Source organism: Trachypithecus francoisi, unplaced genomic scaffold (genome assembly GCF_009764315.1).
Source record: "Trachypithecus francoisi isolate TF-2019V2 unplaced genomic scaffold, Tfra_2.0 Contig01474, whole genome shotgun sequence".
Lineage (NCBI taxonomy): Eukaryota > Metazoa > Chordata > Mammalia > Primates > Cercopithecidae > Trachypithecus > Trachypithecus francoisi.
The window spans coordinates 19,760,763-19,904,941 of record NW_022681435.1 but is presented as its reverse complement, the minus strand read 5'-3'; positions in this window follow the sequence as shown (position 1 = coordinate 19,904,941).

Here is a 144,179-nt window from a genome sequence, read left to right as displayed (position 1 = left end):
ACTGAAGAAACTTTCTCAAAGGAATAAAAACGTTTTTATTGCAAAATAAAAAAAATCAAATCAGTGTTTCCTTAGAAGAGTATATATTACAACAATTGCCTTATATTTATATTTCTTACAAATTGAAAACTTAATTTTCAATTTTTACAAATCTCCCTTGAAAACTTGATAAATGCAACTTTTTTCCCCTAGTAAATTCTACCAAACCTTTAAGGAATAAATATTTCCTATATTATTTAAATTACTCTAAAACACATTGTCTTAGTTCACTAGGGCTATCATCGTAAAATACTGTAGACTGTGAGTTATACAATGGAAATTTACTTCTTAGTTTTATAAGCTGGGAAGTCTGAGATCAAAGTACTAGCTGATGTGGTATCTGGTGAGAGCTGTCTTTCTGGCTTGTAGATGGCTATCTATTTGTCCTCACGTGACCTTTTCTCAATGGTCAACTGCAGAGAGAGACAGAGAGAATGCTGTCTGGTCTCTCCTCTTTTAATACCGCCAATCTGCTTGGATCACAGCCTCACCCTTATGACCTGATTAAACCTAATTACTTCCAAATACAGGCATACTAGGGATTATGGCTTCAACAGGTAAATGTGTGGAGCAGGGTGACAGGACAAATACTCAGGTCATGCATACTTAAAAAGAAGAGCAAATTTTTTCAACTCATTCTATAAAAAAATCTAACTTAGAAACATACATGCAAAAATTATTCAATTAAATATTAGCAAACTAACTCCTGTATTACAATAAATGATTAATGCAAGTAGGATTTATCTCAGGAATAAAAGAATTGTTCAATATTAAGAAATGTGCAACTATAGACTGTGATAAACTGATGCTTTATATTTCCCCAAAATAGAAGCTTCTTAATCCTTATACAGTAACAGATATGTGTTTGTAGATAAATGAGAGAAATAAAGGCTTTTCTTGACTGCTGAAGACCACATGCCTTTGAGTCTGCACAGTTGTTTAAGATGTCTTCGGTACTTGCTTTACTGTAAGGTTTTTGTGCCTTCAGTAGAGACCTTTCATTTCTGCTGACATTATTTGTGGGTAAATGCTTTCATCTGTTATCAGCACTTGGCGGCTACTGTTCCTCTTAAATGCTTAAATTGCGCTTATTATGTATAGGTGATGAATTTAGTAGCTTGGCATATTAGCTTTAAGCAAGAAGCTGTAATTTCTAATAAAAGAAGTCAAAGGCCAAGTAATTGCAGAATAAATAACCTAGCAACAACTCAATTTATATGGAATTTAATTGAGATTTCAGAATTAAAATGGAAGTAATATTACATAGAAAGCGTCACTTTCAAGGTGATTGGAATTTTCTCTATAAACAAAATATATTTTTCTATTAAAGATCAAGAATATTTATTTATTCTTTATCTCTGCAGGTGAGTCCTCAATCCAGGCATTAGCCAGCTTCAGCCTGGATTACCTCAGGATCCTCCGTACTACAAACCCACCAGTCACTCATGCTTTGTATCAATGCTAAATGCTGCCTGCTTATTTTTTCTTTTGAGTATGTCATTCATTTTAAACCAATACACTTTTCCATGGCAAATCTTATCTAAATCTACTTAGCACTTTTTCTTCACACAAACATTATTTTTCCAAAAATTGAATAATAACTTTAGTCTACAAAAAAACTTTAGTTTTTCTTCATTTTTCTCCTTTCCATGCAAAATAAAACGATTTTGGAAAACTAGAGATATCAAATGGAGAAACAATGTGTCAGTTATTTGTGTAAGTCACAAAAGAATTGTGTATTTTGTTTAAAAAAACTCAAAAGAAAATCAACTTAAAGTTAAGCTGACCTGTGAACCAATGACGGAAAGAGGCTTGGCAAAATTATTATCTCAATCATAGTGTACAATGAGGCAGGAGCCATTTAGAAACCTCATGTTAGAGGAATCTATTAAATATAAATGGGATTCAACAGATTCATCCACCCAACAGATCCTTATTAAGAGCTATGTTTTTGACACAGTGTTCTAGGAACATCAGGCAGAACACTGAACAGGACAGATATAAATTTTGTTCTTGTGAAGAGGACAGTATACTAGGGAAGAACAACATTTCACAAATTATTACAGGTAAATGGAGTATTTAAATAAAATTGTCGTTGTTGGTATGGGCAGCATATTATAGACAGACCTAATATCGTTGAAGAGTTCAAAGCATCTCAGCTTTGCAACCTAGCCTGTAGGATTTGGGGTGAATCATTTATATTTTCTGATGTTTATTTCCTTATCTATAGTTGAGATGAATATCTTACAGTGTTCTGATGACATTTAAATGACATTACAGTGTCAAATCACCTAACAGTACCTGATAGATGGTAATATGAATAGCTAAAATTTGCTCAGCACTCTATCCCTAGCAAAATTTATGTATCCAATATCCAGTTCTCAAAACAACCTGTGAGTTTAGGTTATGCTATTCTTTTGTCCCTCCCTCACAATTTATGAAGCAGTAAACTGAGACAGAGAGAGGTACGTGGTTTTCCCAAATTCTCAGATTTAGTAGGTGGAAGGTCAAGGGTAGGCAGTCTGATCCCGAATCTAAGTTCAGAATCCTCATCTGTGTTGCAATAGCCCCAACTTTACCCAGGGAGCAGGAGAAGCTCCGCCCCACTCAAGGTCAACATGAAGTCCTCAGCAGGAACCCAGGTGTCTGGTATCAGAACAGCACAATGATTTCGTTGCTTGTCCTACAAAGATGCTGATACTGTATTGAACTTTAGGGTCTCTGATCCCTTAATGACTGTAAGTTGAGACAATCAGTTTATGAGTTTATCTGTCTTTTTTTTTTTTTGGAGGTGACTACTTCCTTGTTGATTGTTGTTATTGTAGTTCTAACTGTGAAAACAAGCATCTGTTTATGTTGTTGACATCTTTTAGTTCTGGGAGTGACGCTGGAGACATTGTTGAAATAACACAAAGGTAAATATTTCAGACCGAGGTGTTGTTTGTACCATCTGGAGAGAGTTATCCCCGCCAGTCCTTCACTTGTGAACGAGGGAAGAAAACCTGCTCACCTCCCTGCTTAGTAACATATGTTTCGGCCAGAGGATGTGAAAAGTTTAATGAGCAGAGAGAGAGCTTCTATGTGGGCATCCTCTTACGGCGGAAGTGTTTGGACCCACAGAATTTGGACCAGGTTCTGAACACAGAGCAAAGGAACCAGGGGCCCTCGCTGCAGTGACGGAAAGGGTCTCTCTCTGTGCTGTCGAATACTGCAGCCACTCATGAGATGTGGCTGTTGCGCACCTGAAATATGGCCATAGTGATTAAGGAACTAATGTTTACAATTTTATTTAGTTATATTACTTTAAATAGAACATGTGGCAAATGCTATCATACTAGACAGCACAGGTGTAGACAGCAGTTTCCATAATTTCAAACTTTTACGTGCTGGGGGATAAGAAAAAGGGACTGGGGTAAGACTCCCTAGCCCTGAGGACTGGCCCGGTATCTGGCTTGTTGGGTGATAGCAAGGCCAGAAGTTCTTAAGCGTGCTCAGTTCATCACTTCCTTCCTGTTTGAGTTTTTTGTTTGTTTGTTTGTTTATTTTTGGTTTTTGTTTGTTTGTTTTTCATAGTGCTCCAAAAGCTGAAAGAAGCACGTAACCACTCCATGTGCTAAGTAGTTAGGTCCAAAAAATGTGATGGTTTTAACGGAATTCTCAGCAGACATTGCTGATCTTCCCCCCAAAATTTAAATTATGCCAAGGTGCTCTTGTGAAAGTACTTTGGAGTCCAGAGATGCCTCTACACACTGTTTCAGAACCATGAAGCCAGGCCATGGGTTTTCCTACTGAACACGAGCAATTCCCCAGAATGTCAGCCTCAGACAGGTCACTCCATGACGGTTGGAACAAAAATAAAACATGGATACCAAGCTCCCACTAAGTGACCAAACATTTCTCCTTCCTGACCAATGTGAGCACCACCATTGATGATACCTCAAGACCCACTTCAGTGCTCCTTCCTCCTAAGCAAAAAGTGTTTAGAAAATTGTCATCAGCCGTGCTTTCTGGCAGCATCCAATTCCAAATTAAACCTCGTTTCCTTAGAGTCTCTATTCCTTAATGTCTTATTTTCCCCCCAAATCAGAAGCCCAAACTGTATACAAGCCCACGCTAACACTCCCTTATTGAGACATCCCACGATTGCCTATGGCATGCAAGTTAACACACCTACGTTTGCTTGACTACAGGTAAAACAATGTTGTGTTTCTGATGGTTTGTGGACACTGGGATTTATCGGGATGGACTCTAAAACCTCACATAGAATGACAGTTTACGCAAGAATCATGTTGTATTTTATCCAAGGGATGATGTTTCCCTTTGTAACTTCACTTTTAGAGAGCTCTGTCTGTCCCTGTGTAAACCAAGAACCGTTGCTTCAGTCTTTTGCAATAGTCTAGTATAACAGCAGATTGAAAAAAAAAGTTCACGTCTTTTACGTTTTCTGAAATAACAAATACTTTCTTTAATAAAATCATTGTTCAATTACCTCCTCCAGTCAATTATTCCAAAGGTCTGTACATACAAACAGATAATGGCCAGACCACATACAAAAACGGAATCTAACCCACAACCCGCAGCAACTGTACTAGGAAAACTACTCATTTCCTAGAGTAACCAACCCAGGAAGCCAGCCTATCCCCTATCAGTCGGGCCACACTAGCAACTTAGGCAGGAAGCCAAATAAGACCCGCTGTAGCAACTGGCCCCAAATGGCCGTGACTTGATTAATAACTGACAGGTTTCCTAATTTTTAACTCTATTTTTAATGTAGGACCCGCCAGGAAAAGTCAGATGTGTACCTTTAACCAATCACATAGGATTCCCTCTAGTCAGCCCACCAACAGCTTCCGCAGACCAACAGCCTCCAATCATGGCAAACACCCTCCAATCACAACACACCTGAAGCCTTCCCTGTTTCCTGCTATAAAACTTTCCACTCTTCTGCCTGCCTTTGAGTCTCTGCCAAAGCATAAATGATGGTGCTGACTCCCTTGCTATAGCAAACTCTGAATAAATAGCCTTTGTCCATGCTCGTTTGGTTGTTCTTGGTTTATTTCCACAACTATATTTAAAATCCTACTGCATATTTCTAAACTACCCTCAAGGAAGTTTGTACCAATTTATGTACCCATTAACGTGCTTGAGATTTCTGTTTCCTCAAAGCCTCACTAAATCTTAGGATATATCAACCTTTTTAATCTGGCTGATCTGTTAATAGGCAATGGCTCATGCTTTTAGGTACATTTATTTGATTGCACAGATGTAAATCATCTATTCTTGTATTTGGCCTATTTTATGGGAAGACAAGAATGTTCAGTCCACCTTCTAACCCTATAATTACTATCTATAATTTCTACTGAATTCTTACCTATAATTTTCTACTGTATGTCCCAGAAGAAATTCTGCTGAGAGTTTCACTTCTTAAGAGTTATACCTAGAGCAGGAAATTCCCATCTAGAAAATGTGTAACGCTAGACCTAGGAAGTGAAAACCATGTCCATAAAACAGATCTGAATTGCAATCCTATGGAGCGCGTGAATGCCAAATCTGGATAGATCCAATGAACATCTTGGAATTGTAAGCAATGAAACAGGAATTCAGAGAAAGGAGACAGGATGGAACAAATGCAAGAAGGAATTAATCAAGAGTAATAGGATTGGCTGGGCGTGGCAGATTGTTAAGCAGTGCTTTGAATGATGTCTACGTTTTGCTTCTCATCTTTATGGGCTGCAGGACATCACTGCATGGTAAGGTGGGCGATTCTGAATTCCAGTAACTTAAGTCTAATGCACATATGAGCTCCAACATGCGCAGGTATCTATGTAGAATCAGGTGCTAAGAGTGCTTCTACACAGGACATGATGGAGAGTACAAAGAGGTTTCACTTCAAATCACTCACTAGAGGACGAGATATATTTTGGTGGTTTCTAAAACTATGACATTTTGAAGTTGGTTCTGATTTCACGTTATGGTTTCAACTGATCAAAGGAAATTATCTTCTTGCAGACTCTGCTTATCTTTTGTGATCTGCATTCTAACCTGCATTCTCTTCACTGGAATCGTCTGCTCAGTGTGTTTTGGAACCCTGTTTTGCACAGCTTCAGCTTGCTTACTTGCTTTGCATTCACTCTTTTTGAAGTGACCACAAAGTCCCGCATCAAGGGTCTCTGCCAAGATCAACATTTTCTCTTCTCTGCTCTATAGTGATGATGGACACTTCGCATGCTGGGGCTGAAGGAGGGACTGACTCCCTTCTGCAAGCCTGCTATGTCCTCTTCTCATTCCCCTTTCATTCTGCCACTCTTCCGGTAGCAGTGCTCTTTATCCTTTAAGATTCAGTGGAGCTGGTCATTCCAGGACATAGTCCTAAATGTAAGGTGTCCTGGATGGGACTCTTTTCCAAAGGCACAGATGTCAGAGAATTGTAGCTTTCTTTCTTTCTTTCTTTCTTTTTTTTTTTGAGATGGAGATTCACTCTTGTTGCCCAGGCTGGAGTGCAACAGCATGATCTCGGCTCACCACAACCTCCTCCTCCCAAGTTCAAGAAATTCTCCTGCCTCAGCCTCCCAAGTAGCTGAGATTACAGGCATGTGTCACCACGCTCAGCTAATTTTGTATTTTTCGTAGAGACGGGGTTTCCCCATGTTGGTCAGGCTGGTCTCGAACTCCTGATCTCAGGTGATCTGCCCACTTCAGCCTCCCAAAGTGCTGGGATTACAGGTGTGAACCACCGCACCTGGCCGAATTACAGCTTTTAATCTTATGGATTTCCCCCCAGTTTTTATCATGAGAGTATTTTGAATCAGTATATATTTGTGTATCTGTATTTACATTTGTGTACCTTCCCACACTGTTAGAATAATTCACTGATCAAAGTGTTTTGGTGCCTGTATTAGCTCTGGCACCTTCGAGGGTGGATGTCCCTGAAGCACTGCAAGAGTCATTGTACATAAAAATCAGATGAGTCTTACCCTTGAAACTGTGAGTGTGACATTCGCACCACAATCATCCCCTCCTCAAAAATTTAAAGGGCAGTGGATGCTTTTGACAAGCCAGATTTTTAGTTTTTGAACTTCGGAGACTTCCAGCAAACGTCTCTAAGAAACAAAGGGGGAATAAACTCAAACCTTTCTTCCCAGGGGGATTCTACGCCCAGTTGTTGATGTTATTGCTAACTTGTTAACAGATGGAAGCAAGCTCTCCTTAGGGGCTCTGGGTTTGAACGCTTGCCGATCCAAAGCTTGGACCAGCTTTTGGCACCTACCACATTGGCCTGGGGTTATACAGCTCGTGAAAGTTTAAACCACAAACACACAATGCCAAATCTTGCAACTCTGAGCTTGTTTGAAGGAATAATCCCCCTTTTCTTGGATTTTCCTCCCCTTCTCCTCTTGGAGAATACCCCCGGGCTCTTTTAATGCCATATTTTTATATAAGTTATGAGTATGTTCACGGTCTTCTTTCTATAGGGCCAGACCCTTTTTCACAAGTAGAAAGTTAGAGTGAAACTGTTGCCTAAAGGAAGCAAACACAGCAGTAAATCTTAGACGCGTGAAATCCCAACAATGTGAAGCCGAGAAAAGAATAGATGCTGTATGTGCAGGTAACCCATCAAAAGGAAAAAAGGGGCCGGGTGCGGTGGCTCACGCCTGTAATCCCAGCACTTTGGGAGGCCAAGGCGGGCGGATCACGAGGTCAGGAGATTGAGACCACCTTGGCTAACACGGTGAAACCCCGTCTCTACTAAAAAATAATAATAATAATAATAATACAAAAAATTAACCGGGCGTGGTGGCAGGTGCCTGTGGTCCCAGCTACTCGGGAGGCTGAGGCAGGAGAATGGCGGGAACCCGGGAGGCGGAGCTTGCAGTGAGCCGAGATCGCACCACTGCACTCCAGCCTGGGTGACAGAGCCAGATTCCTTCTCAAAAAGAAAGAAAGAAAGAAAGAAAAGCAAAAAGGAAGGTTTTTGTGTGTGTATGCATTTGTGTACCATAGATTCAAATTGATTAGTTAATACCCTGTCAAGAAAGTGAATTTAACAAATCAATACATTATGAGTAGAATTAATTAAACTGGCATCATAATTAAGGCACAATATGTTACAGAGGCTTATGAATGCTTGAGTTTCACAGCAGACCTGTCAGTGGGATCCCGAATCATTTAGTTGCTTCTCGTTCTTTCTGGACACAGGAGTCTTTTGCTTTACCATATCTAAAAGGTAGATAAATCAGTTAAGGCTGATGAGACATTAACTGTCATTCTCATTAAGACATAACGAAATTTGGCTAATAAATCACTTTCAATATTATAATTTAAACAATGAAAACAAAAACCAATATATGCTTATTAAGAAATATATATATACACATATATAATTCATTTGGTGATTTATGACTGAGATCCTTAGAGATGTTTACAAATTCATCCACTGTCCTTGAATCACAGAATTTGCATTTGGCTCTCTCATTTAGCTGAAAGGGGCTGAAAAGTTCAACTGGCACTTAAGGGCCTAGATAGTCACATTTTTCAACAGATTTGTGGGAGAGTAAGTTATTGTACTTAAGGTCAATAGGAATTTATGCTCAGCTAGAGAACTGTGAAACTGGAGATTTCAAGTCACTCTGTACAGAAAAGAAGCAGCTTTGTTTGGGCAGGGATCACAAGCTGGTTTCCTATGGAGATGGAGCATTTAGCTGGTTTTCCTTGGATCAGAGCTGCATTTGATGCAGCTGCAATGAAGAATACATGACATCTCATTTAAAGTGATTGCATATGCATACTCTGATATATATATGTGTGTGTGTATGTGTATATATATGGATATATATGTGTGTGTGTGTGTATATATATACACACACTGACAAACCTCGATGTGTAATGTTCCCCACCCTGTGTCTAAGGATTATCGTTGTTCAACTCCCACTTATGAGTGAGAACATGCCGTGTTTGGTTTTCTGTCCTTGTGATAGTTGGCTTAGAATGATGGTTTCCAGCTTCATCCATGTCCCTGCAAAGGACATGAACTCATCCTTTTTTCTGGCTGCATAGTATTCCATGGTGTATATGTGCCACATTTTCTTAATCCAGTTCATCACTGATGGACATTTGGGTTGGTTCCAAGTCTTTGCTATTGTGATTAGTGCCACAATAAACATACATGTGCATGTGTCTTTATAGTAGCATGATTTATAATCCTTTGGGTATATACCCAGTCATGGAACGCTGGGCCAAATGGTATTTCTAGTTCTAGATCCTTGAGGAATCACCACACTGTCTTCCACAATGGTTGAACATAATTGACACTCCTACCAACAGTGTAAAAGTGTTCCTATTTCTCTACATCCTCCCCAACATCTGTTGTTTCCTGACTTTTTAATGATTGCCATTCTAACTGGCATGAGATACCATCTCACTGTGGTTTTGATTTGCTATTCTCTGTTGACCAGTGATGATGAGCATTTTTCATATGTTTGTTGGCTGCCTAAATGTCTTCTTTTGAGAAGTGTCTTCATATCCTTTGCCCACTTTTTGATGTTTTTTTTTTTTTTCTTGTAAATTTGTTTAAGTTCTTTGTGGATTCTGGATATTAGTCCTTTGTCAGATGGGTAGATTGCAAAGATTTTCTCCCATTCTGTAGGTTGCCTATTCACTCTGATGGTAGTTTCTTTTGCTGTGCAGAAGCTCTTTAGTTTAATTAGATCCTATTTGTCTATTTTGGCTTTTGTTGCCATTGCTTTTGGTGTTTTAATCATGAAGTCTTTGCCCATGCCTATGTCCTGAATGGTACTGCCTAGGTTTTCTTCTAGGGTTTTTATGGTGTTAGGTCTTACATTTTGCATGCCCTAGACATGCTGAATCTATTTAATTTTTACAATTGCAATAACCATTCTTTCTATTTGCAATTTACTTTGTACAAGTAAAGGTTCCCTGAATTTGGGAAATTTAACTTTGTTAAACTGTTCTGATGAGTTCTTAAGGAATCATATAACTATTTTTGGAAATTAATTCAAAGAACATAGTGAATAATTAAGAATGTGGTTCAGGCCAGATGTGTGGCTCACATCTGTAATCCCAATGCTTTGGGAGGCCAAGGAAGGAGGATCATTTGAGGCCATGAGTTCAAGACCAAACTGGGGAAATAGCAAGACTCTCTCTCTACAAGAAAACCAACAGTAAATGTTAGTCTCAGCTACTCAGAGGGCTGAGGAAGAAGGATTGCTTGAGCCCAGTGGTTTCAGGTTGCAGTGAGCTGTGATCGGGCCACTGCACTCCAACCTGGGCAACAGAGTTAGATCTTGTCTCAAAATAAAGAAAGAAATAAATAATGAATTTCTCAACATTCTAGAAATATCTCATAGATTTAAGCAGAAAAATAGACTACCTCTGATATCAGAGATAAAAATGATCAAAACAAATGCATTTATACGTAAGTTATTTGTGAGGAGGGACCTTCTATAATTTATTAAGAAAATAAATTACCTGAAAGAACTCCCTCAACAATGTTACTAAGACAGGCTGGTTAAAGAAAAACCTCACACACTGCCCAAAATAAGCCAAAAAATTATTCAGCAAGTTTAATGCCAAGACTATAAATGACTTAACACAATTTAATGAAATTTAAATACAGTGAAAGGGTAAAGCTTTGTTACACAAATACCTATTTCAACATTGGAAGCTATTGAGTGAGGAAAAAAATGCAATGAACTTACTTAGGCATTTATCTTCATAAGCTTTTTCTGCTCATTTAATGGATGATTATTATGTATGCATACTGTTAAGACAAATTCAACTTAGGAAAGTATTTGGTATTTTAGCATTTCCCTCAGTGCATATAAAGAAAAACCTTAGATATTGGACAAATCTCTGATTTTCCCTGTTTTGAATATTATACATGGTCCACTCTCATCTCTTCCTTTTTCTTTCTCCATTTCTGCATACATTAAGAAAATGAGGTAATCAATGAATGTATTCCTATACAATAATGATAGTATTAGCTAAATTGCAAGGACATGAACTTCTGCCACTAGCCAGTTCTGCCACTGAACTGCCATTTGAAAAAAAATGAGGAAGAGAGAGAGATGGATGAGTTTTTCCATTATGGATCATAGAAAAATGTTATTTCAGTGTAGTAAGACATTTATTTTACTAACAATTAACTACAAAACAATCATGTTTTTATTGTTTAAAAACATTTTATTTACAGGTATGTAAATAAAAACAAGGTAAGAAAAAAGTCATCCATCATCCACCCTCCCAGAGAAATCCACTTCTGTATATAAAAATACAAAAATGCTGCCTGTGCTGTTTTATGTCTTATCTTTGTATTTAACAGTGTATTGTGATATCCTGCCAAGTCAGAAAATGTATTTCTATCCCCACATTTTCATGAGCATATTGTACAACTGTGCCATGATTCTTTAACCAGTCATCTGTTTGATCATTTTCATTTTTGCCTATCATAACAAGACTGCAGTGCTCTCCTTATAGCTGTTTTGTTGTATAAACGTCTTCAATTATTTCCTTGAGATAGCTTCCTAAAAGCAGAATTGCTGAGTCAAGGGGTATAGGGGTTTGATAAATATTGACAAATTGCTTTCACAAAGTTTGTGCAAACTTAGAAGCCTACTAGCGGCAAAAAACATTTCCATTTCCCCACATCCTTCTTGACATTATTATTAGTATTCTTATTAATCTGCACCATTTTGTGGACAAAATGTATCTCTTACATTTAATTCTTATTTCTTAAAAGTAAGTTTGAACAACTGTATATATGTATTAGGCATTTGTGCTTAAAAGAATCATGTAGCATGTATTTGAATGACTAGATCATACAGCATATATTTGGATGGTTGTTTTTTAATTATGTAGCATATATTTGAAATGTCTGTAGAACACTAAAGATCTATAATAAGGTAATAAACAAGCTATAATTTTATTCGGTGACCAAATAATGCTAAAATATAAATATTTAATTTCAGCAACAAAAACACAGACACAAACTACTCATGTTTAGCAGCTTAAAGTATCTGTTTATAAAGCAGAAGAATGTATGTGCAGGTAAGCAAAATCCAATTATTCTTCTTATTAAATGGGTTTACAAATTGATTGATGAAGATAGATCCACCAAAGAGAACTGCTGAAAGCTTGGACTGTTCTGGTCTTATAATATTTCTGTCTATCTTCCAGGGACGTTTCATATTCTAGCAACCCTTTTTCAGGATTCTTCACCAACTGAAAACTGCCACATACAAAAAGTGGCAGATTGAGATAAGGCAACTCAAGGCAGCACCTGGAGAAGAGAGGCTGCTGAGGAAGGCCTCACACCATCAGCTACCAGAGCCTCCAGGACAGCCCGGCCCTTCTCACTAGAGAGGGGATGGCAGGGCCTGCCTGGACCACCTCCTCCTTAGGGGAGGAGAATAGGAGGGGATGGAAAAAGGGAAAGGTTGAGGAATTGTGACAAAAAGAGTAGAACCAATAACATGAAACTGTCTCAATGAAACATAAAGACGGGCTAAAGCCCCATTGTTATGTCTTTAAAGTTTATTTAATTAATACGAATTTTGTACTGTATAATTTTTATAGAAAATATTCAACAAGGAAAAAATAGACACCTTTTTTCCAAGCATATCACATAGCAGATCTTTGTATTAAGTGAAACTATAGGAACAAAAATGTGAAGGTAGAATGCCAAAGGAAAATAAGTGGATGGCTTGGAAGAAAATCCCGTTACATAATCCCACAAGGCAATTACAGAAGGCCCAGGCTGGCTTTGCACATTTGTTTGCTTGCCTTGGCTAACACTGCCAGTATACTAGGAATTCAGGGTGGGGGTTGATCACTCTGTGGATTCCCCCAGGGTACCCGGAGAGAGGACTTCTCATATCTAGAAGTTTTAAAAACAAAAGCTGGAGAAAAGCTCAGTCTGATTATTCAATGGCTTGGAAATTTGTGGACCTTTATAAAGAACACGAGCTTGCAAGTTTATGACACGTACAGAATCCTTTCACATACGTGAATTGTCAGTGAGGCATTTGATCATCACTTTACAGTTGGAGAAGCTGAGCCACAGCATTGCCAGGTGATTTAGCAGAGCTGTGGTTTTAATGACAGAGCTGGGACTCAAATTCAGATATGATGATGCCCCCAGTGCAGTTTTATTTTCATTACAACTTAATCCACATTCAATTAGAAATAGTGTGTGGTGAATTTCAATTTTTATTTCTTACTGTCTTTTCTTCCATCTTCAAACACTTTGGAAGTCTATCAGTATGCACGTTTGTTGAACATCTTGATTTTCTGACTGGTTAACAGGCAGGAGTTTGCTTTTATCTACCCTCAATTATTTGGAGGCAAAGAAATGGATTTTGACCTTCAGGAATTTTCTAAGATGCCAGGTACAAAAGCCCCAGGCTGGCATTTTTTTTCTTTTTTGTCATTCTCCTCAGAGGTAGAGGTGAAATTAATGTAGCTCTTGGCTATATTAGGTGACTAATGGAAGAAATCAATTCAGAAAATAAGATGTGTCTTATTTGTGAATGCCAAAGATAAGAACAGAGTCCTTTATGATTTATATTACGTGGGTGCAATGCATCATTTCCTGAATGACATAAATCACATTTGATTGAAATAAAATGGAATCTCTATCATCCCAGTAAAGCATGAAGATATCAATATGTTCCTGTTTTAACAGAAAAAAAATCAATTTTCACTTGTATAGATATTTCCCACTCATAGTAATAATTACTATATATGAATGAATCTGGGCAGACTCTTTTTAACTAATTAAGACAATGCAATGAGGTGATGAAGAAAGGAAGCTAGTGAGGTATGTGGGGAGATCTCTGGAGGGCCTTCCCTGTGTTAGGGTTCAGTCGTCACATGCTGAGAGGGAGATGCTTCTAATGGAGTCATTAGACATGCATTGGAAATACAGATGCAGAGCTCAGAATAACAATCTCAGCAGGAGACACAAAGTAGCAATACTCTGGGTATTAGTCATTGCGGTTACAGGTGTGCATGAGTTTGCTTAGAAAAAGAGTCACATAAGAAAAGGTGGCTTGGAACTGAAACTGGAACAACATCAATGTTCAAAGAACCAACTGAGAAAGACATTCTACTATAAGACACATGCACATATATGCTTCTTACAGCACTATTTACAATAGCAAAGACTTGGAACCAACCCAAATGCCAATCAATGATAGAATGAATAAAGAAAATGTGGCACATATGCACCATGGAATACTGTGCAGCCATAAGAAAGAAGGAATTCATGTCCTTTGCAAAGGACATGGATGAAGCTGGAACCCATCATTCTCAGCAAACTAACATAGGAACAGAAAACCAAACACTGCATGTTCTCACTCATAAGTGGGAGTTGAACAACAAGAACACATGGACACAGCGAGGGAAAAAGTCACACACCAGGGCCTGTTGGGGGATGAAAGACAAAGGGAGGAAGAGCATTAGGACAAATACCTAATGCATGCTTAAAAGAGAGGTGGGGGAGAAGGGGAGGGAGAGGAAATACAGTGTCAAAAGGAGGAGAGTGTTCAACTGTGCTGAAGATGATGGAAAAGCCAAGTCAGAAAGTCACCCACTGACTTTGTGGAACTGGGTGTTATTTGGGCCCATGGAAGCAGCAGATTCAGTTGAGTAAAGGCACAGAACCAGAGGAGATGGAAGTGAAGACCATGAACTATTACATAAGAATATTTCTTTAAAAAGGTTGGACTCTGATTAAATTGAACTAGATACTGTGATCCTTATAATGTCCTGAGAGAATCATTCTTGTCCCATTTCATTTTTAAAATAGGAGAAACTAAACCACATTTCTATAGGGATGAGAAGACTAAGTAGGGAGAGAAAAGCTGAAAATACAAAGTAAAATTAATCAGTAGAGTAACTTTATTAAGAAAGCACGAATAGAGTTATTCCTAGAGGAGGCATTGGTTTCCATTGTTTACCAATAGAAGCAGTGCAATAGACGGGGAGAAGATGGGCGCCAAATATTTAGATGTATTTATAGATGCAGGAAATTTGATGGGATTTCGGTCTAATAAGTTCTTTTTTCATGGTTAAGTAACAAGAGCAGTGATCTCCTGAGATTCAAGTTGGAGGAGGGAAGAGTAGAGGTTAGAAAGTTTGTAACAGTTGAAATAACTATTTCAGAGAGAAAGCAAACCAACCAGAGAAAACTGGACAAGCCAGGCAGTTTTGAGGGAGTCCGTCCTTTTTAGTGCCTATGAATTACAGAGGTGTCATTTTGCCAGGTAGTGTAAATATATACCCAATGTTCCCTATGAGAGAAATTTTGATTACTAAGGGAAGCAGAAGTTAGCAAAAGTTCATGACCTAGGGCCCAAGAAGGAATATTGGAATTTGATAAAGTTGGCTAAAAGAAAAAAAAAAAATCTGATAAATTGAAATAGGTTCAAAGTTAAATCATTTCTGTGTTACTGACAATGCAACATGAATGAAAATAAAGGCCAGTTCTCAAGTTGCAAGAAAATCCAGAAACAAAGGGAAATAGCAGTTCCTAACACCACTTGGGTGTTGGGGACCAAAATCCAATTTACCGCATGGTGGAAGAGCTTGTGTTTAATAGATGGAAAGGGACATTTATATAGCCAAATGAAAGCATAAGCACCGTCCTCCTCCACTTGACATTAACCTGGACTCTTCCAAACACTTGCTTTCTCTACCCATGCCCTTTAAGATCTCTGGCTGGGCAGGAACGGGAGGCTTTATGTAGAATTCTGCCACCTAACAAATTATACCCCCATCTACTCTGCCCTTTCCTCGGATACTTTGAACTCAATTTCAAACATCATATCATTTTGTCCTTGAATATTACTGTTGTATCTTTAAAAAATAAGGACTCAAATAAACAAGCAAAATAGTATTATCCTTCCAAAATTAATATTAACTCACACCATAATACTGCTAAATATCCAGGCAGTGTATACATTTTCCCAAGTGGAAAAATTAATTTTATATTGTTTGCTTGGGTCAACATCCAAATAAAGATAATTATCTGATGTCTTTTTTCAAACCATAGTAACCCCTCTTTTTTTCTGCTTTACTTTGTTTTGTTTTGCGATTGCTCACAATTTATATGTTGAAGAAACCAGATTGTTCTGTAGAATTTCCATCAGCCTGGACTCTGCTCATTGCATCACTGTGGTGTTACCTAAAACATTTCCCTTCTTCCTGTATTTCCAGTAAATTGGTAGATTGGAACAAACACTCGTTCCAGGTTTGATTGTTTGGCAATGATACTTCAGAGATAGAATAGTGTACATCCACTGGGTACACAAAATGTTTTTCTTTCCATGAAGTTAGCTGATATTGACAATCTTTGTGTGGATTTATGAATTTCATAAGTGAACTGCAAATAAGTGATATTCCAAGTTCTTCTTCATTTTTATGTAGAATAATCCCATACAGAGAAATCCCTGCTCATGAGCCATTTAATTGCACTGTTACAATTTACATTTTAAAAAGTCATGTGCTTTAATCAACTACAATCACAATCCTTACTGATGGTCCATTGACATGACCTTGGTAGTCCTGACCCTGAGAGCCATTGCTAGCTCTGATTCCTGGAACAACAACCTGTTCCAGGCTCATTCTGTATATTTTCTCCTAAGACCTGGAATTTATATTTTTTAAAAGAACTCCTGGCCCCTTTATGTGGGAAATATTTAAAGACTACAGTCTAGGCACTGGGAGCTCATAAATTTTTGACCAATGTGCCTGTTTAATGGATGTTTTTTCTGAAGATTTTACCCACCTTTGATTTTTTTCCTTCTTTTTGCCCTTCATTGTGACAGTATGACAGGTCTTCCAAAAGTGCACAGATATTTTCCTTCACTCGGGAACCAGTGATGCAGTCAGTCTGACCCACCGAGAAGGTTCAAGGAAGCTGTCGCATGGCACCAAAGCACTATTGCAACTTTTGGAATAAAATTCCCCAGCTGTGTCTCTGAAGTAACGATGTCCTCTTCAGTCATCCTGTGCCTGTTGGGTGAGGGTTAGGAGGAATAATCGGCAGTGACTGCTGCTCTGCTCATGCCCTTGGTCCCCTCTTCGTACAACTGTAGGCTACTCTAAACCGCCAGGAGGTGCCGGGTGGGTGGGAGGCTGACAAGCCCTCCCTGGGACTGCAACTCCCCCTGCAGCCCCGCGTCTGGTTGGCAGGGAGCTAGCCAGGCATCATCACATCAGCCCAATCAACAGTTTTAAACATACTTAAAAGGGTTTGACTGGCAGATGCTTGGGCAAGATTTCACCAGTAGTAACAGAGCCATTCTGGCTTGAGTGAAACTCTAGCCCTGTCGCAATTAACCTTTATGGTTCAGAGGACAAGAAACCTTGTACTCTCCTGAAGGTTTGCAGTAGAAAGACAATGTATGGGTTCGAGATATTAATAATCCTTTAAAAGTAGCAACAATGAATACATCGCCCCCATTATCCCTCCCAGAAATAAACATCTGAAATAAAATGACTGAAATTTGTTTATTTAAAAAGAAAACTCCCTCATTTCAGTCATTTATTTCTGGGAGTTTCTCTCATGCTTCTTTTGATAAATAATTAGGTATATTTCTCAACAGTAGATGAATATAAAGTTGGTTTGAGAGACATTTGTATAAAAGAGTGATTGAGTCATAATGATCATTTAATTATTTTAATATAAAGTTAAAAGTTTAAAATTGGAAGACATACCACATTTATCTGCCCTCGCCGAGAGCTTATTTCTCAGCCGTGAGAACCCGTATCTCAAGTGAAACTGTTTCTTGTTACCTCTGGCAGATGAATGCCCATTCCATTGGATACTCCTTGGTTCTTATTCTCCTCACCTGTCTGTGACTGATGACACTTAACCCTTCATCCTTTCTTGCGCCTTTTTTAGAATTAGCAATACCACAGCTTTCTGAGTCTTTCTACGCCATCCACATAATAATCTTCTTCCTTGCATATGTATCCCATTTCCACCCCTCAAGTCTCAGTGCTCAACCATGTCTTCATCTTTGGCCTTTCTTTTCTTCTGTATCTCAAAGATAATGAGTCACCTTTGACTCTACAGGCCTGCCTTCTCTGTTCCCTGTAGCACTAAATGACTGGGCGCCGTACCTGGCTGTTCACCCAGAAAGTGGCAGTCTCCTGGTTTTCCTCCTCTTTCTGAAATTCCTTTGAACTTATCTTTTTATATTTATCCCCACTGCCACTGGGAAAAATCATATTTTTCCCACCGTGTCTGGCTTTACACGACAGCTTCCTTACGAGTTCCTCAGCCTCTCACCGTGCCAACCTCCAAATCAAGGCCATCCAGTACATAGCCACTATCATGCCTGGCTCTTTAAGTTTTTATTAAGTGAAATTAAAATTTCAGCTCCTAAGCCACATGAGCCACCCTTCAAGTGCCCAGTAGCCGCCCGTGGTAAATGGCTACTGCATTGGACACTACACATTTATGACATTTTCATCATCACAGAACTTTCTATTAGGGACCACTGTTTCCGTTACTTATAAAATTTTAATTTATGCTTCACAGCTAACTAAACAAAACTTCCTCCCTCATTATCTAACACCTAGAGCTCTCTCGAAGCCATTTCAGCCTGCAGAAAGCCTTCCCTGCCCCGGGAGGGCACACGTGGGCTTCTCTTTACCATGGGCCTAATTAAAAGTGCAACAAACATTTATCTATGTCTTCCACAAGGGCATAACCTTGAGGATAAGAATTAAGTTGGTATCTCCAGGTGGTGGTACATGCATCTACTCTTCCATTCATGAATTCCACACACATTTATTGAGCATTACTAAGTACCATACAGCACTAAGTATACAATAATTTAAAACTCTCAAGTGTTTACATGCTACTATATGTCCCATAAGTGTTTGTTGACTCCATAAGTAAACCTTGACTATGATTCTAGAGGGTCAGCATCATGTACATCAACTGATATATTTGCTGAAGTAATATGTTTGGCAGTCCTGTCATAAACAGACTGTTAAGATTCTATGAACCATAAGTTTACCAGATAGAGATTTCTTTGCTTTCATTTTCTGAAAGAGCAGATTTTGAGGGGAATGTTGATTCAGTTGACTACAATCTTCAGGAAAGTAAAGTCTCTCTTTCTTTTGCCCAAAATTGTATCCCACACCTAGCAAAGTACCAAGATAACAGGTCTTCAATAAACCAAGCTGAGTAAACGTGAAATGTACGCAGTTATCCGGTCTGTTTCCTGAGTTCTTTAACCATAAATCAAAAATACTCCTGAAAAGTTTTTCTCCTGATGCAAGCCAGATATCCTAAAAGTTTTGTTTTTGAAATTAAAAGCATTTATGTGATATTTGAAAAAGACAGAACTTTTGGGAAATTTTGAAAGAAAAATTGTATGTACACGAAATAAAAATAAAATGCACTTTTGTTAAATTTGTTAGAATCCCTACATGGGAAAAAATGCCGATTACATTATCTATTTTATTAAAATTGGATCATTTACACCATAATATTCTTCTTTTGTTATGTATCCTTGGAGAAAAGAACAAACTATAATAGTATCAATAGTTGAATAGTGATAAGGAAGAGACATAAAGCAGGCAGAATTGCATGATGCCTCCCTGTAGACTCGTTTGAGGGACATACAGAGAGTGGTACCATCAATTTAAAAGATTTCAAGGGATGAAAATTTGATAGAAGATTATTGAACAAGTGTCCCATATCATTGCCTTAAGTATTAATTCTCATAAAAGAATTGAAAGCATGTGCTTTAAACTGAAAAGCTTCACTGGTCATAACTGACAACATAAAACTGAATACATTGTTTAAATGAGAAATCCAGTCCCCTGAGACATCCAAAACTCAGTTTTTCCAGTGGAACTTACAAACTTCAAATGATTTTTTTTTACTTAATTTAAAATAATCTAAAAATAAATTTGTCTTCCATTTGATTGAAATAGCAAATCATTAAATTTTATATCATAGTGTTATATCTCATTAATCATAAACAAAGATTTACGACATTATCAATAAGTCATCAATATGACAATTTCTAAATGTTACTGGAAAACAATAGACTCTTAAGTTATTTAAGCGTCTTTATGTTGCCTATAGAATCTCAACTTTTCTTTGTATTTTTCTATGCTTTGTTGGTTTCAAATGATTCCACCCTTATTTACTGTCTACCATTTATTCAATATTTAGACCAAACACTATTTCTCTGGCAAACTTTCACAATGTTTTGAAATTTATAAACTAGGGGAGTCAACAAGAATGTGAGAAATTTATTGTTACCTGTCCTGTGTCCAAACCTCTTTACTACCGCATTCTGTTCAAGTATGGCAGACTATGTCAGCAAATAATGAATTCAGAAAAAAACTGCATGGACCATATAGCTTCAATTGATTTAGCTCCAATATAATGCCTTAAAATTGTTATTAAAATCAAAAGTATATCACAGAATATAAGCAAATTAATTTTTTCTTTTTTAGTTAAATAAAAGGAAAACAATCTGTTAAAATATTCAGTTTTACATATGGTTGCTAAAATCTATGCTCAAGTTGCTTTTTGTCAAATATACACACAGATACAGATATAGGTACAGGTAAATGCACACACACACACGCAATATTAGGAACATCAAAATATATCTGTCACTGCTTCCCAAACTAGGCTTCCCATAATCTTGGGATCTGCAATGCTGCATCATTCCATGTTATATAAATTAGTGTATTATTTATGTCAGTGCAAATATACCATGGAGTAGAATGTAATATTTTCCCATACTCCCTTGCACTTAGCAATTACCTGACAAATATTCAAGAGTTATCAATTAGTCGAATAATTCAATTTAACATAAAATATTTGGAGCTGGCTACAAGCCAGGTTACAGCTTAGATATGAAAGCACTAAGTCACATTTGCCTTTAAAAATATTTTAAGAGCGTTTAAGAGACATCATGGTGTTTGGCTCATTCTATGTGACTATTTCACCTTTATTTACTGAGAAACATTTTCCCAAAAAACAATTCTCTCCAAATTACGTATACCAGTCTCACTTTCAAAGGTTTACACTATGAAACAATACAGTACAAATCTAGAATCACAATAAAGAGCTCACATATACCATAAAAATTACAACTGGAAATACTGGTATAGCAAAGGAACATAAACGCCTCCATTTTATCAACTGAACTGTTCTCAAAATGGCAAAAGCAAGTGACTAGAAGTATAACTCCAACTCGGCAAATTTATTAGGTAAAATAAAATGATAATGCAAAGTAAAATGAAGACTCATTGTTTGGTAGAATTGAACGAGTTGCTAGAGAGAATTCAAGATAGGGCAATTGCTACTAAAATGTTAACCAGCATTTAACAATAACAAACTTGCATGTAGTAATTAACATGTGTCAGCCTTCTTTTAATTACATACATTACATCATTTCATATTTATAGTAATTATCTCAGTGAATACCATTACCATCCCATTTTACAGATGAGGAAAATTAGGTAGAAAAATGCAAGGTAAATTTTGTAAAGCTGAGCTAGAATTTATATGCAGTAGCTGTGGGTGCAGAATCTGAGGGCCTAATCTGTATGCTATTCATCCTCTTTATCAGCAAGAAACATCTATAAATATAAGAAAAGATATTGCCCACCCACATTTATATCACACACATTTGCTCAAATTATTTTACAACTTGCTTTCAAATTCTTTAAAAATGTGTAAGTTGTGTGATGTACATTTGTGTGGAAACTCTAGTAAAGAGAGTGTCACACAATTTAATAGGTCAACGTTGGTTTGGGATTCAACTTCCATATGAGGGAACAAAGACAAACAGTTCTGTGGTTTCACTGAAGTCATTAAGAAATAGCATTAGAAATAGGACTTAAATCCCCTGGTAGCCAATTCACAGTCTCATATTATTTTTCCATATGAGTAGTTAACAAAGAAGCCCTCAAATTTCCTTATGCTATTCCACTGGTTGACTTAGGACTGCCTTATTTACCTCAGAAGGCTTAGCACACATAAACTGAGGAAATATATAAGTATAAACTTGCAATGCAGTTGTGAAGTAGTATTGTTATTCTCATTATTGTTGTTATAAAAGAACCCCAGACAACACACAAAAAGGAAGAGTGTCTCTCTCTTATCTAGATGAACTGAAAAGACACTGCACTGCAAAGAACAAGATATTTTTCTGAACATTTAAAACTAAGTGCATTAAATATTAGAAAATAGGGCCATTGTAAACCTGTACAAATATATTGGCTAGGTGCCTGAGACAAGCCCTCTTTCTAGCACAGCAGTGTTTAATGAACATAGCATCAGTACCTTCTGCCGTATTTTTCTCACTATACTTCATTCTTTTTAAAATACTTGCTTTGTATCTTTGTGAATATCCTTTATTAATTCTACCTGTCTGATTTATGGTAAAACTTGGTGAAATATCCAATATGTCAGTTTTTCTTGATGTGAGTAATCATGCTGGCTCAGAGACAACCACAAAACCACATGTGATAAGAGGCCTCTCTTTACACAGCAGCATCTCCTTGTAAAATGGAAAAAGACACACGAATATTTCACCCATCACTAGGCACTTCTACCGAGAGCTCATCTATCACCTCTTAGCAGCCACGTTTAATCATTCGTGACTTTTGGGATCACTGCTGACTAATTTTTGAGTAATTCTACATCTGGCCTCAATGAGGCATTTACTAGGAAATACATTCAATAAGATGACATACATAGTTGCTGAAATCTTGCACCATTAATTGAAATGCAAAGTGAAAAAATACAACTAAAACTGTGTATTTTCATTAGATAATGATCCCCCATTTGTAACAGCCTTGTTCATTTTTCTTGTGACTTATTTTCCTGTTTTTCTCTCCCGTGGGCCAGATGTCAACATGCTGCTGTCTCAAATGACTCAGCTATCCTTTGCTGATTTGTGCTTGACTGGGTTTTTCTTTGCTTACGCCATGCTCATTTTACAGATGAAAAGAAGGGAATGTGATACCTGTGAGCACAAAGTGACCCTAACGCAGGGAATTTGTTGCTGCAAATGAACCTTCATAAATCTGATACAGTAATGGGGTGACACTTGCTTCAGATACCAAAACCTAAAGAAAACAAATTATCTCAAGGTAAGATAGAAAGCAACACAGCTTTAAATTATTCATCTTAAATAGCTAATTGTCAATACAATTTGATGTTCAATTGTGATAAAAATTACAAATAGCATTCACATCTTAGTTCATTTTACCTCTCACAACCCCAAAGCCTCTACAAAGTAACTGACTTTAATCAAGACAGTGATTGTAACCAATTCTAATGCTAAGACTCCACATTTAATTCTACAAGTTGATTAGTGTGATCAATGCAACTGTCTCTTTTGTAAGATGATTCTTGTCTTACTTGAGGATCCTATCTGATTGTGGGGTGAAGAATGGATTAAAAAATGTTAAGGTTCAAATTTTAGTGTCTTTCATATGAATATACTCATTTTTTTCTTTTTCTTTTTTATTTTATTTTATTTTTCTTTTTGAGACAGTCTCGCTCTATCTCCCAGGTTGGAGTACAGTGGCACAATCTCAGCTCACTGCAACCTCCACCTCCCGGGTTCAAGAGATTCTCCAGCCTCAGCCTCTCAAGTAGCTGGGATTAGAGGTGCACACACCACACCTAGCCAATTTTTGTATTTTTAGTAGAGATGGGGTTTCACCATGTTGACCAGGCTGGTCTCGAACTCCTGACATCAAGTGATCCTCCCGCCTCGACCTCGCAAAGTACTGGGATTACAGGCGTGAACCACTACACCCAGCAGATTATAGTCATTTCTGAAATAATAGCCAAATTCAGTGTTCAAAGTTTATTACCAAGGTGCTTTCCCTCTCCAAATATTTGCCCTTCCCTCTCTGCCCACCCCACCCCAATGAGACCAAACATTCTGGGCCTCAGACATAGCCACTCCCTAGCACCTGGCACAGGTGGTACACCTATAGTGTCTCCTGTGGGATCAGCTCAACCCCACAACCACAGAACCTCCATAAAGTGACAAGTTTACACACTCGCAGGGAGACGGTGCATGGTGCTTCGTCTGCTGTGACTCGCATCCTGTCCTGGGTCTTTCCGGTTATATAGCTCTATGTAATAAACCACCCTAAACTTAGTGTGGTGAGATGACAACTATTGTATTATGCTCATGGATTCTGCGGGCCAGAAATTTGGAGAGTTTTGTTCCAACTCACGATGCCTAAGGCTTCATGAGGCTCATGATTTTGGGATCACTCCGGGAGCATCAAACAACCGCTGACTGTTCTCAGCTGGAAGCATTTTTGCTCACATCTGGTTCCTGAGCTGGACGGGGTATAGTAAAGCCTGGGCATGCCCAGGACTCTTGACCATGGGGCCTGGGGGTGTCTGCAGAGTCAAGTGCTCCAAAAAAACCAGGGGGAAGCTGCAGAGCCTTTTATGACCTGGCCAGAAAAACCACAGTACCCTGTCCATGACATTTTATTGGTTCCAAGTGAGTCACTTAAGCCAGTCAAGGTTCAGAGGAGAGGAATTAGACTCTATCTGTCTCTGTGGAGCAAACAAGGTCACCTTGCACTTAGAACACGTGGGAGGGAAGGTACTGGTGTTTGGAAAAACACAACCTCGTGTGTCCCTCGTGGCCATGTCACCTATCCCTAAAGTTCATGGCTGGTGATGGTCTGGGTCAATCAAAGGCAGAGTCTGCCCTATTGCGGCCACTTAACCCTTATATGATTCCGATGTGTTGGATAGGACACTGTAAAGTCAGCATTTATGTTTTAATGTTGATTTCAGATATGTAACTGTCAGATTTCCACTGTCACATTGAGTATAGATTCAATTCATTATTCTTTCCTTTTTGTGCTATGCCTGCTTCTACCTAAAACCATTTTGTTCTGGAAGACACACATAGAGAATATTTACAATGAGAAAACAAGACAATATCACAGAACTTTTAAGGAGAGTAACTTACAACAATTGCATGAGACTAAACATTCAGAGCCTCAGGCACAGCCACTGTCTGGCACCTGGGAAAATGATATACCTGTAGTTCCTCCCACGGCATCAGCTCACCCCCACCACCCACCCACAAAACTAACCCCATTGTGGGTCTACAGCCTCAGTCCAGATGACTTTGTCATTCACTCTAGGATATATGGAAAATTAAGCATTGCTTTCTGCCACTGATAGCTACAGGACTTTCCATAAGTGTTGGAGGTTTTCACCCTCTTTTCCTTATCACTTTTCTCAAACATTTCTAAATGACTGCTTAAAAGTTTAATATTATCAAGTACATTTTGCTACTATGTAGTTTTGTGGGGTGTTTGTTTGTTTGAGATGGAATCTCAGTCTGTGGCCCAGGCTGGAGTGCAGTGGTGTGATCTCGGCTCACTGCAACCTCCGCCTCCTGGGTTCAAGCGATTCTCCTGCCACAGCCTCCTGAGTAGCTAGGATTACAGGTGTGCACCACCACACCCAGCTAATTTTTGTATTTTAAGTAGAGACGGGGTTTCACCATGTCAGTCAGGCTGGTCTTGAACTCCTGACCCCATGATCTGCCCTCCTCGGCCTCCCAAAGTGCTGGGATTACAGGTGTGAGCCACCGTGCCTGGCCATAATTTTGTTTTATTAGGCGTGACATATATATATGGAATATAAATCATTTGTTAGTTATCCATTCCATTCTTTTGATATTTGTGGTTTTCTGATATTTCCTTTCACCCAATAACAGGAGATCCACCAGAAAGTAGAGATTGTTACACTCTATCCCTTTCTTCTCTGGATCAGGGGTCAACTATAATATCAAAAATAGATACAGACATGTAATTTTATATGGATATGGATGTATAGATGTTTCTCAATAATAAGCCATCTATAATGAATTAATTGCAAAAATGGCCCTGAATTTTCACCTTTTTCTGTATTTATTCCATGTGCAAAGTTATATTTTAGCTCCTCCCGTCAAGTAGAGGGTGTTGCCCAGCTCTTGTGTCTGGGCTGAGCTGTGGCTTGCTGTAACCAATAGAATGCAGCAGAGGTGACTTGGCTTATTCTCTGAGTAGGCCTCCCAGGCCTCAAGTGTTTCCACTTCCTCCCGCAGACCCCTGCCTCCACTGTAGGAAAAGCTGAGACTAGCCTATCACAAGATGAAAGATCAGAGAGCAGAGACAATCATGCAAACCAAAGCTACCCTAGGCCAGCCTGCCCCAGGCCAACCCGCCAGCTGATGCAAGAGCTAGCCCAGCTGCAATCAGTTAGGCATGGCCCAGGCCAGCAGAAGGGCTCAGTCATCCCTTAGTGCATGAGCAAAATTAATGCTTATGGTTGTCAGCCACTGAAATGTGTGCTCAGTTGTCTTATAGTGTTTTTGTGGCTATAAATAACTGATACATTATCAGAAAACTCTCCATGGAAATATGCACCAGAAGCTTCACGTTGCTCCTGTTCAGGTGCCCAGCAGCCAAAATGTCTTAGTAGGTGCGTCTCTGACTCTACTCCATTGTTCCCCAAACACATTACTGTTTCCAGATGCAGCCACAATCTTTTCAGGACAGGTCACACATTGACTTCACTTTTGCCAATCAGTTATCAATCTTCATATCTCCTGATTGAGTCCATGAGACAAGAAGGCACTTGTATCTGCTGAGGGAATTCAAAATCTATCATGAATATGCAGTAACATCTGGAAAAAGGAATGTTTCCCTCCACATCCTAATGGTTTGTCACTGCACAGAAGCACAGTGCCTTCTGAAAGATTCAACATCATGCCTATGTTAAAGAGTGATAATACACAGGCCAGAAAAGTCAAGAACAAGTTCTTTTCCCTTCTTGTAACTAGAAGACTGATGTAGACAAAGAGGATGAGTTTTGTAGTATTTAATTAGGATTCACAATAATTGCTTAAGTTGAGCCCTTTGAACATGGGGAATTAAGATTGCAGAATACTTTTTAAAAATCTCTCTTTTCATATCTGTGATAATATGAAGTTTCTTAAGGGTATTCATTTAACAATAACAAATGCATATAGGTAAAAATGAGGTTGCAGGTAAATTTATGGTATCAATGTCATGGAGAAATTAATAGGATTTACTACACAACAGGATTTCTTATAGAGCTGTTCTGAATATATTAACAATGCATATGTAGTAGGATTGATTTTTAGCTCTTGGCTTTCAAAATCTTTACCATGAAAGAACATGCAGCAGTGGCACTGATTCCTTCATGAGATAAATATAGCAGGTGATTGAGTCCATGACTCACCCTGGAGGCACTGTAGAGGAAGACTTTCTTTTTCCTTATTTTAAATATCTTAGTTGACTTGCAGTTCATTTTCACAAAGCAAGTTAAGCAAAAAAAAAAAAAAACAACTTCTGATTAGGTATTCGTATTAAGTACCATTTTAAACGGCGGATCCACTAACAGCAAGCTTCTATTGCAACTTGATATCAAGACACTAAGGGGGAAAGGAAGGTTACAGACAGAGTCTTTGGATTTAGGATACTTTACAAAAAATGTTATCTCCTTTTCCCTAAGAGAAGGGCATTACTTTTTGTAACTAGTTGTTAGATTGTATTGTCCTGAAGAGTTAGCACCCATATAAGAATATAAGAGAGGTAAAAAGCTGGTGAGTAGCTAAAATCCACTAACTCTATTTCAAGAGGCTTATAAGTTTTTCCCAAGCATTTTGCAACCAGTGGTGCTATGAGTACTATTGTTGTTAGTGGTACTGCTATTAATGTTACCATCATTACTTCCTTTGATTAGATAGAAAATCTATGTTATGACACAGAATTCAAAACCCTAAAACCGTGAAAATGTACTTATTCTCGTTGTATTGAATTTATTCCCTGAAGGAGATACAATGTGTTCTTAAAACAGCAATTGAAAGCAGTAAACAAAATAAACATAAAAAACAGTAAGAGAAAAAGTGTTTGATAACAATGCGCATTCATAGTCTTGTTTACACTCTGGATGGGTATAAGATGAGATTTGCATATTGTGTTTATTAACCTTGAGGTACCTGGAACAGGGCAGCAACATCCGGAAAGTGTGCAAAAGAGTCTCTGCTGTGGCTGGAGCGGAATCCCGTGGAGGGAAGAAGCCTTCAGGCCATCGTTAGTCGTGAAATTTGCTGTTGTGAGAAGGAGAAATTACCAAGGCTTGTGATGACAAAAGTGAAGACTGATGCAAGGGAATCCAGACAGCCACTGAATCCTAAAATTAAGTCTGGAAGAGCTTCATTAGTTCTTCATAAGATGTGACGGGACTGAACATTATCCATCTACATTAATGAAGTAAAGTTTGAGAGTTGAATAAAGGTGATGGGATGTGCTGGAAACAACTGGAAATGTTTACGCTTAGAGACCCCGAGGCAAAGCGTCCTCAAGAAAGAGGCTGAAATATTTGGAGTAATGTAAGTCAAGGTTGATACACGTGTGAAGAGGTTCAGAGGATAACTTTACTACGAGGTTGCTGAACAGTTTAAAAATAGTTTGAAATCCTCTTTAATAGAGTGTGTGATGATATGAAAATTTTCTGCCCTATAACATATAGAGTATGAAACTTGCTAAAATCAAATATTTACATTTAAATTGAGCAAATTTATATATACTCCAATTTATCAAATAGGAGACATGAGTGACAGATTCCATTTTTACACAGCCCATCCGCCCTTTGGTTTTATATTCCGTATGTCTTCATATCGCATTTTGTTCTTCAGTATATTTCCAGAAAGAAACATTGTTTCTGAGGCTCCGAAGTAGACCCGCTTTATTGCTCGTGCCTCCCCATTCTCCAGCAGGGCCTGTCTCCAACCTCAGAGAACAAAGATGGCGGCGGGCACTGTCCCTTCCAGCCCTTCTCCAGCAAGGCACACTGTGTGGCCCACTCCTGCCAGAAAGGTTTTAAGGTGGATATAGGAGAATTTTTTCCTTATTCATAGAAAGTATCAAAGGATAAAAATGCCCGTCTTCATGAGATGCTGGGCTATCTCCATGTGGCACCTGGAACACTGCATCCCTCTTGTAACCACAGCAGAGGTGAACATGTTGATGCTGCAGAGAGGGAAGGAAAATACAACTCCCAAGTGCTAAACAACATTGTTGAACTCCTGCCCTGAGTCTGAAACCACCCTGGCTCCAGACTGTTGATAATGTGAGATGACAACATCAGTCCTGGAGAAGCTGCTTATTCATGGTGCATTCTGTTTCTGGCAGTAGAAGCCCCTAACTGTCCCATCCCACTGCCCTTTCAGAATTACCAAAGAATCCAAATCACATCTGGATGTAACCCCAGGAGCTGTGAAAATCCAGAGCCAATGGTGGTTACACCCTGCTCATAATGGGTTGAATCGCATCTGCCCTGACTCTGACATGGTGCATAATCCATCCACTTTGCAAGCCTTCATTAGACCTGCCCTGCAGCCTCAGCACCTGCCAAGCACCAGCTTCCTCAAACCCTGGGGAGCCCCATGGACTTCCTACATTCAGGATGTGGTGGCTGTAATGAGCTTAGATGAGTCCCTGGCCTAAGACAAAGATGTGTGGACAAAACTCAGAAAATGTATCACTTGATGTTTATGCGGTGGCTTTGCTTCTCAAATCCCACAGTATAAGCTACAGAAATGGACTTTTTTTTTTTTGCTTTGAGTTTGATGTTAATTTGCCAAATCCTATGGGAATACAAAAGAGGCATCTAGTAAAAAATAAGAGGTAACCTTTACTTCTGTGTGTAGGCAATATTCTATTTTGTTTATTAATGCCTCCAATGTCTATACTGTTGTTGTTATCCATTTTTAAGTTTGTAAGTGAGAAAACTGAGTTATAGAGAGGTGAAGTAACTTGACCAAGGTCAGGCAGCTAGGACAGTGTCATGTGACCGCACAAATCCAGGTCACCTGGACCTCAAGTGCGTGTGATATGCTGCTGTGCCATCTCCCCACAGAGACGTAACAAGAGTGGCATGTGAGTGAGCAGCAAAAGGAGTATTTCAGAAAAATGAATGACACAAACCCTCTATTTCTGGACATGTTCATGCAGAGACAAGAAAACCCAGCTGACAGGTTTATGGCAGAGACGTCTTCTACCTCGTAAGAAAAGTTAACTGAAATGTTCTCAAATACCATTCAAAATCAAGTTCTTCAGGGCTGTGAAAAACCTAGACAAGGCTGGCATTGCAGGATGGAACATTGTAGAAGGGCTTCATGGAGCAGCAGAACTTTGCGTACACGGGACAGAGCGTGAGGATGTGTGAGGAAGATGATGGGAGTGGAGCAGGAGGGGGCTTCCATCAGCTGTGTTCGAAGATGTCCATGTGTTCCGGTTTACATGCCTATCATTCCATGCACCCCACGTGGATTCAACTGATTTACCCACATAGGCAGGCATCCCCTTTTCCCTGCTAGTCCATGTGTTTTCCTCCTCTGGAGAAATATTTAGTAACAGGAGACAACCTTTGTGGGCAAAGTCAATTTCTTATCAAGGGTCAAAGGTTTTAAAATAGAATCCGAAGGTACATAAAAGTGTTCTTACTCTTTATCCATCATAATTATGTACTAGAAGCTCTGATGGAGGGAAGATAAATATGGGAAGAACCAATCCATGATAAACAACAGAATTTGGGGCAAGTAGAGCAGGATCCGGAGGCACTGGGTTTGTGATAAGTGGAACCGTGCAACAGTTTCTGGAAGCACACTGAGATGGTTTCTGCTGATGAGGGATTCCATCCATTGGTCATGTGACGCATGGAACAAAACGCTCACTAGTCACTAGTCTGAGCACCCAAACACATTGTAAACCAAAAAGTGTCTGAGACAGGTCTCAATCAATTCACAAGTTTATTTTTCCAAGGTTAAGGACGTGCATGGAAGAGACAAAAAAAAAAAAAAAAAAAAAAAAAACATGGAAAAACCCATGGAATCACAGAAACAGTCTGGTCTGGAATCACAGAAACAGCAGTCTGGTCTGTGCCTTTCTCCAAAGATGAGTTTGAGGGCTTCATTATCCAAAGGGGAAAAGTGGGCTAGAGGCGAAGATGGGAGGGCATGGTGGTCCACGTGTGGCAAGAGAAAAGAAGCAGGTAGGGAACTGGTCAATTACAACTCCTCTTGTACTCCGTAAAATTGACACTTTACATGAGATAAAATGAACGTTGAATAGATACTTAACCTGTTGTCTGCTTGGGAACAAAGGAAAAAGCAGTTTCTTGCATGACTTAGCTTTCAGCTTAATTTTTTCCTTTTGGCATAGTGAGTTGAGGTCCTGAGTTTTTATTTTCCTTTCACAAAGCTAAGTCATTTTGGTTCTGCTGAGAGTGTGGTATAACCTGACACCTTTAGCTAGCAGTCCCATCATAGACTTGACCCCACTGTTTTAGAGAAGTCTTGAAAAGTTCACAGTGCCTGCCAGGCAGTATATTTTGAATAAATGAATAGCTGTTTGGCTATGAATGCACAATGTAATAAGCACTCTATAACCAGACAACCATGTCAAGCATGTCTCCACAGGGAGACAATATACTGGAGACTTCTTTAAATGGTCAAGTGCGCCATGGTTATTTGGTAATAGTACAGTGCTTATTACATGAGTGAGGAACGTGCCTTAGTACAATTATGGCAAGAAATGCAAAGAACTATGCTAAATGGAGTTTGTAACACTCATGAAAAGTGCTATCGAATTTTAATGTGTGATCAAAGCATCTACTGTTGACATTATTCCACAAAGAAGAGCTTTACCTCTGATAACACATTCCTTGGTTGTCTGTCACTGGGTCTCTGTGCTTGACAGAGTTGAAATTTTGCCTGTGTGCTGTCACACAGACATTGTCTCGGTATCCCTTCCTAAAATGCACATTTGAATTTAGGATTCCAGCAAACCCGGAAGGCACTGGTGGTTAAATTGCTTCTATTTAGAAAATATGCTAAAAACAGCAGCTGGAAGTGCTCATCTGTCCATGCTGAGGGCCGGCTTTCAAGATGTGCTTTCAAGCAGTGCCACGAGGAGCAGACTGGGCTGTCGCTGGCGTTGCTGTCGGCACTGTGCCTTGGTGTTGCAGGGTCTCTGCCCCATGGAGCATCAAACCTTGGATCTGAATGACGATACAACCTGACTTTTCTGACAATCTCAGGCTATGTAAAAAACAGACTATAAAACATGTAGTCAAAATGCCATGTGTTTGAACAACACGTTACAGTTTTCAGTATGCATTCATAGTCAAACAGCTATTCATTTATTCAAAACGCAGCAACTAATGCCTGGCAGGTGCTGTGAGCTGTTCGGTGCTCCACAGGGGAAGCCAGAGCCTCGCCCTCAGGTGCTTACACTCTAGCAGGGCTCGGTCAGAAAGTGACCCTGTGAGGAGCTCTTTGGACCATGCAGCCACAGCCTCGGAGGCTCGAATCGATTCTAATATCTACATATAGATAATTTCTCTTAAAAAATAGCAACACTGTGTAGTCGATGTACCTGACAGAGATAACTCAAGAAATTAGGGTTGCCACGTGGAGGTTGCTGAGGGGAGGGTGCCACGTGAGGGTGCTATATAAACTGCATGCTTTTTATAAGCATTCATCATTCTTCTCTCCAGCTTGCTGTCCCTGGGCCATCACTGTATGTAAGTTTCCCCAAATAAACCCCATGTTTTATTCAAAATAATAATAATAAAGGCTAGAATCAACACCTTGGGGCACCGGGTGGGGGCGCTCCATCAGACAGGGCGAGCAAAGACTCTCTCATGGGCAGTGTCTGAGCTGGGACCTCAGAGACAGGAAGACAAGGAGAAAAGCATCCCGGCAGAAGGAAAAATAGGAGTTAAGATGACACGGGCAGGAGCCCATTGTCTGGAGTCCCAGAGGAGGTCAGTGTGGCAGGAGCCTTGCTGAGCAGCTGGAGGGGGCAGTGAGGAGAGTCAAGAAATAAAGGGGCTGGAAAGGAACCAGGTTATGTATGCAGCTAATAAGGGTGTTAAATTTTATTGCATATAAAACGGCAAGAGGTTGAAAGATTTTAAACAGGAGAGTGAAATGAACAGATTTGAAATGTAAAAGCGTCGTTTTAGCATCACATTCTGATAATATTTATTCTAATCAAAACTGTGGGAGGAAATGTATTGTTGACTCTACTCAGTACACGAGGAAACTGAGGATAGCGTCTTTCCCCAGGAACTTCAGTGAGTGAGAGCATCAAACCCCAGGTCTCCCCATGCAGAGCTTCCTGCTCATTTCTTTCCACCACAGTTGCCTCCTTTATATCTGCCTGTAACCAAGTTATGTGGAACAAAATCAAATGTCAAATAGGAACATTTTCTTTAAATGTCTACATACCTAAAATTATTTCGGATTATACTTGTGGTATTAGGTTGAGCTGATGAGAAATGACAGTGTGGCTGAAAATGCATTTAGAGATTTACTCTAGAATAGGAATAATGAAAATGTTTGAAATAAAGATTTAATCTGATTGACAGAAATAAGTTACATGTGAGCAGGCTAATAGGCTATATTTAAACATTCCCCTTTAAGACATTTTTAAAATTCTTTTCTGTAGCTATGAAGTCATCTGCCTGGAGACTTCGCCACTACAGCCCAGGCCATCCCTCCTTAGAAGCTCACTCCACATTTTATGACACTTACCCTTCATATCATCTGCGAGCATCTGTCAGAGGCGTCTGAACCAAGGGCGTCTCCATCTTGAATAGGGGCTTGGTCAGATGAGCCTGGGAGCTGCTGTGCTGCATTGCCAGGAAATTAGGCATTCTTAGTCACAGGATAATTGCAGTCACCGGAACAAGTTAGTATGTTTACAGAACCGACCCGGTGTTACAGTGGGTAGCTAGTCAGACATGAGCAGGGCACGAGAGCTTCCCCCTCCCCACACCAGGAATATCAGGCAACCATCTGGTGACGGTCAGGCAGTTGTTAAACTTTCTCGCTAAAGTAATAATTGGTCAGAGCCGGTGCCAGAGAAAGCCCATCTCTCAATAGATAAAAACACCTGAAACTACTGATCGGCCTCCCAATAACATCCCAGGAGTTGGGCGAGTGGGCTTACGCATGTGCACTGAGGCAAAATGGTGGAGTTTAACTGGTGTATGACCTTCTAGGAACACTTAACCTGTAGGGGAAGAACGCCTCAAATGAGTATGCGTACAACTTCAGTAAACACACTGCCCATGCTGTCCCTCCCAGCTGCTGGCAGGCCCAGGCGCATGCAGACAGCCCACGCCGAGGGAAGACTAAGGGGTGAAGGGACTCAGAACCCCTCCCAGGTGCTGGCAGGCCCACGCGCATGCAGACAGCCCATCCCGAGGGACGACTAAGGGAAGAAGGGAGGCAACACCCTGGAAGCATGCCAACATATAAACCCCAAGTTCCAACAGTGCACTTGTTCTCCCAAGTCGCCCACTCAGCCCTCTTCCAAGTGCACTTTACTTCGTTTCATTCCTGCTCTAGTGCTTTTCAATAAACATTTACTCCTTCTCTAAAACTTGCCTCTCACTCTGCCTTATGCCCCTCAGCTGAATTCTTTCTTCTGAGAAGGCAAGAATTGAGGTTGCTGCAGACCCATATGGATTTGCTGCCGCCAACACCAGGATTAACAGACCCAGGAGATAACAGACCCAGAAAATGTCCTGATGTCCCAATATCTTAAGAACAAGAACATTCTTAGTTTAAGTTTTGCCTTAAAGATAATAATATAGATTCTTGTGGAAGAGAGTAGTTATGCAAGGATTAACAGTCCTTCATCACAAGCCCTTGTAGCAGAGCACATCTCGCCCATGATTTTTTTGCTTTGATATCTTGTGTATAAATGAGCATTGTACCCAAGGTGGATATGTTCCTTCTTTTGCTTCTGGGAACACCATGCTCTGTCTATGGAGTAGGCTTTCTTTTATTCCTTTACTTTCTTAATAAACTTGCTTTCACTTTACTCGGTAGATTTGTCCTGAATTCTTTCTTGTGCAAGATCCAAGAACCCTCCCTTAGGGTCTAGATTGGGACCCCTTTCTGGTAACACATCTGCCATGAAGAAAAATCTCAATATTTTTATAATTAATGTCATTGCTCTACATGTATCGAAAACACAACGAAATAAGAGTTGCTGGCATATTAGGATAGTGTTAGAAATGGCTAAGTTATTGTCCAGAAAAAAGGAATAATTGAAGAAATAAAAATTAGAAAAGTAGGTCCTGAAGCACATTAAGAATTTAACAAATCATATAATTGAGAATGAAAATGAGCCGTCATCTCTGGAGTTATGAATGTCTAGATACCTTGACTATCCCATGGCTAAAAACAACTAAAAATGTTGGATAAAATGAAAAATGTATGTAAATGCTTTTCACCTCTTATCAACAAAATTAAAGAATATGTATCAGAAGGCCAAAACAAAATGAAAGTATGACTTCATAGAAAAAAGCACAGCAAGGAAACTAATTTTTCCCTTGAAAATATTTACGGACTGGGACACATTGAAACTTTGGTTTGGCAGCCTGTAGGCTTGGAAAGTCAGGAGACAAGCCCAGGCTTGCTCAGTGTTGGGGGTAAAATAGAAGACCTCTCTGCAAACAAACCTAAGCTCACAAAGGGGTAGTCTTGACTGTGAAGAGAATGTTAGAGCAATGGTCTGCCTTGAACCAGGGCACAGAGTAGAGAGTTGAAAAATAAAGACTCTTCAGTCTTATCAGGAATGCTGGAAAAAAAAAAAAAAAAGAAGAAGAAGGAGGAGGAAGAGGGAAGAAAGAAGAAAGAAGGAAGGAAGAAGGAAGAAGAAGAAAAATAAAGACTCAAGAAGAATTAGAACAGCTGTATATTTCCATAATCACATTTGAAATTTTATCAATAGGTCAAGTCTTTCTCCAAAGAAACCACCAGGCCCAGATTACAGAAAGTTCCATCAAAGAACTCAATGCATCTTCCATAAAGGATTTTAAGGTGTAGAAAGAGAATGTGTTCAGTGTAAGTTTATCATACTGACACTGACAAGCTCAGTACAGTACAACCTCCATTGTGATCATAGATACAAAACCAGAAACAAAGTTACAAAGCAAGTCCAGCAATGACCAAGAGGATAATACAGTAGGAGATGTTTATTTATTTATTTTTATTTATTATTATTATTATTTTGAGATGGAGTCTCACTCTGTTGCCCAGGCTGGAGTGCCATGGCACAATCTCAGCTCACTGCAACCTCCACCTCCTGGGTTCAAGTGATTCTCCTGCCTCAGCCTGCTGAGTAGTTGAGATTATAGGTGCATGCCACCACATCCAGTTAATTTTTGTATTTTTAGTAGACTATTTTTGTATTTTGTATTTTAGTAGAGTAGAGTTTCACCATGTTGGCCAGGTTAGTCTCAAACACCCGATCTCAGGTGATCTGCCCACCTCAGCTTCCCAAAGTGCTGGGATTACAGGCATGAGCCACCACGCCCAGTCTCAGTAGGAGATGTTTAATAGAAGAATTAATAGAAAATCAATTAGTGAATTCTACTACATGAATATATAAAAGGAGTTAAATTCTATGATCATCTCATTAGATACAGAAAAATTATTGAGACAATTCAATGTCCATCCATGATAAAAATGTACAGAAAACTGGGGAAAATTGACTTTCTGAAGGTGATTATACAGCAATTATCAAGCTCAGTGATTAAATAATTACAGTCAGGAACAAGTCACGAATTGCTTTAATAGCAGTTCTAGTCACAAGGTGCTTGCCAGTGCATTGAGGCAAGAAAAAAAAGTATAAATATTTGACAAACAAAATTAAAATCATTGTTATTTACATATAATGGATATTGAAAGCAATGAGTGAAGCTATAAATTGGAATCAAAATCAGTATGTAAAACCTACACATAAGTAATAAGAAAATGTAATTTAAAAGATACCAATTACAGTCAATATCAGTTATTAATTTCCTAAAAATCAATCTTAAAATATACAAAAATTTTATGAGGAAAATGTTGAAATTTTAATAAAATGCAGTCATGCACCACATAACTACATTTTAGTCGATGATGGACCTCATATTACAATGGTAGTCCCATAAGATTATAATGGAGCTGAAGAATTGCTATGGCCTAGTGATTTGTGTTCCAGTTGCCTACAGTACTCAGTAACATGCTGCGCAGGTTTACAGCCTGGGAGCCATAGCCTATACCATACAGCCTAGGTGTGTAGGAGGCTATACCACCTAGGCTTGTGTAAGTAAGCACTCTCTTTGATATTCACACAATGATGAAATTGCCTAACAATACATTTCTCAGCATCTATTCCTGTCATGAAATGATGCATGACTGTATATTAAAGAACAAAAAATGAAAAGGAGAATTATATCCAACTAACATATTTTAACACTCAACATCACAAAGATACCAATTTTGTACACATTTATATACTTACACATCGCAAAAGGAAAGCCTTTGTCTCTCTTTTCCCTATCTCTGTAGACACAGGGCTATAGAGAAAAGTCTAAACAAGTAGGCCTTGCTAAGATCCCCCCAGCTTATTACCGTTAGACCATACCTCTGCTCTAATCATACTTTTTCACAGTTATCCACTTCTTCATCACACTTGGTAGAAAAATACACAGTCTTCTCTGTTTCTTTGGGTCTTCATTTCCTTGGGAAGTCTCTCATTTCACATAAAAATTTTATGACATAAGAATCTGTCTGCTTTTTTTGTTATTAATCTCTCAATTGTTGTAGGTGTTTTCACCATGAACCTCATGATGGAACGAGGAAAGAAATCGTTTCTCCCCTACACACTCAATAAGAGACTGAGGCACACCTCAAGAAACGAAAGGACAAAGTGCATACTTCACCTTATATTTAAAACACGGTGATGAAAACACACTAGTGTTGTGCTTCTTCAGACTCCAGGTTCTTTTCACTGAAGCCTGTTCTATCCAGGATACCGGCAATTGGGGATAGGCAGAAAGAAACATTCAGCACCCTGGTTCTTACAAACATGCGTATATGGCTGATTTAGTTCATCCACAAAGAAGAATGCAATTGACCCTCTTTCTCCAGAAAGACATTATCAGCACATGCAGTCAAGTGCCTGAGTAAGAAAACACATGTAACTGCAACAAAGGTGTAAACTGTTAAAAGATTAAACAGATGAAGAAAATCCACATTGTCAAACACACAGTATTCAAAGCAGTTAGCGTAATTTTTCTCGATCTTACCTTTAAATAAGTTTGCTTTAAAATTACTTAATGTGGCATTCTCCATCACACAATTACAGTCTTCATAGGCTCATTCATTTGTTCATCTATTCTACAAGCAGGCATTCAGGCAGGGTTCTATTAAGTTTGGACATTCTTGTCTCACCTTGAGTAAGCAGTTTTAGAACTAATTATCCTATTTGTTAATAGCTCAGGAAGTATAATCTTAAAATACTGCTTTTAGGAAATGTTTTCCAAGATCCATATGCCAGTAACGAAATAAAGCTTGAGAAAACTTTGTGCTCTTCACTGAAGTCTTTTAGCCATCCTGGACTGTTGTATGTGTAACGAAGAGCTTGAATGGGCATAGAGGCCGTGGGAGGAGGCCCTAAGCACTGGCTTCCACCTATGCACTAGGGCAGTTTGCATTTCACTCAGGCAACCCTGATTGTCATAGGGAGGACTTTCCACTTAGAACCAGAACGCCTGGAATTCAAGTCATGCTTCCTTACTTACTAGCTTAGGGAATTATTCAGAATTTCTACTTCCGTACCTAGAAATAAGGGGTAAAAACATCTACCTGACAAGGTTTACTAAGAATTAAGTGACACATTTTACCTAAGAGCCCTCTGAAATGAAAAAGATGTGTAACAAGCTTAAGTTACTACCAGGGCAAGGTAGTAAGTAAGTAGCCAAGGGGGGATAGAAATATTTTGAAAGCCATTCCCCTTGACTTATAGGATGGTCAAGAAACTAAATGTAATGAAAACAAAAATTGAAGTTTAAAATGTGGGCACATGAAGAACTTTTAGCTGTGGTCCATTGTAGACATGCAGGATTTGTAAGAGCATTACAAAGGGTTAAGAAAATCTGAGTACCCATGGCCAGATTAGTGAAGAGAGATATCGTAGGCGTACTCAGCATTATCCTGAGAAAAATAATGCAGTGGAAACCCTGATTTCAAGCCAAAGTCAGCTGTTTTGTAGAAGCTGCAGTAGTGATTTTGGCTAGAGACTGTTTCAAATACAATCTCCGGAGAGAATAGTGATATTATTCTGGTTTAGATCCAAATACCAAAAAAAAAAAAAAAAAAGCACCCTTGAAAATATTACAAACAATTTGAAATCTCCAGGTTTCACAGCAGCAGCAGAATGGGCCCTATGCAGTAGCTATTTGTAAGTGGCAAAGCCCTTTTTCTGTATTTTGAGGGCTCAGAACATAGGTAATAGTCCCCATCGTGATGTTGTGGGCACGAAATGCCTAGACTTTGATGGAAAATGCAAACAAGACAGCTTTTCTATGTGTTCAAAGATTAGAAGGAATTCAACATTTTTAATTAAAAATTTTGTGGAGGTAATTATAGATTTATGTGCAGTTTTAAGAAATCATGCAAAAGAGATCCTATGTGCATTTTACCTAATTTGCCCTGTATTAACATTTTGTAAAAACTATAGTATCACAACTAAGATATTGAGATGGATACAATTCACCAATCTTATTCAGATTTCTCCAGTTTTACTTGTACTCATGCTGTGTGTGAGTGTGTGTGTGTTTGTTTAGTTTCATTTGATCTTATCACGTGTATATGTTTATGTATCCACCTCCACAATCTGAATTAAACATTCTGTCACCATGAATATCCCTTATGTTGCCCTTGTATAAGCACACCCACCTCTCCACATCCAGTCCCAAACCCCTAGCAACCACTATTTTACCACCATTTCTAAAATTTTGTCAAAAATGTCATATTAATGAAATCATACAGAATGCAACCTTTTGGGATTGGATTGTTTTACTCAGCATGATTACCTAGAGATGCATCTAAATTGTTTTAAGCATCTATAATTTATTTCTTTTTATTGCTCAATAATATTCCATGACATGTATGTAACACAAACTGTTTAACCATTCATCTGATGAAGGACATCTGGGCTGATTCCAGTTTGGAGTTATTATAAATAAAGCTGCTATTAACATTTTTGTAGGGGTAGTTGTGTAAATATACATTTTAATTTATAGGGTAAATGCCTATGAGTGTAATTGCGCTGGATGGTGTGGTCATTATGTGTTTAGATTTTTAAGAAACTGTCAAATTATTTTCCCAAGTGGCCAAACCATTTTACATTCTCACCAGTAATGTATGAGAGATCCAGTTTCTTCTTCTTACCAGCATTTGGTGTTGCTACAATTGTTTTCTTAATTTAGCCATTCTGATAAGTGTTCAATAATATTTCACTGTGGTATTAATTTGCATTTCCCTGATAGCTAAGAATGTTTAACATCTTTTCATATGTTTATTTGTCATGTGTAGATTCTCTTTAGTAAAACGTCTGTTCATGGCTCTTGCCCATTTTATAATTGAATTAATTGATTTTTGCTTTTGAGTTTTGAGAGTTATTTATATTCTTCAGATACTAGTTCTCTATATGATGCATAATTAATTTGAAATAATAATTACAAGTCATTTTTCCTTATTTATAGCTTCTCCTTCCACTCTATTCACATGAACTTTCACAAACAGACAAATCCAGTTTGTCAAAGTGTGAAGAACAATTTGTTAATTATTCCTTTTATGGCTCTTGCTTTTCGTGTCAAGCGTGTGAACTCTTTATCTTGCCCTATATCTCAAAAATGTTCCATGTCTTTTCCCCAAAAGCTTTATAGTTTTATGTTTTATATTTACTTTGATTGTCCAATTTGAATTCTTTTTTGTATAATGTGAATTTTTTATTGAGGTTCTTTTGTTTTGTTTTGTTTTTTGTTTTTAGCCTTTGAATTTCCAATTGCTGCAGCACACTTTGCCGAAAAACTCTCCTTCCTCCAGGGAATTGCATTTGCACCTTTGTCAAAAATCAGCTGAGCCTATGTTTTTCAGTCTATTTCTGGGTTCTTCTCTCCATTCTGTTGATCTATAGGTGTGCCCCTCATCCAGTGACATACTTCATGCCACACTGTCTTGATTACTGTAGCTTTAGTAGTTCTTGAGATAGTGGAGAATGGTTTTTGTTACTTTATTCTTCTTTTCCAAGATCATTTTAGCTTTTCTGTGGTATAAGTTTATCTATATTCACACAATACCTTACTGGAATTTTTGACAGGAATTTTATTAATACTATAGATCCTTTTGGGGAAAAATTAACATCTTTACCGTGTTGATCACTTTAGAAAAAATGAACAACCTTGCCATGGGGAGTCATCTAATCCAGGAACACAGTGTGTCTTTCCATTTATGTGTTACTTAATCTCTTTCGTCAACTTATAATTTTCATCATACAGATTCTGCATATGTATTAGTGTGTACTTAGGTAGCACAGAAAGTGTGCATTTTTGGGGGGTGGTTGCAAGTGGTGTCTCTTTAATTTTTATTTTCACATGTTTATGGTGAGTATATAAAAATGTGATTGATTTTTGTTTCTTGTCTTGTATCTGCAACCTTGTTGAACTCCCTTAGTTCTAGGATTTTATTTTGTATAGATATCTTGGAATTTTTGACATAGATAATCACGTCCTATGTGCATAGAGATTTCTTTCTTTCTACTCAATCTCCATGTCCTTAATTCTTAGTCTTTCTTAAGTATGTATAATTTTAGCTGTAGGATTTTGTAGACATTCTTTATCAAGTTGGGGTAATTCCCCTCCATTCCTACCCGGCTTAGAGGTTTCATCAAGAATAAGTATTAGATTATATAGAATCCCATTAATTAACTTTTCTGCACAACTTGTATGATCAATTTTTTTTCTTTTCTTATTTTTATTTTGTTGATGTGCATTTTCATTACATTTTGAGTGGTATAGATGGTCACCATAAATTATCATATTATTGTTCATCTGTATCACCAGTCAGAGATAGTTTTGTCTCCACTGTGAAGCTATTTGTTGTTTTCCTCCTTTCTGTTCTGTGCTTTTTGAAAGAAAGTTCCCATGTGGAGCCCTCACTTAGGGAATGGTGAGTTATTTTCCACCTCCTTGAGGGCAGAGTTTTTACATAAATTATTTAGAATTCTGCCTAAGATATTTGTCTGTTTTCCTCATTTATCCATTTATTCTATCATTTATTTCCGTATGGCCCTATGGATATTTATTTTATATTTTGGGTTATAATTCAATATAATTCAGTGCTTTAGTATGTTGCCAAATTCAACTTTGGCCACTGGAAGCTCTTGCAGCTAACCCCTCCATTCCTTTGACATGCCCACATCACTTTTTTCATCACTTCCTTATTTTCTAGCACTACAAGATGCTCCAAGTTCATTATATTTGTGTGTTTTCATGTTGCTAATAAAGACATACCTGAGACTGGGTGATTTATAAGTAAAAAGAGGTTTAACAGACTCAGTTGCACATGGTGGGGGAGGCCTCACAATCATGGCAGAAGATGAAGGAACAGCAAAGGCACATCTTACATGGTGATGGGCAAGAGAGCTTGTGCAGGGGAACTCCCATCTGTAAAACCATGAGATCTCATGAGACTTATTCACTATCACGAGAACAGTACAGGAAAGAACCGCCCCCATGATTCAATTACCTCCCACCAGGTTCCTCTACTGACACCAGGGAATTATGGGAGCTACAATTCAAGATGACATTTGAGCCAAACCATATCACTCATCTTGTATACCCCTTGCCCAGTTCTTGAATTAGCCATTTCTCCAAAGAGCCCTGTTTTCACTTATTGAAGAACAGTATTAGAAGCCCAAATCTGGGAATTCAGTGTGCTGATTGCTACTGGCTGTCATTGCTTCCAGGTCTTCTCAACGGACAGAGCAAGGAGACAGGTGTGTTTATACTAACTGGTATATGCACACGCAAGTAGAAACACATGTCCATATGTAATCATCTTCATCTATATCAAGTTACATATGAGTTCATACTAATATCTCCAACTCTAATCCACTGCCACATGGACCATTGTAACCTGCTCCCCTTGCTTATCCACTTCAATAGTGAGAAACCTGGCTCCCACCACGGTATTAGAAATGTTAATCCACACCCTTTTCAGAGGCAGCACTATGAAATCAACTCGATTGCTTGCCTGCAGTCTCTATTTCCTTGAGTGTTACATATCCACTTATTTACAAAGTTAGTTAGGTCAGCATCTTTCTTCGTCCTCTTCAGTGAGGTTGTTTCATATATTTGTAATACAGTTAGATTATTTTGCTGTAGTCTACATTCCATCCTGGGATTCCCCTAAACTCCTAAACAATAATTTTTTTGTTTGTAGATTAATACTGGCGCTTTGTGCTATAAAATTCTGTGAGTTTTGATAAATGCATAGTGTCATTTATCCACCATTATAGTATCATACAGAGTAGTTTCACCCCATAAACATCTTCTCTGATTTACCTATTCAACTCCCTCCAGTATTCCCAAAGTAATGGCATCTATGTTTTTACCATTTATCATATATGACATTTTGCATTTTCAAAAATGTAATATAATTGCAATCATAATGTATTTAGCTTTCCCAGACTGGCTTCTTTCACTCAACAATACATATTTGAGATTCATTTATGTCTGCTGTGACTTGGCAGCTCATTTCTTTTTGTCATTGAATCGTATTTCATTGCATGATGTACCACAGATGGTTTATCCTTTTACCTATTGATGAACATCTTTTTTCTTCAAGTTGTTGGTGATTATAGATAAGTTGTTATAAACATTTTTGTGTGGACATAGTTTACAAATCAATAAATATCTAGGAGCACAATTGCTAAATCTTATGGTAAGACTGTATTTTTCTTGAAATGAAACTCTCAAATTGTCTTCCAAAGTGGCTGTACCATTTTGCATTCCCCTAGCAATGAATGAGAGTTTCTGTTGTTGTATGTCCTCTCCAACAATTGCTATTTTCAGTGTATTAGATTATAGCCATGGAAGTTGGTATAAAGAGATTTTTCATTGTTGTTTTATCAATTTTCTAATTATAGATGATGCATCTTTCATCTTCTTTGGTGATATGTCAGTTTATATCTTTAACCATTTTTAGAACTTAGTTTTGTTTGCTTGTTGTTGAGTTTTAAGAGATCTTTATTCACTTGGGATCCAACTCCTTTACCACATGTAAGTTTTGTAAATATGTTCTCCCATCTGCAACTTGTCTTTTTATTCTTTTAACAGAATCTTTCACAGAGCAGATTCTTAAAATTTTAATAAAGCCCAGCTTATTTTTCTTTCAAGGTTCATACTTTTCTCACTGTATCTAAAACCTATTACCAAATCCAGGGTCACCTAGATTTTTTTCTTTTTCTTATTCTAGAAAAAATGAAAGACTATTTCCTCCACATTTATTCTTTGCCGGATGCCCTTCCTTTCCTTATGTAGATCTGAGTTTCTGACTTGTATTACTCTCCTTTTCCCTGAAGAATATTTAAGATTTTCCGCAGGGCAAGTCTGTAAACAAATTCTTTCACTTCCTCTGTGAGAACGTGTTTATTTCAGTTTCACTTTTTGAAAATAATTTACACTGGAAATAGAATTGTAGTTGTTTGTATATTTTTCAACATTGTTATTACTGTCCACCCTGCCTGCTTGCATGGTTTCTGGGGAGAAGTCTGCTGTACTTCTTACACTTGTTCTTTCTGTAACTGGAGGGGCCAGAGTCTTCAGATTCCTCTGGGGTCCTTGTTTCTGTATCCCCTGTTGACTTATCTTGCCTAATTATTTATGCTTGAAGTCTTGCGAGTCTTTGAGCTGTCAGCCCTATGATGACCCTGAGCCCTGTGAGTGTGGTGGTAAGGAGTGGGGTAGGGAAGATGTTCTATAATCTTCCAATTTAGTCGTTAGTGGGCCAGTGTCTCTGGGCTGTTACCGCCCCACGTGTTTCTTCTTGTATGGCCACTTCCTGCTTCGTTGAGCCAGGAAGGCTAGAGAGGCTGGAGTGGGATAAATGCCCTTCTCCCAAGTGGGACAATACTCTGGTCAAGACTTCACTTGGAGGGCAGGCCTCTGCTCTGAAGGATGCTCCGGGTGCAGTTCACAGTGATTGTTCTTCCTCTCCCTTACCAGTGCCATAAAGGACCCTCTCTCAGCTCTTTACTGTCACAGTCTCAAGGGGTTTCTGGAGGCAAATAAAACCCACTAAAGTGTGGGGTTCTCCCAAGACTTCAATCCCTAGGAGTTTCTCACTCTCATGCTCATTCACACTCCACTTTTAGCAGTTCATCAGAATGACCACATCAGTGTTCTGGCCAGTTAATAGCTCCAGCAGCTTCTGCTCCAGGTAAGCAGATCTCCTTTGTGCTCCCTCAATGCACCTGTCTCTCCAGACTTTGAGGTAGTAGTTTGCCCTGTGACCTCAATTCTATTGGGTTCCAAGAAAAGTAATTGTTTTTCAGTTTGTTCAGCTTTATCGTGGAGTAAAGACCTCAAAGTTTGCAGCTGCCTAAGAAGACAATAACTTATTCAAGTTTTAGGCTGGGTGAGTATTATTTATAGTTTTACAATAAATTCCATGGGGACAGAGTTCACCTATGTTTTGTTCATCGTCTTGTAAGTAGTAGCTACCACAGTGCCCTCAGATGGACTAAACCATAGACAAGCTTGTTCCTGACTTTAAGCCCTGACCTTTCTTTTCTTGGAGCATTTACTTTTAGAAAATTTGTAAACCCTCTGCACCTTTGAGATATAAATTTTTGTAAAATCTGCTTGCCAGGTTTATGACCCAGAACTGTCTCTCTCAAGGACTTGGAAACCATCCCTTTCAAATGTAATCATCATGGATAATAGAGCCACTATCTCCCAGTCTGTGTGGGAATGTGGGAGCCTAACTTTGGAGGGTGCTACTTAGCAAGCACAGCTACCCTATTCACCAGAGAAAAACATTTGCAAACTCAGGATAACTCAACATTCTGAACACATACTATGTTTAACCTTCCTTAGTATCCTCCATCACTTTTTCAGTAGTTTTCCCAACACTTAAAAACTCTTTCTGCCTTTTGTTTCAATGGGGTTAACTTCAGACTGCATTCTAGTTTCTCTCCTCTATTGCAAGAGCACTGAACAAAGTTTTCCTTACTCATTTAACTTTGTCCAGTGCAATTTTGCTTTGACATAGGTCTAAAATCGTCCCACCACACTATGTTTTCCTGGTTACTAGAATAAATTATTACTTTGACTACATTACTTACATAAAAGAAATTTGGGGAATTAGTCACCTCCAACTTAATTAATTTAGATCAATGATTAAATCTCTACATATGACAAAATACTATATATTTGAATTTATTTTTAAGTAAAGTTTATATCTGTTTATTAATTGAGGTGGAGTATCATATATTATTAACTGAAATTACATTTTCCTGTTTATACAATATGGTAGTATCAGCTTTTTAGTTTAAGGAGCCTTTAAAAATCACCTTTCCATAGAAATATTTTTATATTTCCAAAATTTTAACTGCCATACTAATGTGGAAACATGAAAAATTGATATGTAAAATAATCAAAACACTTAAGTTACTATAAGGAAAGAGTAAATTGGTTTGAGATTATATTCATGGATTGTAAACGTACCTCTCAGTTATGATTTTTTAAAATAAATGCAGCTAATTTATAAAACTGGAACACTTTTTTGGGGGGAATGAGAAGAGAAAAATATGGAGTGAAAGCATTGTAAAGACAGAAATCACAGTGAAAAAGAAAATAGGACAGAATAAAACAGAAACGAAATAAATGAGCTTGACCGTAAGAGATCAACGAAGCAATATGGAAAAAATGAAAATACGAATAGGATCGTGTCTATGGAAGTCATACAAAACATAGACAGAAAATCAGTCTTTTCCCGGGAATTATTTTCTTCACTTTGTTAACTCTACAGAAAATGAAATTCGGTTGTTTAACAAATTATTCCTTGTTTTTACAGCTCTAGGCATAAAGGGCTCTAGTAATGCTATACATCTTTGAAAAACATTTAGATTCTAAAGTACTTCCACATAAACTGTCTCATTTAATATCATAATAAAGGTATAAATTAAGTATCCTTAATCTTACTCCCATCTGACAGGTAGAAACCAATGTTCAGAGGAGTGTTCCTATCCTCAAATTGTCAAACATAGTTGTTAGAAGGACATTTTTGTGTACAAGAAAGGTCTTCTGACATTAAACTCATACCTATTTCCTTCTATCAGGGTCTTTCAAATCTGTTTATGCATCAAAATATCGTATGATACTTTAAAAGATAAGTATCCAGGACCCACTTTGGCACCTACATTGTGAAAGTTATTCTGGCAATTCTGATGTACAGTCAAATTTAAGAAACACTGTGTACGTACCACTCTGTAATGGTAAAACCTGATTGTACATGCCTACAAGACGTTTAAAATTAATTAAACATAAAATTGGGAATTGATAATTTCTGTTATATGTTAGTGTAATTTTTATAAAGAGAATACATCGGGGCTTTTCATGTATTAAGTTTCCAGTTAACAAAACATCATAAATTAGCTTTTGGTCTATACTACCCCTAAACATTTGAAAGCTGAGGTGTCAAAACTCTTCAGCCCTCTGTTACACATCAGTGGTATTTTGTGTACCATCTATAGGGGACCATTTTTTCAAAATTATAAGTAAACATATGCTTAGTTACAGTAATTACACTTCGATGTATAGCTGAACCTGTAGAAATATCATATGTGCAAGGTGTCTTTAGTTAGGGTAAAACCAAAGCAGCCATAAAGAGAGACTCAAAAACACCATGGCTTAAAAAAATAGAAATGTAGATCAATCTCTCTCTCCCCCCCCTTTCTCTCTCCAGTTTTTCCTTTCTTTCCCTCTTTCTCCTTCTCTCTCTCATGGAGTACTCTAGAGGTCAAAGGATCAGTGCAGACCAAGGAAATTCATCATCCTCCACATGGGTTTTCCATCTCTGGGTCTAAGTGAGACCACGCATACCGATTTGGTCCTATGGCAAGCGTACACAGCAAACACTGGCTAAGCCTTTGTGATTTGGAAATATCCACCCATTTATCCACTGGTAGAAAGCAAAGGCATCTAGTCATCTTTGCCTCCCAAATGAAGTTCAGGAAACCAATAAGGACATGCTGAAATGATTGGCCCCAGATGACACTCTTCCTCCCAGGGTGTGGGGTCAGAATCTAGATGGTGGCCCTGTCTGGAAGGTGCTTAATACTTCATGAGAAGACCAAGGTGGAGATCTTGCCTGTCTCACCTGTGTTTCTAGAATCCTCATTCCACCAAACGTGTGTGTGTGTGTGTATGTGTTAACCTCCAGTCTTGCATTTTCGCCAGCTATCATGTGTCTAAGTGTTTAAAGAGGAGCTGGAAGGAGTTAAAAAGTGAATCATATCCATGAATTCATTAAAAAGAAAGTGTGTGTGTATGTGTGTGCGTGTGCATGAGAGATACGGACTGGGGGAAATATTGGACCATTAGTTTTATGAAGCTCAAGCACTAGAAGTAAAGTGAATATGGTTTCAGGAAGATTTGCCTCAATTCTGGAGAAAGATGATCACTTTTATATAAAATCGTTTTTAACTAAAGAGATTGCTTCTATAGAAGAAATTCTGGATTTGCTGAAAACAGTCTGCATATGTATAATAGGGTATAAAGTTTTGTTGTGAGGAGTTTTAGATACCGCAGCAAATAAATGATCTATGAAAGAGATAATTAATGACTGGACTTACTTAAAATTAAAAATATCCACCCTGGTAGAGATACTGTCAAGAGAATGAAAAGACAACATACAGACTGGGAGAAAATATTTACAAAAAATTGTGTTAGGTTGTTGTAAAAGTAATTTCAGTTTTTGCCATTACTTTCAATGTGTACTATTTGATCATGGAGTAGTATCCAAAAATTACAAAAAACTCTTAAACCCAACAACAAGAAAACAAAAGCCCAGTTAAAAACTGTGCCAATTACCTGAACAGACATCTCACTCAATAAGACACATAAATGGCAAAGAAACAAGTGAGAAGAGGCCTTAATTTGCATTTCCTCATGTGTCATCAAGGAAATGCAAATTGAGGTGACAATGAAACACCATAACACACCCATTAAAATGGCCAAAGTCCAGAACACTGAATGCTGGTGAGGATGTGGAGCAACAGAAACTCCCTTTCATTGTTGGAGAGAATGCAAAATGGCACCACCAATTTGAAAGACAGTTCAACCATTTCTCATGAAACTAAACATAGGCTTATCACAAGATCCAGTAATCACAGTTCTTGTTATTTACCCAAAGGAGGTTAAAACTATGTCTATACAAAAGCCTGCACATGGATGTTTACAGAAACCTGATTCATAATTCTCAAACTTGTAAACAACAAGAATGTCCTTTAGTAGGCAAGGGGATAAAGTGTGGTATATTCAGCCAATAGAATATTATTCAGTACTAAAACAAAATGATCTATCAAGACATGAAGAATCACAGAGGAAGCTTAAATTTGTATTACTAAATGAAAGAAGTCAATCTGAAAATGCTACGTACTGTGTGGTTTCAACTATACGGCATGTAGGAAAAGTCAAAACTATGGAGACAGTAAAAAGACCAGTGGTTCACAGGGGTTTGAGGGAAGGAAGAGATGAACAGGTGGAAAACAGGGGACTTTTAGTAGTTTTTAGTGAAACTTACTCTGTATGATACTATTATAGAGAATACATGTCATTACATATATGTTCAAACCCATAGAATGTATAACACCCAGAGTGAACCAAAATGTAAACTGTGGGCTTTGGGTATTAGTGATGTGTATTAGTCTTTTCTCACATTGCTATAAAGAAATACTTGATACTGAGTAATTTATAAAGGAAAGAGGCTTCATTGACTCACAATTCAACAGGCTATACAGGAAGCATGATGCTGGCATTCCGCTTGGCTTCTGAGGAGGCCTCAGGAAACTTCCAATCATGGCAGAAGGCAAAGTGGGAATAGTCATCTTACATGGCCGGAGCAGGAAGAGGGAGAGAGGGAGGAGGTAGGTGACACACTTTTAAACAACCAGATCTTTTGAGAAGGAAATCACTGTCATGAGGACAGTACCAAGGGGGAGGGGGGTGCTAAACCATTCAGGAGAAACCGCCCCCATGATCGAATCACCTGCACCAGACCCCACCTCCAAAATGGAGAATTATAATTTGACATTAGATTTGGGTGTGGACGCAAATCCAAACCATATGATTCTGTGTCAATGCAGGTTCATTAGTGTTGACGGTCATACTCTCTGGGGGAAGACGTTGCTCATGGGGGAGGCTGTCTGTATGTGGAGACGTTAGGTACATGGTAACTCTCTGTACTTATTGCTGAATTTTGTTCTAAACCTAAAAGTGCTCTAAACAAATAAAATCTATTATAGACAGGAATTGTGGGTAAATAGGGATTGTGAGGGAAGGTAGATATAGTTTGGTGGGGTATGAAAATGCTTGTGGGAATTGTTAAATTAAGTAGCTGGCAAAGAGGGATGAGAATGGAGAGGACAGCCATGTGTACTGGGGGACTGCAGTGTGTGGTAGTGGTAGGCTGGTTAGTCTGTATTCCACAAGGTGCAAGTCCTGGTTTGCAATATGGCCAGTTTCCAAGGTGTAAACATTACCACTATGGCTGATTTTGAGTTACCAATGTTGCCATTACTGAACATAGAACAGGGAATGGATGTGCGCAACTGGCTCTTGCAAACCAGGATGAGTTGACTCCAGCACACTGCAGTGTGGGATGCAAAACTGCTCCTTAAATCTGCATCTCAATTTTCATTGCTCATTCAGGTTTTGGAATGGGATTCCTTGGAAGGCATAGGAGGGAGAGCAGAGTTAACATGAAGTTGACAGGGAGCCAGTGCAGTCTACCCAAGTGGGCCAGTCACACGGCAGTCACAGTAGAGGAGGACTTAGTGTTAAAGCACTTGCATCTTGAGTTATGATTGCTTCAAAAAATAAAAATCTAGCATTGTCAAAACACTTTACTTTCATCACCCACAAAAAATGTTTCTTGTTAGAAGAAAATTAGATGTACTGTTTTTATAGTAGGCTGTTTTATGATGCCAAAAATAATAAACCACATATAAAAAAAAAACCAAAACGAAATTCTACCCTTTAGTTTTAACTTGCAAATTCCTTTCTTTGTCACAAACTTTCCTACTTTTCAGTCAGTTAACAAGTTTGAAAAATAATATAATTAAAAATTAGAATGAAACTTAAGTCTGTTAAAAATGACAATTATACACTGTAAGAATGCATAATTTACATTTTGAAAGCTATTGATTAGATTCATCAAATAACAATTTTATCTTTATCATTTATAGATATTTAATACTTATTTTGGAGTCATTTATATACTGATGTCCACTCTAAGATACAGTATTCAAATTGTTTTGTAAATAGAAGTTATTTAATTGGTTACATGGATGTAGACTGAAGCTTAAAAGTAGAAAACTTTTATATAGTTGAGTAAATCCTGATGACATAACAGAGGAAGAAAAGATCAACAGCTTGTAAGTAAAGCTATTTTATTAAATTCCAGAATCTTCACATGCCTGAAATTAACCTCAGAGAAAGAGACATGGAGTCCAGATATTTTCCTTTTTGTTTTTTTCTTTTTCTTAAACTTGGTGGCAAGAGCAGATTTTTAAAATTATTCTTCAGATCATAGTGTGCCTCTAAGTGACATAAAAGAAAATCCAGAGTAAGACATCTAATTCCAGCTGTACCTAGAACCACATGCTACTGACAATAAGAAGTCTAATAATTTCCACTTCTGTACTACCTGCTCCATGCCAATAAATGCAATTCAATTCTCATGAAAGATTAGACTTTATCCTTGCTGTCTCCATCCCTGTGTTGACTTCACTGTGATGGTCCAGCTTTATCACATTATCACACCACTGTGATAACTCTGATAAGAGTTAGCACTGATATCTTTTATGCAATTCAATGCACGTTTCTACTTTTCAATGGCCCTTTCCTTCATTTGATAGCGATATTTGTCTGCAATGTTTTTTCTTGGTTTCTGGTCTCCTCCTACCCAGCATCTGCTTCTTTGGTCTCTTTTGCAGGTTACATAAAAGTTCTTATTCCTTTGCCAGGGGTGCTTCCAAGTGTTCCGCCATTGATCTACCTCCCCTCTCTGTACACCGGCACTGCATGGACATTCTAACTTTATTTTCTAATGAAAATGAGTTGTTGAGAATCAGAAATACCTTGAATAGAAAATTGCTTTGTTTTCCAATGAGGAAAAAATAAGCTTAATGGTCTCTGAAAACAAGAAATAAAGAGAGAAATAATTGCTTCATCTTGTTGAGGGTAGTCATCTCTGAAATTGGATAAAATAAAACAAAGAATCATCTGGTCCTTACCATTATTATCATGTTGAAAATTAACAAAAGAATACTAACAAAGAAGTGGAATATGCAGAGCATATGAAAGCCAATCTCTTTATTTCAGACATAAATATTCTCTATAAATTCATTGATTAACATTAATGCCAATATTATTACTTTTAATATTGAAATTAATATGTCTGTGAACTACCCAACATTCACGTTGAACTATTAATTAATTATAGCATGACTAGGAACACCTAGGGATTTATTACCATAGAAAAAAATTAAAATGATGAAAAGTAATTCTTTGGTAAATATTGCTTTAATAACTGCAATTATATCCAACTACAATGAAGAGAATTAATTATAGTGAACTTGAGATACACAAATTATTTTCAGTATTGAAGTTCATTTGTGGATCTGCTTGAAGGTAAATCAACTACTGCTGTCACTGATATGAAAAAATGCTTTATAGTACTTGAGAGAATATATTTGAAAATTTTAATATTAATGGTTGATATATTTAGCAAATATTGAAAATTAAAACTGGAAGAAATTTCAGTTTTTTAGAAAGCAAAATATCTTCCATATTTCTATAGGATATTCACAAGAAAACCTGTTCAACTCATCACACAGGCTTAATATTTCTTTAACAAAACACAATGTTCTTTTACTAAGTGGTAGAAGCTCAGATTGCATTGTGTTCATTTGTTTTATACCAAAATCTTCCAAACAAGTTTAAAAGCACTATCTGAAAAAGAAGTACGTCTTCTCTTTATTTTTATAGCCCACCATATTCAGTACAATAATATCTAGTACAATGTTTCAGGCATCGAATAGTTTACTAACAAAAAAAAGTAAATCAGACTTTTGCTTTGTATTTTGTGAATTTTATACCCAGAAAGGCCTCCTGAGTTTAACTCGAATAAACCCTTAAAAATTTTAATGAGAACAAATTAGTTTTACAAATGCACATACGGATTGAACATAAAATCAACTGTCTTTGGGGACATCAGTTCCACAGACACATAATTAATTATAGCCATGAAATACAATATAAATAATGCACATTCACATTTTTCACATTTTGAAATGAAAGTGCAGACATATTTAATTCATTTTACCTGACAACCCAGAACCGTCCAAATCAAATATAGGCCTTGTTATTACAGAGCAATCAAGTCTCTAATTAGGGCTGGCATTTCACCCATATCTTCCTGTCATTGACATGGCAGCTTGTGCTTTTGACAGCCTCAAAAAAAGCTGGGTGGGAAAAAAAAAACAGGGATGAAAATGCCTATTTTTATAAAAGGAAGAACTTCTGCAGTAGAAGTGTAATTAAACTAAAAAGTTCTTAAAATTATGCAAATTTCAAAAGACAAACTTATATGGATAACCACAAACAATTAAAAAGATGTTAAAGGGGAATTGTGCACTTTCCTTTAATCAAAGCACAAGGGTCAGAGCCAGTAAATCTTTTAAAATTATTATTGATTTATGTATGTATGTATGTATGTATGTGTGTATTTATTTATTTATTGAGATGGAGTCTCACTCTGTTGCCCATGCTGGAGTGTAATGGTGGGAATCTTGGCTCACTGCAGCCTCCGCCTCCCGTGTTCAAGCAATTCTCCTGCCTCAGCCTCCTGAGTAGCTGGGATTACAGGCACACACCACCACACCCAGCTAATTTTTGTATTTTTAGTAGAGATGGGGTTTCACCAAGTTGGCCAGGCAGGTCTCCAACTCCTGACTTCAGGTGCTCCACCCCTCTTGGCCCCCCAAAGTGCTGGGATTACAGGTATGAGCCACTGTGCCTGGCTTTAATTATTATTTTTATGAACTTCTAACCCTGTTTTCCCAAATTAGAGGTCTCTTCTAAACTCTGCCCTGTATTTCCAATTTCCCCCTAAATATCTTAATTTATGTATTTCTTTGACTCCTAAAATTCAGCATGCCAAAACTGGTATTACTATGGCTACTCCTAAGTCAACCTCTCGTGTTCTCTTGTTCAAGAAATGGCACCCAACTTCCTCCCACACAACTACTCTTGAACCTTTAAACTCAATTAGATTGATCCACTCAGTCATCAATCCAACGATATCCCAGCTCTCCAGTATTACACTCTACTTGTTCCCTATATCTCGTCTGCTGGCAAGGTTCTATCACATATTCTTGTTAGCTCTTCTCTGGATGATGCAAGGGCCTTTTAAATACCCAAACTAAAGCTGAAGTTCCATCCAGCCCACCCTGCAGTCACCTCACTGAAAACACAATCTGTCTCCCACAAACTGTTGATTCTTCTTGTGCCCTAAAGAAAAAAGAAAGGAAACCCAAAACTTTCCTGGATATAGAAAACCAAGTTAAGTTCTATTTAATGAAAAGAAAAAGGGAGGAGGGTTCCAAGCCCGGAGGAAAAATAATAAAGTTCAATGCAATGTTTCCAAAACTCAATGGACCATACAATATTTTTTTTCCAAGTAGACATACCAGTATTTAGAGCAAGACGGTTTGGGATAGGATGGTGTATATATTTACTCTGAGATTCATAATTTGAGAAGCTTCTCTTGAGTCATGTATCAGTAGAATTTTGAATATGTCTAGAAGAAAGAAAGGGGAGGATTTCAACAGACAAATTAGGGGAGAAGGGAGTTCTAGAGAAAAAAAGTAAGACATAGAGAAGTATGCATGTTTTAAGGAAGTAGTATTTGCCAACAAGGATATTCATTACTTTTGTGACTGATTCTGTATATTGTAGATTCTTTTCTAATTGCAGATAATAGGAATAGTACTTTGGAGGAAAATAAGGATGTGGACCAAATCTTTCCTGCTGAATGCATATCTGCCCCTTTGGGTAGTTCACCACCACCAGTGCAACTAGGAGCTGAAATAACTCAAGCCAATATAAGATATTTCCCTCTGGTATGACTTGGAAACTTATTTCATGACATGAAATAAGAACACCTTGACATTGCCATGGTGATGCAGCTGTTAAGAAAAGATCATATCAAAATATAAAATCATTTTTCAAATACCAAACAACATGCACAGCTGTCATTTCTCACCCTCCCTCTCTAATCCTAACTAACCCTAAGGTGATCTAGACCCAGGGGAATCGGAAACAGAAATCAGGTGTGGTGGAATGTGTTTCTCACAGTGCTTGGTACTTCCTGAAAGCTGAAATTATTTTTGTATTAAGTCAAACTCAAAATGGCTCCACATCCAATGATACAGCCATTCACATTAAATTAACTGTCTCAAAGTAGAGGTTTCCCAATGTATTACTTCATTCTCATGTTGCTAATAAAAACATGCCCAAGACTGGGTAATTTATAAAGAAAAGAGGTTTGATTGACTCAGCTCAGCATGGCTGAGGAGGCCTCAGGAAACTTACAATCATGGCAGAAGGGGAAGCAAGCGTTTCCTTCTTCACATAGCGATGGTGGTAGCAAGAAGTGCCAAGCAAAGGGTAGTGGGGGAGGCTGTTATGAAACCATCAGATATCATGAGAACTTACTATCACGAGAACAGCATGGAAGTAACCACACCCACGATTCAATTACCTCCCACTGGGTCACATGACACATTGGGATTATGGGAACTACAGTTCACTATGAGATTTGGGTGGGGACACAGCCTAACCATATCATCAAATGTTAATTATTCTTAGTTCTTAAAATCTCCCATTTTATCTTGTGAGTGATCATGATATTAGTTACAACCAACCAAAAGACTGCCGAGTCTTTTGCTCAAATCCGAGGCACTGTGCTCAAATCTGTGTATATAGTACCTTATTGAATCTACTCAATGACTTTTATTTGACAAATGAGGACTGAAGCACAGAATGTTGCACAATTTTCCCACGGTCTTGTATATAGAAAATCATGGGGTTAAGACAGAACCTGACTCCAGAGCTCCTACCCTTAACCACATAGAGATAATATTCTCTATCTCTGTCCTGTGAACACTTGACTAAATTCTTCCAAACTTCTGAGCCCAAACTTTCAATAATAAAACAAGGCTTATTTTGCCTGCACAAGACATCACATATAATATGCCCTCAGTACAATAAATGTGAGGCCTAGTAATAACGAAAAATTTAAGCAGATATAGTAAGGAATTGTCAGCCTTGGTAACACAATTTTATCTCATGCTTAGCCCCACTGATGCTGGGTTTTCACATGTGGGAAGCTGAGGACGATGTCTGTGCAAAATGGCTGCACAGTAATACTGTTTATTAATTCCTCTGCAATATCCTAATATGTAGAACTGTCAAACTTGATTTTCATAGCGCCTGATCCATTCTACTTCTGGTAAAACAGAAATATAGTCCATATTTTTTCTCTAACTTTGAGATTCATTTAATATAACCGTTCTGCCTGCCTTTTATGTTTCTTTGTGTTTCTGGCTGAACAGCTGCTGTACATCATGGCCTCAAACTTGTTAGCTTCAATTTAATTACAGCAGGAGGAACACTTGAAGCAAAGAGGAATCAGCTAGGACAGCAGGGAGAAATTTCCTACAGCGTAAGACACAAAAATTCTAAGAAATTCTTAAGGTCAAGTATCGCCTTCAGAGTGACAGAAGATCTCTAATTTCTATGACTGAGTCTGCAACTGTTTGACTTTGTAGGGGGCAAGGAACCTGGGGTCATCTCTTGCCTGACTGTCCAGCTCTGTATCATGGTCCAGGGAACCACTTTGAATTTGAAGAGAACATTCCTCACCAAAGTCCTTATCAGTTTTTATTTATTCACTTGGTTTTTTTTTTTTTTCTTGTCTGTCTGTCTGCTTGTTTTACTTTCCTCCACAACCAGAAAATTTAACCTAAAACTCTAAGATTGGTAAAGAATGTATTGATAAACAGCAGATAAATATGTGCATGCTTAGAATGCTCTCCATAGACTTAAATATTTGAAAAATTAAAGAAGAGCAAACATGCAGGAAAATTCAATAGTTTGAAATTAGACAAACATTTCAGTAAGGTCAACATGTTAGTTAGTGTCTGTCTAACACCGTTTGTTTAATGGACGAGAGCTTGAGGGAGCCTTGTGGCGTGCTGGAGCCTCACTTGACTTCGTCTTTCTCATCTGCCGGCGGAGACACGCCTGTTTCAGAACATCGCTGCTATTTCAAAAGAATCAGCAGCAGGACACGCCGCTTGTCCAGATGCCTGGTGGTGTTTGTTTGTCCGTCAAGAGCCATTTGTGAAGAAACGCTGCAATGCTAAGGACGAGGATGTGAGTACAGCTAGCCGCACCCCAAAGCGTGATCCAGCCGCTCCCTCCCACAGGAACGTCCGGAATCAAACACGGAGGCGCTGCCATTGGTGACTGTTGGATACAATTCCTGATATTTTAACCTTGCTTATCCAAATGCCCACATTTCCGCTGGATGAAGTGGTATGGGAGTATCCTTAACTGCATTTTGCCATAATTAAGGCCTCTGGCAAATCGCTAGACATTAGCACACGGAGCACCAGTGAGGAGGATGGAGCTGCATCATTTCCTCATAGCTGGCTGGAGTTTCAAATTTCCTTATTGTGTCTATTATTCTCCATAAGCTTGTATAAGCTTCATTACTTTAGACCCTTTTAATATTGCCTGTAATACAAGGTTAAATATAGTTTTTCAGGCCACATTAAATCTTGTTTTAAACACCCTGTTGTTAGAAGTCATGGATCACCATTATACTAGACCATTCACACCATTATAGTTAAGGTTTGAGCTGCAGCTTCTGTCGGGAGAAAAAAAAAAAAAAAGCTCTATTAATTAAGGACTTGTAAACGAGTTACAGAAAATTCCTTCAAACTAAACATTGGTATAAAAGTTCTCTCTGAAAACTAGGGAAGATTTGGAAATTAAAATATTGTAAGGGGACTATCACTGTGTTAGTCTGCTCAGGCTGCCATAACAAAATACCACAGACAGGACGGCTTAAACAGCAGCAATTTCCTTCTCACAATTCTGGAGTCCAGGAAGTCCAAGACCAGGGTGCCAGGAAGCTAGTTTCATCCTGAGACCTCTTTTCTTGGCTCAAAGGAGGCTGCCTTTTCACTGTGTGCTCTCTAGACCGCTTGTTCTTGCACACATGAAGAGGGAGAGAGAGACAGAAAGCTCACTCCTCTCCCTGCCCATCACACCCTCATGACGTCATCTGGCTCTAGTCACTTCCCAAAGATTCCATCTCCAAATACCATGACATTTTGGAATAAGGGATTTTGGAACATGTGAATATTAAGGAGCATATAGACGTTCAGTCTACAACAATTGTATAATAGTTCTCTACTACAAATTCCTTCATATAGATTTTTTTTAAATCTTGGACTTCTGGATGTAATTGCAGCAGATGTTAAGGTACCTGATAGACCTATTTCATTATCGGTTGCACTCCAATGGTGGGGTGGCGGTCAAGATCTTATCCAAGTGCAGGCATTGGAGGGGAGAAGGAGGAAGATTCACTGATTGTAGAGAATTTAAAGCCAACAATTAGCAGACTGCCTGCTTTTTATTAACATCATGAAATGGCAATTCTAAATAAGGTCAGTGATAAGTTATATCTCCCTTAGGAGAAAAAAAATGGTCTAAGGTTTAAATGTGATTACTACTGAATTTTAAAAACTCATGTATAAGCTACAAATTAACATATTTTTATTATTCTTCTTTAGTAAACATCATGGTCTACCTGGAAGTTAAATTTAGGGACTTTCCAGTTAAATGATCATTTTCTGACACTGGAGGAATGAGAGTAAGTTCTTATTTATTTATTTATTAATATTATTATTAATTTTTTTTTGAGACAGTCTCATTCTGTCACCCAGGCTGGAATGCAGTGGTGTGATCTTGATTCCCTGCACCCCCCACCTCCCAGGCTCAACTGATTCTCATGCCTCAGCCTCCCAAGTAGCTGGGATTACAGGCACATACCACCACACCTGGCTAATTTTTGTTTTTATTAGAGACGGTGTTTTGCCATGTTGGCCAAGCTGGTCTCAAACTCCTGATGTCAAGAGATCCACCTGCCTCGGCCTCCCAAAGGAGAGTAAGTCTTAGTAGCTCAGAATGGTACGAATTTCCTGTGGATGCACTTTATGGGCTCTCTGCTGCCTCACCAGCTAGTGCTGCATTTAAACAGTGTATTTAAGAATATAGCGTAGTGATGGGAAAGACTAAGAAACTGAATTTGCGTTGCTTCATTTTGTCATTCTGTATGACCACTTGAAAATTTTTATTTGTGTTTAAATTTTAATACAGTGAAATAGAGTACTAGTTGTGAGATGTGATATTTTTGTTTGATAAGTACAAATTCTGGTACAACATAAAACATGCAGACAACATGTGACTGGATTTGAATATTAACTTTAAAATTGAAAGTGAATGTTGTTTTGTAATTCTTCTTTTTTTTCATCTTAAGAAAGAAAAGAATGAAGAAAGAAAACAAAATCTTTCATCAACAGCATGATTTAGTGGCCTAAATTGCCATATGGAGGAAGTATCAGGAAATGATTCACTCTGGGTGTCTAAGGCACTAGGAAAGTCACTGTTGTCAGTGTTTTTCAAATTATTGACTGTGACAAGGTGAATCTCTTTCACTAAAGGAAAAAAGACACAGGCTTCAGGCTAGCTTGATTCTCATCGCAATGAACTGACCTAAAGACCTGAGAGTCTCCCTGCTAATACAGTCATCACTGAATTTCCAAACAGATTTCTGTTAATATGACATTTCTCCATAGCAGGAAAACCTACCTTGTAGCAATTTAGCCCTTTGTGTGACCTGGATGTGGATATCTTAATATCTTCTCCTTTCTGCCTAAAACACTCTCAGAATCCAACTCATGCAAGAATCAATCCAACACCTGAGGACTGAGGAGCTCAATCACGGGGTCTGGCAAGTCACTGAACATCCCAGGCAACATGTAGACGGTTCAGTGTCCCCGGGCGTCCAGATCACCTTCTCCATAATGAGGACAGTGACCGTTGTCATGACCAGGGTTACGACGGCAGGAAAGCTTAGCGAAGATGTCTCTACACTGACACTGAGTCCTTAAAACTAAGCACATGTTTGCATAAGTATCAAACTACACATTTGATGAAAAATTGTTTCTTCAAAAGGTGAAATGAAATATGAAAGAAATATGAGCCCTCACTCCTTTGTCTGGTTATTCAAACGATTGGGGTAATTCACATTTAGCATAGTAAGATTTTATTCCCGGAGAGAGCAAGAGTTAAAAACAAAATGGCGCTCCTGTAAAGATTAAAGCTGATGAAAAGGTGTGAGACAGATACAAATCCCTTCAACTTTCAAAACCCTGAATGTTAAGCACTACGACACAACCGTAACTTGGAAAATGTGAAGGTAAGAATGAAGATCGTAAACAGGCCTTTTTATACACAAACATTTATACATAGCATCATTCATATAAATACCCATATCTTACGACATGTTTATGCATGTGCATGAATACTCAGGAATACAGAAAAACTGATATATGGACACTATGATTTCTTTATTAGACTGTCTACAAAATGCTTCCTCACAAGCTTGTGAAAAGATCAGGGGTTTTTTTGTTTGTTTGTTTAAGACAGGGTCTCACTCTGCTACCTAGGCTGGAGTGCAGTGGCGCGATCATAGCTCACAGCAGCCTCGAACTCCCCACGCTCAAACAGTCTTCCCACCTCAGCCTCTAAAGTAGCTGAGACTGCAAGTGTGTACCTCCACACCTGGCTAGTTTTCATATGTTTTGTAAAAGTGGGGTTTTGCCATTTTGCCCAGGCTGGTCTCAAACTGCAGGACTCAAGGGATCCTCCTGCCTCGTCTTCCCAAACTGCTGGGTGGCATGAGCCTCTGCATCCGCTCGATCAGTTGTATTTAAAGCATACTTTGTTTGTAAAGCTGCCCCTAACTCCCATGTGGGAAGGGTGGGTATGAATTGTTGTGTGTTATGGTAGTATACACATACTAAGCTTCCTTCTACATTCGAGACTATTGATTGTGTCTCCCTTCTCCCTCCATGAACCCGTATTCCTTTTTTTTTTTTTTTTGAGACGGAGTCTCACTCTGTCGCCCAGGCTGGAGTGCAGTGGCCAGATCTCAGCTCACTGCAAGCTCTGCCTCCTGGGTTTACGCCATACTCCTGCCTCAGCCTCCAGGTAGCTGGGACTATAGGCGCCCGCCACCTCGCCTGGCTAGTTTTTTGTATTTTTTTTAGTAGAGACGGGGTTTCACCGTGTTAGCCAGGATGGTCTCGATCTCCTGACCTCGTGATCCGCCATCTCGGCCTCCCAAAGTGCTGGGATTACAGGCTTGAGCCACCGCGCCCGGCCCTTCCTTTGTTAATTCTTCTCTTCTTCTTTGTTCTTTATTGTGGGCTCCTCCTGCTTTTCCTTCTCCTTAAGCACTTTTTCCTCAAAGTTTCACACTCTTGCTTTTCTTCTCATCTAGTGTTGCACACTCTTTTCTGGAAATACTTTCATAGTTTTAGCTATCAACTCTATGCTAGCTAAACCTTTCTCTCCAACCTTGATCTTTCCACTAAATTTTAGACATATATACACATACATATGTAATATACACATGCATATATAATATACACATATATATGTACACATGTATTATATGTATGTAATATATACATGCATATACATACACATATAATACATATGTGTTCATATGTGTACGTATGTAACGTATAATACATATATAACATAAACATGTATATACATACACATGTAAATATAGACACTTATGGGCACCTGCTCTAGAAGTCAGTCGAAACCAGACTCATCATCTTTCCTCTGTATTTAGTCTTCCAGTGTTTTGTTTCTGTTTCCTGCACCAGGGGCCCATCCACCTCCTAGGGCTGAAATCTGGGACTCATGCCAAAGAACTCTCCTTCTTCCCCCTGCACAAACTCACTACTTCAGTACCTTAATACTTCAGCTCACCAACAGTCTCCAATGCCTTTCACTTCATTAAAGGAATGAATTGTAGCACTTCCGGCTACAACTGTCCTCATTCCATCTTTGCATATCTCATGGATGATTGCAGTAGCCCAATAACAGATCTTCTTTCCTCCCATCTAGTGCTCCTCAAACTCAAGTCACAAACACTCTGGAAGTATCTGACTACATGCAAAGTGCTCATGGTAGTCTCTTGACTAACACTTAACTCTCATTGTCCAAAAGCAACATTTCTTACAGAGGCAGTACCTGCATGTGTGGAAATGGATGTGTGGGTCTGGGACTGTCACAGTGATGGGCAGAAGGCTATGGCCATGAGCAGTGAGGCCAAGGATGCGGATGTTCTGGGATGTGTGGGACGGCCCCACGCTCTTTGCCCATTGACCCGAAGCACTCATACAGTTTTAATGTACACTGATTTTTCCAGGAATGCATCTACCTTGCATTGTGCTTTATTCTATTGATCATTTTAGAAAATTGCATCACTGTGATATTCTCATGCATCCAAGTCATCAACATGGCACGCCTATGTCAGTCTGCATGTGAAGCTGTCACACTTATTGTTCTGTGTTTAATTTAAACGTCTTATCATTTTATCATATTCCTTAATGAGGTTATATTCAAACACTTACATCCTTAAATAGACATCATTTTATTATAAATTAATTTGTCTTTTATATTTCTTCATATTACAGTAAAAAGATTATATAAATGTTTAAATTTAAGTTACAGGTAGATAAGTTATATGATCTACAGATTTCAAGTCAGTAAAAAGAGAATTATTAAACATTTAAGTAGAAGGAAATGTCTAGTAGGGATGAGAATCTCTGTCTTGCAGGATAAAGTCCCAGCCAGTTAGAGTAGATCTGACCCTGAATGAACTGCCACCTACCTATCTGTCCAGACTCACCTCCTGCCAATAGCCAGCCAATCTCCTTTGATTCATAATTAGACTGCAGTAATACTGACTGCTAACAATTCTCCAATACACGATGTATCTTTTATTACATGCCTTCACTGAATGCTTTTAATGTTCTCTGGAAGACGTTTTCTGCACTCTTTCCCTTGGCCAGCTTCCACACCATCAGTCAGAGTCACCTCAGCAGAATGTCCAGGAGTTCTTCACATACAACCTTCTCATACCTGGTCCTCCAAGCTACAGTCTAGATCCCTGATGGAAATCCAGAAAATAGCTGTAGATTCCTATGCTTAAGCATAAACAACACCACGAAAATACTCTATTTAAAATGTCACCTTTCTCCTTAGATTGTAAATGTGTCTAGGGCGAAGCCTGCCTCAGTCTGTGCTGTACGTCAAACTTAACTTAGTAGTAAGGCATCAGTGCATGATAAACTGATCATTCATTCATCAGATATATCAGAGTGCATGTGCTTATCTTTGCAATGTATGGTGAGCCCTTAGGGAGTGGAGCCTGTGTTATGGATCTTGTGATCACTGGTGCCTGGTGCGGGGCCTCACAGGGGGCAGATACGCACGTGCTGAACACAGGCAGGGATGTGTATATGAATGAGTAAATAAGTGAGCAAATATGAACTGTCATTAGGAAAAACATAATGACAATGAAGAATCTCTCATGTGATAAGGTGAGAGTCGTGGCAATCTCCTCAGCAGCGTTCTGATTGGCAAAACCCATCTTACAAGACCCAGCCGTGGCCCTGCGGAAGCTTGGAAGAAAGATGCAACACGACACAAGCTGAAGATACATGCAGAGACCCTCACTTCAGCTCTCTATGAATACAAGCAGCGTGAGCCTACTCAAAGAGAAACATTCATATTTGCAGACAGTTCCATCGGCACTGTCTAGGCTATGCTTCACATTAACTGTCAAGACAAATGTAACCATAAAATGCATGAACTGTTTTCGCATGGAAGGTGACCCTCTCAAGGCCTGGAAGGTTGATCTCTTTCAAGTATGTGGCACCATGACTCCAAGAAAGTCCTGCGTGTGAAACAAAGAGTCAGTGAAGTGGGAGTCAGAAGAAAGATATTGCAAGTGAGGAGATGTACAAGTGAATATGATGCGCCCAAATGAAAGTTGTATAAACAGCCACCCAGTGAACGACCACATAGAATGAGGACCACTCACTTACACAAGACCATGTACGTGGGAGACAACAACTGTGCACACGTAACACTTGACATCATCAGTTCAAATAATTAGCAACAACAACAAAAATCTGTATACCTTGTTGCCACTTGACTATTAGTTAGTGTATTTAGAGCAGCATCTCTGTGAGGCCAAAATTAAACTTTGATATGGCCAAAAACTCATCCACAAACAAACAAACAAAAAACAATCTTTGACTCAAAGGAGCCATGTATAAATCTGAGTATTGATTAGAAAAAATAAAAAGTGCCACCGTAAGGAAAACATCTAAGAATAGTTTTTCCCCCAGTTGTGGATGAGTAATACTGGCTTTATAATGAGAACGTCTAATTGAGTGTTTTATCTGAGTATCATGCTGGTCAGACCATACCACTGATAGGTGAAATGTTCTCATTTCAATCTGGCATTTTATTTTTAGGAATTATGTAAATATAGACTAAAGTGCAAGAACCACTTATAATAACTTCTAATTATATAGTACTCCTGAGATTAGCACATGTTATGTGCCTTGTATTAGATCATTTTCATGCTGCTAATAAAGACACACTGGAGACTGGGTAATTTATAAAGGGAAGAGGTTTAATGGACTCATAGTTCCACAAGGCTGGGAGGCCTCACAATCATGGTGGAAGGCAAATGAGGAGCAAAGTCACATCTTACATGGCGGCAGGCAAGAGAGCATGTGTAGGGGAACTCCCCTTTATAAAATCATCAGCTCTCATGAGACTTATTCACTATCATGAGAACAGCTTGGGAAAGACCCATCCCCGTTATTCAATTATCTCTCACCAGGTCCTTCCCATGACATGCAGGAATTATGAAAGCTACAATTCAAGATGAGATGTGGGAATTTCAAAACCTACAATTCAAGGACACAGCCAAACCATATCATGCATCATGCACTGAAATTCCATTCACATAGTATAATACACACATAGCCAGAGAAATATTTATTATTAGGGCAATTTTTGGTAAAGTTAACAACACTGACATTAATTTGTTTTTTTTTTTTTTGAGATGGAGTCTGGCTCTGTCACCAGGCTGGAGTGCAGTGGTGCAATCTCAGCTCACTGCAACCTCTGCCTCCAGGGTTCAAGTGATTCCCCTGCCTCAGTCTCCTAAGTAGCTGGGACTACAGACACATGCCACTACACTTGGCTAATTTTTTTTTTTTTGTATTTTTAGTAGAGACGGGGTTTCACCATGTTGGCCAGGATGGTCTCGATCTCCTGACCTCGTGATCTGCCTGCCTCGGCCTTCCAAAGTCCTTAATTAAAAAAAAAAAAAATGCAAGAATAAATCCAAGGACAAGAGATCAAGATACAAAGAAGACTGACAGCTCCAAGGAAGTGAGGTCAAACGAGAAGCATTTAGGAGTGTTATTTGAATAGAAGTCATTTTGCTTGAAATTAATTTGAAGATATGGTACAAAAAAATCTAATGCGAAGAAACTGGAGAAATAAAATCAAACAGTCTAAAAAGTTTCTGAAGTGTCATCTTAAAGTCAACACACACACAAAAAAATCAAACAAAAACCAAATTGTCTTTTCATTCTTTTGAAATTGCATATAGAAACAGTGTCATTTTGCACTGTTAGAATGTTTAGAACATTCTAAATAAGAAAGAACAATTTTTTAGCAATTTTTCTACTGAACTATAGTCTGATTGATGTGGATAATTTGTTTCCAAGGTAGACATTAATCAGAAAAGGTAAGAGAATGGGAAAAGAGCCATGAAATAGTCCTTAAAATTCTCAAACGGATCCATAGAATATGATAGGTTACTTGGGTCAAAGGTATCAAAGCCATAGCTGGCTAATGAAAGGAGATGGATAAGGACAGTTGGATATCTTCTCTGGGGTTACCTAGTGTTATGAGATTATTGTGTCCTGCTGCCAAAATTATATGGTGAAGCTCTCACTCACAGCACCTCAGAATGTGACTGACTGTATTTGGAGATAAAGCCTTCAAAGAGGTCATTAAGGTAAGCTTGAATCAAATAGATGGGCCCTAGCCCAGTGTCGGTATGAGAATAGGAGATTGGAACGCACACATGCTTGTGCACAGAGGAAAGACCACGGCAAGGTGGTCCTCAGAGCAACGTGAAGACACAGCAAGAAGGCATCCACCTGTGGCCCAAGGAGAGAGGCCTCAGAAGAAACCATCCCTGCCCACACTCGGATCTCAGACTTCTGGCTGCCAAAACCGTAAGAAAATACGTTTCTTTTGTTTCAGCCACACCATCTGTGATCTTCGTTATTGTAACCTCATTATACTAATACACCCAGTTTGACAAATTTGGGCAGATCAGAAGTTCATTAAACTTATGAAACAATGTTAAGCATAAATTTGGCATAAAATGCAATATATTAGCCTGGCCCAAAATATTAATAGAATGCCCTCATTTAAAAATTCCTAGAACTACCGAAGACTCAAAAAGCAGGGATGTTTTACACATACTTTTTTTGTATTCATACATACATATCCATTCCCAGATTCTATGCTGTCTAAAATCCACACTGTCATGGCAAAATTCTGACAGATCCCCGCCTACCCCAGGGATAAATGTCTGAATATCTGGGAGAGGCCTGGAGCCTAGCCCAGAGGAAATAAAAACAATAGCTATCACCGTGTGACAGGTCATAAAAGGCACTTAACATATGTTCTCTCACGTAATACTTTTCTACCAACCCAAAATAAGAAAATATAAACCTCATCAGAACTAAAGCCAAGCAATTCTTCAAAAGATGTTATTCTGCATATATTGGGTTAAATAAAATGTATTACTAAAATTCATTTCACTTGTTTCTTTTTCAGTTCTTTAACGTGTCCACTGGGATATTTAAAATTACCCATATGTGGCTTGCATTGTATTTCTATTGGGTAGTGCTGATCTAGAGAATTGGGCTTCAGGTGCAGGTTGAAGGAATAAGAGATCTGACGGGAAGTGAAAAGGAGACATTGCTGGAAGAAAGAAGATTCTCCTTGAGTCTAAACAAGAAGCAGGAGCATGAAAGGAAAAGAAGGAGGGAGTTAATTATGGACTATGGACATTTATTCTGGGAAAGTTGCCCATGAATGGAGAGGACCAGCTGTCCTGAAATGAAGAGTGAGTGGATCTGGCAAAGCTCATTGTTTGTGCACCCATGGACTGTGTAGGGGCCCACAGATCACCCAGCATTCACTTGATCAAAGACTTTCCTTAGCCGCCCCCAGACACCATACCAACCATATTTCCCATTGGCATCTAGTGGTCACTTTATTGCCAACTTCAAACATATCAACCATTTATGGCCCAGCAAAAGGAATACGTACTTGTATTGCAAAACTTGGCTCAGTCTTCTCGCCACCAGGACACACATAATCTTATGAAAAGGGTGATAAAGTCCTAGAAGACTATTTAGTTGGTGATAAATAAGTTATTCACACACCTACCAATAGAAGATGAGAACTAAGCCACCCCTAATTGGTGAGTCCCAGCTTTACAGTCTTCAAGAACTACAACTCATTTATACCACAAGTATGTTGATGTAATTTTCAGCTTACCAAACATATGAAAATTTCTCTCCAATAAATAACCTCCAAAGCCCAGAAATTTGGCTTTGCTACTGACACTCCTTTGTTAAACCACTACTGAAAGGTAAAAGGGTATAACCTCACAAAGCTGCGATTATTTGGAATTTGAATATGTTTCTCCCCTTCTACACATATTCCTTTCTCGTCTAAGGCCGTCCATGCCTTTCGTGAGGATGAGGACCACAATTAGTGTTGACTTTGCTCTATAAGTTCTCAGACTCTACTTCAACAAATAATGCCAACATATTTTCCAAATAGTTTTATTGAGGTAGAACTGATAGACAGATATACAAAGAACTGCCCATACTTAATGTGTACAATTTGATGAAATTTGTAGATCTCATGTTGAGTGATCTTACCACAAAGACAAAAAACAAACAGATACAAAAAAGCCTTGGAAGGTGTGAAAAAGGCCAGCTTATTAACACAGACTAGGAATCCCCTGTCTCTTTTCCTGGCAGAAAAGTATTTTAGCTCCAAAATACTCTTTATCTTTTACAGGAAACACTGTTTGCTCTTTCCCTAAAATACAAGATAAAATACCTGTCAATCTAGCTGACATTTGCTTTGACAGCACTTAAGTAGCTGAGCCACCTGCCAGCATTCTCACTTTCACCTTATTCAGGACAGCAAAAGGTTAATTCTGCATCTGATTCTAAACTGCAGAGCAGGATCCCTCAACCTTGCTGTTGTTACTTTAGGGCCAGATAATTCTGTTAGGGAAGCTTCTTAGTGCATTCTAGGGTGCTGAACAGCCTCTATCCACTGGGTTTTGGTAGAGTCTCCTGACATGAACAATTAAAAACACCTCCAAACATTGCCCAAGTCCCCTAAGTAACGAAATTGCCACCCAGTTGAAAATTATTGCCATAAATGAACAGAAAAGTACTGTGACATGAAATAGGTGAAATGCAAGGGATCACTAAGTGGCAAAGCAATGGTATATTATCATGTAGATATTCCACTTTGTATCACAACTCTATCAAGGAAAATTGTAAGATTGGAAAAACTGATAACCTCATATTGTCAGATCAGGTGACTTTGACCCCATTGGAGCTAAATAAAGAATGAAATAAGATATATCATTGCCCTCACGAAGTCCATGTGTTTCAAGAAATAAAGAACTAAAACACACACTCTCAATCCATAATCCAATTGGATCAGCACTGTTTATATATTCATGCCCATGCCTTATAATTTCAATGCACTCAAAGTTTCAAAGACTTAAATGTACAGCCATTTATTTATAGTACTTTATTTATAGTATGGACATAAAAAAGCATTGCAATCACTGCTTCTAGTTCATAATTTTAAATGGATTCCAAAGTTTTAAAATCTGGGCAAAAGTCTCAGATTACTAGTGCCAGGGTGCAGAAAACCTTTGTGTTCTCTGCGGGCTACTTTGTATAGAGCACATTGTCTCCTTCCTCTCTAAAGAACATGGAAGAATACGTTCTCCTAGCTCTTGCAAGTCCCCTGCACCACTGCCTGCTGGGCTTGCCTTGCCTGTAGGAAAATCTTTCATCATTTTTCTCCATTGTACTAGGTTCTTCTTACCAACATTTAGTCGAAAGGCATAATTTACAGTTTCACAATATGAGACGCAAATGATGTGTCTAAAGTACTGGAAGCTTATGATCAGGACAAGCTACATAATTTTTGTGGCCCGGTGCAAAATGAAATATACGGCCCCTTGTTCAAAAATTATTAAAAATTTCAAGAGTCCCAGCAGAGCATTAAATCAAGCATGAGACCGTCTCTAGAGCAGGAGAGCTCCAGGTTGCACAGGTCTCAGGCACTGCTTATGACACTGGATTGGCTCTGCCATCAATTTGCGGTGTAGCCTTGGGGAGGTCCCCGAAGCTCTGCCCATTTCCCCTAACCAAAACAAACACAGAAAATTGTGCCTTCTTAACCCAAGAATGAAGGGTGTCAAGGAAATCACTGACTTTAATCCTCTCATTTTTGGAAAGCTCTATCCCAGGCTAATCTAGGATATTTATGGGCATATATTCAAATCATTATTATTTCTGCCCTCGGACACATCTACCTGGCTTATATTAACTTGCTTCCTGAATAAAGGAAGAATTAAGTAGGATGTCTCTACACTATAGATATATTACACCCATGAAGTAATAAGAGCGATTTTCATAGGTCACAGAGGAAAATCCAGTCTCATTATTGTGCAGTGGCGCGTGGACAGATATCAGTAGTTTCTGTAGTCAAGGATTTCTTTGCCTGTGAGAGTTTTTATCACAGAGAAAAATATGATTGAGGGTTGAGAGGGCACCCTGTCATGTCATGTGGCTCTGTTGTAGCTGCTTTTAAAATGTGTAGTTGCAGCCATTGGCCAAAACCAGAGTGCTGTATCAGCCTGTGGAGTGGATGTGGACAGTATTAGAATTTAGAAAGCATCTTTCCGTAAAGGACAGAAGGAACCATAAGCACCTGAAGTCTCTCTTTGCTGTTTGGCATATAATCCTTAAAGAGGACTTCAGAACTAGAATTTGGAACTGCTGCAAAGTCTCTCGGGACCCTACATTTGGATACGGTCTGTCAGTTTGGGCTGCCATAATGAAAAACCGTAGACTGGGTGGCTTAAATACCAGACAGTTGCTTCCCACAGGTCTGGAGGCTGGAAGTCTGAAATCAGGGTGCCAATGTGTTTGGGTCCTGGTGTGGGCTCCCTTTCTGCTTGCTCTGTCTTCACAGGCTGGAAAGAACATGTTCTGGTGTCTCTTCTTATAAGAACACTAATCCATGATGAAGCCAGGCCTTAATGACCTCATCTAAACCTGACCACCTCCCAAAGGCTCCACCTCTTTTTTTTTTTTTTTTTTTTGAGACGGAGTTTCGCTCTGCCGCCCAGGCTGGAGTGCAGTGGCCGGATCTCAGCTCACTGCAAGCTCCGCCTCCCGGGTTTACGCCATTCTCCTGCCTCAGCCTCCCGAGTAGCTGGGACTACAGGCGCCCGCCATCTCGCCCAGCTAGTTTTTTGTATTTTTTAGAAGAGACGGGGTTTCACCATGTTAGCCAGGATGGTCTCGATCTCCTGACCTCGTGATCCGCCCGTCTCGGCCTCCCAAAGTGGCTCCACCTCTTAATATCATCCCATTGGGGTTAGGACTTCAGTGTATGAATCTGGTGGAGTGCGGAAAACAAGCATTCACTCCATAACAGACATGATGCCTGTAACACTTTGGGAGGAGTCGTACAGGACAGTGGCATGAGCAACAGGCATGGGCACACTATTAAACGCATACTGTCCCTTGTAAATGGAATTCTAAGCAAGCAAACACAGTATAGCCAAGGGAAGAGGCAGGGGCATGTGCTGAACTTCATCAGGAAGGATGGCAGGAGGCTGCTAAGATTGCAGCAGCCAATGTGCTACCTAAGCCAACCCAGACAGTTTGAAAACCTTCCTTCATGAGCCAGCTTTGGCAGAGGGGAGAGGGAACTGAGCCACTGACTTTAGCTGTCCCCTTCCTGTGGTTCTGAAAAGTAATGTGGAGCTAGCTGTCTTCCTAGAGACCTAGTCACTGCTCAAAGTGGAACATCTCAGGCAGAGTCTCCAGCAGCCACATATGGGAGGCTAAACCTTAGCTGTGGGTCAATTGGTCATCAAAAGCCACTCTTGAGAGAAGAGATTCAGGTCTTCTATCCACTCAATGTATCTGAGAGTCAATATTATTGGTCTTTTGTTATATCTCCATTTCCCCCAAGGAAACTGGTGGAGGTGCAGACCTGGTGATTCCTGAGGGGGAAATTGGATGCCTGAGGCCAGCTAGAATTTCAGTAAGAGGAAAAGTTGGTATACTTGCATTTATTGTTCCATCTTCTGTATGTTCTTTTTTTTTTCTAGTACTGTTTAGGCTAGGAAGAAATTGTTTCCATTTACTGTCAGTTGATAAAGGAGAATCATGATATAAAAAGCATGCTTTGACCAGACACGTGTCACAGTAACGGGTCTGAACGAGAACTGCTGCATCTCAAAGCTTTAATCCTCTCTCTATAGAGGGCAATGCACACAAACTCATCCTCAACTTTTGTGAAGGTTGCAGATGACTGGAGATACTGCTGCTTTATGGCAGTGTTCCAGCTTTTACTGTGCTATGAAACACACCTCTCTAGAATTCAAATCTCTTAGAAAATTGTAAATTTGCCCCTTATTCTGTGAATAAGTACATGTGAAGTTATAAAAGAACCACAACATCACAAAATATTGAAACTGAAAAGAGACTCAAAATTCTGCTTCTTTTAATATACTGTATCTCTTTATTTTATGGAAAGGAAAAAAGCCCCCAAAAGGCCAGTGGGTTTTGTAGGATCTCACAAACATTAAATGTCAGAGCAGGTGATCAAAACCCATATATCCCTCCAGTCCAATAAATTTTCCAAATCTGAAAAGCCAAGTCCCTAAATACTGTAGGTAATTTTAATGCAGAAATATTGACTTTCATGTTTCCAAACTAGTGCTTTCCTGAATCTCTTTATTTCAATACATAAAATCAATTTTAAAAACTGATTTTGACACAATTTTAGTCTTACTTTTTTCATGTGGAAATATGAAATCTTGAAAGAGAAATTGAATTCTCCTCTCCAAGCCTTCACCTTGCATTCATACCTCAACACACTGCAATGCGATTCCACCTCCACCCCTCCACTGAAGTTGTTCTAGCTAAGCTCATCAGGAAGGGCCCCTCTAATTGCTCAATTTAGTACACATATCTTTCTTTCTGAAACTCCCTACCCCATGAAAGCCATTATGCCACACCCTTCTAGATCTCTTTGAAACTTTGTAGTCATCCCTTCCCTGCTTCCTAGTGACAGACATGAAAGCGGCCCCAGGGTCCCCACTTTCTGGTGTATAATTTTCTCCCTGCTGAATGTGGAAAGAACTTTTGGTTTGCTTACAACCAATAGAATACATCAGGGTCACAGGACATGTGTGAGCATGTGTGTGTGATTACACTACACACAACAGTAACACCCATCCTGCCAGGAGGCCCTCTCTCCCTTGCTGGCTGTAATGAGGGAGGATCCCATGTTGGGGAGGCCACATGTCAAGGAACCTCAGGTGTCCTCTAGGATTTGAAGGTGGCTTCCATCAAGAAACTGAGGCCCTCAGTTCAGCGGCCTGCAAAATAATGGAATACTGCCAACAACCACATGAGTTCAAGTAAAATGTTTCCCCAGTCAAGCTTCAGATGAAACCACAGCCTGGTTGATCCCATTGATTACAACCTTGGGAGATTCTCAAAGCAGAGGACCCAGCCAACCAGGTGCTGACTCCTGACCTACGTTACAGTATGTTATAATAGATAACTAAGCATCCCATCTAGGCTTTTTTCCCCCCTTTCTCGGTATACTTTGAGGTTTTGTGAAAGGAACATTGCCTCTTTTACTCTACACAACTGTCCTTGGTGAGTTCATTTGATGGCATTTTAACTACCCAAATGCTGATGATTTCTGAATTTTTATTTATAATCCAAATCCCATTGTGGGCTTCAGATGGATATAGCTGCTACCTACTCCTGTTCCCCAGAGCCAACATCAATTCAGTGTTCCTGAACCCCATTCACCACCTGCCCACTCTCTTCTTATCCTTTATAGCTCTGTCCGTGACCCTGTACCAAAACCCAAGTGAAAAACTTGAACTCACTCCAGACTCTTCCCTCTCTTTCCCTTTGGTCTCAAGGTCATACCAATTTTCCTTCTCAGTGTCTTCCAAATCTCTGTCTCATTCCCACTATCATGGTCTTAGTACAGGTTCCCATCATTTCTCACCTCCTTACCATTGTTTCTATTTTAATAGCCTCCAATCTGAACAATGTGATCCCTTGTATACAGCACATCACAGGCTCCCTCTGCACGGTGCAGGAGGCCCCCACGTCTCAACTCTGTGCTGCTTCAGCCTCACTGAACACCCCTAACAGCCTATGCTCCTGTGAAAACGTGGGGCCCACCAGATGCAGGAAGGCTCTAGGCTTTGCTCATTGTGTCTCTCCTCTCCCTTCTTGCCTTCATCTCATCAACTTCTTTTCACTTAAGAAAGCAGCTGGGCCTCCCCAGGTGTGCAGATGTCGCCCTGGATGCCCCCGTAATACCTGCCTATCCTCACCTCATGTGGTCGTAGTGGGTTTCCATTTTTCCGCCTGGACACACAGTGTGCCTCACAAGCCCGCAATGTGTATCAACGCTGTGCTCCCACCATCTGACCTCACAGCAGATGGAAAAAAGGACCATGTTTCTTTGCTGTGGTATCACACCATGTAAAATCATGCCTGGAACACTATGGCTACTCAGCAAACATTTGTTTAATACATGGACATTACCAACCATATTTTTAAACTAAATGCCAAAAACATCCCATTTGTACTATGAGAGAAATGCTTGCAACTTAATTTAACAGTGTCAGGTCAGGCAAATGGAGTATGAAAGGAAAAACACCAAAGAAGGTGTATTTTTAAAGAAAATTAAAGTTTACAATGAGTATTAATGAGCACATTTTTGGGGCTCCTTATTTTGTTTCAGTTCCATTTGTAGATAATTAAAATGCAGGTTTCAACTTTCTGTTATACTTTCAAGAAATTGTAAAAGGAAGCTATAATAGAACAGCAATTTTATGTCACTGAAGAGTTCAGTCTTTATGATATCTGCTCATTCTTCCAGTTCAAGTGAGCTTTAAAAAAGGAAAGCTATTTTACCAAAGAACAATTACAAAATGAATTTCCTATCATTGTCCTATACTTTACCACTTTGGATAATCACACATAAAAATACCTTCTAGTAATAAGAGAAAGATAAAAGTAACAAAAGGTTTTGTGTAAAGGACAATTACTCTCCTAAGTTTTTCCCAGAATAAATGCAGTCCTTCCAATTCTTCCATCTTCTCCATTCAGGTGTTAGAATAAAAAAGTAGTCAATGATCAAATAACTTTTCATTTCCTTTCAATTTTCTTTTTACATTTCTTCTGTCACTCTTCACACAATGGCCGGCTACACTCTAGAGATTACAGATGATGACAAAGTGGACAAATTAGCTTAGAATAAAAGTAAAGCTTATTCTTTTCTCTGAAGCAGTCACTTAAAAGCAAATGCAATTTTGATGACAGAATTGTTCGGATCTAATAATTCAATCCTAGAAATTCAAGAAATTGTAAGAATGATGCACTCAACAAAGCTTGTTGAATAAATCCACTTAAAAAATTCATTTTTAAAATCCTTATAAGTTCTCCTCACATGAGTTTTCAGTATTATATTCTGGGCCTAAAAAACTCTTTATAAATTCAGTGTCAAGAACACCTCCTAGAAAATAAAGAATGGGTTCAAGGAAGAAAGTTAAGCATCTGTTAGAATGCTTGCAGGCCCACTTCAGGACACAGGAAAAGCAATGCAACTGACGGAAACTTCCATAGAAGAAAATCCACTGAGAAATAAGGGCTTTAAGAGCCATGGTTGTTACGTTTTCATTTATGTAGGAGACAAAATATGCAGTTGTGCCAGGCAGGTCTGGAGCAAATTTGGCCTAAGACCTATCTAAGGAGCAGGAGAAATCAATACTAGAGAAAAAAAAATATTTTAGTAGTATTTTAATAGCGAGACTTCAAACACTATACAGCAGAAATAAATTATAGAAGGAAAACATACACCAAGAAAAACTCAGAGTAAAATATTTTTTAATCCTGTGGAAAACAAGTTTTAATTTGGAAATGGGTTAAACAGGTTAAGATATTTTGTGTGTAAATTTATGTCTGCCAAGATTACTTAGAATATCACTTTATTTTTACAGGTACCCATGTTAATAAATTTTGTACTTTGATATCTACAAAATTGTATTTTTGTCACTTTATTTGGCTAACGCTTTTTGTTATTGTTGTTATTTACTGCACTGTATAAAGTAGGAACTCATTTTGTTTGTTTGAAACCATACTTTTTTTTTTACTACTAAGAGAAACCCTCATGAGAGCTGGGAATTACTCTTCAAACTGCAGCAGACAGACTTTTAGGGTAAAATGGAGTCATTTATCTGTGCCTAAGCATATGTGCATACATGTGGATGAGTGTGAGTTTCAATACTTTGCTTACACACAGAGACTCTGTTCTTATTATAGGTACACTCATCTTTCCTAGTTATTTTCTTCTTACTCACAAGTAGCCAAGTTTCCTCTTCAGTTTGGAAGTATTTGGCAATAGTAAACAAGCCAGGAACAAGACACACTTACCTATTTAATCTGACTACACATATTTACTGTGAAAATTGGATGCAAGTAAATGATTAAAAGAATAAAGCCACATGGTAGGAAAGTGTCCTGGGAAGGGTGCCATTCCGGTCCAGCCATCCCAAGGTCCCCTGAAGACAGGTCACTTGGGGACGTGAGCATCCTCACCTTAGGGGAACCCAGCCTGGTTCCACAAAGCCATAGATCTGGGTGGCACCAGAGTGGCTGTTAAACTCAACCAAAAGTAAGGCCTATTGTGGTGATGCTGTCAATTAAGATTCTTTTCCTAAAATAATTTTGTAAAATAGAAATGAATGCAAATCAGTCTCTTCTAGCAGCTAACTATTAGACAGTTTTACCACCCACTCCTGTGCACCACTATTTCAGAACTCGGCGGCAGAGGGAGGTGGTTGGAGGATTATATAACACTAATTTTGTAGCTAAGCTGTAATTCGTGAAGTTTCTATGTTCATCCTAGAGATTCATTTCCATAGTCAGCCCATGAGAGTGCAACATAGTGGGCCATAAATAATGAGGTGATATGATTACTTCTTAAGAAAACAAAGAGAGACTTCCAATTACTATTCTACAGCTTGCTTTTTGCAAAGTTACATTCTATCGTTTAAGAAAATGCATACTGAATCTGCCATCATCCATTAGATGACACCAATGGTAATTAGAATGTAGCCTGACCTTGCCAAACTGTCGGCATCTGCAACTCAAAATCTCCTGGTATTTTCTACATCAAGTTTGCTATCACCCAAGCTCTGCCCTGTACTCCATAATCCTGTAAGTACCTGTCCTTAGTTGCAGAAGGACATGTTTACCCTCTTCCAAACACCCAAAAGCAGGTTGTCAGAATTTTTAACGACCTTACAATCCACATATTCGACCTTGAGTTTCTTGGAGGAGCAACTCTATCTTGAACCTCTTTGTATGCACTTTGAGTGTGTAATAGTCTAGTTTATTCTAGTGAAAAAATGCCACTGTGAAGAAATGATGGAAAAAATTCAAATAAGAGTAAATACTGGCCTATTTGTTTATAACAGTTTCAAGATGTCAATGAACGTATTGACACCAGCCAAGTAACCAAAAGTATATGGGATAAAGTTACTTTCCTACCACAAAGACCAAAAACTTAACACCTACTTCAGAAATTCCAGAGCCTGGTACAAAATCCAGGTACGTGGCTTGCAATTCATGTATTTGCCATTTTTAAGCATGAGGGACCCTGCAGTAAATAAGACAAACAAGATACCTCATGGATCATCTCTTTAAAAATTGTGGCTGGCAAGGCATAAATGCTTAAGGGGAAGGATACCCCATTCTCCATGATGTGAGTATTTCACTTTGCATGCCTGTATCAAAACGTCTCATGCACCCCATAAATATACACTACTATGTACTCACAAAAAATAAAAATTCTAAAATTTTAAATAAACAAAATATGGGTAACTGTCAGCTCAAAGTTAAAAAAAAAAAAGGAAAGAAGAAAAAAAAAGGAAAGTGGTGGCAGGAAGAGAAACAGAAAAAAATTCTCCAAAAATTATGTATGACAGAGAGTGACAGCTGTAATGAAGATGATGAAAAGGTAGAGCAAGGAAGTAAGATGGACAAGGAAGCAGGTAGAGAGTTAGGGAAAGCCTTGCAGAATGTGACTTTCTGATCCAGATAGAGGGCAGGGGCAAGACCTGGGAGGAGCTGGGAGAAACCTTGAGTGCTGAGGAGCAGCAAGAATCCCTTTGGATGAATCCCTTTGTATCCACTCAGGTGTTTCATATTCCAGGTCATTATAGTGAAGAATCACCACTGCAAACTAATGATGGAACATTCAAACAGGAGCAAAGCCTAGTCTGCTTGTTTACAAACATTTCAAAGCCCCTGAGCAAAGAGCATGCCTGGGAGCTCCAGGAGCACCTGCAGGGTCCATGGAGCCATGCAGGCCAAGAGAAAGTGTCAGTGGCAAAAGAGGCAGTCACGGCAACATGCCAGGGAAAGCTCACACAGGGCCTTGCAAACCGGGTTAAGAAATTGAGATTTTGTTTTTCTAAGTGTCAGGAAAGGCCACTGGAGGTTTCAAGCAGGAGAGGGATACCACAGGATCGATAGAATTCTAATGAGAGAAGGTCACACCTTGATCTAAGGTAATTACTGGGCAGATGGCAGAAAGAAGTCTGATCTAGAACATGTTTTGAAGGTAACTCCAACAGGATTTACTGGTGCTTGAATCTTGTGCGGGGGATATCAAATCTCCAGGATTCGAGGTATGAAAACTGCATTAAGCGTGGTACTGCTCTCTGAGGCAGAACAAAGTGGAGAAGGTGCAAGTTGTGGAGGAGAGGGTGATGAAGAATAAATTCCAAGTTGTGATCCGGATATGTCAGCTGTGAGATGCTAAGTTGGCAGCCTGACATCTGGAGGAGAGGGAGAGTGGCAGAGTGAAAGGAGCTGGAGATACAAGTTTGTGTTTCATGAGTAGACAGATGACATCTAAAGCTCTGGGACCAGAGCTAGAGAGGAGGCCAAGCGTGGCTACCTTTGATAATTCTGATCTTTGCAGAGTGGGAAGGGGAGGAAGGGTCATCAAAAACTGAACAGTGAGAACTACCAGGCAGAGAAGAAGCAAGAAATCAAGGGAGTTGTGGTTCCTGGAAGCAAAGCCAAGAAAATGTCCCAAGAAGGAAGGAACAGTGCACTGTGTCCAAGACTGCGGAGAGACCAAGTAAAAGAAACTGTGGCTTGTCATCATGTACGATGGTGATTTTAGTGGGAGTAGGGAAGAAAGCCCGCATTTGAAGGCGATCTAAGTACTTTCTCACATAGTCTGCATTTTAAAACTTTCAGTACCCAGAGCCTGTAGATCGAGCATACATTTATATCATCACACCTCTTAGACCAACCGTGAAAAGAGAATTCAGGAAGAGGACGTCCATGGAGATGCAAGTATTAGCAGGACTTACTGAGTGTCATGTGTCTCTATATGAAAAGGAGTCAACTGCATCCTGGGGAACTCTGAGAGGAATCTAGTATTCCTGAAAAGAAGGGAGGATGAACAAAGAAGGAAAAGTTATTATTTAATTCTACATTTCAATAATTCAGATTAAAGGGGATGAGAGCAGGGTCTGATCATTACACAGTCATGGATCTGAATATGCAAGATTATCTCTATATTTTATAACTGTGTACAGAACTTACTATGTGTCCTCAATAAATATATTTGATGGCCATAACCTGACAAGAACACAGTTAAAGTAGGGAAATGCTCCACGATGATTTACAGCACTCATGTAAAAAGTGCTGCGGCATTTTCCTATATCTTCCTTAAGGCAAACAACGGCAACAGCAGAGGCCATTTTTTAACTTTTTATTTAGATTGTTTCTATAGACTCACAGATGATTGTAAAGAAATGTGCAGGGAAGTCCTGCCCACCCTTCGCTCAGCTTTCCTCCATGCAAATACCTAGCATAACTATAGTGCAATACCAAGGTCAAGAAACTGACATGGATACAATCCACAGAGCTGATTCAGATCTCACCATCTATACATGCACTCATTTGTATCTGTGTCTGTGCAATTTTATCACATGAATATCCTCATGTAATGACTACCACAATCAAGATACTCCCTCTTGTCAACACAAGACACTCTCTTTTTACCAGTTTATAGCCCCACTTCTCCTACCATCCCTGACTCCTGGAAACCACTATGTCCTCTGTCTCTATTTGTTTTTTCATGAAGTCATATTATTTCATGAATGCCACATCATCTGACGATACAGTATTTATCCTTTTGAGACTGGCTTTTTCTACTCAGCATAAACGTCTTGTCATTCATCTAAGTTGTTGCATGCATGGAGAGTTTTTCATTGCTGAGTAGTATTCCATGGTATGCATGTACCACAGCTCATTTAACCATTCACCTACTGAAGGACAAGTGAGTCATTTCCAAGTTTTGGCTTTTACGAACAAAGCTAATACGAACATTTGTGTACGAGTTCTTGCATAAAAATAAATATTTCTATCTCCAGGATAAATGCCCCAAAGTGTAACTGCTAGGTCACAGGGTAAATCAATTTTTCATTTTGAAATGAATTGTGGATGCAGAAACAATTTTGAATCTTATCTCACTAGATAGAAGCTGGTTTTGTGGTGTACCACTTACTTTTTCTTTCCTCTCAAATATTTCTTCCCAACATCTACTATCCTAAATAGGCTGCCCTTCCTTGACTCTGGCCTCAGTCATTGAGAGAGCTAATAGTCTCACTGCCTCCAGGCTTTCCTTGCTCTCACAGTCTAGAACAATGATCTAGAAATTAACTTCCAGCGGAAGAAATGGTGTTAACCCATCAGTCCCTGATGTGGCTTTAGGAACCACTTCCACGCCAGTCCTGCTGCTTGCTCTCTACATTGGAACCACACAGAGTTTCTTAATTATTTAACAGGCATTGTTTTCTCTCACCACTATGTCATTGTATAATATTGTTTCTTCCCCACATATTTCTTTTGTGCCACTGATTTGACCAACCAAACACATGGACAAGTGGCAACATGTGCTCACATGAACAGCTCAAAAGCATGTTTGTAAGCTAAGAAAGAGGAACAAGAAACCAATATTCTTAGATGGGGTTAAAGAAGTATGGAGAGGAAATACCATTTGAAATCAAATCCTCAACTGTCAATCAAAATACTTACCATTTGAAATCAAATCCCCAACTGTCAGTCAACAACCTTCTCTGATTTCCTAAATCTGGGTCAAGTGACTCCTCTATGTCCCATGGAGACACATAGAATGGTGCTTATCACAGTTGACTATAAGTGCCTCAGCATGTTCTACTAGACCTGCACCCTTCAACGTTGTAGCTGCTTCCCGCATGTAACTACTGAACACCTGATATTTGGATTACCCGCTAGTCAAAGTTGCAAAGTTGCGACATGCTGGAACTGTAAAATATACACCATAATTTGAAGAGTTAGAACCAAGAAAGAGAAACATTTTCATGATACCAGTTTTCAAACATATAGGGATATGTATGATTTAAATTAATTTCACCTTTTTATTTATAGCTTTTTAATGTGGCTATAAGAAAATTTAAAATTACATGTGTGGTTCATAATATATTTTTACTGCACACACTACATTAGATTATTGCCTCTCCATGGATATATACACTTTTCTTTACCAGTTTATGTTCTGCACCCAGAATAGTGCCTAAATATTGAAAGAAAGTAAGAAAACAAAGACAGAAGAAAAGAGGGCAGGAAGGCGGGCAAGAAGGAAGAAAGGAAGAAAAAATTCTAGGTTGATGAGATTTCTAAAACTAGGAATGATTCGACATATATAAGTTTAAGTTGCCAAATGCAGAATAAGAGATTCTTCACTTTTCTCTTACTTTTCTGCCACAACTAAACTGACAAGTGGTTGACTTAGTCAGGAAATTGAGCTTAGAGAGGTTGATGCTTTCGCACCATATCCCTGGGAAAATTAAGAAATAATTTCTTTTATGAAAGACTTTCGCAAACTGCATTAGAGAGCTAAATAGTGAAAATCTACCAAGCACTTTTATCCAGTTTGGTCAGAAGTTGCCCTCACATATAGCTGAGTGCCTATCTGGATGTGGAATCCCAGCTGCTGGGAGCTCTGAAGTTGACCCCACGTCCTGCCTTAGACAGATGCCAAAGGATTACTGGAATGCCAGAGATGGGTTTCCTTCCATTGTTCCCACCTTCCCTGTGTTATTTTTAAATAATAATGAACCAAGATGACTCATGCACAGCCTTGCAGGAAAGGAACAAACCTAAGTGGCATTAATGTACGGTTTGCAGACTCAGCTTTTAAGAAAAATCAGCCCACCCTGCTTCTGTGTCTCTTTGCAAGACTTTCTTTCCACCTCTGTCTTCAAGTCTAGAGAAGGACTCCACCACATCTGGCCATCAGCAGGGACAGGTGAGAGAGACACACACCACTTTCTCTTTAATTGTTATTTGGTTTTAAGAAAGTCCTTAAATAAGGATGTCCCCAGTATTTACTCTTCGTATTTCTTTAGCCCCATCTAAGAATATCTGCTTCTTGTTCCCCTTTCTTACCTTTAAACATGCTTTTGAACTGTTCACGTGAGCACATATTGCCACCTGTCCATGTCTTTGCTACCTGTGGCCACGGTTGTCATGTGTTCACCAAAACCTGCTTCCTTTTCACCTGGGCTAGAAAATACTTCTTAAACTTTCTAGTTAGATGTAGCCATTAGTCTTTGCCAATCAAATACAGGCCACTTCCATATCTGGCTCATATGAACTTTCCCAAGTCATCTTCCATCCTCCATCCTACCATGAATAGAGGACCCAGCAGGGACCTCTGAGGCCCTAGGGGTGGGAGAGCCATGAGTTGCAAGAGCCTCGTGTTCTGAAGCGCTGCCCAGATGGTCACTAGCTGAACAGTCACACGGCACAGTTGTGTAAATCCAGCCCTGCAATAATTGGGAAGAAAGCCCACATTCTTGCTGAGCCTCTACTCTAGAGGATGTGGATGAAAGAGTTCTGATGTGTTGATTACTGCTGACTGACATTGGTAGGAATCCAAGAAAGACACAAGCACCAACGAGGATCGGCTGACTTTCCAGCAGAGATCAGAGGAAAGAGCCACGTATGGTAGGAAAAGCTACCTGCAAAGAGAAACAGCTAAGGTACACACTGGGCTACAACCACGAGGGCCCAGCAAAACTTTTCAGTGAAACAAGGGATCTCAGCAAAGGTCAAATTAGGAGTGTCACCAAAGTCTATTATTTCAAATTAAGCTGTCATTACACTGAGTCATGGGGCCAAAAAAGCCACAGAACAAATTGGGCTTGATGATTACATGTAGAAACAAATGCCAGGCATGGTTATTAAAGCATGGGGAATTAACTAGAAGCAAATCCATGTGATACCTACTGAATTTTGAGAAAATGTTATGGACCAAGAAACTTTAAATCCAGTTCTTACTCTTTCTGCTTTTTGATGCTTAAAACAACTTCTAGGACCCAAAACTCACCTGTTCAGAAGGAAACAATACTATTGGGTGGGTGCAAAGGTAATTACTTTTAATGGTGAAGACTGCAACTACTTTTGCACCAACCTACTATCTCTACAATCTTAGAGAGAACCTACCATCATCACTCAGATGTGGTCATGGGGAATAAGAGGCAAAGGACACAAAATAAGAGAGAGGGGCTCCCCCTAGAGAGCAGAGTCAGGGCCTTAACAAGTCATCTTGCTCCTGTGTAGAACAGGGACCGCATAACACCTGTTTAGAGGATTTCACAATGGTTGGAGACTAGGGCTTCTCTATGTATTCTATTTTTCCTTTTCCAAATAAAAGTTTTACCATCCCATATGTATCAATACACACGGGTGTGGAAGCAAGGCCCACACATCATCAGAAGATTCCAGCTTTGGCCCTCAATGCTATGAGTGGGATCTGGAGCTGTGTACACTGGGAGGTGGGAGTGTATCCTACTGTGGTCAGAAGACTGAAGTGTATGTTCTGGCTAAAAGAGTAGACCACGGCTGACACTTTTATGCATTCACAACATCATTTTCCTTCTCCTACTGAGCACATGACTCATCTGTGGGTCCCAGTCCCTTACAGAGAGGTGTAGCCATGTAATAGTTCTAGGCAGAGACTGTAGGCAGAAGTACTGGTTTCTTCTTTTAGGACTGACCCATAAAATCCTCCCACAGAGATCCTCCTCTGTCTCTCGCTCTTTTTCTCATCTACATCCAATGCATCAGAGTCAACAAAGGACCCCAGAGCTTGAGGAGACACAGGTAGAAGGTGCTCGAGTCCCTGAATCACCACATGAAAGGCTTGCTGAATCCCCACATTGTCTTGCTACATGAAAAAGAAAGAAACTTCTATGTGAATCCACTCAGATGTGGGGATATTTTACTATAACATTTGGACTACCCTAGCTAATAAAAACCTTTTTATCAAATATAACAAAGGTAATAGGAAAAGATACTGTGTAGTTGAATTCTACTCTAAAATTTTATAATTATAAAACACCTGAGTGTTCTCAGAAATCTGGAAACCAACAGAAGGGCAATTTGGTCCCTCAGAGTTTTTCCAAAGGTCTGTAATTTGTGAAAAAGTTGAGTAAGCACCCATTCCATAACAGAAATTTTCTGGTAGTCACAGAATACAAGAGGGTCCCTATCCTCAAGGTGCTCACAATCTAGTAAAAGCCACTTTATGTCCACTTAGATAATTAAACTTATTATGCAGGTATTTTCACTTCCAAAATCTCTGTCATAATAACAGACAAGGATATAAGGTTAAGAAAATTTCTTTTCCAAAAACATGAGCACGTTGCAAACTAAACTTACTGAAATTTCAAACCCTTTCACATTCTCTCAATATCATCTTGCAAAGTAGACAATAAATGATCAAAGGACAAACATCAGAAAGAAGAGAGAGTCTACATAAGAAAATTATCCGCTCAGTAAAGAATGTTGATTTCTTTTCCAGCTGACCCTTCCCAGGACATTAGTCAATCACATACTAAAGTGATTATAAAGCTCTAGAACTGCATAGAATTTTAAGAATGATGCAAAAGGGTTAAGTGACTAGACCAAGTCTGCCAGGCTAAAAAACGATCCAGCTAAGACGAAAAGCCAAGCTAATTCCAAAGTTTGCATTTCCATTAGAATGGTTGTAATCCTATCATCTCTTTGTGCTACTGAAACTATTAGCAATTTTCATACCATCTCGAGCAATTATCATCAAGAAAGCCAATTCTTATTTCCTACTCTCCTTAGGCAAATCATGGACCCAAACTCTGTATGCATGTAGAAAATCCTAATCTTTTTTATTCCAGTGCCTTACATCGGAGAAAATAAAGAATCTTATGTCAGCTGCTTAGTCTACATTTTAATCAACCCAGAGATTTTCCCATGCCCTGATTGCAAATACTGTATTTCAGCCTCCTGCACATTTGAACATCCTATTCCATTTTATATTCTGCTGCACATTTTGTTCCATGACTTCAAAATCCTAGTTCAAGTATTTCCAAATAGAAAAGAGCAAGGAAATGTTTTAGGCAGAAGCATTAACCTGCGACCACAAAAAAACTGTTTGCGCTGAAGCCAGAGGTGATGTAAGAATATTACCATCCTCTTGTAGAAAGAATAAGAAATAGTGAAACGCAAAAAGGTAGACAGCCTAGCGGGGATTGGGTTGGGGTGGGGATTTGCTTACACGTGGGCTTTTCACTTGCAGGTGAAATGTTTTCACTTATTGTCCATCAGAAGAATGAGGAGTGCTTTTATACTGGGAAGGAAACCTGGAACAAAGGCAGAAAAGTTGCCTTAAAGCCATGTTAAACATGGCTACTTGAATATTTAGGGTGTAAATGCACAGAGAAACATATAGAGTTGTTAGTGCCCTTGATTAACTTAAATAGTTAATATTATACATGACAAAGACAAAAGCAGCTCACATACTGTTTTATCTTCTTCTGCATCCAAGCCACAGAAGGAAACCAAGCGGGGAACACAGCCTGCAGGACCTCAGAGGTTGAGCCTGCTGTGAGGGCAAATGCGTGATTCTGGGAGTCCAACCTGCCTCTGTCCGACCCTGGGCCTCAGCTTTTTCCCTACAAACCGAGAGACCTAGAATTGATGCTTATGGTCAGGGTTTGTTTCAGTTCTAATGTTCCATGAATCACTACCAATGTATTCTTTCCAAATTCAGGAAGACTCTTGCTCCAGTTCAGGAATTGCATATTTTAGTTACTTCTTATTAATTTTTTGGAACATACCTTCAATGGCTCTTCTAAACTGTTGTGTTTTCTCTTGTTTTAACAGCATGCTCCTTCTCTCTGGGATCTAAAATTGCCTTGATTACTAAGTAATTTGGCTTCTAATTGGTTACAAATGAGAAGGCTGCTTTTGTTTGATCCTTGGAATTGGGGTCACGTTGGGCCAGCAGAGTCAACATTTCACCTGCCCTTCCCGCCTTCGCCTCATCCCTCACTCCCCATCACTGGCAGCTGTTTTCTGTTTCTTGTGTCCTACATCTTTGCCTTGGATAATTCTCACCCTGGGCCCCAACTCTCCAACTTCCCGCTCCCCATCCCACCTCCCACATACACTTATTCACCTCAGCCCACTAAACACAGCCCCTCCATCCACCCACCCCTATTCTATTGCTGACATGAAAAGGAAAATTAAAATCTAAAAAACCTTCCTTTCCAAACCTGTGCCAGTCTCTCCTCCCACCATCTTCTAACCTGAACTAACACAATTTTCCCATGATAGCACCACCTTCCTCACAACTGTTTCCAACATAATTTCCTCCACAGTGTCCCAAGCTCATGACCTTAGGAAGGGACCCAAAGCATTGCTATTTCCAGATCATGATTTCACCACTATCACTCTACAAAGCAATTGTAGTCAAAAGTCAACACCATCCAGTTCAACAATCCAGTGTGCACCCCCACATTATACAACCCCATTGTCACCAGTCACCTGTCATTCAAAAGTCTCTGCTGCAGGTGTCTGTAGGGCCAGAGAGAGGAAGCTTCCCTTCTGCCCTCTGAAGGGTCCCTGAAATAAACTCCTAATAGACAGATCAACAGGAGAAAAAGGTATACAAATGTATTGACATTCATGCGGCCGTCACAGAGAAGATAAGTGATAGCCAACAACTCAATGAGATTTGAAAGTTTATATAGCCTTCTTCATGGAGGAGAGGAAAATGGAGGCAACCTAGAGAGAGTACATGGTCTAAAAACATTTTTTTTAAAAAAAGCATCCTTAAAAGAATAGGTACTACCCTGTCTAGTTGAGATGTCAATTTCCAGTCTCTTCAAAGTTAGACTATGATTCTTGATGCCTGCAACTCTCCCCCAGTAGATAAGCCGCCCAGGGAGTGTTTTCGTGACAGTTGGCTTCCTTCTAAAGAATCTGCCTTTAATCAGATGAGGGAAATTCAGGAAAAGCCCCTCCGTGCATTTGCTGTTTTCCAAATGCCTTCAGTTTGAAGTAATCAACAAATGTAGCATAATTTGAGACACTATTTTCTGGATTCCTTCATGCTCATAGTTAACTTCTCATAAGATTCACAAAGAGCATTTGTGGAAAATTCTAAACAAGGCTCTCGAATGAAAGGACCTGATAATCTGTGTTTTCAACTATTGCTGATACAATTCTTATGATCAGGTAAAAAATAGTGTTACTGCCTTTTGTAATAGGCTTAAACACATACAGGTTAGCTGCTACATATTAGCTATTCAGCCTATAGCAAGTCCTATAAAAATGTTCTCAATTGCTTAATATTTAAAATAGGAAAAAACTATAAAAACTAAAATCTTTTTTTTTTTTAAACCCGCTGGATATAGTGGTGTGTCTCTGTAATCCCAGCTACTTGGGAGGCTGAGGCAGGAAAATTTATTGGGTCCAGGAGTTCTGGGCTGTAGTGAGCTATGTCGCTGAGGTGTCTGCACTAAGTTTGGCATTAACACAGTGACCTCCAGCAGTGGGGGACCAGCAGGCTGCCTAAGGAGGGATGAACCATTTGAGGATGAAAATGGAGCAAGTCAAAACTCCTGTGCTAATCGGTAGTGGGATTATGCACATGAATAGTCACTATACTCCAGCCTGGGCAACAGAGAAAGACTCCATCTCCTAAAAATAAAAATAATAAATAAATAAAATAAAATCGAGTTAATATTAGTGTCCTCATCAGTCTAATGTGAGAATTAATATTTTACAAATTGCTCAACGTGATGCCTGATAACGAATCATGACCACCGCTCCCATCCCCCAACTGCTAGTCATTATCACCCATTCAAGAAGGTCTCAACAAAGGCCTCAGAAGCCACAGCGATCCTCTCCTCACAGCCCGGTCTTTGGCCTTTTCAACACTAAAGAGTCAAACCTCCAATCTCTTTCAGTTTCAAAGGTCCAACTTTGACCTTTGTGAGGCAGACACTAAAGATTTAAGAAAGAGAATTACGAAGAGGCAATCAAATTCAGTAATGAAAAGGACACGGTTTACAGCCAGCAGACATGCATTTGAAATACTGGCTTTGCCAATTAAAGCCAGTTACCTTAGACAAACTTTAGGTTTTTATGTCCCGGTTTCCTCAACTGTACAACGATGGTAAATTTGCTTCAATGAGTTGTAAGAATTAAGTCAGATGTTTATATACAGTATGTATCAGGCATTAAGAAGATGGTAGCTAGGATATTGCTGATGGACTTGATGACACAGGAGTGTTGGGGAAACATAATTAAAAAGAAAATGTCCTGTCAAATCAGAAACCCTCTCCACAAAGGTGAAAAAGAAAGAAAATAACTTCGCCATTTAATCATCATCTAACTAGAATGCAATGTGCATCACAGGTAATCTTCTAAGAGATTGCAAAGACAGAAGGAAATTTCACCCTTTTAGGTAACTCAGCAGACACAACCCATTCCATACATGCTCTCATGATAAGCAGTAACTAGTCTTTGAGTAAGAAAACTAGACAGCACCACTTATCACCAATAGCTCATCCTAGATTCAGGTGGGATGAATCTACTTGAGATGATCATGTGTGAGCTAACAGCTTCATGCCAAGGGGAAAAAATCTCATGTCTTTATAAGAGGAGGTAGTGTTGGAGCAAGGCACCCACCTAAGTAAAGATTCCATCCTCCCAAAAACACTGGGAGATGAGGGCTATCTTCCTTCCCAATCACATTACAAAGGAATGCTCCCAGTCCCCTGAGAAAAACATTCCCAGGCCCTCAAACTAGCAAAAAGGCTTATTTAGCTTTTTGACAGGCATTTCTAAGAGACACACAGAAAATTTACGAGTTTTCTAAAGTCAATAGTCTAACACAAAGGAGGGCCTGAGTCTCTTCCTTTATTTTCAATGAGGGAGAATTAAGCTTCCTATTTTAAAATTTGTATTTGCCCATACAATAGGTGAGCTGCAAAAAGAAGAGAAGACTTCTAAGAGGAAAGGAGAGACAAAGAAACTCAGAACAACAGGGGGCATGCTGGTCCCTCACCAGTCTCATGGCCTGAAACACATCAGCATATCAAAGTTATAACAGGTGGAGGGAATATCTGCAGAAAATTAAGAGAATAGGAATTAAGCAAAATGAAAATTGTTTGTAGAATCACCATGGAGAAAATGCCAGGGAACAGTATTCAGTAATAGTTGGTACTCAGATCCTTGTTCCAACCATCAGGTCATGCTGCTGATGCCATGGTAGACAAGAGGAACACAGTCGCTTCCTCACGGCAGCTTACAGTCTGAGAGAAAAGACATCACAGTGAAACTACAGCAATGCATTTGTGGGGTAACCATTTGACCAAGCTGCCTTGGCTGCTTTGAAAAAGGTGTAGACCATGCTTATCCAAACCGCAGCCCAGGAAGGCTTTGAAACTTTGAATGTGGCTTAACACAAATTTGTGAATTTTCTTTTTTTTTTTATTATTATACTTTAAGTTCTAGGGTACATGTGCATAACGTGCAGGTTTGTTACATATGTATACTTGTGCCATGTTGATGTGCTGCACCCATCAACTCGTCAGCACCCCTCAATTCATCATTTATATCATGTATAACTCCCAATGCAATCTCTCCCCCCTCCCCCCCCATGATAGGCCCCAGTGTGTGATGTTCCCCTTCCCGAGTCCAAGTGATCTCATTGTTCAGTTCCCACGTATGAGTGAGAACATGCGGTGTTTAGTTTTCTGTTCTTGTGATAGTTTGCTAAGAATGATGGTTTCCAGCTACATCCATGTCCCTACAAAGGACGCAAACTCATCCTTTTTTATGGCTGCATAGTATTCCATGGTGTATATGTGCCACATTTTCTTAATCCAGTCTGTCACACATGGACATTTGGGTTGATTCCAAGTCTTTGCTATTGTGAATAGTGCCACAATAAACATACGTGTGCATGTGTCTTTATAGCAGCATGATTTATAATCCTTTGGGTGTATACCCAGTAGTGGGATGGCTGGGTCATATGGTACATCTAGTTCTAGATCCTTGAGGAATCGCCATACTGTTTTCCATAATGGTTGAACTAGTTTACAATCCCACCAACAGTGTAAAAGTGTTCCTATTTCTCCACATCCTCTCCAGCACCTGCTGTTGCCTGACTTTTTAATGATTGCCATTCTAACTGGTGTGAGATGGTATCTCATTGTGGTTTTGATTTGCATTTCTCTGATGGCCAGTGATGATAAGCATTTTTTCATGTGTCTGTTGGCTGTATGAATGTCTTCTTTTGAGAAATGTCTGTTCATATCCTTTGCCCACTTTTTGATGGGATTGTTTTTTTTTCTTGTAAATTTGTTTGAGTTCTTTGTAGATTCTGGATATTAGCCCTTTGTCAGATGAGTAGATTGCAAAAATTTTCTCCCATTCTGTAGGTTGCCTGTTCACTCTGATGGTAGTTTCTTTTGCTGTGCAGAAGCTCTGTAGTTTAATCATATCCCATTTGTCAATTTTGGCTTTTGCTGCCGTTGCTTTTGGTGTTTTAGACATGAAGTCCTTGCCCATGCCTATGTCCTGAATGGTACTACCTAGGTTTTCTTCTAGGGTTTTGATGGTATTAGGTCTAACATTTAAGTCTCTAATCCATCTTGAATAATTTTTGTATAAGGAGTAAGGAAAGGATCCAGTTTCAGCTTTCTACTTATGGCTAGCCAATTTTTGCAGCACCATTTATTAAATAGGGAATCCTTTCCCCATTTCTTGTTTCTCTCAGTTTGTCAAAGATCAGATGGCTGTAGATGTGTGGTATTATTTCTGAGGACTCTGTTCTGTTCCATTGGTCTATATCTCTGTTTTGGTACCAGTACCATGCTGTTTTGGTTACTGTGGCCTTGTAGTATAGTTTGAAGTCAGGTAGCGTGATGCCTCCAGCTTTGTTCTCTTGACTTAGAATTGTCTTGGCAATGCGGGCTCTTTTTTGGTTCCATATGAACTTTAAAGCTGTTTTTTCCAGTTCTGTGAAGAAACTCATTGGTAGCTTGATGGGGATGGCATTGAATCTATAAATAACCTTGGGCAGTATGGCCATTTTCACGATATTGATTCTTCCTATCCATGAGCATGGTATGTTCTTCCATTTGTTAGTGTCCCCTTTTATTTCTCCTTGAAGTTTGTAGTTTGTAGTTCTCCTTGAAGAGGTCCTTTACATCCCTTGTAAGTTGGATTCCTAGGTATTTTATTCTCTTTGAAGCAATTGTGAATGGAAGTTCATTCATGATTTGGCTCTCTGTTTATCTGTTACTGGTGTATAAGAATGCTTGTGATTTTTGCACATTAATTTTGTATCCTGAGACTTTGCTGAAGTTGCTTATCAGCTTAAGGAGATTTTGGGCTGAGACAATGGGATTTTCTAAATATACAATCATGTCATCTGCAAACAGGGACAATTTGACTTCTTCTTTTCCTAACTGGTTACCCTTTATTTCTTTCTCTTGCCTGATTGCCCTAGCCAGAACTTCCAACACTATGTTGAATAGGAGTGGCGAGAGAGGGCATCCCTGTCTTGTGCCAGTTTTCAAAGGGAATTTTTCCAGTTTTTGCCCATTCAGTATGATATTGGCTGTGGGTTTGTCATAAATAGCTCTTATTATTTTGAGGTATGTTCCATCAATACCGAATTTATTGAGAATTTTTAGCACGAAGGGCTGTTGAATTTTGTCAAAAGCCTTTTCTGCATCTATTGAGATAATCATGTGGTTCTTGTCTTTGGTTCTGTTTATATGCTGGATTACGTTTATTGATTTGCGAATGTTGAACCAGCCTTGCATCCCAGGGATGAAGCCCACTTGATCATGGTGGATAAGATTTTTGATGTGCTGCTGAATCCGGTTTGCCAGTATTTTATTGCGAATTTTTGCATCGATGTTCATCAGGGATATTGGTCTAAAATTTTCTTTTTTTGTTGTGTCTCTGCCAGGCTTTGGTATCAGGATGATGTTGGCCTCATAAAATGAGTTAGAGAGGATTCCCTCTTTTTCTATTGATTGGAATAGTTTCAGAAGGAATGGTACCAGCTCCTCCTTGTACCTCTGGTAGAATTCAGCTGTGAATCCATCTGGTTCTGGACTTTTTTTGGTTGGTAGGCTATTAATTATTGCCTCAATTTCAGAGCCTGCTATTGGTCTATTCAGGGATTCAACTTCTTCCTGGTTTAGTCTTGGAAGAGTGTAAGTGTCCAGGAAATTATCCATTTCTTCTAGATTTTCTAGTTTATTTGCGTAGAGGTGTTTATAGTATTCTCTGATGGTAGTTTGTATTTCTGTGGGGTCCGTGGTGATATCCCCTTTATCATTTTTTATTGCGTCTATTTGATTCTTCTCTCTTTTCTTCTTTATTAGTCTTGCTGGCGGTCTGTCAATTTTATTGATTTTTTCAAAAAACCAACTCCTGGATTCATTGATTTTTTGGAGGGTTTTTTGTGTCTCTATCTCCTTCAGTTCTGCTCTGATCTTAGTTATTTCTTGCCTTCTGCTAGCTTTTGAATGTGTTTGCTCTTGCTTCTCCAGTTCTTTTAATTGTGATGTTAGAGTGTCAATTTTAGATCTTTCCTGCTTTCTCTTGTGGGCATTTAGTGCTATAAATTTACCTCTACATACTGCTTTAAATGTGTCCCAGAGATTCTGGTATGTTGTATCTTTGTTCTCATTGATTTCAAAGAACATCTTTATTTCTGCCTTCATTTCGTTATGTACCCAGTAGTCATTCAGGAGCAGGTTGTTCAGTTTCCATGTAGTTGAGCGGTTTTGATTGAGTTTCTTAGTCCTGAGTTCTAGTTTGATTGCACTGTGGTCTGAGAGACAGTTTGTTATAATTTCTGTTCTTTTACATTTGCTGAGGAGTGCTTTACTTCCAATTATGTGGTCATTTTGGAATAAGTGCGATGTGGTGCTGAGAAGAATGTATATTCTGTTGATTTGGGGTGGAGAGTTCTATAGATGTCTATTAGGTCCACTTGGTGCAGAGATGAGTTCAATTCCTGGATATCCTTGTTAACTTTCTGTCTCGTTGATCTGTCTAATGTTGACAGTGGAGTGTTGAAGTCTCCCATTATTATTCTATGGGAGTCTAAGTCTCTTTGTAAGTCTCTAAGGACTTGCTTTATGAATTGGGTGCTCCTGTATTGGGTGCATATATATTTAGGAGAGTTAGCTCTTCCTGTTGAATTGATCCCTTTACCATTATGTAATGGCCTTCTTTGTCTCTTTTGATCTTTGATGGTTTAAAGTCTATTTTATCAGAGACTAGGATTGCAACCCCTGCTTTTTTTGGTTCTCCATTTGCTTGGTAGATCTTCCTCCATCCCTTTATTTTGAGCCTATGTATGTCTCTGCATGTGAGATGGGTCTCCTGAATACAGCAGACTGATGGGTGTTGACTCTTTATCCAGTTTGCCAGTCTGTGTCTTTTAATTGGAGCATTTAGTCCATTAACATTTAAGGTTAATATTGTTATGTGTGAACTTGATCCTGCCATTATGATATTAACTGGTTATTTTGCTCGTTAGTTGATGCAGTTTCTTCCTAGCCTCGATGGTCTTTACATTTTGGCATGTTTTTGCAATGGCTGGTACCGGTTGTTCCTTTCCATGTTTAGGGCTTCCTTCAGGGTCTCTTGTAAGGCAGGCCTGGTGGTGACAAAATCTCTAAGCATTTGCTTATCTGTAAAGGATTTTATTTCTCCTTCACTGATGAAACTTAGTTTGGCTGGATATGAAATTCTGGGTTTAAAATTCTTTTCTTTAAGAATGTTGAATATTGGCCCCCACTCTCTTCTGGCTTGTAGAGTTTCTGCCGAGAGGTCTGCTGTTAGTCTGATGGGCTTCCCTTTGTGGGTAACCCGACCTTTCTCTCTGGCTGCCCTTAAGATTTTTTCCTTCATTTCAACTTTGGTGAATCTGGCAATTATGTGTCTTGGAGTTGCTCTTCTCGAGGAGTATCTTTGTGGTGTTCTCTGTATTTCCTGAATTTGAATGTTGGCCTGCCCTACTAGGTTGGGGAAGTTCTCCTGGATGATATCCTGAAGAGTGTTTTCCAACTTGGTTCCATTTTCCCCCTCACTTTCAGGCACCCCAATCAGACGTAGATTTGGTCTTTTTACATAATCCCATACTTCTTGCAGGCTTTGTTCATTTCTTTTTCTTCTTTTTTCTTTTGGTTTCTCTTCTCGCTTCATTTCATTCATTTGATCCTCAATCACTGATACTCTTTCTTCCAGTTGATCGAGTCGGTTACTGAAGCTTGTGGATTTGTCACGTATTTCTCGTGTCATGGTTTTCATCTCTGTCATTTCATTTATGACCTTCTCTGCATTAATTATTCTAGCTATCAATTCTTCCACTCTTTTTTCAAGATTTTTAGTTTCTTTGCGCTGGGTACGTAATTCCTCCTTTAGCTCTGAGAAGTTTGATGGACTGAAGCCTTCTTCTCTCATCTCGTCAAAGTCATTCTCTGACCAGCTTTGATCCATTGCTGGCGATGAGCTGCGCTCCTTTGCAGGGGGAGATGCGCTCTTATTTTCTGAATTTCCAGCTTTTCTGCCCTGCTTCTTCCCCATCTTTGTGGTTTTATCTGCCTCTGGTCTTTGATGATGGTGACGTACTAATGGGGTTTTGGTATAGGTGTTCTTCCTGTTTGATAGTTTTCCTTCTAATAGTCAGGACCCTCAGCTGTAGGTCTGTTGGAGATTGCTTGAGGTCCACTCCAGACCCTGTTTGCCTGGGTATCAGTAGCAGAGGTTGCAGAAGATAGAATATTGCTGAACAGCGAGTGTACCTGTCTGATTCTTACTTTGGAAGCTTCCTCTCAGGGATGTACTCCACCCTGTGAGGTGTAGGGTGTCAGACTGCCCCTAGTGGGGGATGTCTCCCAGTTAGGCTACTCAGGGTCAGGGACCCACTTGAGCAGGCAGTCTGTCCGTTCTCAGATCTCAACCTCCATGTTGGGAGATCCACTGCTCTCTTCAAAGCTGTCAGACAGAGTCGTTCGCGTCTGCACAGGCCTCTGCTGCTTTCCCTGTTGTTTTTTTAGCTGCGCCCTGTCCCCAGAGGTGGAGTCTACAGAAACAGGCAGGTTTCCTTGAGCTGCTGTGAGCTCCACCCAGTTGGAGCTTCCCAGCGGCTTTGTTTACCTACTTAAGCCTCAGCAATGGCAGGCGCCCCTCCCCCAGTCTCGCTGCTGCCTTGCGGTTAGATTGCAGACTGCTGTGCTAGCAATGAGGGAGGCTCCGTGGCTGTGGGACCCTCCCGGCCAGGTGTGGGTATAATCTCCTGGTGTGCCCGTTTGCTTAAAGCGCAGTATTGGGGTGGGAATTACCCGATTTTCCAGGTGTTGTGTGTCTCAGTTCCCCTGGCTAGGAAAAGGGATTCCCTTCCCCCTTGCGCTTCCCAGGTGAGGCGATGCCTCGCCCTGCTTCAGCTCTCGCTGGTCCGGCTGCAGCAGTTGACCAGCACCGATTGTCCGGCACTCCCCAGTGAGATGACCCCAGTACCTCAGTTGAAAATGCAGAAATCACCGGTCTGTGTCGCTCGCGCCAGGAGTTGGAGACTGGAGCTGTTCCTATTCGGCCATCTTGCTCCGCCCCTAGATTTTCTTTTCAAATTTGTGAATTTTCTTAAAACATTATGGTATTTTGCGTATGTGTGTGTGGGTTTTTTTGTTTTGTTTTATTTGTTTTTTTTTTTTTTTTTTTTTGAGACAGAGTCTCGCTCTGTCACCCAGGCTGGAGTGCAGTGGTGCGATCTTGGTTCACTGCAAGCTCCGCCTCCCAGGTTCCCGCCATTCTCCTGCCTCAGCCTCCCGAGTAGCTGGGACTACAGGCGCCGCCACCTCCTCCAGCTAATTTTTGGTATATTTAGTAGAGACAGGGTTTCACCATGTTAGCCAGGATGGTCTCAATCTCCTGACCTCGTGATCTGCCTGCCTCAGCCTCCCGAAGTGCTGGGATTACAGTCGTGAGCCACCGTGCCCAGTCCTGTGTGATTTTTTTTAAAAGTTCATCAGGTATCATTAGTGTTAGTGTATTTTATGTGTGGCCCAAGACAATTCTTCTTCCAATGTGGCCCAGGGAAGCCAAAAGTTTGGACACCCCTAGTGTAGACATTAATGATGGATTGCACAAAAGATTGAGGTTGGATTAGACCTTGAAAACCTATAGAAGGATACAAAAATGACTAAGCTTTTTGTATTTTTAGACATTTGTTTTTCCCTGCGATCAAGTCTGATGCCACAGAGAAAGCATAAAGATAAAAGACATCAAAAACCCACTCTGACTAGATATTGAACCCAATTTATTTTCCTACTACCAGCCATGAACATTTTTTTTGTCCTCTCATGAGTGATTCAGTAATATGCTACTTAGGTAGTAGAAATTAGGTGGAATCTTTCATGGTATTTCTACAAGACAATTAAGGTTTGAATCATAACCCTTCACCAAGTGTGGCTATTCTTCATCTTCTTTGTTTAAAAAATTCATGTCAGGTGATTAAACTACGCTGACTATTAAAGGCAATCTAAAATTAATTGTAATACTATAGGGCCACAGTCACCTGCATTCTTGGATAACTGGATATTTGACTGTGTTCTTCTAATCTGTTTTGTTTGCAAGAGATTCCAAAATGCCCACAAGCCTTACGAGTTTCTAGGTTCCTTATTATACCTTCAATCATGACAACATTGAATCATTGGCTTGCTCCACTTTGTTCCGTTCTAGCATCTGGTGAAGAAATCAGAAAACAATAAATAAAAGAAGAGCTTAAAGAGCTTAAGACATTTCCCTAACATGCCAGACTCTAGGTGTTACCTCAGCCTTCAAATCCAGAATCGGAGCTCTGACTATTACATGAAGGGGCAGGACAGACAGAGGAGATACTGTGACCTGGAACTACACACCAATCGCTTGGCAAGAGCCACAGTGATGTTATCCCCCACTAAAGATCCCTGGTGCGGATCAACCTCCCTCCTTCTGATTGGAGGAAAAGGCAGAGCTTCACTTCTGCGTGTCCTTGTTTTTGCCTTTGGTTCCTAAAGTTTCATTGACAAACGTGCTGTTTAAAAACTTTCTCCTCCCACCCCAATAACTGAATGTTATTGAAAACATGCTCATTTTCTCTTCATTACATTTACCAAAAATATACTCTTCAAAATCAGCACTTTGTATTAAAAAGACACGATTTTAAAATCACACTATGTTAGTGCGAACACTAAATCAGAATTCAGTGTTTTAGCCTAAGTTTTAACAGTAACTCCTTATTTGATCTTGAGTAATTTTATTTAATTTCTCTGTCACGATTTTCTAGCTTCTAAGGTTTCTGTCAATCTGATACTAGGTTGTAAGTTTTGACTTATGAAGCTGAAAGTTCTGTAAGGGCTAGGACTGCTTCTTTTTATAATATAATATTTTATTTTATATAATATTTGTGTTTATATCATTCGTCCTTTCAATTACCTCAACCTACACATAGGAAATGTGCTGTCTACATTTTGAAATGAGGTAAGGCAGGCTAGCTGCAGAGATCAATTGAGTGAATGGATTTGAGATCATTTTGAACATCATAAATTGATTTATACCTATTAGGTCTTATTCTGAAAAGCATCACTGTGACATTTCAGGAGAGTACATTACCTTGGAACTAGCCGATGGACCAGCACACCAAAATGTCTAAGGGGTATATTGTTATAAAAGAGAATTTATTTCTGCACACTGATGCACTTGTTAAAATGTGTTCACAAAGACAATCAAAATGGAAGATATGTGAAGTGATTTTCTCTGGTTCAAAAGTTATGCCAACTTTCCATTCTCAAAGGTCAAATGAATCAAGATGCTGTGTGCCAGCACATTGTCATTAGTATGCACTCGAAGTCCAAGTACTATTAGTGGCATTTGGGTACAGATTGCTCACTGATCGCTTTTAACAAGCCACATGTCGGGAATGTGAGCCTCTCTATTTTGTTATGTTTCCTTTTATCTTTGGGAGAGTTGCATTTCATCCAGCATTTTAAGAACAATTCTTTTACATACTTGCCTCCAAAATTAGATTCCTATAATCCTATTTCTTTTTTTCTATTGAATTGCTATTTGTCTAGATTAAAAATTCACCTAACTAAGATGTTTGCCAAGAAAGAGCTCAAATTTCTAATAATTAGGAAACGGAAACAGAATTATTAGTGCCAGAATTAAAAATGTAACCTGATTTTACAATAGAGTTTGTTCAACCTTTGCATTTTAAAGGAATTTTACAATAGTGCTCCAATTTGTAGCCTAGTACATAACTACTCTAAGATTTTCCATCCAGAACAGATGCTGGGAAAGCATTCCTTTGACTTAGTTTACCACTGTCCAGTGCCTTGTTATAATTCCACACACAGTGTATGCTCGAGAAATATATGAAAAGCATGAGGATGCTCTCTGCATTTACTTCAAGCACATGCTGGGACATGCAACAAAAACGTGTGCCTTTGAAAGCTACAGCCAGACTTATATTTTAGATACATTCTTACAGAATGAGTGATGTAGTGATCTCTAAATAGAAAGAGAAATGGGAATGTGATATGAAAGATCAGGATAAAAACAGTTTTAAAAAATTTGTTCCTGTACTCAAAGAGAAGGAAACAAAATAAACTGAGGATAGTGACTTAATACACATTTAATACCATCTTTACTTCTAGATGGAATAGATTGAATGTTCTATTCACATGCTATAACAAATTTAAAGGCAGTATAATTCTGTATTCAAAAAATAGACAGCAGGTCATATTAAAACTATACTGAATTTTCATACCAGAAAAGAATAAACATATATAGAAGCAGGAAAAAAAATGTGTAAGCAGGAAAAAAAATGGACCCAGAGAGACCTGACAAGTGTTATAGGAATAAAAATCTAACTGATCTTTTGAATTTTAAAGACAAAGACTTTGAATATGAGTTCGTATTTATAAAACCACAAGCCAAGGTATAGATATCACTTTTTTGTTTTGGGAAGAGATATTTCAATATCCAAATTCTCCTGTGTCCCACATGAATTTGCTGATGAAAATGGAGGAAGGTGACTTTCCCCAGAGTCCCTCCAGTTCCCTAACATGCAACTTTTAGTGAATATTTTCCTGGGTCAGTGGAAATGTCTAAATGAGCTCAGAAAAGTCTTCAGGCCAGAAGACTCATGGACTTGCTCCATACTGGGAGATGACTAGAATTTTGATGAGTCAGATTTCAAGGATTCATGGCTTATGATGCTTTTCTTATGGCTTTTCTACCCTAAACATTTCTTTCTATTTGATGTCATAAAAGATATCTGAAGTGTATTAAGCAATTTTGCTGCAATAACAAATAGCCCCCAAAATCTCAGTGATTTATAGCAACAAAGGCTTTTCTTTCTCACTTGTGGCTTTGTGGTTCAGCTAAAGGCCATGATCCATGGTAAAGGCAGGATTCGGATCTATTCCATGTATATGACATCCTGAGATCCAGGACAAATGCGAAGTGGATACCTAGGACATACTCCTCTCATGCAGAGGACAAGAGCACAGAAGGCCAAACCAAATCACACAAGCACATTCAGAGCATCCACCCCGTGCCTCGCTGTCACACCCATTCACATTCCAGTGCAGGTTGCATGGCCAGGCCAACATCACCAAGGCAGGAAAACCTGCTCCTTCCACATGAAGGAGGACTGAATATTTGCTGAAAAAAAATACAATCAAGCATAAAGTGGTTCTAAAGAGCATGCTGATATCTTTATATCATCTTGCTGTTAATTAATAAAAAACGCCTTATTCTTTATTTCACACTGCTGCCCACTCTTCTGGGCCACAGCAACCACGGAGTGACCCTTGACATGGGTTTGCAGAAAGCCAAGGTTCAGAGATAAGCTCGGTTCTTCTATTGTCTCACTTAATGCTTAAGGCATCCCAATGAGGCAAGCGTTGTAACCCACGTTGCACGGTGACTTCTGAAATTGCTCACCAGTTAGAGAATGCTATGTGAACACAGGGCAGAGTCAGATCCACACTCAGGCCTATCTGATTCCAGCACCTCCTCTGTGAATCCCTCCACTCTGCATCCCTGACTACATCATACTGTCTTTATGCTGTACTACAAGTCAGAGCTCATCACCTCTCGCATCTGTTATAATTAAGTAAAAGACCCTAACTTGTTCTCAGACCACAGATTCATGCATGTACTCAGAGACACAGAGAATCAATTTAAATATTTAGTGATAAACAGTGTGACTAAACCAACAAAAGATGCCAGGAAACTAAATCTGCCTCTACCAAAAATCCAAAATACAATCTTTACGACCTCTGTCTTTGTTTTCTGCACTCCAATTTGCTGCCTGAAATATAAGACTAGCAAAGAGTCTCAGGACCAAATTTAGCCAGGCTGCACTTTCTGAGATTGTGAAGTTGCAGGGAATCGAGGCTGCCATTCATAATCATTAGTTACAGAATTCTTACTCTGCAGCTCAGGACAGACTCACATTTCGTCGTTCCCTTGCCTCTGCTGTATTGGAAGAAGTGACAGCCAGGTCACAGAGAAAGTCCTTTTTATTCATTTTGTCCAGATCTAGAAAGTACTGAGTCTCCCTAAATCAGCAGTTTTATTAACAGTGGAATCCTTTCTTCACATGGTATTTTATAGCATGCATCGTTTCCAGAATCTTTATATGCACAACAGAAAACCCTTTACTCTGATGGGCGTTGCCCTGGTTAAGAAAGGGGCAGGACTGGCTCGCCTTTTCCATCATCTTTCTACCCTGCTGCTTTCTCTACAGGAGCCCAGGTAACCCATGATCTAGGTAAGAAGAAGGTCACATCTGAAACAGGCCTGAGTTTTCATTGCAAAAGCCACATGAACTGGACGTTACTTCCTCAGGGGGCCATCAACATCCAAGCATGCACCTGTGTGTCCCACACCTACTCATGTCATTCCCTTTACCTGTAATGATCTACGAGTCTTGGTGACTTCTACACAACCTTACAAGTTCAGACCAAGTGTTTTGAGCTCAGAAGAGGAAAATAATTTCTTCTCCACCTTTCTCGTGTACACCAATGTCAGGGCATTTCACAATAGGCTGTAGTTAATTTCATCCTGTTTATGTCCACTATTAAACTTTTTCTTGAGAGTTACACGGTTTCTCATTCAGCAACATATCCTCAACAATTTGTATAGTATCTAGCACAGAGTAGCCTAAGTTTTATCTCATTTATCTGAGTTGAATGAAGCACATGTACTGAAATGCAAGTCTTACATTTGGAGCTATCCCATGTCCCTGTCAATTTATCTATGGGAAGACAGCAGGTAACCCCATTTTTCCATGAAGGAAATACCAATTAGTGTTCTGTTGAACTTTAATTTGCTAGTAAAAATTGATTAAGAATTCTCCTAATAGTAAGGATTACAGAAATAATGGGAAAATGTTGTCAGCCAGACTTTGGAACCATGTGAAGTTACAATATGTCTTGGTCTACTCAGCATTTAATTAGTCATTCTGTCTGTCTTAACTTAAAAAATGGAGTAGGCATTTGCTTAATTCAACAGGCTTTACAAGGACTTCTTTTTAATTTGTCCCTTTGCTTTTAAATGGTTTAGAGTCTTATTTTCAGGACAGGCTCCCTTTAATCAACAGATGGTGCAGAGCAGCGCAGGAAAACAGAATCATAAGGAGAGAGAAGTTACTTCAATTTCCTTGTAAATGAGTCATGTAAGGCTGACCTCATAGTGACAAATACAAACTTGCTTCAGAAAACACCGCCATGGGCAATGTCTCTGAGATGGTGGCTGGTCAAGGGAGCTGAGTCAGCAGGTCTACTAGACTCAGTAGAAAGTAAGGCAACACCCCCTCATTCCAGGGGTACACCCATTTACTGTGAATGAATGACCTGGAGAAGACAATCTGGAAACTCTTAGAATTCTGGAAGCTACTTTTAGCTTGGGGAGGATACACACAACATCCACAGGTTCCAGTGTTCTCCATCGGATACTGATGCAAATACTAGAACATTGTTGCTCTAAGGAGAAGCCATTGTGTCTAATGCAGTCATATGGTGCATGACAACATTTCAGTCAACAATGGAGCACATATAAGATTGGGATCCCATAACGTTATAATAAAGCTGAAAAATTCCTACCGTCTAGTGATGTCATAGCCATCCTCATATCATAGTGTGAGGCATTATGCACGTGGTTGTGGTGGTGCTGGTGTAAACAAGCCTATTGCACTGCCAGTCCTATAAAAGTCTAGCACATACAATTGTGTACAGAACATAATACTTGATAATAAACTACTATGTTACTGGTTTATGTGTTACTATATGATACTTTTTATTATCTTTTAATTTTAGAGTGTAATTCTACTTCTAAAAACAGAAGTTAACTGTAAAACAACCTCAGGTTGGTCCTTCAGGAGGTATTCAAGAAGAAGGAATTGTCACATAAGAGATGGCAGCTCCATGCATGTTATTGCCCCTGAAGACTTTCTAGTGGGACAAGATGTGGAGGTGAAAGAGGGCGACATTGATGACTCTGACCCTGTGCAGATCTAGGTTAATGTGTGTGTTTGTGGCTTAATTTTAACAAAGAAAAGTTTTTAAAAAATTAAATTTTAGTAGAAAAAAAAGCTTATAGAATAAGCATAAAAGGAAACAAAATTTTTTTGTACAACTGTGCAGTGTGTTTTTGTTTCCTGCTACGTGTTATTACAAAAGAATCAGAATGGTTGAAAAATGTTTAAACGTTTACAAAGTAAAAAGTTACAGTAAGCTAAGGTTAATTTGTTATTGAAGAAAGAAAAATATTTTTAAGAAATGTGGTATAGCCTAAGTCTACAGTAGTGCACAGTAGTATCCTGGGCCTTCACATTCACTCACCACTCATTCGTTGACCACCCACGCAGTTTCCAGTCCTGCAAGCTCCATTCGTGGTAAGTGCCCTAGGTAAGTGGCAAGTGTACCAAATTGCATGGGTGGTCAATGAAAGAGTGGTGAGTGAATGTGAAGGCCCAGGATACTACTGTGCACTACTGTAGACTTAGGCCATACCACATTTCTTAACAATATTTTCCTTTTTCCAAGTGTATATTCAATCCTCTGATTTTACCATGCCTTTTCTATGTTTAGATATGTTTAAAGACACAAATATCATTGGGTGGCAATTGCCTATAGCATTCTGCACAGTACATGCTGTGTAGGTTTGTAGCCAAGGAGCAATAGGCTACAGCAGGCAGCCTAGGTGTGTACAGGCTATACCATCTAGGTGTGTGTCAGTGCATTCTGTGATGTTTCTGCAGTGATGAAATAGCCTAATGAAGTATTTGTCAGAATGTATCCTCACTGCTGAGCAACTTATGACCATTGTTAGAATATCTGTTCTTCTTGGCTGGGCGCGGTGGCTCATGCCTGTAATCCTAGCACTTTGGGAGGCCGAGGCGGGCAGATCACGAGGTCAGGAGATTGAGATCATCCTGGCTAACACGGTGAAACCCCGTCTCTACTAAAAATACAAAAAATTAGCCGGGTGTGGTGACAGGCACCTGTAGTCCCAGCTACTCTGGCGGCTGAGGCAGGAGAATGGGGCAAACCCGGGAGGCGGAGCTTGCAGTGAGCCGAGATCGCACCACTGCACTCCAGCCTGGGCGACAGAGCCAGAATCCATCTCAGAAAAAAAAAATCGGTTCTTCTTAATCAAACTGGGTTTTAAATTTCTGAATAAAAAATTCCGTCCTATGGTGTATAAAGTCCAACTCTGCAGAAGATTGGCTCCTGCACAGATACTTTTTACAACCATGAATTACATAAATGCTTACATCTGACCTCCAAGATAACAGGGCATTTTAGTCCGAAGGACTAACGGAAGAGTGAGCCCACTAGGGTGGCGTCTCAGTGTCTCAACAACCTGATGCCCCCAGACCAAGTACACCCATACCCTTTGGAACTGCTGCAAATGCAATAACAGCGGTCACAGGAGCTAACTGAGCAGTTACAGAACTAGGTCATCACGGAAAATCTGCAGTAATCTCCTTTGGCATAAGAAGTAATCTGGTGGATGCGGTGGGGGACCATGAACATAATCCCCTCACCCTCTATGATGTCATGTCATTCCCCATTCTAAACCCCCAGTATCCCCTAGGATAAAATCTAAATTCCTGATCGCAACTCTGAAGCCCTACAGGCATCCCCAGTCTCACCTGCTCTCCCTTCCTCCTTGTGTCACCTCTCCAGTCCTCCCGCACACCCTTGCTTGGCTGCCCCACTCACCGTCTGCTCCCAGCAGAAAGGACATGTCTTCAGAGTCACCTTCATCTCCGCAGCCCTCACCTAACTCAGGACCCCTCTTTGATTCTCTCATGCACCCTCTATTCTCCTTGATTGCTTCTCATATGTGATTCTTTGTTCATGGCTGTCTCCCACCAGTACCGGCAACTTCTTGAAAACAAGGCCAAAACCTGTTGTTTCTTTTACCACTGCATTTCCATGTCTGCTAGACATGGAAAACAGCAAAAACATATGCTCTTTTTAAATTTAATTTAATACATTTTGTTTAATGTAATAGCCTTTTTAAATTTAACAAATCAATGAATAAGTTATATACCATGAAGAGAAAAAAGAGTGTAGTCAAATCTAAAATCTGGACAACGTGTGTGATCTGTGCAGTCATCAGCACTATTGCAAAAAATCCTTTAAAAAAGTATGAGTTACCTGTCACTTAACCACTGACTTAAAAGGATGCATACGTGTTTCCCATCCATCAGGTCTGGATTGCGCCAAGTGCTCACATTTGTGTCCTTGGCCTCAGTGACAGCACAAAAGCATTCGAACAATATACAGTGTTTGTTAACCCTAAGTGCTCCCACTCATTGAATAGCCACTATTTGCCAAGTAAGAGTACACGTGCTCATGGTTCACAGAGAAGGAAACTGAGACCCAGAGCGTGAAATGACTTTCTCAAGACAGTAATGCGAACACATTGTAACGCCAGAAACTTGGGACACCATGTCCATGCTGTCTCATTCATTCTTCACTCGTTTATTGATTCAGCAAATATGAATCACTGGCTGCAAGCAAGACACTCCGCTAGACATCGGAGATCCCACTGTGAACAAGCGTCACAACAACCCTGCTTCCATGGAGCTTGGGTCGCAGCAGATGAAGAACAAAAGTAAACAACTGAGTATAGGTAAGTCCATCTGTCCATAAGGGCTGCAGGAAATAAGTCCTCCATGATATGATGGTGAAGGGCAGGTGGGGAGATGGCACCTCCGGCCGGGGACCAGGGAAAGGTTCTTGGGGCCACGGTGTCTAGCCTGAGATGTGAGTGACAAGAGTGAGTTAGCAGGGGCTCTGGGTCTGCGGAAAGCCTCCAGGGTGAGGAGCAGCAAGTGCAGACACCACTACAGCCCAGAAAGGTGAGTGCGAGGGGCTCAGCCCGTCAGGGAGAGGGCGTGAGGTACAGGGGGAGTGGAGCTGGAGACCCTGGGCCTAGCTCCCAGTGCAAGGTAAGGTGCAGCAGCATTGGGGGTGAGTGCTTAGGAAGCTAAGTCAGAGAAGAACACAGCGCCACGCAAGCTCACACAGCGCACTCACTCAGGACTGCAGGGAGGAGCAGGTGAAACGCAAAGGCACAGTAGGGCCCAGAAGAGAGATGGTGTGGCTTGACTTAGGACGATGGCAGAAGGCAAGAGGAGGAGCAAGAAGCAGAGGCAGAGGCAGAGAGGATTGCAGGGAAATGTGTCCAGAAGAACTCATGTCATTCACCTTCAGGGAGCCACAGGCTGGGGGCAGGAGGGTTGGGAAGCAGCAATCAGGCTGTCATTGACCTCATGAAGATGGACAGCCTGTTGTAGGTGGCACTGATTATGAGTCTCTGATTGTGGGCCCTTCTTATAAAAAGAGAAAGCCAAAATAGGAATACAAGGTTTGTATTTTTCCAAGACATTTTTATAACAAATATGTGGGAAGACCTTGATCTTGGAATTAATGAAGCTTCTTAACTGTACAAAATTAGTTTTATTAAATCTTAATAAATGATGTTCATTTTGGTGTTTTGTGTGTGTGTGTGTGTGTGTGTGTGTATTTGAGACAGAGTCTGGCTCTGTCACCCAGGCTGCAGTGCAGCAGCTCAATCTCAGTTCACTGCAACCTCTGCCTCCCAGGTTCAAGCAATTCTGTCTTAGCCTCCTGAGTAGCTGGGACTACAGGCATGTGCCACCACGTCCAGTTAATTTTTGTATTTTCAGTAGAGATGGGGTTTCACCATGTTGGCCAGGCTGGTCTCCAGCTCCTGACCTCAAGTGATCCACCCACCTTGGCCTCTCAAAGTGCTGGGATTACAGGCATGAGTCACTGTGCCTGGCTGCTCATTTTCGGTTGACCAGTGAATGAAACGTTCTACACGTAACTGATGTTCCTCAAAGGGGCATTTCTTTCTGTGGACACTGGTAACTGATGCATCCCTCCCTCTCCTAGCTAAGTTCTGTCCCAGAGTTCCCAGATGCACACCCAAAGAGAGCAGCCTCGTCCACTGGGATGTCTCACAGGTGCCTTTAAATCATATCCAAACCCAAATATCTCCTACGAAATTTTCTCCTCCAGTGTTGCATGTCTTAGTTAATGGCCTTCCCTTCCATCCAGGTCACTTCATTCAGAAACAACTTCAGTGAGGCCTGGGGGGGTGGGGGTTGGAGGGACTTACTTCCTCACCACCATTGTCCCCAGCTAATCCAGGGACAAATCCTGTGGATTTTGTTCCCACCAGCTAAGCACACCTACCACAACCCCCACTGCCACCATCCCGGCTCAGGCCACTGCCATCTCTCACTGGATGATAGCAACACCATCTTAACTGGCATCAGTGCCTACAATGTTGCCATGGTGAAATCCACTTTTGATAGCACTCTTATTTTTTTTAAATATTAGCTACTGCTATTACATATTTTTTAAAGGATACTGGGGATTAATGTGCCATGGATGAGCTTATCCACTCCTGCCCTGCAAGCTTCACAAGGGACACCTGGGCTTTAGAAAAATAACTAAATGGATGCAGGATTGACAATAGACAATGTGGAAATATTAATATTTGAAGAGGCTCTCTAAGGAATATTGCTATCATTATTATTCCCTTCAAAGGCAGAGAGATTGTAAATTCAGTTGAACAACAATCCAATGCTTATTCATTATGCAGTCACTGTTTTAATGGTTACAAAGAAAAATAAGACACATCTCCTAACTTCCGTAAGTCCAGAATTTAGAGGAAACACACACGTACTCACATATAATGGAAGACATGCTGTGATTAATGCCAAAATATAAATTAATGCCTCAAGCGTCAAGCAGGAGGTGTGATTTAAATTAGATATAGAAGAATAAACAGGAATCACCATCTTGTACAAGACATCAGAAAACTAAGAGTCTCACTCTGCTGCCCATGCTAAAGTGCGGTGGTGTGATCTCACCTCACCGCAACCTCCACCTCCCGGGTTCAAGAGATTCTTGCGTCTCAGCCTCCCAAGTAGCTGAGATTACAGGCACACCCCACCATGCTGGGCTAATTTTTGTATTTTGAGTAGAGACGGGGTTTCACCATGCTGGGATTACAGGCATGAGCCACCATGCTGGGCCTAAACTTTGTTTTTTGAAGCGTTAGCAAAGGTTCCTCCTCCTGGACTGTTCAGAAAGGGACCCCTTGGCTATCTGCTCAAGCTTAAGAATCTAGAAACGAGTAGACCTGGGAAATCTGTTCTTAATGCCCAGGAGACCATTCGGGTGAGCAGAGCAACCCTGGGAAACCCAAATTTGCTCATGCAGACAGCGAGGTCTCCACCCAGCTATCAAGGCGGCTGGCACGGGGATCTGCTACTAGCAGAGAGGTCACGTCACTCTGTAAGAAGAAGGCACAAGGGCAAACTCATCCCAAAGAGCAGCAGGCGACCCGGACAACTGCACAAGCAGACCAGTTCAGTGCCCCATCACTCCTGCCTCAACCCAAAGGAGCCGCTACAGAAGCACACCCCAGGTCTCCCAGGGCCAGCCTCCCTCGGATCCAGGTGAACAGCCTCTATATAGTGCAGGGCGATTTTCTCTGCATGGGGACCCCAGGCCACCTTTGTCCTGCAGCCAATTCTCTTACAGATGCCTCTGCCAGATGGACACAGCTCTCCCGTACTTGCTGAGAAACGACCGCCTTGGTGTGAATGGAAGGAGGCTGGTTTACACAAAGAAATCGGCTTTAGGATCAAGAAACTCTTGTCACCCACACACCTGTTCTTCCCCACTGATATCACACTCTCTATGCATTAATGGCCTGTCAGATCTTATTACAGATAAGGGCTATTTATTCTCAGAAAGATGCTTGAGATAGCCCAGAAAACAGACAAAGGGGAAAAATGCCTTATCGGTTGTGACAGACCTAGTAAACTTCGTAGATTTCCTGCTGGATTATTTCCAGGCAGCCTCTTCTGTAAGGGTGGCCACCACCGTTGACTCTCTTCCAGCTCCGCAGTGAAATGGGGAGATGCTCTGCTCCCACCTCTAGATGTTGATCTGATTTAAGACACTACAGCATCGTATATCTGAGCAGACTGGAGCAACTGGCAGACACAGAAGCTCCTGGCCCCAGGGAGAAGCTGGCACCCCGGCCCCTCACTGGCCAGCTCACCTCTCCCCACCCTGAGGGATGGCCCTAGGCCACTGCTGACTCAGGACTCAGTTTGTGTACCCAAAGCATCTCTGTGACATCCCTGCTCTTTTCTCCTGCAGGAAGCATTGTCACCTGATGCGTCAACACAAACTGCCCTGGACGGTGCCAGCTGAAGAAAGTGCATGCAGGCAGCAGTGGGCTTTGCCAGTGGTCAAGGGTCTCCTCCTCATTGTCCTGTAAGTTGAGACGCCACCACTGTGGCTCTCATGGTTCAAATGGAAAGCACATATACACATGCTCACAAACACACACCAGTAGGTGGGAAACTCAGCACCTTCTAGCTGCCCTTGCATTGGATGACTTCCTGTTGAGCAAGACAGCCCTGATGTTCCCCTCAATTTGATTTCACTTTAGGCAGGTTTCTTACCAACTTGAGGCCCTGACCTCCCTCTTCTTAGCGCCTTCCTTCAATTCCTCATTGTTAAAGACTCTTCATTGCCTTGCCCCTTAACGATGTAAATCTTTTTCAAGGCCTCCTGCCAGTTTTACAACCCAGGATGGTCTTTCTGGATGATCTGGAAGGCATGGCTTTAAAACGTAATCAGCAGGGAACAGAACTCTCTCTCCTCACTTCTGTGGGAGGGTAGGAACTAACTTTAGTGGGCACCTTACTCTAAGTTGTAAAACTACTTCTTGTCTGAAAGATAATGAGAAAATTTGATTTTCCTTTAGGTAAGGCCAAGGAGCAAACACAATTGGCCTAAGATGCCCCTTGCCAGCTCTGCACCTCTCCAGCCACTTGTTTCAGTGGAGCTGAGTTCAATTTGAACTCAAACCTTTCTGTTCTCTTGCAGTAGACTTGACTAAAGTCTTCCTGACATGCTTAACTATGACCAGAGCCATTTTGGCTTAGACGCTATGCAAGACTTTGGAACTTGAGATATGCTCTGTAATGTCTGCGAAGAACAGAAAGGAGCACTTATATTACAGAATGAATTGTGTTTGGTTTACATGAAACAAGCAAAAAAGAGAAACTCTTTAAAACAGCATTTGATATTTCTAATAAATGAAGCCTATTGAAAAATGTGTACATACTTTTAAAATGGCTCCAAAGTTGTGAAATGAACACACAGAATTGTGAAGTGGTTCCTTGGTCTAACTTGGATTCTACAGGACATAGTTTGCCAGATCCTGTAAGGGGGGATGTTAGGACACTTTGGGGTCTTGGTGTAAATTGATATGATTTTGGGAGTACTCACTGTAGCTCTTCCAACATGCCTGTAAGGCAGTTATGAGAGTACATAAAAAGATGAAAACTAAATGCACATTCACAAAACAAATAAGTGCAAAACAAAAGCCAGCTCTTAACCTGAGTTAATCTGCTATCTTAATTAGAGAAATTTCCATTAACTCCAATGAAAATGAAAATGGATGAAAGAAAGAGTAAAATGAGTGAGCAGTGCTGGCTTTCCCATATGAAAGACAGACAGACACTATGTCCACCCTCCAGAGCTGCCTTTGGCTCACAAGCAGTATCCACACACCAGCCCGAGGCAGGGCAGCTACCCTTCCTGAGGGGCCCTACCCCGTAGGCATCGAAGGCTTTGCAGCCCACTCACTCCCTTGTGTGTCATTGCCTTGTGTGTCTATCCATATTTAGAAGCCACTTTTCCCTGTGGGCCAGGGCTGGAGCGAGAGGCACTCTGTTCTGAAGGTGTGTTCCTGTGGGCAGGAACAGAGAGGAGAGGGGCTCTGTGGATGATTCAAGAGGCTATTAGTTGTGAAGACAGATTTCTGAGGGGCAATTCAATTCATCTCCTGGCTGGTTCTCTGAGCCAGTGGGGCCCTCACCAGAGGACTCATGGAACAGGCCTGAGAGCATGGTGGGCCTGGGCACTGTGCACCTCCTGACCCTGAAAGGCCCCCCAAGCTTAGCCCAGAGAAAGAATGGGTCAAAGCATGCACAGATCTCCAAGGCATGAAATCCAGTACATCAAGAGAAGAGGGAGGTGCAGATGTAGACATACGCTCACACACATTTTCATACATGTGCTGTATGTTATTTGGGAAAGAACTGTAAGGAGTTGCTGATAATCAGGATGGGAAGAAGGAGGTAAGGGAATCGATGTCTGTGATGCAGGAGGTGCCTCCTGGTTTCTTTTGTTTTTGTTTTTGTTTTTGTTTTTTTGAGGCGGAGTCTCGCTATGTCACCCAGACTGGAGTGCAGTGGCGCAATCTCGGCTCACTGCAAGCTCCGCCTCCTGGGTTCACGCCATTCTCCTGCCTCAGCCTCCCAAGTAGCTGGGACTACAGGCGCCCGCCACCTCGCCCGACTAGTTTTTTGTATTTTTAGTAGAGACAGGGTTTCACCATGTTTTAGCCAGGATGGTCTCGATCTCCTGACCTCGTGATCCGCCCGTCTCGGCCTCCCAAAGTGCTGGGATTACAGGCTTGAGCCACCACGCCCGGCCTCCTCCTGGTTTCTTAGTTTCCCCTTCTCTCCCTTCTCTCTCCTACTCCCCCTTCCTCTCTCTATTTCCCTCTCTCTCTCCTTCCTTCTCTTCAAAGATAAAGGTGTTCTTATCCCCCTTCCCCGACAGATCTCTTCCTCTTCCCATCCTGTTCCTCTCCTGGCTTTCACTATGCATTCATGCTTCCTTGGCTGATAGTAATTCCATGTTAATTTCCACTCAAATTACCACTACAGAGTAATTCTCTTGTCTCCATCTCTTTCCAGCAACTTTCTCAGGAAGGTATTTTAATTAGTCATTGACTGGCCAATGGAATGAAGAATCTTAGAGCCAGTTCCCAGTCCTGGTCAAATGAACCATGGCCTGGCTGGGTCTCAGGACTAAGTCATAGACACAGATGCCTTTACAGAAGCTGGGGATGATGCATTTCTCTAAAATCGATTAAATTGATCAAGAACATGCAGACAAAGTTGTGTGCTGAGGGCCAGAATTATTCATTATTCCACAATTTTCACGGGTCCAGTACCATGCAACAGGGTTGGAATGAGACCTTGCTTTGTCATAAAGAGCCACACCCCTCAGATCAGGAGTCCCCAACCTCTGGGCCACAGACTGGTATTGGTCAATGGCCTGTTAGGAACTGGGCTGCACAGCAGGAGGTGAAAGGCAGGCAAGGGAGCATTACCTCTTGAGTTTCACCTCCTGTTAGATCAGCTGGGGCATTCAACTCTCATAGGAGCACGAACTGTGTTGTGAACTGAGCATGCAAGGGAACTAGGCTGCGAGCTCCTTATAAGACTCTAACTAATGCCTGATGATCTAAGGTGGAACAGTTTCATCCCCAAACCATCTCCCCCCATCCACCACAAAACCGGTCCCTGATGCCAGATGTTTGAGGGCTGATGCCTTAGAAGATGAGGTTGGAGAGAACCTCTGAGCCTCAGGCCTCTGCCTCTGCCCAGTTGACATTCATGAGACAAGACAAGAGGAGGAGATCCTCAAGGGGCACAGGATGAGAACACACCACCCACAAACTATTCTTGCAGTACACTTGGAAATAGACTATAACGAGAGCCAGGGAACAGAAAATTAGGACGAGAGTCAGGAAAATGTCTCTGAAAACATGACATGTATGCTGACACCTGAGGATGGGAATATGCTACTGATGTCAGAAACGTAAGAGAAACGCATGGATAGACAAGAGTTGGAAGACGCTTGGCATCTCTGAGGAAATGAAATATGGCATCTACAGCAAGGAACGAAGCAAGAGACGCAGTGACTTGAGGGCTGCAGTAAGGGGTTTAGGGAAACTGGGCTGCCACGTGAAGGTGGGGCCTTAGGGTGCTGGAGGTTAGAAAAGGAGGCACTTGAAGGATTGTTTTGCCATCCAGATGAAAATCTATGTGACCTAGACCAAGAGGGTGGCAGTGCAAATGGACAGAGATGAGAAGCTCTAATAAATACAAAAAATAAATGGTTTGATTTAGAATTAAAAGCACTTGCTAATTGCTTGAACGTGGAGGGTGAGGTAATAAAAGGAATCAGACACCATACTTTATTTTATACTAAGACACAAACTTTTCCCAACTTTGACACCTCTGAAGTGGGGATGCAGCTGAAATCGCTGTCGGGAGGACTGGAGGCAGTCAGCAATGGGCTGCTGTTGCCCGTGTGTGCAAAGCACAACCTGCAGAATGGTTTCACCCACCAGGAAGAGACATCCTGAGACAATGGTGGGGTATCCGTTCATCTCCCTCATCACTGTTCTTGATGGTGGTATTATCTGTACAAATAATGATCTGGAGTCTAAGAGATTCAGAAGCATAGAACTCAATGTGAAAAATATTTAGGAAAACTTTAGATTTATTCTACTTGTGTTTTATTCATATGTATACACACATGAAACAAAACTAATATATGATTTTAAAAAGCTGTCTCTTAAGAGATCCAAATAGATTTTAATAACTATAAAATGGAATTCTAACTGGTAAGATTTATTTTAGTCACAGTTTGTTAGGTAGCATTTTTCTTCCTTCTCGCTAGTACATAAATAATGATATATTTTAACAGTGATGGCATCTTAGATTCAGCAAAATAAGGTAAGTCTTAAGTTGCATGGATATATAATCAAGTCATTTACCAAAGTGTAAGAGAAACAAAAAGACACACACCCAAACACACACACACACATACACACACATGCACAGAGATTGATTTTAGAGCACTGAAAGAGATTCAAGGTATCCCTATTCATTTTAGGAAGCTACCATTACTCTAACACTAAAACCTAAAATTGACAGAAAGGAAAATGAGTCTATAGTTCTCTTTTTTATTTATGTGATGTATGCAAAGACTCTAATTAAAATACTTGCAAACCTAGGTCAATATAATATTTAAAATTATTACCCCATGACTATGAAAAAACATAAGGACAGTAGGACATTATGAAATACATAAATATAATGAATCATATTCAAAGATTAAGACACTTAGGAAAATATGATAAAATTAAAAACCTACTCCTGAAAAAAACCTCTTGGGAAACCAGAAATTGTAAGATGCTTCCTTAGACTGGCTATAATGAAAAAGCACTATTATTTAAAATACCTCTTGATGTTCCAGCCCATGTAACAACACCTGAAACAACAGGAACTAGAATGATCAGAACAAGGGGGATAAGTGGCTACTCTACACACAGGCACAGATTCTACATCTTAACAAGGAAGAGGGGAGGGGGACAAGGAAAGGAAAAAAAATAAATGTCTATTGAGGCTGATACTGTGTAAAATATGCTAATTTAACCATTTTATATATACTTATGTCATTCAATCCTCCCAACAGTTCTACAAAATGTATTAAAAATACACTCAGAATATACAAAAAAGTTCAGTTATGCAACTTAAACCAGGAAAATAGGTTAAAATCCTTTCTTATATATTGGCAATAAACAATTCAAAATATAATTGTTAAAATAATTAATGTACAATAACAACTTAAAAATAAAATACCTTTGAATGATCCTAACAAAAAATAAATTAGTCATTAGGAACATTTTTTAAATATAGAACTCTACTGAGAGATTAAAATAAAATTTGAATAAAAATAGAAACATACTGTGATACCTAATGAAAGCGCAACATATTGGAAGGATAAGAATTACTTCAAAAATTAATGTATATATTAATTTTCATACTAATCAAAATAGCAATACGAGATTTAGAGAATACGATAGAGGAATTATCAAGAAGTGCGAAAAGCACACATATAATGCAAAAAATATTTTTAAATTAGCATGGGAGGAAAATGTTTCTATCTTATCCTAAGTATTTTTATTATTATAATAATTAAACAGAAAGTCACTGGTAGATAAATACTATAAAATCAGTAGCTCAGAAAGAGAATTGATGTAAATGCATTGATTTTTTTAAAAATTAACAAATAACTGTGCATGACTGTGAGCCAGATGCCATACTGGTCATGGGTACACATCAGAACACACAACAGATATGGTTCCGCCCCATGAGTTCCTCAGTCAGTTGAGGAAGATAGATAATAAACAAGAAAATAATGGCATAATTTAAAACGTTTAATGCAAGTGTAAAACCGTAGAAAATAACTGAGACAAGTTCTCGATCAATTTAGAGATTTATTTTGCCAAGTTTGAAGACGTGCCTAGGAAACAGGGACATAAACCTCAGTAGGATCTGTGACCTGTACTTTTGATACGGCTTTAACGCATGGTATTATCTGGAGGTGGCCAAGACACTTGGTACACCTGGTGACAAGGAGAAGACAGTGGGAATTGCCATATTGAGTGAACCCAGTTTCTAATGGCCTGCATTTGCATATCAAAGCTTGCTGGCTCCGCCCTTTAAGCTGCCTTTTCTGTTGGAAAAGAGATGGTTCAGGGGTTGTTCTTTATTACAGGGAAATTTCCACCGAGAACCTTTACCTTTACTATCTGCCTAAAAATTATTTCTTATGTTGTATTACTTTTTTCAAAGAGGATTTTGAAGCTTCAATGTAAAGGAGAAAAAGTGGGCAGGATAGGAAAGGAGGAAAGAAAAAAACCAGGGAGGGTAGATAAAAGAGAGAAGCAGTCATATTCTTTTGAGGTTTGGATCAGCATTCACTAAATCCACGCTTTACATGTGAAAGTGGGGGTAGAGGCATTCACCTTGCACTCGGTGAAGCTGCATTTCTACATAAGAGGAAGAAAACCTCAAGAAGAGGCCGTCAAATAGGCATTGTCTCAAGTGAGCAGAGGACGGCTTCTAGTCCTGTCTTTGACCCATGTCTGGGAAGATATGCTGTTAATTGATATTGTCAGGGTGAAATTCAACGGAACTCTGCTTTAGGGTAGAGATCTTGGGGTCCACAAGGAATTTCCTTGGGAGCACCTTGGGAGGGAGGCCCCTGGGGATCTCTGCGGCCCTCTGTCTTCACAGCTATGTATTTAGGAACAAAGCGGGAGGGAGTTTTGTGTGACTCAGTTTCCAAGCTTAACTTTTCCCTTGGCATAGTGAGTTTGGGGTCCTGAGGTTTTTTTTTTTTTTTTTTTTTTTTTCATAGAAGCTATTAAGTAAAAGAACAGGGGACAGGAAGCAAATGTCATGGGTTGGAGAAACAGCATGTTCTAGATTGGGTGGTCAAGGAGAGTCTCACTGAGAAGGTGATGTTTAAACAGAGGCTGGAAGGAAGGAAAGGGCAGCGATGTACAGACGGGAAGCAGGCGTGTTGCAGGTGGAGGAACAGCATCCCAGTGGTTTTTTGGTGGGTACCATGCAGTGCATTTGAGGAAGGAAATGAAAACCGGTGCTGAGAACACATATGCAAGACGGTGGACGCGTCAGGAGGTGGTTACTGTCAAAGTTACCACAAACTTAGGGACTTAATGCAACACACATTGATGATCTTACTGTTTTAAGTATAAATCAGCTCTTCCTGGGCTAAACTCAATGTCTTTGGGGCTGCGTTCCCTTCTGGAAGCTTTAGGAAAGAATGTGCTTCCTTGCCTTTTTGAGCCCCTGGAGGCTACCTGCACTCGTAGGTTCATGGCCCTTCCTGCATCCTCAGAGCCCACAAAAGTGGGGGTAGCGGGTGTCTGTCTCTTGTCACTTCACTCCAACACTCCTACCCTCTCTCCCACATTTAAAGACCCCTGTGATCACATGGGACCACTCCAATAATCCAGGATGATTACACTGATGATCCCAATTAAAGTTGTCTGCAACTTTCATTCCTTTTTCCACGTAAAATAACACATATTCACAGACTCTAGGGATGAGGATATGGACTTCGTGGTTGGGGTGGGGGTTGCATTATTTTGCCTGCCACAATACTGAATGTTGTTCTCTCCATTCTAGGCAGATTTAAAGTCTCTCCTTTTTTTACTTCTTTATCTAAGATATCAAGGTTTTACCATTTTTTCTTTTAAATATTAATGTTTACACATTTCCTAAATTGTAGAGAAAGGTGATTTCCCAAATAAAGGTAGCAATTGGTTTGCAAGGTAAGAAAGGGGGATGAATTCAGGATAAATGAAAAAATGCCAGAGGCATGCCCTATTTACAAAGTTTCTTTGGAATACTGTCTTTTGATCATCATTAACTTTCTGTTTGGAGCTTTGACTCGGCTTCACTACACCAGGAATTCTTCTTTTTTTTTTTTTTATGTGAAACATGTAATGGGTTTATTGCTATTTTTAAATAAATTACCACATAAATATTTATTTATTACTTATTGTTTATTTGTGTATTTATTTTTATTTCAATAACTTTGGGGTAACAAGGGTTTTTGGTTACATGGATGAACTATATAGTGATGATGTCTGAGATTTTAGTGCACTCGTCACCCAAGCAGTATACAATTGTACCCAGTATGTAAACTACCATGTAAATATTTAAAACACTCTTTTCAGTTTTTTTTCTTTTGAGACAGAGTTTTGCTCTTGTTGCTCAGGCTGGAGTGCAATGGCACGATATCGGCTCACTGCAACCTCTGCCTCCCTCCCAGGTTCAGGCGATTCTTCTGCCTCAGCCTGCCAAGTAGCTGGCACTACAGGCATGTACCACGATGCTCGGCCAATTTTGTGTTTTTAGTAAAGGTGGGGTTTTGCCATGTTGGCCAGGCTGGTCTTGAACTCCTGACCTCAGGTGATCTGGCCCCCTCAGCCTCCCAAAGTGCTGGGATTACAGGTGTGAGCCACTGTGTCCGGCCGTCTTCTCAGTTTCAATTCCTCAGGACCCCTTTACACCAGGAATTCTTCTAAAGGCAAAATGAAAGTGGGAGGGCTAGGGCTATGTTCTTCTGTCTATCTGTCTGTCTGTTTTTAAGCTGGACAAAACACATACACAAGCACTTGTATCTCCCTAACCTACTTTCTCTTTTTGAAGTAGCTTCAATCCCAGACTGTTGATTGCCAAGCAAAAAACAGTAGGTGTCTGGCAGGAAGAATTCTGTGCCCATCAGTGGTTTACACAACTGGCAACAGTTGGCAATTGGAAAACAGCCAAGAAACTAGAGGTAAACACAAAAGAGACTGAGTGCCACTAACCGACCCTGCTAGACAGTGGCACAGAGCAGCATTAGAACCACCTCAAGACAGAACACCCCTGGGTTCCAGCCCCAGCTAAGGCATGGTAGACAAGCAAGACAGCAACGGAACGAAACGTGCTTGAAGTGCTGGTCACAGGCCTGGTTTATGGAGCCACATGAGGACCCAGCGAAGCTCACCCAAGACACACTGACATCTGGCAATGCAGTGCCCACAGGCAGCACCAGGAAAGCATGCCCAGGCAGAAACTCTGGCAGCAATGCTGGCTTCATTTTTCTCAAATTCTGAACAAAGACACCCTCCAATTTTCAGCTCCAACTCCTGGACTCAACTCCTGGCCTAAAGAGGCAGGAATCATAAGGGATTTCATCCATTTTCAAATATCTTGTTCATAATGTCCTAGGTACTAGTTTATTAGGAGAGTTTGTTTTTCCTTTCTTATGCTTTTTGGTTACCTAGTCTGTTTAGCTGTGTCTGTCTTTCTTGCGGAACTAGCTACAGAGAGGTCTTAAAAGCAGTAAGTTGTAATGACTGTAATAGATTGAGCCTCAACTACCTGCCTGGCTTTCATACACATTGCACTGAATTCTCCCAATAATAATCTGGTTAAGCCCGACTAGGACAGCGGTGATGAATTAGAAGGAGTGCTTCTGTGAAATCTCAGGCTTCACACCCCATCTCCCCATGCTGCATTTGTATTTATTACACCTGTGAATGGCTGGAGTCTTCTTGCATTTTAAACACAGCCTTACTCTTAAACTAAACCTCACCCAAGCCATCTTTGCATTGAGATCTTCTCTACACATGCTATCCTCTCTACTGGAACAGAGTGCCAAACAATTTTATTAAATGGACCAACTCTAGCAGAAACTACCAAATAGAAAACGGCAAAGGATCCTCTTAGGTTAATAAAATGTATTTTAAAGCATGGTTACTATTTACTTTATAGATGATTTAAATAAATCTTTTGTTTATTAAGTGGATATATTTTTTGAAAATTTAACAACTGGATATTTCAAATATTTCAACTGTAATAAATAAATACAGAAAAATCTGTGACTAAAGTAGTTCCAAGAAAAATCCATGTTTTCCATTTCATAACTATCTTAAAAATGCCACATCAGGCTGGGCACAGTGGCTCACACCTGTAATCCCAGCACACTGACAGGCCGAGGTGGGCAGATCACAAGGTCAAGAGATCGAGACCATCCTGGCCAACATGGTGAAATCCTCTCTCTAAAAATACAAAAATTAGCTGGGCATGGTGGCACGTGCTTGTAGTCCCAGCTACTCAGGAGGTTGAGGCAGGAGAGTCGCTTGGACATGAGAGGCAGAGGTTGCAGTGAGCTGAGACCACGCCACTGCACTCCAGCCTGGTGACAGAGCAAGACTCTGTCAAAAAAAAAAAAAAAAAAAGCCATATCATTAAGATGGCTGACCTGGTTAGTGAATTACCAGATTGATTTTACCAAAAAAAAAAAAAAAAAAAGTTAACGTAACTGTGGCTATTTTCTGTACACAGAAATCATGTTTATCAAAATATTTTCCTTGAAGCAGTCACGTGCTTAAACATGAATGAATTCATGAGTTTGGATTCCTCCACCGCAAAGTCACAAGGTACTTACTGCCCAAACCATATTTGTGGGTTTCAAAATCTTTTCTATTGCTGTACTTGATCATCTGAAAGGTAGTGAGTAGAGGTGAGTATAGCCTTTATATCACAAATCAAAAATTTGTTTTCAAGGAAGAAACGTGACTAGATGGAAGTCTCAGGGAATTCAGGCAAAATTAATTAATAGACAGCAACAATTTTCAAATTCCTTTATAGCTATGCCCACCAGTGTTTTGGACACAGCTATCAAAGAATCAATGGCTGACCACTGCTGAGATTTTGCCCTGGTCTAGACATCGATGCAATGCCTCATCATAAGTTAACTCATTAAATTCTCACCACAACCCCAGGAGTGGGTTTTGTGGCCCTTATTTTCCCAACAGGGAAATCCCGGCTGGAAGACAGGAGGAAGATGGGGGTAGGGAGCAATCACCTGTCCATTGCAATCCAGCGTGAGAAGTGCCATCCAGGGACCACACCACTTCAGTAACCCTCCGAAAACCCTGGTGGACAGAAGAGCTGCCAGTAGACACTGGAGATGGCAAATGGGTCGTTCCAGATGGGGAGAAATAACACAATTCAGAAACCACAGGTCAGGAAGATGGGTGCTGACACCCAACAAAGTTTTAGGAGTGATTTTTAACGGAGTGTTATAGAGTTTAAAAGGTGTTCATTAGAAACCACAGTGATTTATTTAGTAAAATCATTTTTAATTGGTTTACTACACTGGAAAACGTGGAGACTATCAAAGAAACTATGTAAATTGATTTCAGCAAGACATTTGGCCAAGTTCTTTATATTATTGGATCCTGTGAGGAAATGTGGTTTGGAAAAATATGTGAGTAGATTTATACCTGGCTGAATAAATAAAGGTATGGAAAATTATTCTTATCAACCTGTCGAGGAAGCTCCAGAGAGAAGTTGCTAGTAGGATGAAGATACAGGAATCTTATTAAGCATCTTTTAATATAAATGCTCATAAAACTTGCAGCTGACACAAGCTAGGATAGATGGCAAATACCTCAAATGACACAACCAAGATTCAAAACAATCTTTATAGACGTAAATGATGACTGAAACCAGTAATGTGACATTTAACAAGGATATGTGAAATCCTCTTATATATGATGGGAGGGACTTAAACATTAATTTCAGTTGGAAAAAAATCTATTTTGTTTTACTTTACCATAAGCTCAAAATGAATAAGCAATATGTCACAATAATTTTAGTATCTTTTAAGAAACAATATAAAAAAAAGGCAGCAAAACTTTACTGTGACAAATGCTATTTCCATTGCATCTGGATTATTCGCTTCTAATGTGAAATCCCTATTTTAAGAGCAGTATCAATCAACAAGTAGATTTGCTCAGGAGATTGTGCTGATGAAAGTTATGGAAACTCTCCCACATGAAGGACGGCGGAAATGGGGATGAAACACGTTAGTTGCCTTCAAATATTGAAAGAATTGCCTTCCTCACTCTTGTTGCTGAGCTCAGTTTTATTGCCTTCATTTCTCAGCCTGATAACTTCCTCTAGGAAGCTTAACTTGGTCCCAGTCTCTTCCTACACAAATTTGAAATTAGGTTAGGGACCCCTCCTCGGTGCTCTCAAAGCACAATGCCCTTTCCCTGGGAGGGCACTTTTGAGACTGCATTCCGATTGCCTGAGATGCCCTCACACACACTGGACCACATAAGCTCTGTAAGACAAAGGTCCATGTCTCCCTCTCTCATTCAGCACAGTGAAATGCTTAAACTAATGAATATTCTATTTTTCAAGAGAAGACAAATTTAAGACCAAGTAGGAAAGTAGCAAGAAAGAAAAAACAATAATCAAATTAAAGAATTTTCTCTATTCTTTGCCTGCCCTCCTAGACTGAGACACCCTGCCTCCTCCGACCTCTTGGGCTCAGCTCTGTCAAGGCTCTGTACCCGCCTACATTAGGAATGAAAATGGGTTTGACTCTTGGGACCCCAGTTCCAGACAGACCTAGTGTGATCCTGTTGCATGCTGCACCCTGGACAATTTATAAATTAATGAGAGAATTTTTCTTTTATTCTTGAGGCAATTCCTTAGAGGAATATGTGTTCTGTCTGAATGATTGGCACTTCACATTCTGAATCTAAATGCTTCTCTAGGTACTGAAATTTAAAAGGATTAGTGAACCCATTTACAAATGCTATATTTGGCATGTCAAAAATAAAAGAATGTTATTTGTTAAGAACTAATAGTTTCTTTCAAAAATGCACACTTCCACTTTGTAAAAACCTTTAGGGCTAACAAAGAATACTAATGAAGTGTGTGGACTGAGAATGATTTATTTAGAACTTTAGATGATCCTGTAAGGTTAGAATCCAACAGAAATTATTTACATGTGTAATCTCTTAACCTATATTAACATAATAATGAGAATGCATTTTATTAATAGTGTATGTTCCCCAAACATATGTGAGGCTGGGATGCACGTAAGTCTCTCACATGAGGATCTCTTCCAAATTTAACTTGTAAAGAGATACGTGTGTATGTATGTGTGTATTTATTTATTTAATTTATTTTTTGAGACAGAGTCTCACTCACTCTATCCCCCAGGCTGGAGTGCAGTGGTGTGATTTAGGCTCACTATAGCCTCCGCCTCCTGGGTTCAATGGATTCCTCTGCCTCATGCTCCCAAGTAGTTGGGATTACAAGCACCTACCACCACACCAGGCTAATTTTTTGCATTTTTAGTAGAGACAGGGTTTTGCTATGTTGACCAGCTGGTCTTGAACTCCTGACCTCAAGTGATCCCTCGCTTCAGCCTCCCAAAGTGCTGGGATTACAGATGTAAACCACTGTGCCCCTCTCCCCGCCCCCAAGTATTTATTTACATTAACATCAGTCAAAATTCCCCATCTCAAAAAAAACTTCTTAGTAAAAATATGCTTTGTCCATTTTCTTTCCATTTGCTTGAAATATAAAGTATTCATTTTGTACTGGACCCCCAAAGGCAACGGGGAGAAGCACATTTGAGAGATTCCATTTGGGGCGATCCTGCAGGTCACACAACTATCGGTGCTGTCATTTCTGTGTTCTGACTCAAATGTCCTCTTCGTGGCAGCCAGCCAACTTCCCTACAAAGGTCACTCTTGGGCAGGGATTGGGAAGCATTAAAGAGCTTTAAAAAAGAGAAGATAATTAAAAAATATCCAGTTCATTTTATAAAAGCCTACTAAAGTCTAATAATAAAATGCCTAGATTATAAATTGTGGCATTATCTTTTACAGCAAACTGTATTCCAAACAATATAAAGAAAATAAACTGTTTTATCTGCATTTAATCTCTGCACAATGTAAACTTTTTAATTATCCTGAAAGTGCACAGGAATTAATTTCTTTTATCTGAAAAAAAAATGCATTCTCTGAACTATGCCCATAAAATGCTGTGCTATGTTTAGTCTTTAAAAATTAGGTCAAAATTTATTTGCTAAGAATGTTAACCCATTAATGATGGAGACCCTATGGTATCCCAATATCCTATCACCGTCACAGAAAATGTGACATTTTAATTAACTATAATGTTCTGAGAGTCAGGGTTCACTTGATAGTCATCTGTGTTTAATTTGAGTTCAAATTGTGTGAACCTCCCTGTAGTGCTCCTATTGGTATTAAAGGCGATCATATATTAAGGGAGTTTGGGGAGTTATTTTTAATGTCTCTTCTCAGTGTGAGAGCTTTTTATTCCTCATACATTCAAAAGGCACTTAAAAGGTTAGAAAAGAAAGGCCCTATCAAAATGTTTAACTCGTGCTGCTTGTCCAGGTCACTTACAGGCAGAATATGTAGACTTCCGATGAAACTGTGCAACAGCCATGAAAAACAAGAGTTAGTTAGGAAAACACCTGCAAGGCTGCGTTTCGAAGGACTCCCAAACAGGCCTTCTTAATTCTGCAGATCCCGTGCCAATTCCCCAGTACACAGGATGATACCATGGGAAATAAGTGAATAGGTATTCTTTAGAATACTCATTGTGGAAGCTACACAGTTGCCCAAATGAGGCTGCTGTTGCTCCAAACATATTTAAAAATTAGCTTAGAAGAATATCGTTATGGAACAGTACACAAGCCCACAAACCACATAATAAAATCATCAGGTTCATTACTTTTATTCGCTCAGTTTTACAAATCCAAAACAATTCTGTTTGGCTTGATTGTTCTCATTATTCAGTACAATTGGTTTTATTGTGATCCCTCTTGTGTCTTTCCAGACCTCAAATTCCCTCTCTGATGGTGAATTTTTACTGTCTCTAAAAATATTCAAAAAAGAGTGTCGACAGTCTGAGGGTCATCCCAGAAACTCCGTGTCATGTTCTGAACCAAAACCTCTCCAGAGCAGCATGTCGCCGCCCAAGGTGATTGCAAAGGGACATTGCTTAGTTTGCTGTGCAATTATCGGAGATAATTAAGAAACTAATTTGCCCAAATCTATAAAGGTAAATAAGTTGCAATATTGAGTGAGATTGGATGGAACTTCTAGAATTTCTAATGTTACCTAATACAGTTTATACCATGTCCCTAATGAGTTTGTTTTCTAATAGTATGGTGAGTAGATCCCAGTCACATGATGATACTTAATTATTCTGGAGACCAACATCTAAGATATTTTACAGTATTAGAAAGAAAGTGCAGTTTCAGAATTTTCTCTGGCTCAGTGCACCAGTATTTCGGTTCTAACAAAAGTGGCGAGATAAAGCAAACCAACAAGGAACAGGTAGATTCCACAAAGGTAGAACAGAACTTCATCAAAACGTTCTTTTCTCATAGATTAATACATCAGATTGCACAGAGTTGTCAAAATACCCCCTTTTAATTTTTTAAAATTTTTAACCTGGGAAATTATTCATTATTATTATTATGGGTTCTTAAATTACCCACATCTTTATTTCTGATAAGCAGTGAAGAAAAACTAAACTGCAAATGAAAGCAGAATTAGGTTTCAAAAAAAGAAGTTGGAAAATGCAAGGAAAGAGAAGCCGTTTTTTCCATGTTGGAAAGAGGAGTAAAGCAACTGCTGTAAGTGGCAAGATTGAGAGGCGCGTGCGTGTGAATGCACGCCCCAGCCCGGCTGTCTGGCTCCACATCCTGTGCCTTTGAATTTAGAGCCTTCAGGTCGCCCTGCTTGCTCCTGGCGAACACCCGACCCTGCAGTGCCGTCTAGGTAGGAAATGTTCCCACACAGCAACTCACTCTCCTTCCAGTTTCAGCTGCTGCTCTGCTGGCTCCTAACGCAGTCTTGGCAGTCATGTCCAAAAACTATTTTTATATACCATATCACTTTTCGCGCATTTGTTTTTGAGGAAAAGTGCATACCTGGTGCTGAAGTTTGATCTGGCCAATAAATCATACCATATCTATGTGGGAATTTGGCTAGTAAACCCTGGATGTGTACTAGCGATCCAGGAAAGTGCCTGAACAGGCCAGGGAGGTTGGTTGTGGGAGAAGGAATAAAGTAGACATCAGAAGAAGGCACAAGGGTCCCCTCCCTGGGTCCTGGTGTGGATTATGCAAAAGTGTCCACCTGCTGAAAAATTCATCACACTTTATACAATTCACTTACCCTGTTTTTTGTATATAGGGTATATTTCTCCTTAAATATGGTCTATGCTATCAGCATTTTCAAATATTTAGTAATAACAAAAGATAGGAACTCTCCTCCCAGAGAAACTAAAGAGTTCCATTATAAAATATGAAAGAAGACCTATGGAAATACAATTATATCATGCTCTTGGCTGGGAATACTCAATATTGTAAAGATATCAAGTCACCCCAAATTCATCTGTGCATTCAATACAGTTCCAGTCAACATTCCAAGCCATTGTGTACATGTCTGTGTGTGTGTGTGTGTGTTTATGACTTGATCAGGTAATATTTTTATTCATTGGGAAAAAAAGGTAATAAAAATCCAGACTGTTTTGAAGAAACAGAAAAACAAGAAGGTGGCCTTGCTGTTGCAGATATCGAGATTGGTCAACAGCGCTTGATATTGCTACAGAATGGAAGAGAAGCAGGGCTCCGCCTCAGTCCCAGCCCTACATGGTCATTTGATAGAGGTTTGAGGTTTCACTTCCGAACAGTGGGTTAAATGATAGATTTGCAGTAAGTCTATCATTAAATTAATGTATGATACTGCTGTGGTTTGAATATGTGCCCCTTTTTGCAGAGATTTAATGACGATTGTAACAGTATTAAGAGGTGGGACCCAAGGAGGTGATCAGGGCATGAGGGTTCTGCCCCAGCGCATTGATTAATGCTGTTATTGTGGGAGTAGGTTCATTATCAATGAGATGTGTTCCTTATAAAAGGAGGAGTCCAGCCCCCTCCTGCTGCTCTCTCACCCTCTCTTTGCCCTTCTGCCATGGGATGATGCAGCAAGAAGGCCCTTGCCAAATACCAGCTCCTCGGTCTTGAGCTTTCCAGCCTCCAGACCTGTGAGCCAATAAACGTCTGTTCTTTATAAATTACCCAGCCCATGTATTCTGTTAAAGCAACACACCACGTATGAAGAGATATACTGTGACGTTTACGAATGCATATGAAAAAAATAATTTTTTTACAATTTACCCAGAAATTAATTCCAGATTGAGTATTGATCTTATATGAAAAGCAAAATATTAAAGCTTTTAGAAGATAATATATGAGGATTTCCTTATATATTATCACAGAAGTCACTGTGACTTCTACCGAGGAAAAGATTTCTTAAACAAGACCTAAAAAGAAGCCACTACATATAAAAGAAAAACATGATACGTTTTACTACATAAAAATCAAGAAATCCTGTTCCTTGAAAAAAATCTCAAATGAGTGAAAAGATGAGAGGCTTACAGGTGGAGAAACCGAGTTCCAAGAAGTTAAATAAGTTGCTTAAAATCACACAGCAGTAAAAAATGAGACAAAGAGGCAAACAGGGCTCTCTAGCATTTCTGCTTTTCCCCCCACACCTCAGAACTGTCATGCAGTTCCCTTTAAAAGAGCTGGGTTGTAACACTGGGTCCATTACATTTCACTATGTTTCTTTAGAATCTGCTGAGCACTAGCAGCCTCAGAAATGGCGTTCTAATAAACTCAGCATCACGTTCAGATAGTGGATGCCTCAATTCCTTAGAAATGGACCCAACACTATTTTCTGAAAACTCTAAAGATAGGCTTGTACCACTAGTCCACAATGACACACATAACATGTTTCTAAACTCTCATAAAAATAATTTTCTTCATTTTCAGTCAGGAGGCACTAAGATTGAAATTCATTTAAATTCGATAAAGGAAGCCAATTTTTATCACCCTAGACTGTATCTTCCAACATTCAATACAGGGAGCGCTATTTCCTGCATTAACCTTCAGTCAATGCAATCTTCACATCCTGAGAAAGCCCATATCCACCACAAGAAATTACATTCATTACAAATGCACTGACATGCTAAGGCAGGACTTTAAAGCCAGCAACTCTGCAAACACACCGCAAGGGGAAAGGGGAAGAAAATGGGAAGAAAAAGAAGGTCGTGAGTTAGTTCTTAATGGAGCAAGACTCTTATTCTTTGGGCATATTTTTTAAATTGTGTAACAATACCAAACATGTTCAAGCAGAGATAATCAGTTTTGTTCACAAAGATAACCCACAAATCAGTAATCAGTTACAATATATTGGGAGGAGCCAGTGAGGGAGTGCTTCAGGCATCAGCCTTTATTGCCTGTGCCTGACTCTGCTTGAAGTTAGTAATAATATGGAAAGGCTTTTTGTGCGTGTGAAAGAAAATGAACATCTTGATTACTAACCAATGCTTGTCTACCCTGGAGATACCTCAGATTAGATTTAACACAAAGATAATGTCAGAATACAATGGAATTCATGTAGAGGGGCAAAAAGGTAGTTAAGTAGGAAGGAATTTAAGAAAAAAATGCAACAGAAATGATGACATCAGACTTTTGGATACATTTTTACAGTCTGAATTTCGGAAGGAGTGTTTCCTCTGCAGCTTTATGAAAAACATGTTATGCAAATGTTGATATAACAAGGGACAATTTTATTACATTAACAGTGACACCAGAAATAATTCTGGAACTTCTGTTTCCTGACAAGATGAGTATATAATTACCCCCCTCCCTTTTCCAGGAAAGTAGGTAGATATCATACCACTTTCTTCAATCCATGTGTATTCAATTTGGATGTTTCCAGCAGCAGAGTTGAGTTGCTGAGTTGCGTGTATATATTTCCGATTTTGATCTGGACACTTAGGTTCATGAAAACTTGTCTACCCCAGGGCGTAGTGTTTAGATACAATGAGACATGATCGTCAGATATGAGAAGCTGGGGACAACGGAAGCCAGATTGCAGAGCTACAACAGGGTCCCTCAATATAAAATTTTATGATGAGTCAAGAAGCCTTTGGCATATAAGATCTGGAGTTATTCCTGGGTACAGCGATACCAGGCTTCTCCCAACCCATTCATTTGGCAGAATATGTCTAGACATGAGGGAGTGAGGTTACTGTGTCACTGCAGGACACACCAGGATGAAATGTAATACAGAAAGAAGGATTCTTCTCCCATCATGGAAGTGTTGTGGCTTGGGAGGATCATTGACGATGTTACACAGAGAGAAGGGCAGCAGTAGCATCCAGGGTGTGAGAAAGAGTTGGCTGGATCAAAGCAGTGATCATGCACTAGACCAGTTGGTTGGCCTGAGCACCAACCACTGCCCTGTGTTCCTGCAAAGTTCAAATGCTCATGGCAACGCTGGTGGCAGAAGCACCTGCAGCAACCCAGACCATCAAATCTGGGTCACTTATTCGAAATGTGACTTTGTGTGATGTTTAAAACTTGGGCTTAGCTAGCCATACCTAGTGGTACATGAAAGAGCTACATTATGAGATGCTCAATACCTTAGAGCTCAAACCAGAACCTTCTGTACCACATATGATCATAGTACCAAAGGGCATTTCTACTTCCCAAGAGAGATTAACCAATGGGTGACAAGGAGGTAATTCCTCAAAGAAAATGAGCTTAAAGCTTGAGACAGAGTGCTTCTAAGCACAGATGCAAGTCTCAAAGAATCCTCATGGCACATAAAACACAGGACTCTTCATAATCGGGGACAGGGGAGGTGGGGTCTCAGGAAATAAAATTTTGAATATCTGTGTTCACCGATTGGTGAAGCTGAGAACTTCAGGGTCAGCAGGCTGGGGAAAGCATATTATTTATGTGTGGTGAGCCCATTTTCACTAGGGAACCCTCCCATCCCTAGGGCAGAACAGAGACACCAGGATACCTTGCCATTCTTCTCACAGAAAATGGCCATAGATATATGTGTTCCAGAGGCTGCCCCAAGCACCTGGCTTTCTGTGTCTGACTGTCCACTGGCATCTGCAGACTTCTGCATGTTACTGCTTTTCCTCCCTCCAAAACAAAAAATTTGTGGACAGATTGTTATTGCCCTCCAATAGTAGATATATAAACACACAACTCTTCTGATTTCACTTATAAGAAGTGCTTTTTAGAACCAACACTATTCAAAAATAAAAAGTGCTTTTTGAATATTTGAGAGAAAGACACACACACAGAGAGACAATATGAACTCTCTTGTTCTCAGTAAATCACAAAATAGAAAAGCAACCTTACCCAAGTTTACCATCTGCTGGCTGGTGACCTGCACATAAACAGATGGCATTATTGTTCTTGCGTCTGGAATCCAGTAGACACTCACATCACAAGAGCTACGGCCACTCCAGGTAGAGGAGATAAATATAGGCTGTCTACTGGGCCCCTCCTGTTTAGAATCTTTGCCTTCCAGTGAACACAGAATATTTGATGGGGAAAGTAAAACTTACCCATATATATTCTGCACGTGTTTTATGGGGGAAATTATAGACTCTAACTTGAAGTAATAAAAATCCAACCTTTTCTGAAAGGTCTAAATTCAACAAGGCTGATGAGAGAAGTATAGTCTTGTAGAGGAAAAAAATCAATTTGACGAGCAATAAAAGCTGTGCCACAGAATATCTATCCAGATTATTATTTAATTAAAAATAGAATTTGCTTTAAACTACAGACTCTTTTGTTCATTCCAGTGATCATTTGAAGTCTGAATGCAGGAGTCTTCTTATTCTCCCCAGGTCTTCACACTCCCCTCCCCGATTTCTGCATTTCATTAAAGTCACTGAGGCATTCGAGGCTTCCTCCACACCTGCCTGACAAACCAACCCTACCCAGAAAGAAGAGTCTTCAGAACACCTCCTGGAGTTGCAGACCTTCTTTTCCCATGACAACAAAACTTCTCTCTAGGCCCACGTGGTGGTTAAGCCCAAACTGATAAGCAGTTTACAATAGAGCATTCCTGATGTGTAATGGCGCCATGGGTTAATCACTTACAGGGTATTTGTTTGTATTTTTCTTGAAAGTTATTGTTCAATGTGCTCCAGTGACTCTGAAGTCACTCATTCTGCCCTCAGATTCCATACAGGCATGGGACCACAGCATTTGATCAGGCAGTCATTTCTTCATGTTAGGCTGCTAGGTGTTAGAAATACTGGGTTGATAACTCATTTTTTATTAATATTTGTTTCACTTATGGTGTTACTTACAAGTAGTTGTAAACATTAAATACTTAAAGAGCCCTAAGAAGATTATAACAACAACAGAAAAGCAGCATTATTTGTCTCGAGTGTCCACTTTATTCTTCTCCCCTGGAGGAAACCACATTCAACATTTTCTGCTGTTATCTCCTCTGATATATATGTCGTTTGGAAATATCGGAGGAGTATTCAAAAATATTTTTTTCAATAACTGTATATAATATCAACCCAACATTTCATAAACTGTGGATTTTAGTGTATGTGGATGCTTTTTTCTCTTTAAACTTTCAATATAATTTTATTTGATTTTGAATTAACCCAAGATTAATACTTATATTGTTATACACACATAATGACGTATTGCCAGTCAAAATGTTTATATTTTCATTTTTATGCCACCTTTTGTTTCGCCTACATTTAATATGTGCATCATTTTATCATTTTTTTGAATATTTACTGTTGACATCCTGTGACATGATCAAATGTATCAGAAAATTCATCAATTCCATTTGCTTTCCATTTCTCCCATTTACTTCAATCTGGACTGGCTGCCTTCTGGGCAGCTGCACGGCTGTTGACCTGAAATTGCTTTGCTCTCATTAACAATTCCATTTTCATCTCTTCTCTGTTGTATTCTCTGTTCCCTAGAGCCCACGTCTATCTCTTTCTTAGATGTCCCACCCTTCTTTTGGTTGAAATATGTCTTCTAGCAGATTCCTGAGAAAAGATGCACAAAAAGTAAATTCTTGACTTTTTTTATACCTCAACTTTTTATATTCCATCCTCAGTCCTGAATGACAATTTATTTAAGTTTGGAAGTTTAGGTTGAAGATAAGAATTTTGAAACTGTTCTTCCTTTATCTTCTAGATTCCAGTGTTACTTTTAAGAAATCAGATGGCTTTCAGTTCCAGGCGTTTCGACCTATCTCTCTCCCCTGGAAGTTTTTCAGAACTTTTTCTAATCATCGTTCTGAAATATATAGTAGTATGACCTGGGGTGGCTCTTTTACTCATTGTGCTGGACATTTATTGAGTTATTTCATTATGGAAATGAGCTATCTTTGATTCTAGGAAATATTATATTACTTGTTTGATAATTTTTTGTATAATTTTCTGTTTACTCTTTCTGGAGCTCCTACTCTTAGATATTTGGACCACCTGGATTGAACCTCCAGTTCTCTTACCTTTTCTCCCTTATGTCTCTTTCTATTTCTTTTTGCTCTAAAACCTGAACACTTTTATTGAATATTACATTTAGGTTTTTCCATGTTTTTATAGATAAGAGCTCTCCTTTGTTGTTTGAATGTTCAAAAAACATCCCCTTCTTTCTTCACGAATCGATTATCTTTTTCATCTTTCCAAGGGCATTAATTATGATCTTTTTGAAAATTGTTCATCTCACAATGTTCTCTGAGTTTTTCTGTTGATTTGGTTTTTGATTTAGACTTTCTCTTCCATCACCCCTTGCATGTCTGATGATCCTTGTTTTTCTTTTTATACTTAAATATGGAGCACCAACATGCTGCCTGGAAGTTGCTGGGGCAGGCAGAGTTGTAGGTCAGTGGACAACTGTGTGGCATACAGGAGTGACTTTTGTTAGGGACAAGTCGTCAATATCTAAGTCTTTTCTCTGGGATGTTTCATCCTCTCCAGAGGAGGATGTCCCTACCTCTTACCTGGAGAAGCATCATCTGACTGTTTTCTGGCACTGGGTAGAGAAAGAAAATGTAGACTGTACTTATGCCCCTCTTGTCATTCAGTTCTTCTCACCAACCCACAGCTGTGCCTGAGATGCGTGGTGGGATCACCACGCCCTCTATGACCCTGCTTGCCACATGCCTCTTTCCAAGGCTGGGATGGCAACCAGCTTGTTATTATAACACCCACCCACGTTGCCACCTGACATGTACAGTTCCTTTTAAGTTTCATTCATGGTAGATTTTGTGTTTTCTGTTTCTTTCTTTTGTTTTTGTTTGTTGTTGTTGTTGTTGTTGTTTTTGACAGTCTCACTTTTGTCACCCAGGTTGGAGTGCAGTGGCACGATCTTGGCTCACTGCAACCTCTGCCTCCCAGGTTCAAGCTACTCTTGTGCTTTAGCCCCCCAAGTAGCTGGGATTACAGGCGTGCACCACCACACCTGGCAATGTGTTTTAATTTTTTAATTTTTTTTTTTTTTTAGTAGAAATAGGGTTTCGTTGTGTTGGCCAGGATGGTCTCAAACTCATGGCTTCAAGTGGTCCGCCCTCCTCAGCCTTTCAAAGTGCTGGGATTACAGGTGTGAGCCACTGCACCCAGTCCTCTGTTTTGTTTCTTCTTGTATTTTGGAATGATTTTTTAGAAAAGAAAAAATGAAAAAAATCTTTACTGTACCACATTGAAACCTTAAAGCAATATAATTTTTATTTAGTTTTATATTTTTAGGTCAGTATAGAATTTGTTATTAATCATAACCTACTACCTTTTCCTTCTCCTAAAGCAGCAAATACATGACCTTCTTGGTGTAAATACTGATTGCATGTAAGTACTCAAAGGTTCAGGGCTATAAATCATTTTCTTAATTGGAGCTAAAGGAAAAATTCTTAAGTAACACCTGTTTCCAGGCCAGCTTGTTACCATCAAAATAAAAAAACAATATTTATCTAGTGGATGTTTCCATAAAGAACATTCAGAAAATTTCTGACTGACCTTTAAACCTGTGTGAAAAATTTGGGTCTAGTTTTACTGGAATGTCTGTTTTAAAATGGCTCATTTCTTTAACAGTAATTCCATTTCCATTTATTTAACAATAATTCCATTTTCCACTCCCATCACAGAGCTGCCCTGGCTCTTTATATCTGTGATGTATGAAAAGTGTGACTTCTGCTGAGTGAAGGCTACAGCTCCCATCACAGGTGTGGAGTAATGTTGTAACCAAATGAGTGACAATATCTAAAGTTCATGGTTATAGCTGTGTTCCTCTGTGAGGATTTCAGACTCCTGACAAATCGTTTTTAATCATGCATTTTATTTGAAAGTCTAGGATATAATCAGATTTGTACTTTAGATCACAATATACTTTTTTAGAAGAGATTATTTTTAAATTCTAAATCTCCCATGTACCTCTAATTCATGTAACAGCGATGCCACAATATGGCCAGGAAAAAACACTCAAAAAAAGTGATGTTGAGAGAGAAATGGAGAGATAGATTCACTGCAGTGAGTTCAATACAGCTTTTCAAGCTTTGCTGCAGGAATCATAACAAAGTAATTTATATTTCAGCTTTTCAAAAAAAAAAAAAAAAACACATAAAGTTTGCTAAGCTCTCTCCTTTCAGCCAGAAATCTATGCAACTCCAAACATGGAAACTATTTTAATTCAGAATAATTTGCTATTCTTTACTTGTTCTAATATAAATTAAAATACTTTGGTAGCCATGTAACCATTCTTGAGATTTCCCTCAGGAATTAAGCAAACTATAGGCTTTAAATGAAATGATGTAAAGATAATAAACAGCGTATTACAAATGTGAACTCATTATTACCATTTCAATGTTTCTATCCATTTAAAATGTGAAAATATATATGTTATGAGATAAATGAATAATAGCTATGTCAAGGAGGCATAACATAATCAAATATATTTCAAAATGAGAAATTTGAATGTATATTATAATCTGCATGCTAAAAACATCTACCAAGGCTATTCCCTCAATATATAGTTTCTATTTTGTTCCCCCTCTACTTTTATTCTACTTTTTTATTTTCTTCTAAGCAGGGACAGTGCTGGCAGGATCAGCTCAACCATGGGCAGGGCAAGAGGAGCCTAAATTCACAACCTCCTTCCAAGGACTTTACACCATTTGTCAGTTCTCAGGACTACGGAACCTTCCAAAAGAAAACAGTAAGCAATTGTCACCTTCAAACACAATATCTCCATATTTTGGGGGAAATAGGACAAGCAGGTAAATATGGAGCCTTTGAAAGGAAAAAAGGAAAGAGAAGAGAATTTATTAACTATGGGGTATTAAAATATAGAAAACTACATTTTTACCCTGCTTCCTAAGAGATTCTGGTACAGATGGCACAAAGATCAGGTATTAGTTCATTTTCACACTGCAATAAAGACATACTAGAGACTGGGTAATTTATAAAGAAAAGAGGTTTAGTTGGCTCATGGTTCTGCAGGCTCTATGGCTGGGGAGGCCTCAGGAAACTAACAATCATAGCTGAAGGGGAAGGGGAAGCAGGCATGTCTACATGGCCAGAGCAGGAGGAAGAGGGTGGGGAGGTGCTATACGCTTTTAAACACTCATATCTCAGGGGAATACTACCACAAGAACTGCACTAGGGGATGGTGCTAAACCATTTGAAACTGCCTCCTGATCCAATCACCTCCCAGCAGGCCTCACCCCCAGCATTGGGAGTTACAATTTGACATGAGATTTGAGTGGAAACACAGATCCAAACCATATCATACCAACTTTGAAAAATGCTGGAAGATGGGAAATGTGGGATTAAAGGAACATATCATGAAACAAAAGAGTCTGAAGTGATGAAAGATGGAATGAGGATGCACAGGTTAAGAGGAGGAAAAGTAGGAAAGGAGGAGGAGAGGAAAAATGGAAATTTGATGCCGTAGGGAAAAAAAAAAACCCAGATGGAAATGGAGATGCCATAATAAAAATAAAATTAGATATTTCACAATGTTTTTTGGCCCAGCATACCTGCAGTTGTTTATTTATTATGCAACACTTTGACCTAAGCATTGTATTACTGACGTAAAAGATATTAAACTGTATCTACTAACCACACAAATGCTTGACCCATAACCCATTCTCTAAGGAGCTTTCTCTTGTGTAATAATCTTCTCTACTGAAGTATAAACAGTTTTTAATTCTAATGGAATTAATGAAAAGTGAATGAAACAAACATCAAAGTATAAAAACTTCAGCATTGCTAAGTGCAATTGTTAAAAAGACTTTATCTTGATATTGATAGTTACTACTTTTTATACTTAATTTTAATAGGTAAATCTCTAATGATTTCTACAACCATAGACTATCACGGTTGATGCTGAAGAATGCCAGTCCCACTGCCCAGCCTGCCATAGCATTCAACAGCACAAGCATCTCAGCCCAAGCTGAGCACAGCACATCCACACATCTCAGATGCTTCCCTGAACCCCTAGGTGCTCTCCCCATGCCCAGTAGACTAGCCCAAATACTGCCTATTAACCACACAGAGACACACAGATTTTGATTCCCCAGCAGGAAACATTGTGATGGCAATTAGATGTGTCAACTTGGCTAAGCCATGGCACCCAGATATTTGGCCAATCACCAGTCTGGGTACTGTTGTGAATTTTTTTTTTTTTTCTTCTTTTTTTTTTTTTTTTTAAATAAAATGAACATTGAATTCAGTAGAACTTGATGACAGTAATTTCAAGTTACCTTCATCCAATCAATTGAACATCTTCAGATAGAAAGAAGGAGGTCCCCTGAGGAAGAAGGAATTCTGCCAGCAGACAGTCTTCAGGCTGGAGCTGCAACATCAACTCTCCCTGGGTCTCTTGACTTCTAGTCAGCTGGATTTTGGATTTGCCAACCCCCATAATCATGTAAGTCAATTTCTTAAAATAAATCTCTGTGTGTGTGTTTGTATAAACATGCCCATCCTATTGACTCTGTTTCTCTGAAGAATTCTGACTCCTACAGAGATGCTGGTTTTCAGCTCTACACACCTGCCTGCTCCATTCCTGAGCATCTTCCATTAGGGCCAATCAGCTACACTGGGTTCACGTCCCTGCATGGCTGTAAAATTTGCTCTTGATGCTCAAACATTGTTTCTAAAGTCTTATTTTAAACGAGAGCTTAGAAACTTTTCATCCAATCCTATCTTTTTTTTTGAATGAATTATCGCTCAGAGATGAATCCACCTGCCAGGGTCTTGCTAGGAGAACCTGGCAGGGCAGAAATGAGAATCCCCTCCCTAGCTCTGAGGTCTTTCTGCTCCTTTGTGTTGCCCAGTTCTTCTTTTCTCACATCTGCCTTGCTTCCACATGACATGTTAAGCTTTCATGCTCTTTCAAACTCTAGTTAACCACACAAAGACACCAGGTTAATCAGATGAATGTTTTAGATACTGGGTTACTAATCTGAATAGCTTGCAGGTGATATTTGGGAACATGAGGGAAAATCAGGGGCTCTCTCCACTGCAAACATGAAAAATCTTATTACAAAGAAACATGGGGTCAGGCATAGAGGTTCACACCTGTAATCCCAGCATTTTGGTAGGCCGAGGTGGGTGGATCGCTTAAGTACAGGAGTTCAACATCAGTCTTGTCAACATGGTGAAACCCCATCTCCACTAAAAATACAAAAATTAGCTGGATGTGGTACAACATGCCTATAGTCCTAGCTCCTTGGGAGGCTGAGGCAAGGGGATCACTTGAACCCAGGAAGCAAAGGTTGCAGTGAGCTGAGATCACACTGCTGCACTCCAGCCTGGGTGACAGAGTGAGGATCCATCTCAAAAAAAAAAAAAATGAAACATTGGTCTCCCCAGAATCAGAACTTGACTTTTTATTTATGTAAAAGTAATTTATTAGAATGTGTCCCCAGGAACATTCTCAACTGTCCCCAGTTGAGAGTAGGGGAGGAAAAATTAGACCAGGAAGAAAGGTCGGCCTAGCAGTGCTGTGATGGCAAGAAATTCCCTTGGAGGGTAACCTTAGCTTAGTAGCAAAGAAGTTCTGAAGACAGAGCCCCTCACGGAATCTGGCATAGAGATACTCCCTGCACATCAGTCCTTGGTTGAGGAGGGTGTAATTAAATTCTCAGTATCTGCCAGAACTCTATTCATGTGGCAGCACTCCTTCAAAGAGCTGCAAGAGACAGCTGCTGAGAATTAAAGGACAGCAGAAGCGACGTGCACAAAAGTGAAACAGGCATCCTGATGTGAGGGTATGAAGGTGAGCCCTTGCAGATTCAGCTTCACCCTCTGATGACTGGATCAGAGCAGACTTAGACAGTGCCTGGAAAAGGACACAGAGTTCCCTGGCCAAGACTGGACTACCCTGATTGGGGAAATAACACATGCCTCGACAGTGTACCCATCTGAGATGAATTATTAATGTAGAGTGATAGCAAAAAGAAGAGTCTGAATGACAAGACTGTCAGGGTGCCTCGTGCCGGTCCTGAATTACTAACTCACCTGAGAAGTTTACCAGCAGGGATCTTGGGGCAGAGATGGAGACATCAGCTTGACAACTCATGCCTCTGGAACAATTCAGTCAAAGCTTCTTATCTTCACTCTGTTCTCACCAAGCAGCCTCTGTAGGAGTCAGAATTCTTCAGAGAAACAGAGTCAACAGGATGGGCATGTTTATACAAACATACACACGGAGATTTTTTTTAACAAATTGACTTACATGATTATGGGGGTTGGCAAATCCAAAATCCTCTCACCAAGAGCCAATGTGGCCTCTTAAGGGGCTCTGTCTAAAGTGAGAGAATACACAAACCAACCAAAAAAGACTTTCAGTCATCTTCACAGGAATATTTACCTTCAAAAGAAAGGAAATTGGCATTCTTATTTTAACCATTAATCTGTATAAGTGTGGTCAATGCATGTCTGCCCCTGAAGACTTGGCCCTTTCCCTAGGCTGGCGGGCTTGGAACTCAGTACCCCACATTGCCTTTAGGTTGTCAGCAATGTCCCATCACTGGGGCAAGTTCAGTCAACTCTTGTTTCTGCAGGAACTCATCAAATAGTCTCAGTGTTCTTGTTGGAGTTTGAACTGTGATGACCTTTTCTCAAGTTAGGAAACAATTAAGGAATTGATGCAGGCATTGGGGAACAAAAGGTCTACTTTATTTTTGGCAATGCTGGATTGGAGAATAAAGCTTAGCTCAGGTGCCAAAATGGATGTTGGCCATTACGCTGGAGGCGAATTCACCATCTCAGGCATAGAAGGCACGTGGGGAGTGCCTGTGGGTGTAGGGTCAGTCCTGTGGGGCATATGGAGAAGAAACGAGAACAACTTCATTGTGCAGGTGGGCTCCCAAGGAAAGAGAGGGGCACTGTTCCGTGGTGAGCAGGTCTACAAAAACCTACCCCCAAAGTCCAAGGAAGCTGAGAGGCCAAAGAAAGAGGCTAAAAAATCCCATTTCTCAGAAAGAAACATTTAATAGGAACTTACAAACAGCAGCCACTTCTATGCCTCAGATGGCAGCAAAACAAGATGTTGGATCCCTGCACTATTATCCCCCGGCCTAGGGCATATACACCATAGGAAGGTACAGTGACTCAGAAGAGATGGGAGAGACAATTGCTCCAAGACAGGACTTATGGTAGCATCAAGGTTGTTTTGACCTATGGGCAGGATTTATAGTAACTACCTTTCTTACACATGGAACAATAAACTGGAAATCTTAAAGGAATTCCTGAACCTGGGGCTAATCAGAAGACAACATGGTAGATTAGCATCCAAGATGGAGCTGCTTTGGCCTACATAGGCATGGTGAACCAACAATTAAATCAGTCACTCATTGTCTGATGAGGAAAAAAACAGGGAGGGGATGGAGAAAAGCATTGGAGGTCTCCCCTGTGCTTCCCAAAGAGGCACAAAAATTCATTTGACCGTTCAAGGCAAAATAGGAAAGAGAGAGATAAAAGTATATAGTATCCCCTGTAATCCCAGCACTCTGGGAGGCTGAGGCAGGCAGATAACTTGAGGTCAGGAGTTTGACACCAGCCTGCCCAACATGGTGAAACCCGGTCTCTACTAAACATACAAAAAATTAGTCTGGCATGGTGGCATGCACCTGTAATCTCAGCTACTCAGGAGGCTGAGGTAGGAGAATCAATTGAACCTGGGAGGCAGGCTTGCAGTGAGCCGAGATCACGCCACTGCACTCCAGCCTAGGCAACAAGAGTGAAAATCCGTCTCAATAACTAACTAACTAACTAAATAAATAAATAGTACCCATGACATAGTAATTGTCAGTCTGGCAAACTTCCTGTATGTACCAATTTACAAGGAAAATACCCAATACTATTTCTGTATTAGTAAGCTTTTCTTTAATGATTTAGAAGAATTTGTGATGTCTCTTGGAGGCCTGATAATCATTCATAGCAACGTCTAGATTCCGTAGTTCTAAAAACTACAAACCTCAACTTTATAGTTTCTACAGTTCTTAGAATTTTATGATTCTAAAACTTTATTGAAATCTTTACAAGTTCTAAATCATTACCAATAAAAAGCAACTCTCTGGATATAATCTAAGAGTGTGTGTGTGTGGTGGAAGAGAATCTCTGATTTCTAAAAATAAAGTTAGCTGAAAAATTCTAATCACATATGTGTTTCATTCCTTCTGGTTCAGATAAGTAGAAGTGCAAAGCCTTACCTTTATATTCAAACTGAGAAAAACTAGGTATCAATTCAGCTCAAGTTATAAATTGTAGTCTGAAAATAAAGCTAGATGTCCTGTTCTGGATACGGCACTTAAGCCTGTCATAGCTCACACACCCAGTGTTGAAGAAGACAAAGATCAGCAGTAAGTAGGAGGAGCCAAAAAGGGAGACATCAGGTTAAAGACAAAAGCCAGCTATTCTGCAATGCAGTTACTACAATAGATAGAAATAAAAACAGACTGTAAAAAAGAAGAAAGAAGATGGTTTAGGCCAAACTTGAGCTTTGGAAACATTTCTCACAAGGCCCCAACTATCTCTCTTGACCTATCATATTAGAGAGGGGTTCATTAAGAGAGAGGCCTTCTTCTTGCATTCCAAGAAAAAAATTTTAAAAAATGTCATCAGGGTAATCCTTAACATCTCTAGTTGGTGCCTGTGAAGACAGTCATTCATTCATTCACTCATTCATTTATAACATCCCATGAATCAAGCTTTATAAAGCAAAGCGTAAACTTCAGAGGAAAGCAAAACATTCATTTTCAAGGCAGAGTTATCCCAGGAAAAATAATCAAATCCATGAGGACTCCCCTTCAACTCCCCATCTCTGATGACTTTTCAGGACAAAGGAGGCTCTGAGCCACAAGCCAACAACCTCTGCTTTGCAAACTCTCCATTGTCAAAACTTGCTTTAGGAGATGATCTGATGAATTCATTCTCCATAATGTAATGCATGGTAAGACTAGGCAGTGAGTAAAGCCACATGCATTAATATAGCCATGAGTGTTCACATTCTAACCTGGGGAAAAGCCTCAAGCAAAAGAAAGAGTTCACGGTGGTCTTTCAGAAACCAGGCAGAGCAGTGAAGATGTATTTAGCATGAGGGAAATTCTAAGAAAACCTCAAAACACAGTTTATAGACATGTACTCAACCTGCAAGACACAGATAATATACATCAATAAAGTCATTGTCCATTTAAACCACAGGGCATGGTATGGGTTTCTCTAACTGCAGCCTTCCTAAAGGTCAAAAAATAACTGAGTCCATAAGGCACTGCTATTCCCCATCAAGAACCTCTCTTCTTTTCTAGAAGAGCACTGCACAATGACTGTTGCCCTAATAGCTTGTAATTTATTCCTGGCATGAAAAGAACATCTGCAATCGATTATGTGCAGACATTTCAGTGATGTTAATGTGGTCAGAAATAATCGAAAGGCATATAAGCAGATGAAGACATACTATTTTCATTTCAAATAGGGATTTGATTCTCGGAGAACCACTAAACGACAACAACCACAAGGGTTTGTATTTATGTGGACAAATTATAGACTCATTTTAGAAACTGGGAAATGGAAAAGATGGGCCAGCACATGAATTGGATTGCATAATGATAGTAATTTTTGGAAAGGTTGGGGAGGAGAGGCTGGGAGAGAAGATTTGGTATCAACCTTGAAATAACTATCACCTCTCACTTTAAAAGCCTTGAAACTCAGTGGCATAACTGGCTATTGAAATTTTGCCCTCCATGCCAGATTTTGAGTAATATCCCCTTTAACCTTTTCAGGATTGATGAATCAATGCGACTATGTATGGGGATAAATGTTCAGAAGTTGTGAGAAATCGCTTCACCTTGCATACAATGGCAATCCCGGGAGACCTACCAGGTGCCATGCAGTTAATCACAGCATCCTACCACAACTGACTGGATTTATAATGGCAGTTCTCACACTCTATGTGAGGACTCCTCCTCGTTTTGTTATTTGGGGGAATTGGATTAGAAGGATGCCAGGAGTCCCATTTTCAGCTGATTTAAGAGTTTATGGAATAAGTCACTAGGAAGGACAAGATGATTGAGGATTAATGCAATATTTTTGATAAGTTACAGCTATAAAATCTCACTGCAACCCAAACAACACTAGATGAATGGAATAGGAAAATGAGAAGGATTCAAAATTAAGTCTACTTCAGATTCTCTGAGACACCAGGTTTCCCAGACCCTATTCCCATCCTAGAATGACAAGAATCAATGGACAGAAAAATTGCCCTTATTACTAAAGAATGCTTAACCCAACCTGTGAAACTACCTGTATTATTTATTTGAATTATTAAGGACTTCAGGCTTGGATGAGAAAAATTATGTCTCTGTTGATATACTGACCTCCTTTCCAGTTCAACAAATAAGAATCTCAGTCTCTTAAACATGAGCATGAAGATTGTGTTATACAGGATAAAGGTCATAAAAGGTTATTTAATAAAATCATCCCAAGATCCTCTCCCTCTGAACAAAAGGCACAGGCACTCATTCATCACATTCTGTACATAATACAGGAATTCTCTTAATAATTGCTTACATCAAATATTGATCATCAAATTCTCTCCTCCTTTTCCTCTACTTCTTCCTCTGTGGACCATCTTTCTCTAAAGGGTCCTGTGCCTCATTCTCTCCATACATTGAGCATCTACACCAGGTGTGCATCCCCTGTTGGCATCAGGCTTGCTCTCCTATTCTTGATTCACCTTCCGTAACAGAGTTTCCGCTTCATCCTGTGGGCATTCATTTTTTATTGATGCTGGACCATAGGAGCTACAAATGTGGCACCTTAAAATAGTGCAAATTTCTTATCTCCCAGCTTCTGTGGGTCAGAAGTCTGGGCCGGTTTAGCTGAGTCTTTGCCTAAAGGTCTCACAATGTTCTCTGAATAAGAATCAGATTCCAAGTTCAGTTGGGCTGTTGGCAAAATTCAGTTTCTTGCACCTGTAAGACTGAGGTCTCTATTTCCGTGCTGGCTGTCAGCCAGGGGTCCGTGTTTGCTCCTAGAGGATGTGGCTCTCTCTAATACTGGTAGGGTGAAGCCCTCTGACACTTCAAGTCCCCCCAACTTCCTTTCTCTGGCATCTCTCTGACTGCAGAGCTCATGTGATTAGGTTACAACCACCTGGAGAAAGCAGGATAATTTCCCTATTTTCGCAGACTTTATCACATGTGTAAAGTCCGTTTTTGCCATGAAGCATAATGTATGCACAGTGCCCTGAGATTAGAGTGTGATCATCTTCAGAAGGTCATCCTATCAACCAGAATCCACCCTCTGGACACAAAGACTCACGTCCTTCCAAGCTATTAAATACCTAAGGTCCCCAAAGGTCTCACCCCCTTTGATGTCCAAAATCTTATCTAAATCTTCACAGCTCCAAAGTCCCCATATCATCAAGTAAGTGGTTTTGTCAACCTGCTTCCTTGTAGCAGAACTTTGAAGCCCACCAGTTTTCTTTCATTTCATACTTTCTCTGTCCCTTTCCGTACATTCTGGAAATGTTTCTGCTGATCAAAAAACCTCTCAAGAACCTTTTAAGTTTTTCAAGTTTTGCATGAAGTTCACAGAGATCCCCTTCATTAGAAAGAAGTCTATGTTCATGAATCATTTTGAGATAATACCTCTCTATTTTTGGCTTCTCCTGAGATAGTTGAAGAGCAACATTCTTAAGTTTCTCCAGGCCCTCTGGTTTGATTGAAGAGATCGGTGAGTCATCCTCTTATCTTTTCAAAGAGCTTTTTGTGAGACTGAACACTCTGGTCTTTTCATGCTCCTAAAGTTTAAGAGGAGGATTGTGTGGCCATGAAATCAGCTTTTCCCAGGGTCCAGGGGTAAGTCCATGGACATCTTTCGGGGCCATTCTGCCTTCCAGGAAATCTCTTGCTATTTATCAGACTTCAGACTAACTAAATTATTTACTTCCCCAGTAGAAAAACAGTAATTGCTATAGTTAAATATTTGCCCTTTCCAAAATTCATGTTGAAATTTAATTGCCATTGTAACAGGATTAAGAAGAGGACCTTTCTAAAGTAATTAGGCCACAGGGGACCCTGGGCTCCCCTTCTTAAAAAGGCAAGCTCAGCTTCCTCTTGCTCTAGCTCATGCTCTCGCCTTCCACCGTGGGAAGCAGTAGCTAAAAGGACCTTGCCAGATGCCAGTACCTTGATATTAGAATTCCCAGCCCCCAGAACTGGGAGCCAATAAATGTCTGTTCATTACAAATCGCCTAGTCTCAGGTATTCTATTACAGCACCACAAAATGGACTAAGACAATAATGAAATAACATAACTTTTCAGTCATCTTTCAATCCCAAGATGGATAGGATGAGAAAGAAAATCAAAATCTAAGTAATTAAATCTTCACTTAATTAAGATGACTACAGAGTCGAGAGCAGGGTGATAAAGGGCAAAGCTGGCACCATAACCTCTTGGAAACTTATCTAAATTCCAAATGGTATGCCCTCACTGATAGACTGTATCGAAATCTCTGGATGGGAAGAATTGAGAATTCACATTTTAAATAATATCTTCAGAAAATCCTGATGCATGTCAAAGAAAATAACTCAAAAATATGATTAATAAAATAATAAAATAAAATAAAAATTATTAGAGGAATTAACATTTTACACTAGAAAACATTAAAACAAAGATAAACAGATTGTTAGTAATCACGAGAAAACAT